We start from the raw sequence: 143,602 nt of genomic DNA on the forward strand, positions 1-143,602 counted from the left end.
TTATTCTGCTATTGATGCCTTCTGGTGTATTTTTCATTTCAGTTATTGTACTGTTCATCTCTGTTTGTTCTTTAATTCTTCTAGGTGTTTGTTCTTTAATTCTTCTAGGTCTTTGTTAAATATTTCTTGCATCTTCTCAATCTTTGCCTCCATTCTTTTTCTGAGGTGAGGTCCTGGATCATCTTCACTATCATTATTCTGAATTCTTTTTCTGGAAGGTTGCCTATCTCCACTTCATTTAGTTGTTTTTCTGGGGTTTTATCTTGTTCCTTCACCTGGTACATAGCCCTCTGCCTTTTCATTTTGTCTATCTTTCTGTGAATGTGGTTTTTGTTCCACAGGCTGCAGGATTGTAGTTCTTCTTGCTTCTGCTGTTCGCCCTCTGGTGGCTGAGGTTATCTAAGAGGCTTGTGCAGGCTTCCTGATGAGAGGGACTGGAGGTGGGTAGAGCTGGGTGTTGCTCTGGTGGGCAGAGCTCAGTAAAACTTTAATCCGCTTGTCTGCTGATGGGTGGGGCTGAGCTCCCTCCCTGTTGGTTGTTTGGCCTGAGGTGATCCAGCACTGGAGCCTACAGGCTCTTTGGTGGGGCTAATGGCAGACTCCGGGACAGGATGGCTTACGCCAAGGAGTACTTCCCAGAACTTCTGCTGCCAGTGTCCTTGTCCCCGCAGTGAGCCACAGCTGCTGCCTCTGCAGGAGACTCTCCAACACTAGCAGGTAGGTGTGGTTCAGTCTCCTATGGGGTCACTGCTCCTTCCCCTGGGTCCTGATGTGCACACTACTTTGTGTGTTCCCCCCCAGGGTGGAGTCTCTGTTTCCCCCAGTCCTGTCAAAGTCCTGCAATCAAATCCCACTAATCTTCAAAGTCTGATTCTCTGGGAATTCCTCCTCCTGTTGCTGGACCCCCAGGTTCAGAAGCCTGACATGGGGCTCAGAACCTTCACTCCACTGGGTGGACTTATGTGGTATAAGTGTTCTCCAGCTTGTGAGTCACCCACCCAGCAGTTATGGGATTTGATTTTATTGTGATTATGCCCCTCCTACTGTCTCACTGCAGCTTTTCCTTTGTTTTTGGATGTGGGGGATCTTTTTTGGTGAGTTCCAGTGTCTTCCTGTTGATGATTGTTCAGTAGTTAGTTGTGATTCCAGTGCTCTCGCAAGAGGGAGTGAGCATACGTCCTTCTACTCCACCATCTTGAACCAATCGATGGGGAAATATTTTTTATTTATTTATGTTTTTTTTTGCGGTACACAGGCCTCTCACTGTTGTGGCCTCTCCTGTTGTGGATCACAGCCTCCGGACCTGCAGGCTCAGCGGCCATGGCTCACAGACTTAGCTGCTCCACGGTATGTGGGATCTTCTTGGACCGGGGCACGAACCCGTGTCCCCTGCATCAGCAGGTGGACTCTCAACCACTGTGCCACCAGGGAAGCCCGACGTGGAAAGATTTTTAACTACAAATTAATTTTCTTTAAGAGATATAGGACTATTCAATTTATTTATTTCTTCTTTAGTGAGCATTGGTAGCTTGTCCATTCTATCTGAGTTGTTAAATTTAAAGTTATTTATTTTTTAAAAAGTTATTTATAATATTTATTTCTTATCCTTCTAAATGATGCACTGTTATCCCTTATAAGGATAGTTACCATCACCAATTTTAGAGCATATTCATCACTCCAAAAGGAAACTCAATAACAGTTAGCAGTCACTCTCCCTTTCATCCCAATCCCCCTAGCTCTAAGACAACCACTTATTTACTTCCTGTCTCTACAAATTTGCCTTTTCTGGATGTCTTATCCAAATGGAACCATTTGATATGTCGTCTGGCTTCTTTCACTTAGCATAATGTGTTCAGGGTTTGTCCATGTTGTAGCATGTATCAGTACTTCATTTTTTTTATTCTCAAATAATATTCTATTGTATGGATATAACAATTTTATTTACCCATTCACTAGTTGATGGACATTTGTATTGTTTCCACTTATGACAATTATAAATAATGGTGTTGTGAACATTTGTGTACAAGTTTTCTGTGTGGACATATGTTTTTATTTCTCTTGGGTATGAACCTATAGTGGAATTTCTAGATCATATGGTAATTCCATATTTAACCTGTTGAGGAACTGTGAGACTGTTTTCCAAAGTGTCCATTTATCATTCCCACCAACTATTTATTTTTGTGTATGGTGTGAGAAAGTAATTCATTTCGATTATTTTGCAAGTGTCTGTCCAGTTTTCCCAACACCATTTATTGAAGAGTCTCCCTTTTACCCTTTATATATTCTTGACTCCCTTGTCATAGATTAATTGACCTATAAGTGTGGGTTTATTTCCGGGCTTTTTATTCTGTTCCATTGATCTATGTGTCTATACCTACTGTTATGATTACTGTAGCTTTGTAGTGTAATTTGAAATCAGGATGTGTGATACCTCTACCTTTATTCTTCTTTCTCAAAATTGTTTTGGCTATTTGGGGGTATTTTGTGTTTCCATACAGATTTTAGAATTATTTGTCCTAGTCCTGTGAAAAATGCCTTTAGTATTTTGATAGGGATTGCATTAAATCTGTACAATGCCTTGGAGAGTATGGTCAGTTTAACAATATTAATACTTCCAATCCATGAGGACGGTATCTTTCCATTTGTTTTTGTCATCTTCAATTTTTTTCATCAATGTCTTATAGTCTTTTGAGTACAGGTCTATTACCTCCTTGGTTAGATTTATTCCTAGGTATTTTATTCTTTTTGATGCCATTATAAATAGAATTATTTTCTTAATCTCTCTTCTTATAGTTCATTTTTAGTGTATAGAAATACAGCAGATTTCCATGTATTAATTTTGTATCCTGTAACACTACAGAATTCATTTCTTAGTTCTAATATTTTTGGTGGTGTCCTTAGGATTTTCTATATATAGTATCTTGTCATCTGCAAACAGTGACAGTTTTATTTCTTCCTTGTCAATTTGGATTCTTTTTATACCTTTTTCTTGTCTGATTGCTGTAGATAGGCCTTCCAATAATATGTTGAATAAAAGTGGTTAGGGTGGGCTCCTTGCCTGGTTCCTGATCTTTGAGGAAATGTTTTCATTGCAGAGTATGATGTTGGCTGTGGGTTTGTCTTGTATGGCCTTTACTATGTTGAGGTATATTCCCTACCCACTTTGTTGAGTGTTTTTATAATAAATGGATGTTGGATTTTGTCAAAAGCTTTTTCTGCATTTATTTAGATAATCACATGATTTTTATTCTTCAGTTTTTTAATGTGTAGTATTGCATTGACTGACTTCCAGATATCAAACCATCCTTGCATCCCTGGGATAAATCCCACTTGATCAAGGTGTATATCTTTAATGTATGATTGAATTGGTTTGCTAATATTTGTTGAGGATTTTTTCATCTATATTCATCATTGATGTTGGCTTGTAATTTTATTTTTTTGTGATATCTTTGTCTGGTTTCCATATCAAGTTGATGCTGGCCTGTACAATGAGTTTAGAAGCATTCCTTCTTCAATTTTTTTAAATAGTTTGAGAAGGATAGGTGTTAACTCTTCTTTAAATGTTTGGTAGAATTCACCTGTGAAGCTCTCTGGTCCTGGACTTTTGTTTGTTAGGAGTTTTTAAAATATTATTATTATTACTGATTCAAATTAATTACTGGTAGTCAGTCTATTCATATTTTCTATTGCTTCCTGATTCAGTCTTGGAGATTGTAAGATTCTAGGAATTTATCCATTTCTTCTAGGTTGTTCATTGTATTGACACATAATTGTTCACAGTAATCTTTATATGATCCTTTGTATGTCTGTGGTGCTGGTTGCAACTTCTCTATTTTCCTTTCTGATTGTATTTATTTGAGCCCTCTTTTTTTTTTTTTTTTTTTTTTTGAGGAGTCTGGTTAAAGGTTTATCAATTTTGTTTATCTTTTCAAAGAACCAGCTCTTAGCTTCATTGATCTATTCTATTGTTTTTTTCAGTCTCCATTGTATTTATTTATGCTCTGATCTTTTTTTAAAATAAATTTCTTTATTTTATTTATTTATTTTTGGCTGTGTTGTGTCTTTACTGCCATGCACAGGCTTTCTCTAGTTGTGGTGAGTGGGGGCTACTCTTCGTTGCAGTGCATGGGTTTCTCATTGCAGTGGCTTCTCTTATTGTGGAGCATGGGTTCTAGGCACGCAGGCTCCAGTAGTTGTGGCATGCAGGCTCAGTAGTTGTGGTGTGCAGGCTTAGTTGCTCTACAGCATGTCGGATATTTCCAGACCAGGGCTCAAACCAATGTCCCCTGCATTGGCAGGTGGATTCTTAACCACTGTGCCACCAGGGAAGCCCTATGCTCTGATCTTTATTTTTTCTTTCCTTCCACTACTTTTGGGTTATATTTGCAACCTTTTTCTAGTTTCCTTAAGTATAAGGATAGATTATTTATTTGAGATTTGTCTTGTTTCCTAGGTTAGGCTTGTATTACTACAAAATTCCCTCTTAAATCTGCTTTTACTGTATCCCACGGATTTTGGATCATTGTGTTTCTATTTTCATTTCTCTCCAGATATTTTTTGATTTCCTCTTTGATTTCTTCAGTGACCCATTGGTTGTTTAGTAGTGTATTGTTTAGCCTCCACATGTTTGTGATTTTTAAATTTTTTTCTTGTATTTGATTTCTAGTCTCATATCATTGTGGCAGGAAAAGATGCTTGATATGATTTCAATCTTCTTCAAGTTATTGAGACTTGTTTTGTGGCCTAGTATGTGATCTATCTTGAAGAAAGCTCCATGTGTTGAAAAGAATGTGTATTCTGCTGGTGTTGGATTAAATTTTCTCTTCATATCTATTAATTCCATCTGGCCTAATGTATCATTTAAGGCCAGTGTTTCCTTATTGACTTTCTGTCTGCGTGATGTGTCCATTGTTGTAAGTGGGGTGTTAAAATTTCCTACTATTATTGTGTTACTGTCAATTTTTCCCTTTATGTCTGTTAATATTTGCTTTATGTATTTAGGTGCTCACATATTGGGCCCTTATGTACTTACAATTGTTATACATATTCTTACTGGATTCATCCCTTTATCATTATGAAATGTCCTTGTCTCTTTTTACAGGTTTTGTTTTACGTCTATTTCATCTGATATAAGTATTGCTACCCATCTTTCTTTTTGTTTCTGCTTGCATGGAATACCTTTTTCCATCCCTTCACTTTCAGTCTGTGTGTGCCCTTACATCTGAAGTGAGTCTCATGTAGGCAGCATATATATGGGTCTTTTTTTTAATTTTTTAAAAATATATTCAGCCACTCTATGTTTTTTGGCTGGAACATTTAGTCCATTACATTTAAACGAATTATTCATATGTATGTACTAATTGCCATTTTGTTAATTGTTTTCTGGTTGTTTTGATAGTTCTTTTTTGTGCCTTTCTTCTTATTTTACTCTCTTCCCTTATGATTTGATGACTATCTTTAACGTTATATTCAGACTACTTTCTCTTTTTTGTGTATGTATCTATTATAGATTTTTGGTTTGTGGTTACCATGAGGTTCATATATAACACTATGATTATTTCATATACATACATGATTAAGTTGATTATCTCTTAAGTTTGAAGGCATTTTAACAACCTCTAATTTTTACTCCTTCCTTCATGTTTAATGTTTTACATATAATATTTTACATCTTTTTTGTTTGTGTATCCCTTAACTACTTATTGTTGATATAGATGATTTTACTACTTTTGTTTTTTAATGTTCCTACTAGCTTTATAAGTGGTTGATCTACTACATTTACTGTATTTTTGCCTTTACCAATGAAATTTTTTCCTTTCATAATTATCATATTTCTATTTATGGTCTTTTCTGTTTTCTTAAAGAAATTCCTTTAACCTTTCTTTTTTTTTTGTGGTACACAGACCTCTCACTTTTGTGGCATCTCCCGTTGCAGAGCACAGGCTCCAGACGTGCAGGCTCAGTGGCCATGGCTCCCAGGCCTAGCCACTCCGCAGCATGTGGGATCTTCCCGGACCAGGGCACGAACCCATGTCCCCTGCATCGGTAGGCGGACTCTCAACCACTGTGCCACCAGGGAAGCCCCCTTTAACATTACTTTTAAAGCCAGTTTAGTCATGCTGACGTCTTTTAGCTTTTGCTTGTCTGTAAAACTCTTCATCTCTCCTTCAAATCTGACTGATGGGCTTACTAGGTAGAGTGTTCTTGGTAGTAGGTTTATTCCTTTCATCATTTTGAATATATCATGCCACTTCTTTCTGGCCTGCAATGTTTCTGCTGAAAGTTAATTGATAGCTTTATGTGAGTTCCCTTGTAAGTAACTAGTTGCTTTTCTCTTCCTGCTTTTAAGATTCTCTCTCTAACTTTAATTTCTGCCATTTTAATTATAATGCATCTTGGTATAAACATTTATGGGTTCATCTTATTTGGGACTCTCTGTGATTTCTGGACTTGGATGCTTGTTTCCTTTCTCAGGTTAGGGAAGTTTTCAGCTATTATTTCCTCAAATAAGTCCTCTGCCCCTTTCACTCCTCTTCTCCTTCTGGGAGCCATATAATGCAAACATTAGTATGGTTGATGCTGCCCCAGAGGTCTCTTAAACTATCCTCATTTTTTAAAAATTCTTTTTTCTTTTTTCTGTTCAGCTTGGGTGATTTTCACTACTCTGTCTTCCAGTTCACTGATCCATTCCTTTACTAATCTACTAATCTTTGGTTGATTCCTTTTAGTATATTTTTAATTTCAGTTATTATATTCATCATCTCCACTTGGTTCTTCTTTATATTTTCTAAATCTTTGTTAAGTTTCTCACTGGGTTCATCCTTTCTTCTCCTGAGTTTGTTGAGCATCTTTATGATCATTACCTTGAACTCTTTATCAGGTAGATTGCTCATCTCCACTTCACTTAGTTCTTCTTTTATCTCTCCTTCATTTGGAACATATTCCTTTGTCTCCTCATTTTGTCTAATTCTCTGTGTTTATTTCTAGGTATTAGATAGGTTGGTTACCTTTCCTGATCTTGGAGAAGTGGCCTTATATAGGAGAAGTTCAGTGGGGTCCAGCGGCCCACTCCCTTCTTGTCACCAGAACTATATGTTCTGGGCTACATGGGTCCTTCTACTGTGGCAGCGCTGACTACTGTGAGTGCACTGGTCAGCAGGGATGGGTCATGGTCTGGTTGGCTGCTAGGCCCTGCCTTGTGAATGGGCTGCCAGCCTGCTGGTGGGCAGGGCTGGGTTCCAGGGTGGCTGAGTGTGGGACCTGGGGACACATGAGGCTGGTGGTGGCCTACTGGTGGCAGGTAAGCCTCTGGCACTAATAGGCTAGAGGGAGGACTCCAAAATAGTGCTTTCCAGCACCAATGTCCTTGTGGTAGAATGAGCTCCCCCAAATGGCTGCTGCCAGCATTTATGCGCCCAGAGGGAGTCCCAGTTTCCTCCTGCCTCTCTGGGAGGCTCTCCAAGATCAGCAAGTGGGTCTGATCCAGGTTCCTTTTGAATTACTACCTGTGCACTGGGTCTCAGAGTATGTGAGATTTTACATGAGCCTTTTAAGATTGTAGTCTCCATTTCCTACAGCCCTCCATCTCTCCTATATGCAAGCCCTGCTGGCCTTCAAAGTCATACATTCTGGGGACTCATCTTCCTGGTGAAGGACCCCCAGGCTGGGGAGCCTGATGTGGGGCTCAAACCCCTCACTCCTTGGGGAGAACCTCTGCAGTTGTGATTATCTTCCCATTTGTGGGTCACCTACCCAGGGATATGGGTCTTGACTATATCATATCTCCACCCCTTCTACTCATTTCATTATGGTTCCTTCTTTATACTTTTAGTTTAGTTGTGGAAAATCTCTTCTACTAGTTTTCAGGTCATTCTCCTAGGTAGTTGCTCTGTAAATAGTTGAATTTTGATATGCCAGGAGGAGATGAGCTCAGGGTCTTCTTACTCTGCCATCTTGGTCACACCTCTGTTGGTTGTTCTAATTTTTTAGAAAATTTTGAAATCAGAAAGTATGAGTCCTCTATCTTTGTTCTTTTTTTTTGTTGTTTTTTAAGATTGTCTTGGCCATTCTGGATCCCTTTATTTCCACATAAATCTTAGGATCAATATGTCAATTTCTGCAAAATCCAACCAGCTTGGATTTTAATAGGGATTATATTGGATTTGTAGATCAACTTAGGATGTATGACATCTTAACAATATTAAGTCTTCCAATCTATGAACATGGGATGCTTTCCCATTTATTTATGTCTTCTTTAATTTCTGTCAGTAATGTTGTGTAGTTTTCAGAGGTTAAGGTTTTCGCTTCTTTTGTTATATTTATTCCTATTTAATTCTTTTTGATGCTATTTTAAATAGATCTTAAATGTATTTTCAGATTATTCATTGCAAGTATATAGAAATACAGTTGAGTTTTCTATATTGATCCTGTATCCTTCAGCCTTGCTGAACTTGTATATTAGTTCAAATAGTTTGTTTAGTAGATACTTAGGATCTTCCATATGCAAGATCATGCTGCTTGTGAAAAGAAATAGTTCTGCTTCTCCCTTCTCCCTGTATTTTTTTGTGAGATAGGTCTGCTAGCAACATATTTTATTGTCTTTATAACTGAGGATGTCTTTATTTCACCTTCATTTTTCAAAGATAGTTTTGCTGGATATAAGACTCTGTTTTTTTTTTCTTTCATCACTTTGAAATGTCATGCCAGTGCCTTCTGGCCTTCATTGTTTCTAATGAGAAGTTAGCTATAATCTTATTGGGGTTCCCTTATATGTGACAAGTCATTTTTCTCTTGCTGCTTTCAATATTTTCTCTTTATCTTTGTCTTCCAGGATTTATTCTATGAAGTGTTTGTGTTTATACTAAGACTCTGTTGAGCTTCTTGGATGTGTAGATTAGTGATTTTCATCAAATGTTAAAAGTCTGTCTTTCATACATATTTTCTAATGATTTTTTTCCCCTGCTTCTTTCTCTCTCTCCTCTCCTTCAGGTAGTGTACATACATGTATGTTGGTGCATTTAGTAATGTCCCAAATTTTCCAGTCTGACTCAGCCCTGAGCCCCCTGGTGCCCTATAGAAGTACAGGTCTTGGAAACTAAAGCCTGAACAGGCCCCCCAAATCACAAATCTCTAACACTTTTCTCTAAAGATCCTGGGTGTTTGCCAGCACAAGGCCTGTGTGAATCACAATGCCCACATCCAGTAGCCAGGGGAGCCAGACCTCTTGGGCCTCAGCAGAGTGGGAGGACAGCCTGGAGGGAGACTCCAGGCAGCGTCTAGGGGAAGAATGTTGAGGACCATCTCTCCTTCTGTTTTGTGGGGTCCAACAAAATTCCCACCTGTGAGCCTAGCCCTTCACTTTTAAGGGGCAGCCTGTCCGGCCCTCACCCAGCACCCAGCAAAACCAGACCCAAAGCACCTTGCCCTGGACCCCTCCTCTCACGCTCTTGTGCTCCTTTGCTTCTTGACCCCACACTGTTTAAAGTCCTACTCACTCTTTGGTCAGTTTCCTGGATACTGACCTCCCACTCCCCTGGGTACCTAGGACACACTCGTTCCCTCTGATCACACCCCAAGCCACCATCTGGCCAATGTCCACCACAGACCCTCAAGGGTGGTTCCTGGGGTTCTCCAGTTGGAATAAAGCCCAAAGGCCCAGGTTGTGGGTTCCAGGGAGCACCATTCACAGGAAATCCAAGGGAATGATGCTCTGGGGCTGGATCCAGAGCTTCTATCTTGCTTGGAAGGTGCAGGGGTTTCCCTCCTTTGTGATCCTTTGAGCCTGAGGTAATGCCTATGTCATAGGGAAGGAAACTGAAGCTCAAGCCCACACAGCTCCGAGCAGTAGTTCCCACCTCTGGACCCTGCAAGGTTGGTTCTTCTCACACCAGTTAGCAAATGAGAGGTCCAACAACCTCAGGCCGATGAGGGTCAGGGGCTTTTCCACGTATGGCTCCTCCAACCCACCTGCAACTTCCCAGTAGCCCACCACCATCCTCACAGGCCACCTGTAACCTAATCTGCTCCACATAGCAGCTGGTAGCTCCTTGAATGACCCCTTCATGGGACTGGAAGAAAGAAAAGGGCAGAAAAGTCAGATATGGCACATTCAATCTCATTTTTAAATTATTTATTTATTTATTTTCAGCTGCATTGGGTCTTCGTTGTTGCACGCGGGCTTTCTTTAGTTGCGGCGAGAGGGGGCTACTCTCTGTTGTGGTGCGTGGGCTTCTCATTGCGGTGGCTTCTCTTGTTGTGGAGCATGGGCTCTAGGCATGCGGGCTTCAGTAGTTGTGGCACGTGGGCTCAGTAGTTGTGGCTCACGAGGTCTAGAGCGCAGGCTCAGTGGTTGCGGCGCACGGGCTTAGTTGCTCCATGGCATGTGGGATCTTCCCAGACCAGGGCTCGAACCCTTGTCCCCTGCATTGGCAGATGGATTCTTAACCATTGCGCCACCAGGGAAGCCCCTCAATCTCATTTTCTAAAGAAACAACCAAACCGGTCCTTCATCTAAACTTTTTTCAAGAGAATCTGTTAAGATACATAGATAGGAGAGTTGCGCTGCCTGAAAATGAGAGAGGTTAGTGTTTCTGAGCAGAACTTTGTCTGAAAAGGGGAAAACAAAATACAACACGCTGTGGTTTAAAATATGTATTTGCTGGGAATTCCCTGGCGGTCCAGTGGTTAGGACTCCATGCTTTCACTGCGGGGGCTGGGGTTCAATCCCTGGTCGGGGAACTAAGATCCCCACAGGCCGTGTGGCACAACCAAAGAAATTAATAGATAAAATAAAATATGTATTTGCTATAGCTTGGTATTGTGCCTCACTAAATATTTATTTATCTTATTTTATTAATCTTTTCATATGGGGGTACCTAAACATGGTACAAAACTCAAAGTAACAAAAAGACACACTGCAGCGAGAAGAGGCCCCCTCCCACAAGATCCCACCCACAGCTCTCCCCACCCCCGGAAGCAAGTATTGTTGCCAAAGAGTCTACACAATAACGAACATACACTGTTATCAACCTAGCTTTTTTCCAATTAACTATATGCTCTGGAGCGGGTTGCCTCTCAGTACTGATAGAGCCGTTTCGTTCTTTGTAACAGCTGCGTTAGAAGGATGCATTTAGACAGTCCCCACGATGACACGGAGGGCGTTTGCAATCTTTTGCTGTCCTGGAATAAATATACTTGTGTCAGCGTCATCGGACATATGGGCTATGGTATCTATAAGTAAACACCTGGACAGTTTTGCTCAGTCAGAGGATATGTATGTGCTTTAAAAACTTGGGACTATTTACCACCAAATTTTCCCCTATGAAAGTAGCGTTGCTTTTTTTTTTTTTTTAACAAGAGAAAAACAGGCAGAAGTTTATTAATGTGTGCATTGTGCATACATATGGGAGCACCCAGTGATGAGTACCTTGGAGGAGGTGGTTAGAACCTGGGTTTATATGGCATCTTTTTTTTTTTACTATATCTTTACTGGAGTATAATTGCTTTACAATGTTGTGTTGGTCTCTGCTGTACAACAAAGTGCATCAGCTATATGTATACATATATCCCCATATCCCCTCCCTCTTGCATCTCCCTCCCACCCTCCCTATCCCACCCCTCTAAGTGGTCAAAAAGCACCGAGCTGATCTCCCTGTGCTATGCGGCTGCTTCCCACTAGTCATCTATTTTACATTTGGTAGTGTATATATGTCAATGAGTAGCATTGCTGTTTATGAGCTCATTTCTGAGTTGATATATTATTCATTACTGATCCTTACTTCATATTAGCATTTCATTAGCATTTACAAATATATTTTTCTTTATAAACAGATTTTGCCAAGGATTGAGAGCTCCGTAAAAAGCAAGTTCCTGTCCCCTGCCCAAGCCTGTGAACCCTGACAAGGGCACTGTCAATGCTCTGGGGTACATGCTTTGTGGTAGGCCTTTTAGGTTTTATTTTTCCATTCATGCAACATTTATCATGCCACCTCTGTGTGCCAGGTCCTGGGCTGGAGCTGAGGACGTTGGGATGACCAGGACTTGGACCCTCCTGCAGTTCAACAAATACAACAGTGTGTGATAAGCACCAGAAGGGCTGGGGGACTTGGAAAGGGGTGCCCACCACTGCTGGGAGGGTTCCAGATGATCTGGTTACAGAGGTAGTGACTAAAACAAAATTTCTGATTATGAAAGCAAATTATGCTTGCTGGGAGAGTTTTGATTAAATAGAAAACTGTAAGGAAGGAAATTAAAAGCACTCATGATCCCATCACACACAAAAAACACCGTTAATAATCTGATGGTTTCCTTTTAACTCCAAAAACCCGGGCTAAATTGCACATACAATTCTGAATTCTGCTTTTCTTACTTATGGTGATACTGTGAGCATTCTCCCTGCTCCCGCCTCCCTGGGGAAACCCACAGTCTATCCCAACGACTCCAGAAGCATCGTTTCTCCCCTGGGCCTGGCTCTTGAACTCCAGGCCCGCGCGCCCAGTTGTCCGAGGACGGCTCCACGTGGATGTGCCCCAGGAACCTCTAACTCAGGACTTCTAAACTAAGCCCATCATCTGCCCCCCCAGCCCGACCCCGATCCTGCTTCTCCTCCCCGCCTTCCCCCTGGCGGAGTGGTGCCACCCTGCCCCAATCTACCAGCTGGTCACTCTTGGGCCCCCAGGCCCAGCCATCCTGCAGCCACTCATGGAAGGGCACCCACACTGCGTCTCTCACATCTCTGTAGCCCACCGCCTTCGCCTCATTTCAGGACCCCAGTATTTCTCTTCTGGCTTATCCTAACCTCCTCCTAATGAATCCCTTCACCTCGTCCGTCCCCCCAGCGCACCCCCAAGGCACAGGCAGCCAGAGACATCCGCCATGTGCCAATGGCGATCTCGTCACGTCCTCATGTAAGAGCCTACAGGACGGCCCCTTATCAGGGTGGGGGGGGAAGTCCACGCACTGCACTGGGCTCACCAGCCCTGTGATAGGGCCCTGCCCACCCCCCAGTCCCATCCGCCACCTCAGCCCCGCACAGACCCTGTGCTCCTGCCACCTGAGTGACAGCTGACCCGTGTCCTCCCATGTGCCTCTGTGGCTTTGCAGGTTCTCTTCCCTCTACCTGCCCTCCCCTTCCAGATAATTCCTACTAAGCCTGTCAACCGACCTTGGGTGGCACCTCCTCTGCAAAGACTCTCTCCAGTGGCCTTCTTGTGCCTCTCCTGGATCAGGCACCCTCCTCTGTGCCCCGTGGAGCCCCATGTTTACCCCAACATGGCCCTCTTCACACTGCATCGCACGTGCCTGCTTACTGCCCACCTCCACGCCACGCCTGTACACCTGGGTCCACAGCTGGTATTTACTTGCAGTGCAAGCTTGGTCAGATTACTTAACCTCTCTAAGCCTCAGTTCCCTGATTTAGACAGCACAGGTAGTAGTACTAACAATACCTCCCTCAGCTGGGTGTTTTAAGGATTAAATGAGGTAATGTACGTACTGTGCTCACCACCATGCCTCCCCACCCGACCCTGAACCCTCTGTAATTGTAGTTGGTGATTCCTTCATCATTGCCACGGCCACTGCATCCCTGTTAGTTAAAGATGTAGCTAGGCTTGGAGAAGCCATGAGAGGAAGGGAACTTTCTCTTCCCCAGGGCATTCCTGGGGGACAGCAGAAGAAGGAGTCTCGCTGAGCAGCGGGGCTCCCAGACCTGGAAATTCAACGAACTCTCCACCCATCTTCCTTTTCTTCATGTACCTTGTAATGCACATGACTGTCCAGAAGGGGGCACCCTCCCCTGAAGTGGCCGCATTATTTCAGCAGCCTCTGTAGGCTGCAGTCTTGATTTCACTCCAGCATGTGTTCTCGAAAGCATGACTAAAATTGGGCATTTTTTCCCATTGAAATAAAACAGGGCTGCTGTCGACAGCAAACTGTCTCAGTAAGATGCTGTTTGTCCATGATTTGCAGAAACTATTTTTAAAATAACCCAAATACAGGTTGCAAACCACATTGCAAACCACAGAAACTAGCGTTGCACGCCCCAAACCCGCCCCCAAACTGCTTTACTAATTCACCAATTTGGAAGGTACAGGACTGGAAGGTGGAGTTGGAAACAGTCCCTGAAGTTAGGTAGCACAGGAGCTCTGTTATGGACTGTGTCTCTCCCTGCCCCATTCATATGTTGAAGCCCTAATCCCCAGAAGTGATTGTATTTGGAGATGGGGTCTGTGAGGGCCTGATAAAGGTTAAGTGAGGTCATAATGGTGGGGCCCTAATCAGATAGAGCTGGTGCCCTTAGAAGAAGAGGAAGAGACACAGGAGCTGACTCTCCCACTCCCGGCCACTGTGCTGTGTGAGGACACAGTGAGAAGGCAACATCTGCAAGCCAGGAAGAGAGAAACCCTCACCAGAAACCAAGCCCTGCCAGACCTTCATCGGGGACTTCCACCCTCCGGAAGTGGGAGAAAATTAATTTTTGTTGTTTAAGCCACCCAGTCTGTGACTTTGGGTTATGTTTTGAGACAGCTACCTAGTCAGGGGAGCACTTCCCTTTCTTATATTATTATTGTTGTCAGTATTATATCAAACTAGTTATTTTCTTCTTAAAAAAACGAAATAACCGCAAGCCCTCACCTCTTGCTAAAGTGTGAAAGCCCCCTTCTCACTCAGCACTTTCCACTCCCTTCCTGACTTCTCTGCTGAATTTGTCACCTCAGGCCTGCACACGGCACACCGAAAGCCAGGAGCAGGCCACAGCTGTCACAGTAAAGAGAGGAAAAACGACACACGTGCTGTTTCCTGGTGTTTTCGAAAGCTAGGACACGTCTTCTGTTTTTCTGTGGAAAGGCGTGTGAGTCAGCCCGTGAACTGGCAAAACTTGGCTCTGCACGGTCTGCTGTGGGTGGGGTAGGGGGAGCAGTGTGAGTCTGAGTGTTGGTGTCACGGTGCTGTGCAGGCTGCACTTCCCTGCAGCGTCCCACAGAGTCTAGACAAACAGTGCCTCATCAGAGAGCACCTGATCCAGGGTCTCCCTCCACCCCCGACTCCCCCAGGCTGGCTGGAGACCAGGTCCAGCCTGTTGGTCTTGGGGGTTCTGCAGCTCATCCCCCAGCCCCAGGAGAAGGCCATGCTTGGGATTAACATTCCCAGGGCCTGGTCAGGTTTACAGTCACCAAAACCAGGACTCCTGGCTTGACAACAGGCCATTCCAGCAATTCTGTGGCGCAGCCAGGTGTAGGGACAAGCCCTGCTGCTTGAGGAAACTCAGTCATGCAGGGGCATGGAAAGATCTCGAGCTTCGGTTCAAAACCTGGTCTGTTGCTTATCAGCTGTGCGATCTTAGATAAGTTACTCACCCTGTCTGCGCCTCTTCTTTCTTGTGTACAAAATGGGGTTAACAAAGCTCATTTCATGAAGTTTTTATAAGGATTAAACTATGTAGCCTTAAATTACCTGGTATGGTGCCTGACAGGTAGCAATTCTTCATCAGTGGTCACCGTTATTCTAAGGCAGGGGTTGGAGGACTTTTCGATAAAGGGTCAGATAGTAAATACTTAAGGTTTTGCAGCTGTTCAGTCTCTGGCAACTACCCAATTCTGCTGTTTAATATGAAAGCAGCCAGAAGCAGTACATAAAGGAATGGACATGGTTGTTTCCCATAAAGATTTGCTTAAAAGCAGGTGGGCCGTAGTTCAAAGGTGGTGCCTGTACAGAAGGCTGCGTGGTTAAGGGAGGGGAAAGGGGGGTTGCAGAGGCCGGGCAGGTCTCTGATGCACAGAGATGTCCATGCAGCGAGGGGAGGCGGGCACGTGTCCCTAATGTATTATTAGGAAGGGCTATTACAATCCAAAGGTTCTTAAACCAGGGCCCGTAGACCATCTGGGATATTTTCAAGGGGTTTTGGGGGGTGTCTAGGAGTCCCTAAATTTGTACATACGTTTGTTTATGTATATGCTTATGGACATTTGTCTGGGAAGAGGGCTCATAGCTCCCTGTAGATTATCTCAGCCATCTGTGATCCTCAAAAGGTGAAAAACCACTGTGTTAAGCCACGTGACTCCCCTGACTTCAGTATTGGGACCGCTCTTCTCAATGAAGTGTTATCTCATAAGCTTTTACCCCGGGTTCCGTGTTTCAGGGAACCCAGCCGAGGTGGCTGGTGCCAGAAGTGGTCCTGGGAAGCAGCAGGGTGACTGACCTTCAGGTTCCCCATGACGCAGGACTGTCTGTCACCCTAGAAAGCGGAACCTCCGGGTGGGGTTGAGAAGTCGGCCTGCCCACCGGTCTGGAGGCAGCGCGGTAGCTGTGTCAGCAGGTGGTCCAGTGGAGCAAGGGGCAGGTGGAAGGCGAGCAGGGCAGGCCCCAGTCAGTGGCCGGGCTCTGTGGGCTGCCCTCGTTCTGGGAGGGCCAGCGCTTTCCCTTTGCACCAGCCGTCAGTCTTCTGGGGTTTGTGCTGACAGGGCTGCCTGATGCCTGAAAGGCCACCCTGGGCCTCTGCTTAGAGGGGGGCTTGTAGAGTCCGTGGGATGAAGGAGTTTGGGCCCCTAGCCATCCCACCGCGAGTCCAGTGGGTCCACAGAGCCAGCCTGGCTCCCGGGGATATAACTGAAATGGGCTTAATCCGCAGCGGATGGAACCTCACTTCAGCGCCTTGACTGGGGTAGATTCTCCCCATGAAGCAGACGAATGTGCTCAGCTGCTTCCGGATGTTTTGTGCAGACGCCCAGCCAGCTGAGAACCATGGAGGGAAAGAGGTGGCACTTCTCCCTGCTGCTGGGACCAAGGTCAAACCCTTCTGAGGCGGCTGGGCTGCGCTGGAAGGACTCAGAACCCCACTCGCCCGCCGATCCCGTCTCCACCCAGGATGAATGGGGCCTGTAGGCAGCAGGCTTCCTGAGCTCCACTGGTTCCCAGGCTGACTCTCCCTTCCCAGGGCAGGCAGAGCTCGACAGGCCGCCTTGGCCAGTGAAGTTTGTCTGAAGCAGGCAGAAAGACCCAAGATCCCATTAATTGAGCCAGAGAACAACTCTTCCCCACCCAGGGGCCGGCGCCCTGGTGGTGCCCAGGCTCCTCTAAGGGTCTCCCCATGGCCTGGGGTCTGGTCCTTTCTCTGTGGCCAGAGCCTCTAGGGGATGTGTGGCGTCCACTCCAGGTTAGCAGGATGAGGGGTGCAGAAGCTGAGAAGGCCTGGGTGCTCCAGGTGCCCTAAGTGTAGCGCTTGAGAGGAGAGCGTCCTCCGGTGGGTGGCCCAAGTCCCAGGGACGGCGGGAGCTGGGGACAGTGGCACCAACCCTGAAGGGCTGAAGCAGCATCTCCATCAGCCTGTGCACTGGACACAGGAGGCTGAGCAGGGAAACCCAGGCGGACACAAGAGGCCGGGGTTTCATGGCCACAGGGGCTCCACATGGGTTGGGGGTGATCACAAAGCCCTGGGTGGGGGGTAACCACAGTAGAAAGGATGAGAAGAGGGAGTGTCACTCACCCATTCCAGAAAGTACATGTTGAGTGCCTTTACTGGTCAATTACTGGCAACAGCAAGATCTGGAGAAAGACACTGAGAACGGCTGGCTGAAAGGGGCGCAGATAAGACCGCAGGAGAGGACCAAGGCCAGAGAATCCACACGACCTGGGAGTTGTTCTCCTGCCTAAGAAGGGGTGTCTGTGTGTCCAACTGCCATGGTCACGCAGGGTGCTCAGGGACCCCATCAACATTCCCTAAGCACCTGTACCTGGCACTGTGAGACATTGAAAACAAAAGTTAAAAGCTCAAGTCCCCACGCTCAGGGGCAGTGTCACAATGGAAGAGACAGACCCCAAGTCCTGTAGATGGTTTTGAACCCTGAGCAACAGTGTGGGAGATGAGACAGGGCACCGAGAGCGCGGCTGGGGTATGCTTGCTTTAGCTGGGGGTTCAGAGACTGCTCCAAGGAGGCAACATGTGAGCCAAGATCTAAACGATGGTGTATCTCTGTTCAGGTTCCCCAGGGAGAAAAGCCTGAGGAGGAGGCTTATTTCCTGCTGCTCTGTCAGAGTGCAAGCCCCACGAAGTGCAGCTGGTTGCTTGATCTCATAGGACCACTTTCGGGGAAGCCAATCAGGCTGCATCCATCAGGGAGGGGTGTGGTGAAGGGGCAGGGACCTATTGACCTGTTCTCATCTCCCATTGGGGAAAAGTTTGTACCATAGGGGGATTAAATCCCCCAGACTTCAGGGTTACACGGGCACGGGGCTGGGTACCTCCCGGGGCTCTGGGCTGACAGGGGAGGAAGGGCAGGAAGCAGTTTGCGTGAACCTGTGTAGACAATTGTTGGAGCCCACTGAGCCAGCTGTGGGGCAGGAATGAGATACAGGTGTGAGAATCCGGAATGAGCATAGTTATCACATGATAACCTGGGGGGAGCAGTCCAGGCAGAAGGGACAGAAGGTGCAAAGGCACTGTGGCCTTTTTGTACTTTTGTCCTATAATTTTTCAGAATGATAAAGGAAGGAGGCACCAGCCCCCAGATACAGAATTCTGAGTTCTGCAAATGAAGCCACTAGCTATCCAGAGCTGGAGAGGCCTGAAGGGAAGTGCATGGTGAATGTTTGATGTGCTGCAGGGGCTCCTGTTCTCAGCTGTCTTCCTTGGCCATCCCAGCCACACGGCCATTCATCAGTCCATCAAACCCTCGCTGGGCAGCTACTATGTGCCAGGCCCGGTGCTTAGCGCCTGGGATGCAGGGTAAAGATAAGCCAAGCTCTCTGCCGGCTAGATGCTCCCTAGGGAGGGAGGAAGACAATTGGTTTTGAAACCAGACAAATTCTGGATCTGAATCCCTGCTTCCCACTTATTACCTAGGTCAAGGTGTTTGTTCTACGCCTCAGTTTCCGCATCTGCAGACTATACAGCCTTAGTCATGGAGTTAATACAGGGATCAAAGGGGACTACAGATGCAAGCACCCAGTGCCTCGTACAGAGCGAGGCTCCATAAGCAAAAGCTGGGGTGGGGGAGGTGGGGAGCAGTTTGTTGCTTCGTCCCTGAGCTGCTATGTAAAAGTTTTCATGGAGAGAGCAGAAAAGAGCAGTTTTGAAGAGTGTTTAAAATCCTTTGCAGATTAAAATACTTCCCAAATCTGACCCCCACCCCTGGGGGTTGTCATAGCCCCCACTGGATCCTCCAGCTACCAAAGACCCCCTCACCCCCAGACACTCCTGGAGGGCTTGGGGTGACAAGGACCACACGCAGACAGCACCCAGCACCGTGGTCTCCAGGGCCTTTATTTAGGAAGGTACAGAGCATCTGCAGTCTGTTTGCCAGGCACTGTGCGGGGGTTTGTAACAGCTCAGTTTTCTCCAAAGGTGTGGCGGGGAGAGGGGTGCAGGAGGAAGGAGGATGCTCAGGGGAGTTCTCTCCTCCAGAAAAAGGCACTGGCAGGGGGTGAGCACCCTGCTTCTTCCCAAGCAACGGCCTGGGTTATATACACACGGGGGTTGACCAGACGCAGAGAAACTCAAAGCTAAATACAGCGAAGCGTGGAAAGAGTCCATGGAGGAGGGTGGTGGGGTAGGGTGGGAGGATGGCCAGGGCTGCATCCGGCTCTTTCCATTGGGTGGGAAAGGAAGTTCAGAAAGAAGGCAAAGCTTTAAAGGAGGAACAGAATCCAGCCTCTCAGACTTAGTGTTTTGTGCAATTAAAAAAACCCGACAAAATAAATATAACTTAAAAACTTCTTACATGACACTAAAGGCACATCTGGGACAAGCAGTTGAGATACCTCCCTCCACTGCTGAGCAGTGCTGAACCCCAAGGGCCCCGGGGCCCCATGGGGACAGGGCAGAAAGGGCGCCCACTCACCTGTGCGCAGGTGTGCACACCACGTCCCACCCTCCTGGCACCTGCACGGCCGGGACCCAGGGAGTCCCTGCCTGGACCAGGCTGGCTGGGGAAGGTTTTCAGACCGCCTGGGCAGGGGTTCTGGGAAATCACATTCCAGGATCCATCTATCCCGCTCGGTCAAGGGAGTGGGGGGACAGAGGGGAGAATGGGTTGAGAGAGAGAGTAGGTGCGCAAGAGAACTAGCATGGGAACTACAAACCCCCCAAACCCCTAATAGCATTAACCCTAGAAAGATGCCACTTTCTACCATTCACATATATATTGTAACTCAAAGCAAAGGATCGCCAGTAAGAGGCCCTATGGGCCTCCTTTAATGAACAAGTCACTGGCATATTAGCACATTGTTTGCAAACAACTGGTACCTGCCTAAAGTGCTTGGAAAGTTTGTTCTCTTAAATTGGTTAAGTTGGTCCCCTGTAATTTTTGTTCATAGCATTAATTTGCTTTAGCAAACTCTTTTCATAGATAGAATGAGGGTAACTTGGCCAGCCCATAGTCGTAGAACTTTTACATCTGAATTAATGCTGTCCCTTCCCCGCAGACAGGAGCAGCCCAGACCCCCGGGGTCCCTTCTGACCCAGCTGACTACAGCTCCCAAGACCCCGGGCTGACTTTGGTGCTTCTGCCTTCTAGGGTCATGTGGTGTCACAAGGTCTCTCGTGCTCAGCCGGGAGGGAGTGTGACCTTTAGCAAGGCAGCCCACACGGGAGCTCACTGCTGTTTTGAACAAGAGCCAGGAAGTTCAAAAGTGATTTCCATTTTTAAACTCTGTACTTATGCATCCTCATGTGTCCCACCTTCTGCCCCCACCAACCGTCACTCACCCAGCATGAAAAGGGAAACGAACGTGTCACGTGGGCAAGTTGACAGTTCCCCCAGAGACCCTGCGGTGACAGGGGGCAGCCCAGGAAGGCTTCCCCCTGGATTGGTCCTCCAGGCACACACCCCGGGGACACATCATCTCCAAGTGTCCCTGGACCAGCTCCCTGCAGAGCAATGGGTCCAACCTCCGACAGCAAAGGTGAACACCTGGGGCCCAGCTCCAAATGGCCAAAGAGCTGGACTTTTGTTCTTTACAACTCACGCAAATTTACATTCTTCTCAATAATGTAGACCTACTTGCTTTACAATTAAAATAAGGCTTACAGTTGGTTCCTTGTGAATCTTCAAGCAACCTAGAGTCCCCAGGAAGAGATGCCTGGCACCCTCCACATACTCTGGAAGCTGCTCACACCGTATCTGGGAAGCGGGTCTAAGCCCTTCAGGCCGTTAAGACTTATTTCGGGGGTGGGGGAATGATGGCAGTAAGCCAGCTTCCTGCCTCCTCCCTGCTTAGCGCTGGCCTGGAGCTCTGCCCCATCACTGCTGGGGACCCTGGGCCTCACGAGCATCCTGGGTGTGCAGCAGGTGGACCACCAGGCACCAGGAAGTTGGGAGGTGAGGGGACAGGAGAGGAATGTCCTTGGCAGGTTCTGTCTTTTTTCCCCTGGGGCTGCCTGGGCCCTGGCCCACTGCCCTCCAGCCCTGAGGACCCTGTCACAGCAAGGTGGGGAGTGGGAGGTACAAGTGGCTCTGGGCGTTGGGTGGCATCCCTGGAAGCTCAGGGTTGCAGAATGTCCCTCTGAATTCACGGGCGAAAATCACAGGAGAACGCAGCTCCTGCCTACCCCCTCCTGGGAAGGCCAGTGTCAGAGAGCACAGTCAAGTTGGGTCTGGACTTCTGGCTCCTGGGTCTGTCCCAATGCTGGAGGGTTTCAATACCGGATGGATGGGGTCTCTGCTTTAGCGGCCCTACAAAGGCCACCACGGCATCTCTCGGAGTCCCCAGGCTGCTAGGCAGAGGGTACTTTATTCATGGCCAACATTCTGTTCCCAGTGGTTTTGTGCCCCAAATACCAGAAAGCCTGGCACCAGGCACCTATTTTTACAGCACCAGCCCATCCCCAGGCTGAGAGGATGGGGCAGGAACTGGCTGTGCCTAACAGTGGTGCCAATAGCACTGGCCACCAGGGGGCAGCAGGCCTCCACAGGTAACCTGCCCAGAGGCTTGGGGTGGGGGGCTCTTCTGTTAGCTGGAGCCAGGAACCCCACGGCTACCTGAACCTCCCTCCAGGTCTAAACCCTACTGACCTCCCTGCAGGCGGCCAAGACTGGGTTTGGGCATTTCTCTGCCAGTAAGAGATCCTATTGAGAAAGCAAAACGGAAGCCCCGGCTCCAAACCCTCCAATCAGGCAGTAACTAGAAAATCTCATCTCGTCTACAAAGTGTCTCGTAGTGCCATTCGGGAGGGTCAGTTCTAGGGCTTGCACCCAGGTGGAAGTGAAGGAAAAATTCAGAAGGAGAAGGGAAGCAAGGGGGAGAAGACGCCAGGGTGGCAACGAGGTGGGGCGGAGGGTAGCCTCAGGAGAGGGGGGCGCCCGGGCACATTTCCGTCAGGATATCGATGAGGTTGTTCAGACCCGACAGGTAGCCGTCCTCCCGGTTCCCTTCCTGCCACGGGATGTCGTGCTGCAGGGTCTGGCCCTCGGGCAGGGGCGTGGTTTTCCCAAAGTCGATCATCCACACCTTGGCCTGTTCCTTCTTGTCATGGATGAAGAGGAGGGAGCTGCCGATGACCTGGAGGGGAGCAGGGGGGTGAAGCAGGGAAAGGGCCAGGGCCCCGCCCTGCCCTCCAGACAACAAGCCAGCACCTTAGGGGGGCTTGGAAAAGCCTGAGACCTCAGGGAAGTGGAGCGAGCTTTGCTCAGCCGATGGGCTCTGTCCCCCATTCTCACCTGAGCGGCAGAGCCTGCCCGAGTGGCCACGCCATGGACGGGGGACATGGGACCCAGAACGATGACCGCCCACACTGCCAGGGAGGAATGTCCAGGAGGGCAGACCCCGTCCCCATCCCCCAGTCCCAACCTGCACACTTTCCTCTATTTCTAGACCACAGCTAACCCATCCCTCAGCACCTCTGAGTGCTACCCAACTGCCCGAGGGGGAGGTGCCAAGGAGATGCCACACGCCTGTCTGTGGGGAGACCGGAAAGGACCCTGTCCCAAGGCACTCACAGCCCCTCGGGGAGGGCGGGCCGCCAGGCTCAGGTCACCCCCAGCCCGGGAGCACACCTGCTGCAAGTCCTGGGCAGACAGGGCTTCTGAGGCTGGTCTTTGCTCACAGTCTCTGCCAGGGACAGCGGGCACCAAGACCCCTCCCTGCTGTGGTCAGAGCACCTGCGCGGGGTAAGGCGCTTTTCCAAATATGAACATACCCTCCAACCCCCTGGGTCACCTGTGTGAGGCCCGAAGGAGACGTGGGGGTGTGGGGAGGCGCTGAAGTGTCATTCTAGCTCCCAGGGCCCTGGCCAGGGCAGGGAAGACCCCCTGGATGTGCTGAGCTCAGAGAAGGGGGCTTTCTCTTCCCAGATGGAAAAAAGCAGAAGCCCCAGTTCATTTGGCCTCAGTCTAGACCTGAAGTTTCCAAGTGAAACTCCAGAAAGAGTACAGCAAAACAGTTTTTCAGGAAGTAACAGCAAAGTGCTGAAGAAGGTGGGGCAAAGCCGTGAGACGAAGCCTGGGGCTGCCAAGTGGGCAGCCGCGGGTCCTTCCGTCCACGCAGGAGGTCATGGGCGGTTCTTCGGCCTCAGGTCCTTTCAGCCTTGGCCCCAGGCTGTCCTCCAGAGAAAGCAGTCCAGCTGGAGGAAGCTCTGCAGGCTGCACAAAGCTAAGAAGACAGAGAGACCCCAGGAGAAGCCAAGGACCCAGGGACACTGGGCTTCAGTGAGGACAAAGGGAGAAGAGGGCATTTCCAGGATGGCCGGACCCAGTGCAGCTACACAGGGCAGAGCCAGGCCGAGCCGGCCCTCCGTATGCCCCACTCCTTCCTTATGGGCGCCCCGTCTAGGAGCAAGCAGGTCTGCTAGCACCGGGGTCAGGCACACAGCTCAGGCGGGCGTGCCCAGGGGTCGTGGCCAACCACACGGAACATGGCTGTCTGTCCCCGAGGACAAAGCCCCACACCTACCTCATGGCACTTGAAGAAGGGAGAGACTTCCAGGGTGGCCCGAATGTCCTTCAGCCGGTCCCGGTAGGCGATCTGGGAACAGAAAAGATGACCAGATTTTTAAACACGCGGGTGTGGGAGGTGGATTTTAGGTGCTAATTGGCCCATTAGAGTCTCTGAGCGTCAGCGTGAGAGGGCCTTACACCCTGCTTATTCCAACCTCCTCATCTAGAAATGAAGAAACTGAGGCCCAAAGAAGGCGGAGCGGCTGGGGCCCTGGTCCCACACTTCCTCCACTACATACTGCTTTGTGACAGGAGGCGCGGTTTGGGGACGGGGGAGCGGGGGACAGTTCCCGAACAGCCCGGAGGCCTCCAGGAGCCCCTCACATGAGGGTTAAGTCTATCCTGGAACGCCAGCAGTGTGGAGGCAGCACCCAGAGAGCCCGGTTGCCATGGTGCTTGTCTTCCTGATACAAACTTCAGTGCCCTGAACGCTTGAAAAGGACAGAATAAGAGAGCCAGAGCCACAAATATCTCTGCCAGTGGCCTCTCCACAGAGCTGTGCTGGCCCTGGAGGTGCCCGCCCTCCCCAGGGGCTGCGAGGGAAGCCTGTCGCACACAGGCACATAGGGTCCCTTGATGCCCATTTGAAGCAGTGCCAGCCTGGGGCTCAGGACCAGGAATAATCCCTCTCGTCCGGGTGCAGGCAGCACGCGTTCCGTGGCAAACTCTGCTGAGGAGCCGGAATCCTCCCCGGCCGCTGACCCGGCGTCCAGAGGCTCCAGCTATGGAAGAGTTGGGGTGCCTGCCCCGTGACTGAAGCTCAGCTCTTACCATGGGCCAAGCGAAGTCTCCCAGCTGGAAAAGGGGGGTAGGGAAACTCCCCAGTTCCAGCCGGTGCTGAGTCTCCTTGGAGAAAGGCTGTCTGGGTCCAGCCCTCCCCACTCAGCATCCCAGGAGCCTGTGCTGGGGAAGGTGCCTCTCACAGGGGCTCCAGGGCTCAGGTCTCTGGTGTACCCAGGTCTCTGATTGTCACAGGGCGCCCTGTCCTTGGGGTGTGGGGACTCAACACACCCTACCTCAGCTGATCTCAGTGCTCAGAGCCTCTGTCCAGCAGCCTGCCTGCGGCGAATGAAGTCACTTTGTTGTGAACTTCTGCCACCCACACCTCCAGGCTCAGAGAGCCCATCAGTTCTGGCTGGGGAGGGTGACACGGCACCTCGCCCCGCAATGCCCGCACACCTCCCTCACGCAGTCTCAGCCTGGTGGAGGCCCAGCCAGGCCTAGAAGCGCAGGGACCAGCAGGCTGCCGGCCCACCTGGGTGTGAGCTCCAGCTCCCCCTTTCCTAGCTGTGTGCCCTTGACCTCTCAGTCTCCTCATCTGTAAAATGGGGACAAGGATGCCAACCCGCGGCAGAGGGCTGCTACGAGGGTTTGATGAGCACTTGGCACAATACTTGGCCTTAGAGGAATACGGGCATCGGAAAGGGTTGCTCCGAAGGGGATGGAGACGTTTTTGGGAGCTGAGCTACTGGCTAAGGGAAAGAGCGAGCGCGTGTTCACCCGCTGGATGGGCTGACAACCACAGCACCTCCCTCTTCACCTTCCAAGCAGAAGCTTGGGGCCAGGGTTTTCTGTGTGGGAACCTCGGTTCCGTCTCGGGCTGGGCAAGAACCTCCAGAGGGGGTGCAGCTACCCCTGCCCGGAGACCACACGGCCCGACCCCTTCACAGGGGGCACCCGACTCACCAGGATGTTCCGGTTTCCTTTAGTGAATTCTCTGAAGGCCTCGATCACCTGCTCCCTCGTTTTGGTCTTCTTGAAGTCCCGGTTCACGGAGCCATCTTCTTTCTGAGAAGGAGAATGACACAGTGCCTCAGAGCCACGAGCCCCAGGCTGACCCCCGGGCAGCCAGGTGCCCACACGGGGCACAAGGAGGCAGGTGCCGCGTGGTCAATCCGACCGCACGGCACGGGGGAGCCTGTCATGCGCCCTGGCTGAGGAGAACAAAGCGGGTGGCACCAGCATCCCAGGCAGAGTAAACGGCATTAGGGAGGCCCGGAGGCCCGAGGGGCGCTTGGACCAAGACTGGAGGAGTGAGGCTGCGGGGCCCACCCGTCCATCCTGAGGGTCCTGAGTGTGAGCAACTGGGGGCTGAGGGAGATGCACGGGCCTCTGCTTCCACGAGGGGCTGGGTCCCCAGAACCGGGGTGCCTGAAGGTCCCTGCTGCCCAGGGACACCCTCCCTCACCACAGGAGAGAGGCGTTCCTCGCCCCAAGCTCAGCTCGATTCCCTTGTAATGGAAGGTCTCTTACTTAGGCTCCCTGAAAGCGAGGATAAAACACAGCCCATCCCGCTCCCTTCCCCACCCAGTGCACGGAATGGCTCCACTTCCTGAGCCCAGTACTATGTCTGTTCCAGGTTGTTCAGGCAGCACGTGGGGCTTAGCATCTCTATGAGGAAAGCTGTTCTTTAAGATCAAAGGGTGAGAAAGGCTGGCTCCACTAGGCCCCCAGACGTGCGTCTGTGCACCACCAGGGTGGAGTTGAGCGCTGTCGCTGCCTCTGCAAGAATAGGCAGGACCCTGAGCAGAGGGAGAGAGCCGAGGGCGGGGCCTTCCCCACAGGGGTCTCTGCAGGGCCTTTCCTGGACCAGGGATGGGGGAGGCGGGGGTGTGCTGGTGAAGGCAGCTGGCTTCTTTCGGAGCTGGTGGCCCGCAGCCCGAGAAGATGGGCTGTCGGCCGTTCCTGCAGCTGGACAGTGGACAGAGACCAGGAGATCCAGCGAGAGACGGAGAGAGAGGTCAAGGGAAAAGCAGACTGTTTCAAACAGATACAGAAAGGAAAGGAGCCTTAAGAGGAAGAGGATGAGCATATAATTTACTCTCCCACTGGATCCAAAAATACAGCAAAAGCCGATTTCAGAAGACAGGGGAGGGGCAGATGGCTTTCTCAGCCTAGAGATCATAAAGCAGCTGTCACAGGGGAAGGCGAAAACTTTGCCCCACTCGAAACCATCGGCAGTGAGGCACTGCCCCGCAGGAACTTCCAGACAATGCCTTCGGCAAGGAGGCTGTCCTAGCTTCTCTCGCTCATGAGTCAGGGCTCCCCGCTGCCCTACTCTGACTCGAGGGCTGGCCAACGCAGGCCAAGAATGGGCAGAAAACAGAAACCCGAGTACGCTCGGGCTGCCCTCTGCTTGAGAGGGACGGCTGCCCGAGACCGAGGGGCCAGCGCCTCACAGCCCTGCTCCTTGGGGTGAGGCGTGTGTCCGAGCAGAGGCTCTCAAATCTAGCAGCAAAGGAGGCGTGTGGGAGCCTGGGTCTAGGGAGAGCATTCTCAGGCGCTTCTTGGGAGAGTGAGAGGAAAGAAAAGACAATGAGGTGGCCCCGATGCTGGGAGTGGCCTCGGTGAAGCCTCCCCAGAGGGGCTTGGTGACCGGAGGAGCACCAGGCAGATGGCCCAGATGTCAAAGGCAGCCGGCACGCTCCCTCTCTTGGCTGCATCTCACTGCCAGTCCTAATTTTCGGGCCCTGGGCAGAATGAGCCAGCTCCCGGCACTGGCATGCAGCAAGCTGCCTCCTGGGTGGGTGGGGTTCTCAGTGCTGGGCATGGTCTGGGCTAGATGTAGGGTCCTCGGCGGAGGGCTCAACGCTGGGTGGGGCTAGAAGCCAGCCCTGCTCCGAGGCCCCAGCCCCCTACCTACATTGCCATCCCACCCAGACCCAGACCAAGGAGTAGGCCAGTTTCCCCAGATGTCTGTCCCTGGGGCTGGCTGCCCATGCCCTGGGTCCGTATGGGGAGGAATCTTACAGCCTCTGTAGGGTCTTGAGAGCAGCCAGGACCGCTGGGTGAATGCTGCTGGAGCCCCAGGACCCAGTCCCTTCCCCACCCAGGAGCGGGGCGGCTCAGGCAGCCTCAGGCCACCGCCGGCTGTCCTCACCTTGATGCCCTCGATCCTGAACCCGAGCGTGGCCGTGGAGCTGATGGTCTCCCTCCACTGCATGTACCGCGGCTTGGTCACAGCCCGCTGGGCTTTCTCCTCCTCGGTAGGGGCCTCTGGGTCCACCTCTATCATCTTCTGGTACATGTCCTTCCGGAGGCTGGGCTTCTTCCGGGCCTTGGTGAGTTCCTCCTCCAGGTAGGTCCTGGGAGGGAGGGGAAGCCACGTGAGGGCCAGTGTCCAGAGTGAGGCCCACTGGTGCCTTGCCCGAGGGCTGCAGTCAGCTTAGCCAAGTCAGCCTCGTCCCGGACAGGCGCACATCTGCTTGCGCTGGGCCTGGCTGTCGACCGAGCACGGGCCTGCCTTGCCTAATGAGAGAAGCTTCGTTCCAAGAGCGCTGGGAAGGCCCGACAAAGCCCAAGGAGCTCTTCCTTCTGGGCACCTCACAGGACCAGCAGAGGAGCGAGGAAGAGGGGCAGCTTGGCGGCTCGTCCTGCTGGCGTGAGGGTGGGGCAGGGGGCTGAGGGCGGGTCCCCCCAGGATCCAGCTGTCCCCCCAGCTGCCTTCCACGAGGCGAGGGCTTCGTAAGCCAGCACCTGTGTGAGTCGTGGAGTGCATTTCATCCACATCTCCCTGGTGCCCCGGCAGCCTAAGGGCTCTCTCCGAAGAGGGGGCACCTTCAGGCCAGAAGGCGGCCTCTGAAGTGGCCCTAGTGCTGGAGGGAGAAGCCCGTGATGGGAGGCAAAGCCTCGGGGCTCTTTTTCTACCACAGAGACGTGCTGGGCTCTTCCTGCCCCTCGGACCCCAGGCCTCAAGACAACGTGGCCAAGTAAACTGTTTACCGCCCTGGCCTCCGCACGGGCTGGTAGGGTCCCCTAGGAACTGGCAGAGGTAACAGGACTGGGGACAGTACAGGATCTGGGCAGCCCGAGACCGGCTTCCCGGCCCCAGGCCGCCTCCCTGGCCCCTTCGCCAACGGGGTGAGTCACCCCTGCTGCACATCACAGACGCCCACCCTCCTCCCTGCTTCTATTCGAAGCTCCCCTTCTCCCCCACAGTGGGCTCAGCTGCTGCCTGTGACCCTTCCTGAAACAGGAATCCGCAAAGTCAGTTGAGTAGAGGGAAGTCGTCTCCCTGGGCCTGTGTGCGTGGGCGTTGCCCACACAGCGGCCTGTGACAGCAGGCCCAGCCTCCACTCTCCATCTGTCCCCGGGGCCTTGCTCTACCACTTCCCACCATACCTCCAACCTGCCGGCTTGGGACCCAGAACAGACTGGTCAAATCCTTTAAAAGATAAGTTTCCAGAACCACTGTAGCAACTCTTTCAAGAAAAAAGCAAATCCTTGGTGGTGAACTTGGGTCTGGTCGTTTAGGACATTCCAGCGGGTGATGCAGACCATACGGAGGTTCTGTCCTTGGCTGTGCCCTTGCACACACACACGCACGCATGCACACACTACTGTATGCACGCCCATGCACGCACACGTGCATGTACAAACACTACCGCGTGCAGAGCCAGGTCAGTGCCGATGAGCGCTACAGTGCAGAGCTGCGAGGCAGGCTGCTTTTGCATGGACTTGTGTCATGCTGGACCATGTGTGTATTTGTGTGTGTGTGCTGCGTGGTGGGCAAAGGGTTTGCCATCCCCAATGCTCCTGAGCGCGCTGCAGGGGCCTGCGGGTGGGTGGGTGTTGCACTTCTGCAAAGACTTCTCAGTAGTTCCTTAAGCAGGAAGCAGCCCTCACTGTCAAATCCCTTTCCACATGGGGCTTGCTCCAGAAAGGGCCTGTGCAGCACAGTCTGGGCAGAGTTGCTCACCCTCTGGGAGAGGAAAAGGGCCGGGCAGAGATGCCCACAGGGGTCACGAGCCTGGTGGTGGGGTCAGGGATCCACCGGGAGGTGAGCTGCAAAGCCTCCCCAACCCTGGTGTCCCGACACTGGCCCGGCCCACCTTGCCCACCCCAGCAGGAAGGTCAGCCAGCCCATGGGGAGCCAACAAGTGATACACCAAAGCCATCCACTTCCCACCACGCTCTCTCCAACCTGCTTCCCACCAGGGCACAGGTGCTACAGACAGCTCTGGTCTCCACCTGCCAGCCCTGGTCCAGAGGTCGGGAAGAAACTCCTGATTCTCCATGGCAGGCTACATGACACACAAGAGATACGGGGTCAAACCTAAGAAAACGCCCTAGAGCAATGTGAGCTTATGTCCATGTGGAACTGGGGTCCCAAGACACCCCTCGTTAGGACACTACAGGTGGTTGCATCACCTTTTCCTCAGGCCTCACCATGGCTGGGTCTGCTGACCAGTCAGCCCTTCCACCACTGTGACAAGTCTGTGACAAGTCTCAATCTCTCATGCCCCGGACTCAGGGTTGGTGGTGGCCCTGGGCTGCGGCCTCCTCCCTCTGGCAAGCACAGAACCCCTGGGGAGTGCCAAGCTGTAGCCCAGGCTCGACTTGGTATTCAGAGGCCTGGTGCAGAGGCAGGCTGTGTGGCTGTGTGGCCCTGGGGAGTCCCTTAGCCTCTGGTGTCAAAGGGACTGCTCAGACTGGATGGTCCCATCTGCCAGGGCGGCTGTAAGGAACACCCAGCGCTCGGAGCACAGAAGGGCCTCCACCCCGTCCTCAGGACCCGTGAGACAGGGAAGGGGGTGCTGGGGTGGGACTGGTCCTGGGGAGACCTACCTCCTCCCCTCCATAGGGGATCCTCACACACCTCCTCCCTCAGCCTCCAGGCGGCCCTGCCCAGGACTGGGTTAAACACGTCCCAGCCTTGCTGGTCACTCTGGGTCTCTCCTGAGAGCCCTGGGTGCAGTGGGACAGAAGCTCCAGGCAGCAGGGGGATGGGGCAGCCTTGGTAAGAGAGGGGGCTCCTGTCCCCAGCAGCCTCCCAGGGAACAAACAGGCACCACGGCAGCCTTTTAGGACTGGCCACACGTTCTACCCACAGGGTATACTTTTTTTGGCCCTGGTCTGAGTGAATACCAATCAGAATATTTATGTGTCTCCCCTTGAGAGGGCACATCCTGGTGCACCACGGGAAGGCCTTCCAGGGACAGAAATAAGACTCTGGGGAGAGCAGTGGCCGAGGGGTGGCTGGAGGGACATTCTATCTTCTCTGTGTGGGCTGGAGATGGTGAGACCCCTGGATGGAGGGAGGGAGAGGCTGGGGACAGTGCAGAGAGTAGGGTCTCTACTTCCCCACCCCTTCCTCCCTGCCCTCGGGGCCAAGCCAAGGGAACACAGCGGGTCCGCCTGCAGGGTCAGGGTCTGATTTTATGACACAATTCCCAGGAGGAATGAGGAAGGAAGGAAAACTGACTGGTTTGGCTTGCTTCTTTCCTGCGGGCGCGCACACACACACACACACACACGCACACACACACACACACACACCACACACCCCTTTCTCAAACGCCTCTTATAAGAAATAAAACCGCTTAAACCATCCAAGGTAAACGCAGGCTCCAGCTGTGAGCTCTGCGTCTCGGAGCCTGGTCTCCCCGGAGAGCGGCGGGCCGGATGGAGGAGGCCCGTGTCTGGCCGTCCCGTCTGGGCACCTGCAGTCGGCGGCTCTCTGAGGCTTCAGAGGACTTCACCACCCGCTGACCCGCCGGGGAGGACCTACTCCACGACTCCTGAGACTGGAATAGTCAGAGTCTGAGAGGAGATGAGAAAACCCTGCTGCCAAAGCAGGGCCCAGAACATAGGCACCTGGGGCTCGGGTCCTCCTGGCTCTGCCCCCCATCCTGTCTTCTCCAGCCCACTCCTCCCGCCTCCTTCCCTCCCAGGTCTTCTCTGGGCGGAGCCTGGTGTGTGGGGGGACACACCCATTTCCACACACATGCCCACATACCCATCTGGCCCTGTGCCCTGGACCACGCAGCCACTGGGCTGGGGTCACCGCCAGCCCCAGTCCAGAATGCGGCAAGCTGGTGACTGTTGTCAGGGCCTCTCGCACTCCTCTCTCCTCCACTGCACCCTTATGACAGGCGCAAGTCTCTTTTGGCAAATCAACACAATCTGCTAACCGGCTGCCTCTTTGGCTCGGTGTTGGGGTGTGGGGGGTGGGGGAGGGTGGGATGAGAACAGCCTCTACTCCAGTCTCCCCCTCGCAGCCCACATTAACGGGAAGCCGCCCCCTGCTCTCCCCAGCCATCCCACCTGACCAGATGGGCAGCTCTCTCTGCCCTCTCCCTGGGGAGGCTCCGCATCCACCAGGTCCCCTTTCTGGTCCCACCGGCTACCGGCTACCGGCCCCTCCCCCGCCGGCCCCTGGCTCACCAGAGAAGGGAAGGGGCCGTCCTGGGCAAAGCCAGCACATATGTGAGATGACCAGAGCGGGGTCCAACCAGACCCCTGGCCTGGCCTCGTCCACATGAGGCCTCAGGGACAGCCCAGAAAGCCCGGCCTCCTGGAAGCCTGGAATGCCGTGCCTGGTATCTGCCGCCCGGCCAGCTGGGGGCTGAGGGGCGGGTGTGCCCCATCTGAGGAGCCTGGCTCACCTGACGCCCATCTTGCAGTCCATCACGCACGGCGAGTCGAAGTCAGCCAGCAGGTCGTCCATCTGGTTGTAGCGCTCCCCGTCCTTCACCACGTCCCCGTGGTAGGCAGGCACGTAGGGTCTCAGCACATCGGCCATCAGCCGGTCCAGGCAGCGCTGCTCCGACTCACAGTGCTTCTTCAGAATCCTGCCATTGGCAGCCGCCTTGAAGCTCCCTGCACAGCAAGGTGGGAGGAGGTCCTGGGTCCCCAGCCTGAGCCCTCCCCGCTCTGACCCCCGCCCCTGCCAGGCATGCCCTCCGTCACAGGGCCCGGGCCTCTCGGGGATGCTGTGGAGCTTGCCAAGCACGGGGCTGAAGGTGTGCCCAGGTCTCCACTGGTGGACCGAGCCCTTTAAGCGGAGTGGGTGCAAGTCCCAGTCCCCGCCCTGCCCCGGCCACACCCCGTGCCCTGACGGCAACTCTGGGCTGGCTCCCAGACTTCCCAGACCCCAGGCTCCTCCTCTGAAGATGGAAGTACACCAGTGCTCACCGCAGGAGGGTGAGCAAGACGAAGTGAGAGGTCTGTGCCAGGACCTATTCACCCCTCTCTGTGCGACTACCACCTCCCAACCCCACCATCGACCCTGCTTCCCAGCCACGAAAGTGTCTCCGGTCTCAGTGGAGGGGAAGCCTTGTTAGAACCGGATTTAGCGCCAGGAGAGGGAGACCGGCTGAGAAGCAGCGGTCCAAGGCTCTGCAGAGCTGGGTGATGTTCCTTCCGAGCCACACCCTCAGGTAAGTATTGAGGAAGGGTGTCCATCCACCTGCCTTGGGGTCTGGGCCAACGTGGTTAAGGGTGTAAAAAAAAATGTCAGACCCTGTGCTGGCCTGAAATCCACGGGCGGCCACTGAATTGTCCCCTGGGGACGATGCCCACCAAAGGACCACCATGAGTGGGCTAGACAGCTCTAGACATCCTCCCCTGTCACTGAGGGGCCACCTGGAGACCTCACGGCTAGCCCAGGGCGTGGCCACTGCAGCCGGTACTCCACTACGTCTTAACACTCTTGGGGCGACCTGCCTGCCTCTCCCACCAGCTACGAGCTCCTTCGGGGCTGACACTATATCTACATACGTATTGTCACCCAGAGGAGCACCTTGATGAGGGGATACAGCAGGCACTCAGGGAAGCACTTAGCTTTGTCTCTTTGTCCCAGGTGACAAATGGCAGTCAAGCTATAAAGACTGATGACTTCAACTGTTTTATTGAGTTAAAATGGAAGAGAGATTGAAAGAAAGAGATTAAAAGAGACAGAGAGACTGAGGGGGGAATGTGTGTGATTTGTGAAGAGGTGGCACAGACTGTGGAGAGGGCGGGTGTCCATGTGCATTTTTGAGGCAGTGTTAAGGCCCGTCTCTCAAGTATGCCTGCGACTGCAGACCACGAAGTCTCTCGGGGAGCACCTGTTCAGATGCTTCATCCCCGGGAGCATCCAGGTCCAGGCCCGTCCCCCACACGCGCTGGACGCCTCCCCAGAGAGCCGGACATCCTGTCAGAAAGTCCGGGAGAGCTGTGGCTACCTGCGTGTCCTGCCAGCTGGATCCAGGGGTACTTCTTCTTGAAGGACATGACAAAGGGAGACCAATGCACCATGTTTTTTATTTTCCTCCATGATTTGCTCTAGAAACAAGCAAACGAAAAGCTCTACATTAGAAACAGAACTACTACTTTCTGGTTAGGATGAATTCAAAACCAGGGAACCCCCTGCCTGTGGCACAGGACAAGAGGTGAGTCTGAGGACTTTACCTCCATCAACTACGTGGCATGCATCTATGGGCTTTGTCCCATTCTACAAACAGGCTGAGCAAGACACCCAGAATCAAAGGGACAAGGATCTGACAGGCTCTGGGAACAGAGGAAGGGAAGGACAGAGCGTTCTCCATCCAGGGCTGACCCCATCCCACGCCACTTCCCCATCAGGGGACAACTAAACCCGCACTGCCTTTCTTTGTGCCCCCTCTCAGTTTCCTCATCTGTCTAGTGAGGGATGGACAGCTGATCCCACATGCTCTTTGGATCAGTGGACACTCTAGGACTCTAGAAAATGACCTTTTGCATCCCAACAGCAAGGGCCCCTCAGAGGAAGACCAGAGAGGCCACGATCACCCAGCTGCAGCGTGTCACCTCCTACCGCACTTGCAGATACGGTGCCAGCAGAGGTACCTCTTGCCTGTGAGAGGTTTGAGGAGACTTTAAAGGGAACTCCCCGGGGACAGCAGAGCCTCCAAGGCTTTGGTGCACACAGAGGTGAGCCAGCCCGCAGGACTTTCTCTCCACTGCACTTCTCCTTCTCAAGACATTTCTTAAGTAAAAACTCTGTGTGTGTGTGTTTGTGTGTGTGTGTGTGTGTGTGTGTGTGTGTGTGTGTGTAGGAGGGGCTCCTTGGACAGAAAGGAGAACTAACATTTATTGAGCACCTTCTTATTTTATTTTCACAGCAAGGATGCAAGGTAATCATTATTTCCATTTGCAGAACCCAAGCCTCAGACAAGTAAGTGGTAAAGCCACATTTAAACCTTCACCTATATGACTACTTTAAAGAAAATCCTTTTTATCCCCAGCTATAAACATGTCTCTCTATAAAAATATCCCTAAGTTACTTTAATAAGAATGGGCTGTAGACATGAAGATCAAGTGTCCCCAGACATGAGCCCCTGAAGGGAGTGATGAGAAGTGAAGCATTTCAAGCTCCTGAGAAGCGGATCCCTGACCAGCAAAACCAGACAGTAAACCCCCAAGGCTCTGCGCTGGGAAGGAGAAGCTGGGAATTCTACAGAAGAGGGAGGTGAGGAGTGGTCCTGCCTGGACAGTGGACCCCTGGAGAGGCGGTTCCTCATCCTCTGTCCTGCAGCGTCCGCTAGCAGCCACGCTGAGGTTGCTGGACTGACTCCAGCTGCTGGAGCCCGAGGTTAAATCAGTCTCCTTTGTTTTTTTCTCTCTGGTGAGACTCAGCTGCTTCTGTCATCAAGGCTTCAAGTTAAAAATCTGTTTAAGGAGAAGAATTCTTCCCTACCGAACCTGGCAATGTTTACCCCACCCCAGAAACCCTCGTTCCACTGCCAAGACCTAGTCTAAAGCGAGGTCAGCGCTCTGCCAGGCCATGTGACAAAGGGCCGGCCTCACCGACAAGGGTGTTTTTCCTAGATCCTTCTGATGGAGATCTCCGAAGGAGGCTAAGGAAAGCCAGCGTTTCTTATCTAAGCACCCAGAAGGCTGCACAAACACTCAGGACAGACAATGCACGAGGGCAGCAATGGGAAAACCTAATTACATGAGATGACCAACCAAGTGATGGTTTGTCCAGAAGAGAAGTGCACACAGCTCTCACCACCTGCTGGTCATACCCCTGCAACAGAGCTCAGAGGGGACGAGGGTCCGACGGGTTCAGAGTGGGGTGGGAGGAGGGGGAGGGCAGAGCATTCTCCATCCAGAGTGGACCCCATCCCACGCCACTCCCCCATCAGGGGACCACTAAACCCACACTGCCCTTCTTCATGCCCCCTTCTCAGGGCCTCAGCTTCTTCATCTGTCTAGTGAGGGATGGACAACTGGTCCCCCCCACGCTCTCTGGATCAGTGGACACTCTAGGACTCTGAAAAATGACCTCTCGCATCCCAAGAGCAAGGGCCCCTCAGAGGAACACTAGAAAGGCCACGATCACCCAGCTGCAGCGTGTCACCTCCTACTGCATTTGCAGATGCGGTGCCAGCAGAGGACCCAGGGAGGATGTGTCCCGCTGCCGGGGTCGGGGGCCTGCAAAGATGGATGCCTGCCGGGGAGGAAGGTCATCACAGAGGCTGACCCCACAGACGCAGGCTGGGGGCACAATCGAGGGAGCAGAAGAAGACTATTGCAGGCAGCGGGGCCTGTGGGAACAGAGGTCCGGGACTGGGCTTTGGAGCAGTTGGGCCGGATGTGCTGGGAATGGGAGCCGGAAGCAGTGGCTGATAAGGGTTAGAGGGAGAGGCCAGCTCGGCACGCGGGGCCGAGAAGCTTGGACTCTGGGGAGTGTGGTGTTGGGGAGGCAGGCTGCCCTGGGCCTGAGTCCTGGCTGCGTCTGCGAGCCCCAGAGGTAAAGCCATTAGAAGTTCATGGGCACAGGGGTGTTTGTGGAAGAGTCTTAGCGGTCTGAGTTCAAGGAGGGGTGCCCCTGAAGTCATCCCAGGAACAGTCAGTCCGGAGCCAAGTGGCGGTGTTGCCATAGTTACTCAGGAATAAAGGTCACGGAGCCTGGGGCTGGACCAAACCCACCCTGTCAGGATGCAGCTCTCTGGGGATCCACGGTGACACACTGGGCAGTGGGCCTGGGACCCGGGAGGCAGGAGGGAAAAGAGCTGGGCGAGAACAGCCAGGTTCGAGTCCAGCAGGGGCATCTGAGCTGCGAAACCTCTAGTTCCCGGACCGCTCTTCAGGGGTCCAGAAAGGAGAGGGGTGCTCCAGGGTGGGGTCCTCTGATGGCTCGCGGGATCCAAGAGCCTCCCAACACGGCTGAGCTCTGAGTAAATGGTGCATTTTTCCGCGTAGCTTCCTCTTTCCCACACCTCCTCCACAAGGGAGCATTTCTTCAACATGAAAATTGGGCCCCATATGGCCAAGGCCAGAGAGTCCCCCTGCTTCCAAGGTGGAATATTCCACTGGGGCGGGTTTGCACACCACGGGATTTCTCAACTGTGCTGGCAGCAGCAAGCAGGGGGTTTTCCTGTGGTTTTTAAATAGCGGCACCCAGGCAGTGCCTAGAGTCGCTGCCAAACATTAAACAGAAACGCAGGTCCAGGAAAGGCCCAGGAAAGATGGCGGCAGGGTGACCACCGCCCCTACCCCCGGCCCACGGGAGTGGAGAGAAACAAAAGGGCAGGAGATGACAGAGAATCGATTCCCTTACGATGCCCGGGAGACCACAGCACCCATTTAAAAACCACCAACTCTAGGCAGAAGCCGCTTCCAGGTGGTGGGTCCCAGAGGGTCAGTTGGGCTAACAGTCTCCCTGCAAGCCCCTCGCTGGAGGAAGACACAGTCCTCAGAAATGGTCCTCTTCCGCACCAAAGACAGCCGACGAGGCAGGAAAGGAGGGCAGCCCAACAAGCTGGAAGAATTCCATCCAGAGGAATTGATCACCTTTTCTCTCCTGGGAGAGTCTCAATAGCCTCAGTCACTTCTCTGCAATCAGACTACAGTCCCAGGTCTCGAATTTCTCAAGCTGAGCTGTGTCAGACACACAGGCAGCTCTCAAATGCCTTGAACACGGTGTGGCAAAGGGCACCTGGTCCCTCCCCCTCGGCAGCGCTGGCTGCCAGTTGATTTCACTGGCCCCGTCCCTCCATCACCTCCCAATCACCAGGGTCATCTGGACACCCTCTGCTGACCCTTCCTGGAACGCCCCCCAGAGCTCCACATGCCTGACAGGCCCCCTGGCCTCTCTGGGTGGCGGGGTCCTCCTGTGTAAATCTGAGGAGTCAGCTAGCTGACTCCGCCAAGCTCTACTCTGGCACGCTACTTACACGCAGATCTGATAGATAAAATGGCCTACCTAATGGATAAGCTGGGGTGTTCTTCCTAAGTCTTCTGGGCATGACAGAGCAAAGGGAATGGCTCTTAGAAACTCCCTGCAAGCTGACATCAGTGGTCATCTCACCGGCAGGGCTCTTTTCCCTAGATGTGCAACAGGACGGACGGACGGCCAGCCTCCCCCAGCACTGGGCCTGGCGTGAGTGTTCATGACTCATCACTTATGGGCTCTCGCTATGTGACAGGATCTGGACCAGGCTCCTTATGGCCTCATTTCTCATCTTCAAACAACCTGGTGGTAGATAGGATTCTTTTCTCTGTAAGATGAAGAATCTTACAAGCTGAGTTGCTTCCCCAAAGTCATTCCATTCTCCTCCCTGCCAGTAGGTTGCCACATCACCCTGGGAACCTCAAACCGATTCACCAACTGCTGTGCCTATCAACAAGCAGGGGTCCTTCCAGCCCAGAGCACGCTGGGCAAGGTGATGGGGACAGAAGATTGGGCAGGAAGGACAAGGAGATTCCTTCAAGGAGGCTCCCCTGGGCAGCCAGGCCGCTGGGCTGGCAGGACAGTGCTCCGGGGTAGGGGGTCTTCCGGCTGCTTCTTCAGCAGAGGAGCCCAGAGCCTTTGGGAGAGGTTCCACAGCTGGCCATCAAAACCCCAGATAGGTCTCATTCCAGGGCTGGGCAGGTGCCACTTCCAGCTTAGCCACCAGGTGACACAAGGCTCTCCCATGAGTCAGATCAGACCAGCTAATCGCTCCTAGACTGTGGCTGGAATGTTACACTTGGGATGTTCTTGGGCGGCAGGCACTTCAAGGGAAAGGCAAGCCCCACAAAGCCGATTGCCTCTTAAGCAGGGAAGGAGCCACAGGGTGGGCTGACGACACACAGCTCTCACCTTGATTCTGTGCTGGGTGTAAGCCAGCTGCAGACCAGAAGTGAGGTTTTTCAGGTGACACCTCAGGCTCATGGGCTTGGATGACCCAGCTCCACAAATCCCTAGACGGCTGCACTCCTGGGTTAAGTAAGCACTGATTTTGTTTCGCTCTGTTTTCTACTTGAGTGCAAGGCAGGGCCTGTTTGTTACAGCCCTGACCTCGCTCTGTAAGAGGTGGGGTCATGTTCTCTACTTTGGCTGCACAGGAAAAGGTAGGGCCCTAATTCACACAGAGGAGCTCAAAAGGATCAGAAAACAGCCAGACCTGGGGAGTGGAGGCTGGTCCTTTACTACTCAGAGCGGCTGGAGACTGCCTGGGGCTCTGAAGCTGCTCTGGGCAGTTCCCTCCCTTCATGCCTGACTTGACAGGAGCTGAAATATTCAGAGAATGTGGAGAGGGATTTGTAGCAGGAGAAAAAGCCTAGTAACAACAAAACCCCACCCCTCTTTAAGCTTGAGGTGACAGAAGTCACCTGGAAAGGGAGTTTCAGAACCTGGCCAACCCCAGCTGAGCCCTCTCCAGCCACTGGTGCCCTTGGAAGGCTCGGGGGCTCTCACTTTTCCCTCCTCCTCTTTGCCCGAAGACTTCTGGCCTCACAGCAGACGTGCATCTACTCCCTAACGGCCGATACCCCTGTGTGGCGACCTCTCCGCTCAGCACGCAGAGCCTCAGGGCGCCCGGGGCAGCCCTGGCGAGGAAGGGCAGCTTCTCATCCCTCTGGCCTGGACTCACCCAGAGCCCTTGAGAGCCCAGCGCGGAAACGGTCCACTGGCCAGTGGGGCCCAAGGGAGGAAGCCTGGGCAGCGTCTCTGACTCTGTGTTTATCTAAACCGGACTCCAAGCCTCCCAGGGATGCTAACGGCTCCTGGGTAAACGCCACCCTCTGGCTGGTCCCCCCGCCAGTCATCCACCTCGTGCTGCAGGGAACACTGCCATAAATAAAAAGGCTGAGTGGATGACCTAAAGGCAGGCCTTTCTTTGACTTCCATCCAACAGGCCAAAAGGACTGGTGGAGGTGAGGAGAGGAAGGCGAGGAAGCAGGGACCCAGAGCCGAGGCTGGGGGCTGGGGGTGCCTCTAGGCACCCCACTCACAGGACACTTTAGCTGTCATCAGGATCAGCTGCATGATATGCACGGCCCAGAAAGGGTGGTGACATGGGGGCCAGCTGTTCCTTTGCTGGAGGACTGCCTCACATGCCCTAGGATGTCTGCAGGCCTAGCTCTCCTCCCCCATCCACACACGGAGGTATCTGCAGTTCAGGAAACACATGTTCTCTCAGGCCCATGAGATTCTGCAGGCGACCCCTGGCTCGCCGCACGTACCCCTGCTCACCCACCCTCAGACACCGCAAGGGTGACACCTTCCGCCACCAGGAATTTTTCGCAAGCAATGGAGTGGAGGCAAAGGACTCCGCTAACCCCCAGGCAGCGCAGAGACCCCGGAGGCCCTTCCTCTGCTTGAGCTGTCCCTCCTGGGTGCTCCCACAGTGCCCGGGGCACGCCTGCACCCCAGCTCTCCTCTGGGCGAGTGTACCCTCCCGACAGCCAGGACCCCCAGCACCTGGCTCCACCAGATACTTGGCAACCCCCTGCCGCGGGTCCTGGAGAGGCCACCAGGGCCAGTCAGCTAGGCCTGCAGGCGGGAACCTGGTCAGAGCCTCTGGAAGTAAGTTGAAGTTTCCAGGGTCCTGCGAGCTCCGCTGCCCTCTTGTCGGCCCCAACAGTGCCTGCACTGTATCCTGTCTGGAGAAGCAGGCCTCCTGAAGACAGCTCCTGACAATGCCTCTTTACACAAGGCAGCCGGCCCTTCCTGCAGCTTTCTTTCCCGCTGGCTTTGCCAGGCTTGCCGCTGTTTCCTCCCTGCAAACTCAGGCTGAAGCGACGCACTCTTCCCCTCCGTCTCGAGTGTGTTTAAAATCCTCTGCCTCTGAGGCAGGCCACAGCGTTGGATTTTGTTTCCAGAAGACAGCACACGACCCAGGCTTTGGAGCTAGAACGATCCCTGGCTCTGCCGCCTCCCGGCTGCAGCTGTGAGCAAGCCTTTGAACCTCTCCGACCTCAGCGCTCTCACCTGTAAACTGGGCACGATAACATCACACTTGCCCTGAGGCCCACTCTACCTAATCAGTTCTGAGAGAACTGAAGAGGCGGTACACATGTACACGGGTGCTCTGTATACCGTCATTGGACAGGTGAACCTTAGATGTTCACTTTGTTTGTACTTCTGTGTCTGTTTTGTTTTAATTGAAACAGTTTTCTCCTCCAAGGCATGGGAGACTGGCAAAAATCCGCTGGGCACTTCCATAGGGTCAGTCATTGCCGGTGGCAAGAAGATGAGCTAATTGTGTGGTTAACTGCTTACAAAACTTCCCTTTGGATGTTCATGGCAACTGCGAACACACAGGGCGGCTCCTGGGGCCTCGAGCTCTGTGACTCAGGGAGAGCAGAGCCGGCCGGCGTCCAGGTGCCTCGACACCAGTTTCTGGTTCAGAAGGTCAGTAAAGTTGCTAAAAAGATAAAGAAGAGTTCCCCAAAGAACGCCATTTCACACGTGTGGAACTCTGCTAGGCACCAGCGAAGTACATAATAAACAGTGAGACTGCTGAACGGATTTCATTTTATACAGAGGGTTTACACACTCTTCTTAACCCCTTTCCCATCTGAGCTGTTCCCCTAATATTCTACTCTTTCCTCCAGTACTTCCCTTTTTATTTAAATAGTTAGATCACTTGCCAAACTTTTATTTTTAGATAATTAAGAGTATCCTTTTTTTGTTGTTTTTGAGTGGAAGAGATGAAGGGAAATCTCTAAAATATCAGAAAAGGGAAATTATCTCTGGACCCTATGACTCTCCAAAGCAATATTGCCAGAATCCTTTGCCTTGCTGCACACGTGTGCATGTGTCTATGATGCCTGTGCATATGTGCTGGTTAGTGGTGATAACCTGGCTTGTCCGGGGAAAGAGGCAGAGAAATCACATATTAAATGCCTAACATGTAGCTAGGTACTATGCTAATATTTCATGTAATCCTCACTCACAGCACTGATGCTTATCTACATTCTGCAAATGATGAAACATGTTCAGAGAGGTTAAGTAACTTGCTCAAGGTCACACAGCTTCCTGGTTTGCTCCGAGGATTTTGTTTTGTTTCAGCCAACAGGGTAACTGGGCCCCCATCGTCTCTCCTCCAGTTAAAAAATAGCCTCAGATAAACAGCAAGTGCTTTGTCAAAAGAGTGACCTTTCAGATGGGGCAGGCTTGAATAATGACCCGCCTTGCCCTCCTTTCCAAGTGGTTCCCAGAACAGCCTCACTGACACCCACTTTGGGAAGACACATTAACAAAGCGCTGAAAGTGGGTGAAGACGCCCGTGCCCAGGAAGGTTCATTCTGTGTCAGTGCCTTTGTTCTGGCCTTGCAGAAGTCTGAGCAAAAGGCACTGAGTTGTCCATGTTTGGAAAAAATGCTTTTTTCTTCCTTCTTTTCTTCTTTTGGTCTTTCTAAAAAGCAGTTTGGGTTTCCCTAGTGATCGTTCTTTCCTTCGCTGGGGAAAAGGCTGTGCTTCTCCCAGGAGGCAGAGCCAGGGCAAGACAACTTTGTTCATTGTATTCGCCCTGGCAGGGCCCTCCTGTGACGGCAGCTGGGTGCAAGCCCAGGCAGGTAGGGGCCCCTGGCTCAATAGCTCCGTCCTGGAGGCCTGGTTAGAAACCTGGCTGGGGCCAAACCCACCCCTGCCAAAGTGAGCTGGGAGCCTGGAGCAGAGGAGGGAAGGCCTTTCAAAACCAAGACACCAAGGGTAGGAGAAACAAAGCCCAAGGACTTGGCAAGACAGGTAGCTCTGGCTAAAAATAAGCATCTGGATTTTAAGACTAACCGTCTTTCCCCTTTAACAGACAAGGAAACTCCCCTAAATGCAGAAACACTCTTTGAGAAAGACCTGAGTTATGTTGAATTTCATCCCTACCTCTCTCCCCGCCCCACACAGTGTTCCCACAAGATGAGTGGTTCAGGGTCTACGGCTGGCCCAGCGTTTCCTCACCTGTCCTGCAGGGAACCCACCCACAGATGGTCGGAATCACGCTGAGGCAGTGGGGTGGGCGACGTACCTCCCACAGCATCAGTGGCTGCTCTAGGGCAGGAGAATGAGGACGGCCGGGCCCTCACCAGACCCTGCGGGCTTGGACCCCTTGGCTACTGAGGGCATGAGAGGCAGGGACCAGCTCAGGGTGGGTGCTCTGTCCTCTCCACTCCTGGTTGGATCAGAGGGCTGCTCTGCTCCGGGTTTGGAGCGTAGGACCCGGTCAGGGCCCAGAGCTCCTGTTGAAAAACAGGAGCTCCTGATGCAAGTGTTCAGCTCGGGCTGGCCCTTCCTGAGGGCCAGGAAAACCCTGAGCAGCTGCCTTCTTCCTGTCGCAACCAGAGGCCCAGTTTCTGGGACAAGGGTAGCACCCAGATTGGCACACAGGGGTCCATCCCTCATTGCCATTCTCCCTCCCCTACCATCATCCAGAATCCCTGCCTGAGGAGTCCGCCCAGGCCCAGCTGGCCCGACTGGCCACCAAGAGTTCCCTGACCACCTACAGGCGGGATCAAGGCCCCCACCAGGGACAGAGGGCCGCCCCAGACACCTGCCCACCCTCCTCTCCTACACTCACGCTCTCGGACGCCCTCTCTGATCCTGCAGGGCTGGCCACCTTCTTGTCGCATGCCCACCTCACCTCTAGGTCCCCGCTCCCGCAGGTGCTCTACCTGCAGTGTTCTCCCCCCTCCTTTTCTTTATCCACATCCCACCTGTCCCCACAGCTGATGGTGCTGGAGTCCGTGAACTGGCCCTACCTTCTCCATAAAGCCTCTCAGACCAGCCACAGGCCATTCCAAGAATCCTCCCCGCTGGCAGGATAGGCTTTGAGAACTTCATGATTCTTATGTCTTGTGCTGTGTCTCCCATCAGAGGGTAAGCTTCTGGAGAACCGGAATTTGTCCTAACACTTCTGGACGCCCCCCCAGGCTGGACACACAGTGGGAGTACAATACTACCAGCTGCGTGACCGATGAGAAAATTTTACAGGTCCATCACACGGCCGGGGCTCAGGCCCTGCTGCGTGCCATCTCCTGGGAATTGAAATACACCTCCACCAGCTCATACCTCTTTATGCTGGCATGCTCAAGCTTGGAGCTTTCCAGAGACATCTCCAGGGGGAATACTTGGGGGGATTTCCTGTCCAATCTGTCTGGGGCTCACTACACACCACCAGGCTCCAGGACAGTGGGCCCCAGCCCCAGGGCCTTTTCACATGTACACGTGAGGGTCTGGAGGACACTCTTTCACTCTGGTTAGTCAACCCAGCAAAGAAAGCACTTCTCCCAATGACTGTTCCAGATCCACCCTCCTTCCCTCTTCTTAACTTTACAGGAGCTGGCAACAAAGGGGCTCACAGTCTTGCCAAACCAGCCTTTTTTTTTGGTTACCAAGGAGTGGAGGTATCCTTCACCCAAAATGGAAATGCTCCAAATACTCCCTACCAGGAAGGCCCGGCAAATGCTCCATCTCTGATCTAGAAGGTCACAGGCTTGGCTTCTCCTTCCTCCTCCCTCCTGGACTTCATCTTCTTAAGAACTAAAAATAATGGAGCACTAGAAGAAAGAGGCCAGAGAGGGGAAGCAGCTGAAAGCAAAGGAAATGCTTTGGTGCGCAGGGGCCTAGCCTACCTCTCACACCAGGAGCCTGCCGGGGCCGCTGGAGCCGAGGTTGGGGGGGGAGGCAACAATTGCAGGAAACAGGGAGTGGCCAGGGGGCTGAGGAAGAGCCCTGGGGGATGGGGAATGACAGCCTCTAGCAGCTGACTTCCTAACGGACAAAGCTCACAGGACAGAAAGGCTCAGCCTTTCCTCTGGGAAAGGGCATCCAGAGCCCTGCCCAGCTGGTGGAGGCGGCCCCTGCGACACACACCAGGTCCCTTCCCTCCCTCTGCTTCGTCCACCCCTCCCCAGAGATTTTATTTTTACTTTGGTTAAAATGCAAAAAACAAGGCCGAGTTACAGAGGGTGGAAATTTACTGAAGGTCTTCACTGGTCAACAGACAATTGGCACCGAAGGCCTGAGACGGCTGAGCACCCCCAGTGCCCCTCCTGGGCGACTTCCTCACAGGGGCCAGTCATGACACCCCCAGCCCCAACACAGCTCCTGCAGCTCAATCCCTCCTTCTCAGCTCGCAAGGCCAGGCGGGCAGTGCGGTGGAGCCAATAGCATTGTGGGCTATTCTAGTAATAAATAGGTGATATGTCTCGACTGTTTTCTAGAGCCAGACACAATGCCAAGTGCTTGATAAGTATTATGTATGCATGATACAAATATCTCAACCTGTCACACAGGTCATCTCATTAGCCCATTTTACAGATGGGGACACTGAGGCACAGAGACATTAAGCAACTTGCCCAAGGCTCTACACATGATAAGTGGCAAAGCCAAGATTTGAACCCAGGCAGTCTGGCTCCAGGGTCCAAGCTCTCCATCACTCTGCTAGGCTGCCTCATTGGTCATTTGTAACATGTAAACTTATAGCCGGATAAACCTAGGTTTAGATCCTGTTATTCTTGGCTGGTGGTATTGGGCAAGTTACCAAGCCTCTCTGAGTTTCAGTTTCCTCCTTATCTGTAAAATGGGAATACCACCTACCCTACAAACCTCTCCTGTGTCCAGTCTGGTCTGTAAGCCCCTTGAGGGCATGAGACTGTCTGTGGGATGAAACACACAGGAGGAGACTCTGCGTTGGCTCAGCAGAATTAGCAGCAGGGTCTGATCACCTCCTCCTCTATCCCAGCCCTGGCCTTCAGGGGCCACTTTTCCAAGAGGAAAGGGCAGAGGGTGAAGGCCACAGACGGCAGGCAGTGGGTCCCCAGTAACTAGCCGATTCCTTGCCATGAAATGAACCCTGGAGGAGCTGGGGGCTGGCCTTAAACAGAGACTTTCTGGAAGTCCAGAACGCCCAGGAGCCCTTCTAGGATGGGTGTGAGAGGCGGCACATAAGGAGGCGGCCTCGCACGGAAGCCACCAGCGGTCCTTCTGTTTCCTGCAGACCCTTCCCTCCCACCGCCCCAGTCCACCCCACAGACCCAAAGTCTGAAGGAAGTAACTCTGCCTGTTCCCAGGGAGGCTCAGCCCAGCAACAGGACCCATGGGCTCTGACAGGTGGCCCATGTGGAAACAGACTGCTTCATCCCATGCTGGAATATGACATTTAAATTAAGCCAGCAATCTGAAACGAAGTTTTCTGCAAAATGAGGAAGAATCAGAAAAGTCCTCTTCTCTGCCCCCAGCTCTTACAAGCACAGCCCTGCTTATGGAAACAAGCTTCTCCTGTGTTAGCAGCTCCTGTATTTTCTCCGAGATTCCCTGAGATTGAAAATCTTCTGGTTGTAAATTTGAGAGCCTAAGGATCCTACTGTGTACATAGTAGAAGGGACAAGATCTCCTCAATCTCCAGTTTGCTGAAAGTTTAATTCTCCAGGCCAAGAACATTCACAGACAAAATACTACCTTTTAAGTAGTTTCGGAGAACCCAGAAAGCACTTGTAAGGGATTTGGTAAGGGGCTTGCTCTGGACTAACTCCAAAGTCAGATTTGAGGGGAACTCCCACCAAAGGAATTTCTAACAAGGAAACTTTTCAGGAAGAGCATGAATACCACATGAGAACAAATCATGTGCAGTATCAAATATTTAGCTATATTTAGAAAATATTTCCCAGCAAGACATACTGGTGCAATTCATATTTCTGACAGATTACACTGATTTGCCTGTGGCTAAACGGCGCTCAGCAAATGGGAAGGCAGACTCGCAGAGGCTCAGAAACCCAGCTGCTGCAGCCCTGCCCACCAGAGGCTGAGGTACAACTCTAATGCCGGCTCTGAGTCACCCGGCCTCCCTCTCCCGACCAGGGCTGTTCAGGGCACAGGCCTGTTTCAGCGAGGCGGTCATGCATCTGTTCACGTGTAGACTGCTGGAGGCCAAAAAGACACACCAGTGAACCCCCAAGTATAAGCAAGACTTGTCAGCTCTCAGAGCACAGCTGTGAGATGACCCCGGGGGCGGGGGTGGTCATCCTGACATCTGTGTCGGTATGTGTGATTTTCATAAATAGATTGACTCATCGCCGGTCCCCGTGCATCTCTGTCAACTGGGGCCCTGAGTGCTTACTTAGCACTTTCCTGTGTAGCAGGAGCCTCCCGGGGCCCTGAGAAACAGGCAGCGGACTCACCTCTCATTCCCTGAGCAGCAGGGGCCAAGGGGCTCAGCCAGGCTTGGGTCCCAATCAGGGGACAGACCTGGGGCTCCTGCCCCAACCCCTATCCCTGGCAGCCTGCATGCCCAACTGCAAGGGGGTCTCCCACACCCTGGCACCCTGGAAGCAAGGACACCCCATCCCTGTTTCCATCACCTTTTGGCTTTAGGCTACAATGCATTAACATTTAATTTATATTGAGGTATTCTACAGCAGCTCCTGGGGTAATTACATGGGGGACGGACCTTCACAACACTGTGGTGGGGATCTCCTGTGTTAGAGATGGGCAAAGCCGGCTTCCGCTGCAGTCCCTCCTGTCCTCTCCCTCAGATTTAAAGAGAAGCTAACCCACAACCCAGCATCAGCACCTGCGTATGGGTGGTACCTTTTCTATCTAAGGTACACACCACCCTCTACCTCAAAGCTTGACCCACAGAAGTCCCCCTCTTGCCTGTGCAGCTTATGGAATGCTTCTGCTTCTCTTAGATGTGTTTCATCCCCTTCCTACTGAGTTAGAGGAAGTGAAACATTATTGAGAGATGTGAGTGGGTTGTCTGGAAAATGTATTCTGGAATGGGAGGGGCTGAGGTAGGGGCTTAATGACTGAGGGTCCTTCCGGCCAGTGGCCCTGAACCAAAGGAACTGGAGAGACCCTTTGGAGGACTGGACTGCTCGAGACAGACTGGGTTTAGGTGTCACCAAGCTCCGGGCCTCTGGGCACAGGGAAAAGGCAGGAGCTGAGTGAGAGCTTTGTCTGCCAATCTGTGACAAGTGCAAACCTTCTTTGCGATGTCCACCTGCCGTGTGCTGGCAGACCGGCAGCTAAGCTGGGAGCCCGGACGAGACGTGAGCGCTGCCCTCCTAGATGAACAGAGCCGCAGGGACTCTGTCCCAGAGGGAGGGACACTCCGGAGTCTCACAATGACCGTGGCCCTGTCGCAGGCTCCGCCCGCACCCCTGGGTCCCTGGGGACAGCCCACATTTAGGAACTGTAAGATCACTTCTAGGGAACAGAACCAGCTGGCTGATTTATTCCCCTCAACTTTCAATGCTATTATTAGGGCACATCTGTCTCTGAATGAGGTCACCAAGGAAAAACCCAAATGAAGAAAATATTTTCAAGCCATCGTCATTTCAATCTTTGGAAAAGGAAGTGAGGCGATAAACCTCCAAAGAACCCCAGAATTCAGGGTGACCCAAGAGGAAAATGGAAAGTATTTGCCCTGCGAATGCAGGCGGCTGAGCTGTTTACACGGTGCTTGGCCAGCATGACGCGAATGCACCGGCAGCTCCTGGGACCGTTTCCTCTTCCCTTACTTCCCAAGCTCAGTTCTCCCCTGCCCTTCGCCAGGGAAGTCAGTCAGTGGAGTTCCCCCTCAACCCTGAATCAGACCCAGAGGAAAGCCACTTAGTGACCAACGATGCAGGGCTGAGTTTCCGGCCAGTGGCCAGCAGACTTATTTTCTTTGGCAACAATTTTTTTTGTTGTTCTAAATTAGTTGCCAACACTTAAAAATCGGGACATTTCACAGAAACATCCACATCTCCAGAGTTCTTTGAAATACTGGGCCCACATTCCCGGTAGCGACCGTCTGTGGGCTGGAGCTAAACTGCACACCTTGAGACGCGCCTTCCGCCCCCTGTCACCAGGCCCTGTTCATGTGCGTCACCTGCCCGGCCCCCGACGGCATTCGAGGACAGACGAAGGGGACGGAGTGCCAAGGACGGCCTTAGGACCCCAACTGGTCGCATGCAGGCTACTCACTGCCATGTAGCATGGACAAGTCGCCTCCTTCCCTGAGCTTCTGTTTCTCCATCTGCGGACAGTGCTCAGAACCTCCCCCACCTCTCAGACCGCAGGGAGGATGACGTGGGGAAACACAAGGAGTGCTTTGAATACCTGCCCACCCCACAGGCAAGGTGAGATGGCCATTTAGGTCTAAAGGATAAAATAAAACACTCAAAGAAAGTTGGCCTCTATGAATGGATTAGTCGCCGGGGAGGGGGAGACAACGGGTGACTCAGTGGTTGCTTACAGGAGCTGAAATAGAGCCGGGGGCTTCTGAACCCCTGCCTGCTCACCAGAGAGGTGGGACATCGCTCGGTCACGGCTGAACAGAACAGGCTCTGATGGGCCTCGAGTCAGTTAGAGCAGAATTTAGAACTGGGGGTGCCTGGCCCTTGGGATTGGCAGCTGTGGCCCAGGCTTGGAGAGGTGACACTCGCCATGGCATCTGCCGCGGGTCAGGAGGAAGCCTCACGTCCTGGCTATGAAACTTAACACTCAAATGCTAGGGGAAAACCAGAGGGTCCCACGGCCTCTGAGTATTTCACAGGACAGTCGCCATGCCAGAGCCAGAGCCCCTGCCCCATCCTCTCTCTTCCCCCAAACCTGCCAAAAATAAGAACGAAAGGACAGACTCGAAGGGCTAGCCGCCAAGGGGCTTCTCCCAGACGAGGAGAGCTTTCAGTGGTAAATGCCCTGGTCCCACCTCCATCCTTTAGTCCTCCCAAAGGCAACGCACGAGGGAAGGCTGGGGAGAGAGCGACTGTGAAACGAGAAGAGCAGGGAGCACGGGATGGGATCCCATGGCTTGCGTGCCTGTGGCTAGGGGCTGGGGACTCGGCGATGGGCCACCCGATCAGGGCGCCTCCCCAAAAGCCAGAGGCGCTCAGAGGGCGGAGCCCAAGTGCTCCCTGCTCCTGGCATTACCAGCTCCTTCCCAGAGCATCCAGAGGGGAGGAGCCCCACTGCTTGTCCTCACCCCCAACCGGTTTCCTGGTGGCTGGGGGCTCTAGGGCTCTGGGCACAGTCCTGCTCCAATGCCCGGCCTTGTAGCTCCCGCCCAGCAGTCCTGATGCAACTATGAGAATCACAACTTACGTGGGGGACCCTGGAATCTCCCCTCAGGGGAGCTAAGGAGACCCTGGTACTGTGTTTCCAGGACATCCAGGAGATGGCCAAAGGCCCCCGATTCTACCACCCTGACACCTTTCCCATCCCTACCTGCGCCACCCCTTTGCTCCTCCCATCTCTCCTGGATCTGACAGCCTTCCCGTTCATTCTCCAGGTGTGCCCTCCTGCAGGCCCCTCTCCACACCTCTGCCCTGGAGATCTTTCTAAAATGTAAAGCTCATCACACCAATGCCAGCAGACCCCTCCCTGCTTTTTTTTTTTGCAGTACGCGGGCCTCTCACCGTTGTGGCCCCTCCACAGGCTCATGGACGCGCAGGCTCAGCGGCCATGGCCCACGGGCCCAGCCGCTCCGTGGCATGTGGGATCTTCCCGGACCAGGGCATGAACCTGTGTCCCCTGCATCGGCAGGCAGACTCTCAACCACTGCGCCACCAGGGAAGCCCACCCCTCCCTGCTTTAAACCTTCATTCAATAGCTTCCCCAAAGCCTTCAGGACAAAGACCAAACTCCTTCAGATGGACTCTCAAGCGCTCCTGCCCAGCCATGCCCCTTTACCCCCTATGCTGAAGAAAAACTGACCGATCCTCCAAGACACATCCTGCTGCTTCACGCTTCTGAGCCTTTTGTGCTGTTCCCTCTGGCTGGAGAGCCCTCCCCTAACCTGCCCAGAGAGTTCTCCTTCATTCTCTCAAAGCATGCTCACTTATCACCTGCTCCTTGCCCTTCCCCAGACCCCACTTCCCCTTGCCCAGCGCATGAAAAAGCTCACTGCTTCCTCCTCTGCAGACCTGCTACTCCGTACCTTGTACATGCATTCGCTGCTCCTTTTAGAGTGTATTCAACTCACCCCGGCTCTCACCCCCACTACAGAGAGCCATCCTAGAGGGCAGCGAACAGCTGAACCCCTAGGCCCTAGCACACTATTTTCCCAGGGTCAGGAAGCAGTTCGTGCCTGTAACACTAAACTGCTGGGAGCCCCCTAGACGCAGAGCCTGGGTGGGAAGGCAGGAGGGAGACGTGCACGCAATCCCCAGCCCTCACTAAGGAGTCTGGCTGAAGGCTGGAGGTTCCTAAACCAGGAACGGGAGCCTGACACTCACGCAGAGGTCAAGAACCAGAGGCAGCAGCCTCTGAGGCCTGCATGAGGTCCCGCCACCAGGGCCAGCCCCTCAGGGAGAGCCCCAGACCCCGGAACCAGGCAGGTATCCCTGGGTGGGCCCCCAGGCCTCCCCGCTGTCAGAGGCTGGTCCTGGCCTGCACACAACACACTGTGGGTCGGCTTCCTCCCGCAGACCTAGGGCAGGGCCGCCTGGGGACTAGGACACACAAGGAAGGCAGATCCCCCAAAGGCACCTTGTGTGATGCTCTGACCACTGAAGCAAGAAGCAGCCACCGTTCAGGCCACCCTGTGCAGGTCCATCACCACAGAGGATGCCCAGAGGGAAGGGACCTGCCCAGATCACAAGCTCAGCAGAGAAGAATCCAGGTCTCTCCGTACAGGCCAAAGCTGGTTCCACAAGTATGTCTGTCACCTCTCTTTGTCAGCCCCCTCCCCAGAAGGGTCTATCCTTACTGAGAGCAAACAGTCCAGCTGTGCTCTCTCCACTCCTAATCCCCAGCCCCCCACCAAACACACAGCTTTTATTTACTGCCATGATCATATACACAAAATTCAGTAAGAGAAAAGTTTCACTGTCTGCAATTCTTTTCTGGCCATTTTCATTATTTGTTTTATCTCTTAATTATCACTGAAAATAACTCTGTCATACAGAAGAGAGGAGTGTTAAAAAAAAAAATCATCCATGCCAGGTGCCAAATATGCTAGATATGCCACTGATTGAGCTTCCTGACAAGAAGGTTTCAAGAAGAGAGCAGAAGGTGAGGCTTTGGCAAAGGAGAACGAAGCCAAGATCACCAAGGCCTGGACTGCCAGGCTAATGAACTTGGACGACAGTCTCTAGGGAAATAGGTAGAAACGATGGAGGAAATTAACAAGAGCTTTGACTATCCAAACTGTAAGATTTCTAAGTATCAAAGGCAAAGAAACCCTCAAATCAAAATAGAAGTCAAATCAACTGGAAAAAATATTTTACAAAATACATTATGGTGGAAGGGTTAACACATTTTGTACACAAAGACCTCAAAGAAATGGGTGAAAAAAGCCTCTTAGATGCCAACAGATAACTTGGCAACATACACAAAATTCAACAAACACATAATGAAAAGAACAATATACGATTTCCCTATGAAATTAGCAAAAAAAAACAGAAAAATAATCAATACAAGTGATTGTGAAGACCAGGACACCATAGAAGTCTGCTGGAGACATCCCAAGTGCACAGGACCCTCGGGGAAAGCAACCCTCGAATATGTTTCAAAGGCAATAGAAATGTCTGAACTTTTCATTAATTATTTTACCTCTGGAAATTTCCTTAAGGAAATACTCTAAAATATGGAAAAAATTACAAGCACAAAGATGTTAATTAGGCCATTGTTTATTTAACAATAGCATTGAAAATAACCCAAGATCCAACAATAGAGGAATGATTAAATAAATTAGGGGTCTGTCCTTGGGATTTATCATTCGGTCCTGAACAATAAGACTTAGAAGGAAACATGGAAAATTTGGTAAAATGTTAAGCGGGGGGCGAAAGCAGAAGAGACTGTGAAGAACGTGCATATTTAAAAGGCCAGGAGGGGGAAATTGCCTGGTGGTCCAGTGGTTAGGACTCTGCGCTCTCACTGCTGAGGGCACAGGTTTGATCTCGGTTGGGGAACTAAGATCCCGCAAGCCGTGTGGTGCGCCAAAAATAAAAAAAAAAAAAAAAACCAAAAAAGGCCAGGAAGAACTATACCAATTTATATGAATAGTTGCATTAGTACGCATTTCTGCATATTAAATTTATACTGACTTCTACAAACGTATTTAACCCTTTGATTTCTTAGCTATTTATTATATTCTATTGCACTACATATGTTTGTAAGCATCCTCAAACTTTTTGAATTAAGATGGAATATAAAGTAACCAATTAATAATCAACTGAATCAATAGATTTAGTTAAGATTTTAGGGTTATGATGATAGTATGGTTTTAGGCCCTTTTGCTTTATTTTTTAAATGTCTGCGTGTGGTTAGTCTGCTTTTATGATTTAAAAAAGTGTACAGATCACACACACACACACACACACACACACACACACACAAAACAGGCGACATGAATACGCTGCTACTGTATCTCCTCCAGCAGCTTCAGTGCTTCTCCCTGCATTTGATCTGCGAACACAGCCCCCTCCAAAACGCCTCTTCATCTGAGCGAGAAGCAGCCTTCCTTCCCCTCTGGGTAGGCTCCTCAAGGTCGAGACTGAACACGGTTCCCTGAACGGGACCCCGTGGAACTCTGGAAGCCCAGGAACATTAGCAGAGGATAACAAACAGCTAGAAGCACATGGTGAGTGGCCTTCCCAATATTCAAAAAGCACAGGCAAGAACAGGAGTGGGTAACAGAATTATGTGTGAAACCCTCCCACAGAGAAGAGATCCAAGGTTGTGCAACGAGCAGGGCTATGAGATTCATCCTTGTGCCCCTTGCTACAAACACGACGCCCAAGCAAGAGCTCCATAAATGCTACAGCTTGTGGGTGCATTTCTTTGCTGGCCTTTGGACAAATATTTATAGAGTACCTACCACATGCAGGGTCCTAGGCATGGGGGACGCAGCAGTGGACACAGCAAAGCCCCTCCCTTCCAAGTAGAAAAAGGCATAAATATATAAATAGTACATCATGTAAATACATACACAGTACCTTGGATGGCAGCAAGTGTTTTGAAGAAAGAGAACGGGAGGTGGAGGAAAGGGTATGGCCGAGGGCAGGGGGAGGGTGCGCCATCTGCGCTGGGCGCCGAGGGAAGCCCTTCCTGCAGGAAGTGAGGGGCTGAGCCCTGCACACCTCCTGGTCCTGGCCAAGGGAACAGCCAAGTACAGAGACCTGGGACAGGGCGTGCTGGGCAGGTTCAAAGGCCAGCAAGAGCAACAGAGTGGCCGAATGGAGCGTGAGCAAAGGGGGGCGTGGAATGAAACCAGGTTCACTCAGGCAGAGCTCTTCAGGCTGCATTGAGGATGTTGGACTTTATGTGAGTGAGACAGAAAGGCACTGGAGGGTTTTGGGAGAGGAGCGTCAAAATCAGGCTCACGGGCTTCCCTGGTGGCGCAGCGGTTGGGAGTCCGCCTGCCGATGCGGGGGACGCGGGTTCGTGCCCCGGTCCGGGAGAATCCCACATGCCGCGGAGTGGCTGGGCCCGTGAGCCATGGCCGCTGAGCCTGCGCGTCCGGAGCCTGTGCTCCGCAATGGGAGAGGCCACAACAGTGAGAGGCCCGAGTACCGCAAAAAAAAAAAAAAAAAAATCAGGCTCACTCAGCCTGTGAAGAGCAGACCTGGGGAATAGAAAGCAGGGCAGAGAAGAGAGATCAGTTTTGAAGCTGCTGTAATCGTCCAGGTAAGAGAGGAAGACAGACCTTTAAGAAAACCAACAGCTCTCTGCTTTGGACCATGACTGTTGGTCTCTGGGTGTGAGAGCACAGCTCCTTCACATGCCCACTCTAGCCTGGAGGCGAGATCCCTGTTCAAAGTAGGTGCTTCCAAAGACCTTGGGATCCTGACAACAGGGAAGTGGGAAGGAATCTTGTGCCAGAGATATGAGCCTGTCTGTGGGCAGGTGAGGGGCGCTGCCCTGGGTGGGCATCGGTGGGAGGTGAAGCCTGGAAGGAATTCCATGTTTGATTAGGGGTGCAATAATCTCACTCCAGACTTCAGCTCCTAAGAGAGGTGTGAACTTGGGCAGACAAACAGGAAGTAGGTCCCAGGTACAGAGCCTGCACTTGGTTTCTGTCCCCCAATTCCAGTGATGAGAAATCCCCACCACGTTCAGAACACTGGCCCTTCCTAACCAGAATCCTGCTTCTGACAAGTGGAGAACATGCTTTAAACTGTACCAAGTGTAACGACAAGAATTCTTCTTCTAGATATTCCCATTTTTAAAAAAAGGGATGCATTGGAGAAATTGTGGAAACAGGTTCAGTTTTGCTCAGGAGTGGAGATGATATGAGGAATGCCAACACAGACGCCTCGGTCCGTCTAAACACAAGCACAGCAACCGGGGGCGGTACTAGTAACCAGTTCAGCCAACACCCAACCTGTAGCCAGTCTCAACTCCTACCTATCAGGGGATCCTCCTAAATTCTCTAGACATATGGAAATATTTGATAGGTCTTCTGGAGCCTGCAGAGTACAGAGTATAGCATAGCTACAGATTGATACGTAATACACATCATATACATTAGATATACGTCATATATTTTTGTTTCTTGGCCTTTCAGCTTTATTATCTATCTGCGCAAAGTGAGAAACGTTACAAGCCTGTGTGCAATTTAAGTTTCTATATCTGGACTGCCCTGCAACCCTGCCAGAGTTGCAGGAAGCTCCTTCTTGTTCTGTCGAGAGATCTCTCGGAGATCTGCTCTTGTATTGTTCTATTTAATAACGCGTAAAGATTAAGCACAAACTACACAAACAGTGGCTTTACTTTTTTTCCCCCTCCTTTGGCTCAGTTACTGCATAACTGGAGGACAGAGTCAGGAGGTTTTACAGCCCATACATGCCTCAAACTCCTCCACTTCCTGGTCAATCTCAGTTGCCACCCTCCAAAGTCAGGGGTGATCAGGGTGACCTACATCATAAGCATTTTCTGGTGACGGGATTTAACGGTCTTCAAGGCTCTAAGAAAGACTGGGCTGGGTTCAGAAGTTCTTGTAACCCCAAACCAGCAATTACAATTTTTTTTCAGTATTAAAGTACTTGAAAAATATCTAAAATCAGCAGTATCTTCAGACATTTTACTCATCTTTACTGACCCTTTCCTTATATTCCCCACACCCTTTTAATTTCTCTAGAATCCCTATTTGCTTCCTTTTCATCTTTACCTAACCACCAAGTCCTGCTCTGCTCCCCTTGCCAATTTCAAAAGAACCACTGCAGGGTCTGTTCCTTATCCTCTCTAACAACCTGACCATCGAGTCTGCGATGTGATGCAGTGTGTCCCCCTCCACCCCCGATAATTAACGGCTCCGTATTCCTACTAAGTTGCCTCCAACCCAGTTCCCTCCAAAATGAAGCAGGATGACAAAGCACCTCGGCAGACCTGCACCTGACTTGTGTGTGGGTTTTCTGTGTTCCGAAAACTCTACACCAGAGGGGAAAGGGACCTATCCTTCACAGCCCTGTGTGTGTATTTAAAGACAAAAGGAAAAAAAGGAACCCGATGAGGCTCTCAGAAGGGAATACTCTTCTGTAACTGGTGTTTACCATGTTCCACTGGGTGCTGAGGAGGAAGTGGTTACTATAACCCCAAGGGGGAAATGCTCGCTTGAAACAGGAAAATGGAACTCTTACTACTTTCCACTAGCGGCGTGCAAGAAACCGGCCACACCTGGAAACGCTTGCACAGCACTCTCCAGCGCTGAGTGTCTAAGACTCAGTCCTATTACCCTAAACCTTAAAAAGCACAGATCAGGACACAGATACAGCTCCACTTTTTTCCAGAAACATCTCAGCACTGGAAAAATTCTCACTATCACTTCTCTTACCTCTAAGCAGAGGGATGGCCAGGACCCCCTGGGCAGCTGAGGGGAGGAGAAGGGGAAGAAGCCCGGAAAGCGGATTGGAAAGAACACTCAACTAAGCAAGGATCGGAAGACCCGGGTTTAGTCCCAGCTCTGCCATTTACTAGCTGTGGAACCTTCGGCAAGTTACTCAACCTCCCTGCTTCTCGGTTTCTACTTCCTCTATAAAACGGGGATATTAGTAACTGCTCGGCTCACATCCTTGGCTGTTGTGAGATTGATATGGAATAAGGCATAAAGGTGAAGGCATAAAGGACGCTCCAACGTGCTATGCCCATGCAGGCTGTTACCATCAACAAGCTTCAAGTCTTTACAAAGCTTTCCTGAGTGCTGACCTCCGGCTCCTCCAGTCCATCCCCTCAGCTACATTTCCACTTGAGTACCTGCCCAACTCATCCTTTTGAGCCTTGTTTAATATCCTGCCCACAGTTCCGCAGAATTTTGGTAGAATACCCTAGAGAGTCTGGTCAGAGGATCTAAGCGAGACCAAACAGAAAAAGTGGGGAGAAAGAGACAGAACTACGTAACCCTGGGCCCCTGCTCCCACATCTTCTACAATCAATCCAAAGACAAAGACTTCATCCTCAATGGCTAATGTGCCTGCTTGGTGGGTCAGAGTGGCCCCAGTTCGGAGTCATATTTTCCACTTATTAAAATGAACATCTGGCTGCTGCCTGATCCCTTTGTGTATGGTCTTTTAACTCACGATTACCTGCAGGGCAATTCTGATGTGTAAAGCAACGCAGAGAAAAGAATCACGGACACCCCCACGCTAATCCACGCCACTGTGCATGGTGTGAAAGCAGGCTGGGTCTGGCACAGTACAAGTCAGCCATCTTTGTTTACGTGCAAATTCTAATGAAGAAAAGCCACAACCAGCAGGTCCACACACTCATAAAGAACTGTGGGGACTTCTCTGGTGGCGCAGTGGTTAAGAATCCGCCTGCCAATACAGGGGACAAGGGTTCAAGCCCTGGTCCGGGAAGATCCCGCATGCGGCGGAGCAACTATGCCCGTGCGCCACAACTACTGAGCCTGCGCTCTAGAGCCCGCGAGCCACAACTACCGAAGCCCGTGTGCCTAGAGCCCATGCTCCGCAACAAGAGAAGCCACCGCAGTGAGAAGCCTGCGCACCACAACGAAGAGTAGCCCCCGCTCGCCGCAACCAAAGAAAGCCCGCGCACATTAACAAAGACCCAACGCAGCCAAAAATAAATTTATTTTTAAAAGAACTGTGAATTAATTTAATCCAAGGACACCCCCACCCCACCCCCAGATCTTGGGTCCCAGGAACCATCCTGCTGTTTCATCTCAGTGGGAGGCAGGCCAGTTAAGGAAAGCCTGAGCTCCAGGGCCCTCTCCGCTCCCCGTGTGACCTCGAGCAGGCCACTGAACCCTCCAAAACCTTGGCTTCCTTATCTGTGAAACAGGGATAATAACAAGACATGCCCTGCCTGGCTCCCAAGGTTATTGTGACAACTAAGTGAGAAAACAGATGTGAAAGTGCTTTGCAAACCACAAAACATCATCCAAGTGCGAGGTATTACCTAGCAGAAGTGCCTGGAGAATAACCCCCAAATCTGGAAGTGTTTTATTGAATCCATTAATGGACATATATCCTGCATTCATTTAACAAGAATTTAAGGTAGCTGCCCGGAGGGATGCTTGAACAATTTCTAAAGAAGTTCATACAAGCAAGTTACAAAAACCACCACATGAACTGGATAGTAGGCTTCGGGGATTTTTTTAAATAGGAAAACTGGAGATCTTTTACTTTTCTTCTTTCACTCTGATTTCTGCTTTAGGGCCTTGAAAAGGACTACCATAAGCATATTGTGTTGCCTTTTAGGTAGAACTATGCAGCGTAGCCTCCTCACATTCACACACATACACGCACACGCACACACACACACGCACACATGCGCGCACACACACACACACACACACACACACGCACACCCCGCCTTCCCACTTCTTCCCCCAGCACCTGGGACAGCAATTTGGCCAAACCTGCAAGCCCTCCCTTCCCAGACCCCAGCTGGGTTGGAAGTCTAGGGCTATTTGAAACTAGGTTTCCCTAAGATCTCCAGGCCAAAGGCATCCCCATCACACTTCCAGGAGGGTGTTGCCCTCAGGGAGGGACAGCACGAGTTTCCAGGACACACAAAGGCTTATTCTGCTCACAAAGGCTATTTACCAAGTCAGCCCAGCAAGTTTGCCAGAGCAGAGCTGGGACAGCCTCCTGAATACACTGCCTGGCAAGATACCCCTCTCTATTATTAGCACCAGGCAAGATGCCACCGGGCTGGGGAGAGACCTGTGTGTCAAGGTGGAGAAGGCAGGAAGAGGTGTGTGTGCAGGAGAGTAGCATGAAGAGCTGCTTGAGGTTTGAGGGGGAGGGAGGGGGCATTAAGGCTGTCTCTCCTTCCTCCTCAGTTCTCTAACCTCATCTGAACCTCAGACAAGCCCAGGCCCAGGATCAGAAGGCCTGGAACTCAGACCCAGACCCAGACCCACTCTGGCTGGAGCGGAGAGGTGAGCTCCCACCCGCCTTCTGGGCCTCGCTGGGAGTCACCAGCCGCCACTGCCCACTCCCCCCGAGCTCCGGGCTGTGCCAGAGGCTGCAAGACGGAGGAGCCTGGAAAAACAGAGCGAGTGGGAAAGCTAGCGAGCCCCTTTCCACGGCAAAAACGCAACTTACTGCAGCCCTAACGGACATATGTTCCCACTGCGTAACAACTACCATTTTATTTATTTATTTTTATTGAAGTATAGTTGATTTACAATGTTTCAGGTGTATAGAAAAGTGATTCAGTTATACATATATATATCTATTCTTTTTCAGGCTCTTTTCCATTATAGGTTATTACAAGATAGTGAATATAGTTCCCTGTGCTCTACAGTAGGCCCTTGTTGTTTACCTATTTTATATACAGTAGTGTCTATCTGTTAATCCCAAACTCCTAATTTATCCCCCTTCCCACCCCCGCTTTCCCCTGTGGTAACCCTAAGTTTGTTTTCTGTGTCTGTGAATCTGTTTCTGTTTTGTAAATAAATTCCTTCATATCTTTTTTTGGGGGGTTCCACAAACAACTACCATTTGAAGAGAACCTTCTAGGGACTTCCCTGGCAGTCCAGTGGTTAAGACTTCACCTTCCAATGCAGGGGGTGCGGGTTCGATCCCTGGTCGGGGAGCTAAGATCCCACACGCCTCACAGCCAAAAAATCAAAACATAAAACAGAAGCAATATCGTAACAAATTCAATACAGACTTGAAAAATGGTCCACATCAAAAAAATCTTAAATAAATAAAGAGGACCTTCTACATAAATCACGCTCAGTCCTTCACAAAGCGGGGCATCATGCTCACATTATAGACAAGAAAACAAGCCTGGAGAGGCTAAGTAAATTGCCCAGGAGAAGAAAGTGTCTAACACTGATGAAGACGGACAGCGTTGAAGGGGGAGATGACTAACTTCACCTCTATACATCTTGTAATGTATTATCCCGCCTGTACGGGTATTTCACTTATATTATTTCACTTGCTGTATCAAGCTTGTATAGGCATTACTTGAACATCAAATGAAGGAATTTTTTTAAAAGATATGCTGCCAGTCAGCGGTGATCTATATTTAAACAGATTTGTCCAATTCCAGAATATGCTCTCTGGTCACACATCTACACTTGTCCAAACCCAAACCGGGACATGGAAGCTGACCAAGATTATTTTTCTAACATTATTGCTATGAAAAATTTTACAAAAGAACCAGTTACTAAATGACAATTAGTTATTAAATATGACAAAAATGGCCTGGTGGAAAGAAAAGAAAATGACACAAAATGAAAACTGGCTGCCATGCAATCTTAGGACAGAGCATAGGAACCAAGGCTTCTACCTAGTGTTCAAGACCTCAGACTCTGGCTCAGGAGAGAAGAAAATAAAATCCCTGCGTAGCTGGCTGCAGACCTCTTATAGTATGCTGTCACACAGGGAAAGGGCTGAGCCCCTGTAGGAAACCAATTAGTCTAGTCTAGTGGTTAGAAACATGATCTCTGGAGCCAGGCCAAGTGTGAATTCTGGCTCTGCCATTTACTAGCCCTATGACTCCCGGTAAGCTTGTCTGTGCCCCATCCGTTTCCTCATCTGTGAAATGAGCATGGGACACAGTGAGATAGCATTAAATGCTCTCTAGGTGTTGTAGGAAAAAATGGGGTGTGAGAGGATGGTCACGTCCCAGGTATCGCGTGAGTCCCCGGGATGGGCCGCCAAGTGAGGGTCCTTGGCTTCGTGCAGGAAAGAATTCGAGAGCAAGCCATAGTTAAGTGAAAACAGGTTTATTTAGAGAGATACCTACTCCACAGACAGAGTGTAGGCCGTCCCAGGGCATGGGGTTGGAAAGCGCACTGGGAGAAACACATTCCACAGACAGAATGCATTCTGGTCTATCTCAAAAGGCCCCGAGGTGTGGGGTGGTTAGTTTTTATGGGCGGGGTAATTTCATAGGCTAATGAGGGGGAGGAATATTCTAACTATACTGGAGAAGGGGTGGGAATTTCTAGGAATTGGGCACCACCCACTTTTTGGCCTTTTATGGTCGGCCTTGGAACTGTCAAGGCACCAGTGGGTGTGTCATTTAGCATATGCTGATGTATTACAATGAGTGTATAATGAGGCTCAAGGTCTACTGGAAGTCAAGTCTTCTGCCATTTTGGGCCTAGTAGGTTCTAACCAGTTTTTGTGGTATCCTGTTCTTCTTAATGGTTGTGTCATTCTTTTAATGATTGTGCCCTGCCCCCTTCCTTCCTGTCTCATAGGTGTCCATTTTTATTATCATTACCGTCCCAGTCAGAGAGAAAAAGAGTGAATTATCTATTCCAAAAAGAGCCAAGCTGCGCTAAGGCTTTGGTTGGGATTTTACATGGTCTTGACAACCCTGTTCACAAGAGGCTTACTCTAGGCTGCTCTCAGGAAAGAGGTTTCCTGTGTGAAGAGAGAGGCCTCCCAGGAAGTGACAAGGAGTGTCAATGAATTCTCCCAGGAAGAGAAACAGGGCAGGCACAGAGCGGATGCCAGGAAGTGGAGCATCCCCAAGGGGCAGGCCCCAGAGAAGGTACTAGTAATGGGCGAATGGAGAATGGTGGCAGCCCGGAGGACAGACCAGCAGGAGAAAGCACACAGCCTCCAGGATTTTGGCTAGAGGATTTGGAGGCTGACTTCTTCATAGATACGGCCATGTATCCCAAAGAAATGCGTGCCTCTCTAAACAGAGACCTCTGCCTCTCTATGTATCCATCTCCTTGCTGGTGTTTTCTTCCAATGGGGACAGCATCTATTTAGAATTTTAGAAAACGTCATTTTATTTCCATTTGTAAAAAGAAATTAGAATGTATCAAAATTCCAAAGAAAATTGTCCCTCTCTAACTTGACTGCCTACTTCCCCTGTACCCTTCTCTGCCTTTCTTAGTTTAGATTTCCAACCTGAAAATGAGTTGTCATATTCCGTGTTCTTGGAGTTTGGGGAGATCTGCAGCTAATTCGGCAACCCCAAGCTTGTCATGTCACTTCTGAGTCTCTTCCCACAAAACGGAAGGGTTAACCACATAAACTCAAAAACAATAGCTGGCTCTGAAATTCCGTGGTCTTGGGATAATCTCAAAAAAGGCCAAATTGTGGTTACTGACCTGCATCAATATTCTGCTTCCCTTTTGAAGTGATTTTTAAGAGAGAAAGCAGATAAGAGAATGGAAAATTTGTACCTTATCAGAGTAACCCAAAAGAGTATACTTAAAATTGCATTTTGACAGTATGAAAGCAATTTTTTAAAAAAATGCTTAAAAATGTCTAACACGATAAGTATAGGTGATTTTCATTTCTTTATAGTTTTCTGCATTTATCCAATTGTCTACAACGGACGTATAACGTTTTCAAGAAACTTAAACGTTCCTGTTCCATATAATATTTCCTGAGAAAGGGTTAAGAAAGAATCTGACTTCAGAAATATCCCTCTTCACCACTGTGAACTGCCCTCACTCCCAACCAGGCAGAAACCTGACAAGAGTTAACGCGATGCCACGCGTGGGAGAAAGTGAAATGCGAAAAGCCTCTGACAACCTGTTGTTTTTCTACTGATGTGGGCACCTTGGCCCCGCGTCTACGCCTCTAACCTGCTTACGGAGACCACCTCCAAGCCTAAGACACATCTCTCGGCGGGTAGTGAACTCCCGAGCCGCCCTGGCCCCAGCAGGGGGTTGAAACTTAACCCAAAAGTCAGAAGGCCGAGCCTCCCAGCCTCACGCCGACCACGTGACCGCGGCCCCGCCCCTGCCTTGAAGAGTCGCGGCGCTGGAGGGCGGGGCCGGAGCGCAGGGACCGGCGCACTGGGCTCACGAGCCGCCCAAGTCAGCGCGACCGGGAAAGAGCGCCACGCTTTTGGAAATTTAATTCGCATTCCTTTGAGATTTGAGGTTCTAAATCCCTTTTGGCCGCGAGGTGGAAGGCAGGAAAGCCCGAGGGCAGCTGAGTACCGACAGGAGGAACAGAAACTCTTCCCCTAAAGAGATAAGACTGAACGTTTCAGGGTCCTTGTCTAAGAACAGCGGGTGAACGAGTTACTGGACAGTTGACTTTACCGTGATTAATTGTATTAAGTTAGCCACGATTTGTATTAAAAAGGAAAGCAAAGTCTCACAATCTGGGGAGGAAGCAAAAAGGGGACCCTGGCTTTTCAGCTTAGCTGGGATGCAACTCAAGCCAAAGAAAAGTCAGATCAAGGGAACTTAAGCCAAGAACTGTTGTCCAGGAGACATTTTAAATGCCTTCTGTCATCACAGGGATTTATGCTACCCTCTTGCCTTGAAGCCCACTGGACATAAGAGCTCTAGCCTGTCCCTGCGATAAACAGGGAAGAATGTTCCACCTCATGCTGGGTGAATGTGAGGCCACACCACACTCCAACACACACACACGCCTTGTGATGGCTAGGTGGGTGTGTTTCTTCATATGCTGAGAAAATGTCCCCAAACAGGAAATGGTCAGCCTGTGAGGTGAAGTCCTTGTGCCTGACAGTGCCTTTGAGAGGTACTGTCCTCTGAAACCAAAATTCACCAGGGATGGCAGAATTATTAGTGCCACCTCTGGTGGCCTTTCAGCTGAGCACCTTGGTCAGAAAATTAACCATCCGCTTTCTTTTACCACGTCAGACCGGGTGGTCTTGAGAGAAGATCTAACACTGTGTGGTGGGCTGTTGCCAGTTCCCACGGAGAAGCCAAATAGCTCCTTTCTTCCCAGCCTGTGGATCCTGCCTAGACCAGGCCTTCTGCTCTTGAGGGGTTTTACTTCACTTAACATTGGGTTGACTGGCAGGTTCACTACTGCAGAGCAGCAGACATCCCCATGTTTAAAATGGGGCAGAGAAGGAAGGGGAAAGGATTCATATGCATCGGGTGTGCATTCCATGCCTGGCACTGTGTGAGAGAGACTGTGTCCGTTCTCTCAGGCTTATCCACCACCCTGGCAAGGGCACAGAGTGGGTAAGTGTAGAAATTTTGATAAATCCAAAGCCCAGATCTAACCCAGTTCTGCTAGATGTCAGACTGCCTTCCTGCAATTGCCTGGGGCACCTACATCAAGGTAGAAGATTTGATTTAAAAATTAAATATAGTATTTTATTTTAAAACCCAATTTGCATATTTTTGCATTGTACAGATTTGGATCTGTGCTTAGCGTTTCCCACCTGCAACATTTACATGCCTCAACCCGAGTGCTGAAAAAGGGAGTGAATGCAGGTCTACTAGCTGGCCATCTTTTTGGCATCCCTGCAGGACACAGTTCTCCTGACAATACCTCACCTCCCTCTTCAAAACAAATACCTTCATTCCCACATCTGTCTTGAGAAACCCAGACTGGGAGTTTTCATGCTGCTTATAAAGCTTATAGGCTGGGACTTCCCTGGCAGCTCAGTGGTTAAGAATCAGCCTGCCAGTGCAGGGGACATGGGTTTGAGCCCTGGTCCGGGAAGATCCCACATGCCGCGGAGCAACTAAGCCTGTGCACCACAACTACTGAGCCTGCGCTCTAGAGCCCGCGAGCCACAACTACTGAAGCCCGCATGCCACAACCACTGAAGCCTGTGCACCTAGAGCCTGTGGTCCGCAACAAGAGAAGCCACCGCAATGAGACGCCCGCGTGCAGCGCAACGAAGACCCAACGCAGCCAAAAATAAATAAATAAATTAAAAAAAAAAAAAAAAGCTTATAGGCTGTCTGACATCATTAAATGAAAAGTCAGTGGCAGAGCTATCTGGAAAGAGTGTAGCAGCCATGGAGGTGGGCCACCTAAAGGGCGGGCTGAAGAATTTCTTGGCCTCCTGAAGGATCCCAGGCAGCTGCCACCATCTAACTTCCACTACTCAAAGGAGCACCACCGGCTAGAGGCCTGGTGGGCGAGTGCAGTGGTCCTTACTCCTGGCTGCACAGCACCACCTAGGAGCATTACAACCATTGTTGCCTGGGTCCCACTCCCAGAGAGTCTGACTTATTTGGTTTGGACTGCAGTCTGGCATCGGGATTGCTTAACGCTCCCACGTTTCCAGTGTGCAGCCTAGGGAAGAACCATTGGGCTAGTGTTTGGTCATAGTGGCCCCAAAGAGCTGGGAAAACAGAAGTAACATTCAGCAAGCCATTCGGGGTTCCTGAGGACTTCTTTTGACCAGCAGTGAAGGTGAGTTGGCAAGGTAGACCATAGGTTTCAGAGCCAAGCAAGCCGAAATCAGAACCCTAGCTCCAGCATGTTGCTCACTGTGTGACCTAGGCCAAGCCACTTAATGGTTCTGAGCCTTAGTTTCCTGGTCTGTAAAGTGGAGGTGTTAATAATAATACTTCCCTCACAGGGCTGTTTTAAGGACTAGCTGTACTAGGACATTGCCTGGCACATATTAGGTCCTCGGTAGGTGATGCCCTGTTAACAAACCACCTAGGATTAACTCGCACTTGGTATGAAGAGAAGGGATGCTGTGGGCTGACGGCAGTCTTCAGCGGGGCCCCCTTGAGTGAGTGAGATTCGTACCTCTTTGGGAAGGAGATCCATGAAGCTCGGAAGTGGCATGGGAGACAGACAGGGCAGCCCTCCAAGCCTCCAGGACACCTCCCACTTTGGTTCCCCACCTCCAGTCCCCTTTTCACTTCCAAATTCAGCCTCAGGAGGAGGTGTGTCCTCGGGGAAAAATCCAAATGCATTTGGCTACAGCTCTACCTCCCAAAGTGTGTGGCCATCAGACTGGATTGTGTCACCCTGGGTTATGTCACCCGAGGCAGCTCTGCCCAGGACAAGTCTGTCCGCCCAGGGACCCACGCCTCCTCCCTCCCTCCTACTTGATGCCATGACGTCATGACGCTCCGAGGGGAGCCAGGCCCCAGGGGGGCGGCCACACCACAGCAAACTGTCACCTGTCCTGTACAGACGTGTGCAGACCTGGGTGGAAGAGACAGAGCTTGGGAATCTGTGACAGGTGTCCGAAGGCAGAGAGGAAGGGGGGAATCCCACTCCGGAACAACAGTTCCCCATTCATGCTCTGAGCAGCCCAGCATAAAAGATCCTGCTGCCAACACGGTGATGTCTCCTTTTCCTCTCCTCTCCTTCCTCCACATCTGCAGAGTTGATGGAGCTCTTCTGCATATACTATGTCACTTGATGCTCAAAACAGACCTGTGAGGCAGGCAATGCAGGGACTAAATTACCCTTGTTCATCAATAAGAAAACAGAAGCTCAGCAGATGCCACGATTTGCTCAAGGTCACAGAACTCATCAGGGGGCATAACCAGGACTTGAGTCCATGTCTGTGTACTGAGAACCCATTTCTCTCCACCACACTATGTCCCCTTGCCCCTACCCATTTCAAAATCCCTCCCACTAGCTGTGTAGTGTAAGTCAATTGTGAAATGTGGCGGGGGGGGGGGGGATAAGGAGAGGTGGCAGGCTTGATTTTCAATTCCAAAACTGTAAATGTGGGCAACACATCATTCCTTCTTTTCTATGCCTGTCTCCTATCTTCAGCTGACAAATGGCCAAGCCACCTACCCAAGGCCAGGTTATAGGAGGACTAAAAAACCAACCACCAAGCCCCTTACAAGATCTATGCCCCAGAGCAGAGCTTTAATCTTACCAAACTTCATTTTAAAAAATTAAGGAAATGAGGATAGTGCAAGGTATTTTGCAAAGAGAGTTTATTAGTTGCTGATCCCAAGTGGGAAATGTTAAGTTCCAGCCAAAGAAGGCACAGATATCCTGCTAATTCCCCAAGGCGTGCTCCATACAGACAAACCATCTGGCTTGATGGGTCTTAGGGAAATGTCCAATACAAACAGTAAATGAACTTGAAACAGTAGAAAAATAGCCCCTGTACAGCACCCAATTCTCACCAACAGAATTCTCTCCTGCCCTTAGCATGAAGTAGTGATGTGGCGCTATTAGGAACAAAACCGAGGGGAATGAGATGGAACCCACACAAGCGTTACCAGAAGGGAATGTGGGAGAAGTACAGACTCATCCCCGAAGGACTCAGGGCAGGAGAAACTCCTGCTTGTCTGTTACCAGGCCCTCTCCAACCAGCCCGCCTGGCACAAGGCTTCCAGTAGGAAATGAGCACCACCCAGGCAGCAGAGCAGCCAGCCCTTAGACCCCACCAACCTCCTTCAAAAGCCTGTGCGGAATGCCTACACCTTGGATTCATGGAGCAGCCCTTCTGGCGGTGAGCGGGGAGGGGTGGACGAAAGGTAGCTCTTTTTTTATTTTTTATTTTAAACCAAAAAGGGACATGCACAGGTACAGTCCCTACAAACCCGAAATCACACATGACCCAGAACTGGGGTCTCTAAGAGCCCTTCTCCTCAGGCAGAAAGTCGTTTCCACAATGGAGGAAGCCAGTGAAAGCCCTTGCGGGGGCCAGGTACAGGACTACAAATGCACACATGCAGGGTTATCATTTGCCATTCAGGGAGAATCCAGAAAGTGTGCAGTCATTCACATCTACAGATAAGAAAACCCAGGCACAGGGGCCTAAATGACTCGCCCAGAGGGACACAGGGGGGTTCAGAGGCCACTGTGCTGTCCTCTCCATCCTGGCACCCTGCCTCCTGCCCTCCGCCACTCATGCCCAGCGGTCAGCATTCCTGGGGCAGCAGAATATAGAACTCAGGATCAGACTGATCGACAGGTCCATCGAAAGAAACCAAGGTGGGGAATGAAGGAGGTAGCCTTCCATGCACCAGGAGGGAAGCAGTCCATCAACGGGAACAACATGGTCGGAGAGGCATCCCAAAGTCCCTGTCATCGGAGTTGCCTCTCTACACCTAGATGTGTTGTTGCCGTTTTCAAACCTCGACATGTCCTCTTGTCACTCACAGGATATCTGAATCTACTGAGAGTGATGCCCGTCAAAATTCAGCCTCCGCTGAGCTCAATGTTCAGTACCCTCGGTACAGACACTCCGGCACTTCCCCACCCCCTGCCCCACAGTCCTGGGACGCCGCTCACTCACCGTTTCCCGGTCCCACCACACTCTCTCAAGTCTCTTGGTTGTTGGCCCTTCTGACATGGAATCTTCCCTCCCTGTCCAGCCACCGATGTCCAGCTCACCAGTGAAGACGTGGCTCCACCGACCCCGCGTCCGGGAAGCCTTCACGGATGGCTCTGGGCTGGAGGCTTCCCAGTGTGCCCCACAGCCCTGCCCTGCCACTCCCAGGCTCCGGACCTGATTGCACCCCTGTGACCAGCTACACCTCCAGCTCCTCCAGGGCAGGCAGTGGGTCTCGCTCAGCTGGAATGCTTAGCACGTAACAAGTGTTTAGTTCAGTGTTTATAAAATGAACTAATGAAAAGTCCAAACACACTGTAGAAGGAAAAAGAAAAATCCCCTTTCTTGATTACAAAGCTCTTGCTCTGGGGAGGTGAAGTGGCTTCTGAGTGCCAGGAGGGCAGGGGACCGACGGGCAGTCTTCGGGAAGAGGCCTTCCCTGAGCAGATAAATGTGGAGCAACACACGAGTTGATGATGGGTGTAGGCAGCTGAGTGAAGAGTCGGGGGAGGATGACGATACCCACCCCCGATTAACGGGACAAGTTGCCACAGGAAAACGAATAGCTCGTCCAGCATGGTAGATAAGGCCCGTGCCCACAGGACTCCCAGGGAACTTCAGGAGAACCCAAGGGAAAGCCATGTGGGCTAGCAGGCTTCCCAACTGGTTTTGTCTGCTGCAAGGAAGCAGTGGAGGTGAGTAAGCTGGGGGCAGGTCACAGAAACATCTGCCCTTAGATCAGCAGCGAGGCTCTGGTTGGCTGGAGAACGTCTCCAATTCCTTAGCCGCCCAGTGAGCCTAATTCCACTTCTGGGCATGCCTGGTATTGACTGAAAAGGAGGGCATGGTTAGTTACCGAAGGACATGGAAAAATGCCCTCGGGTTCACACAGATACCATTACTGGACTCGGGTCCCCTCCAGCATTTTGCAGTCCAGAGCTGGGGATCCACCTTGGGCTTTGGGAAAATGGGATAAATTCAGAAGGATCGGACCATTCAAGCAAGGCTCCTTGGGAAAACACGCCCAGTGGGAAAACACGAAGCTCCTGCACCGCCCCTCCCCAGCCTCTGAGAGGCCCCGCCTCCTCCAGCCTGAGCTGTGAGCGCCCTCCACCCAGCACAGACCAACCCAGCGCTAAAAGTGCCTCCTGCCCACCTAGGATTCCTTTCTGTAGTATTAGCTACGCACAATGTTGGAAAAGGGCACCCAAAGGGTTTGGGTGTATATGTGCCTGGGGGCTACTTGTGGCTGGTTTATGGCGATGGGAGGGGCAGAACATGAGGTGCAGGAGGACACGTGGGGAGAGGAAAGGTGCTGCTGGGGAGGATCTGACTGTGTGACGACAAAAGCCCCCAGAGGGCTCGCCTGGCTGGGTGCACGGCCTGAACCTCCAGGGAGTGATGCGGCCCTGGACCAACCCCTGCCTCACTGATGTGGTACAAGTCATCTGCTGCCTTGAGTTTCGAGTTCTGTAGTTGGTGAGCAAAAAGGAATACCTAAAAAAGGAATCTTTCTATAGCGTCATTTACACGTGGGCTGAAGTTAAGTTCAGGGTGGAGCAAAGTAAACTCTGGTTAAGAGGAGAACGCAGAAACAGAGCATAGGGATAGGAAATAGGAATGCTGCCGAATATTTAGCCCATGAGGTATGGAACCATAAATTACTTGTGAAGAGAGCTCTTTCAGGGTCATGAGTCCACAGCTCTCATCCTTGGATGGAAACAAAAACCTCACCCACTGCCCACACAGAGCTGCCAAAAGTGGGCCTTTTTAGGGGCCACCGGAGGGTCTCAGCTGCCATCTGCTGTGTTCCATGTCCCCCAAAGCTCCCTGGTTTCTGTTCTCCAGCCCAGGGGTCAGCCTGGAAAAGAGCCTCTGCCTTTTGTCCCCGGAAACTGCTTCCTCCAGCGTAAAGGAACGTAAGCGAGCTCTGACACAAAGTCTGCTTCTGAGCTTGCAGACTTGAAGCCAGTGAAACCGAGGAGTTCCCTGAAATCCTGGTCCTAGCAGCTCCACTCACCTGGAGACACAGTGCCTCCTGCCCTCCCTCGGCCCTGCCTGCAGCAGAGACAGCCAAGCAGATGCCAGTGAGGGCCAGGGCAGCTCCGTGATCGATCCGCACCTTCAAGGGCCCCTTACACGTGGCCCTCTGCGAGGCAACAGAGGCTGAGGTCAAAAGACAGCATCCCACACCTCCTCAGGGAGCTCACCAGCTCCTGCAGGCATCTGGGGAGAGGGTAGAGCTGCCCCTGGGAACCAGGACCAGCCAAGGGTGTCTGCAACAACCTTTTCCCCCCTGTTTATTTTTTTAAACAAGAAACAGGAGAAAGCACCCAACCTTCCTAAATTTTCCTTAGGATAAGGAAAAGTGGAAGCTTATATACCAAGTCTGGCCCAAATCCAAGGCAAGGGAAAAAAACCCCTGGGCCTAACCCGTCTTATAGAGCTAAGCACCGATTCCAAGTCCCTCTGAAATGACAAACTAGACTAGTGATATTCCTGTAAAGAAGATCCCTGCAGCCCCGAAGGGCCCAGAAAAGAAGAGTGCTCCCTTTATCACCGCAGCCCTCTATGTGACAGCTGCCATGTTGGACAGAGCTGTTCCTGGAGACCCAGAATGTAAACCCCCGGCTCTGCCAGGACGGCCCCATCTGTTTAGCGTCTCCTGTAAGACAAAGAGAAGAGCCACACCCATCCCACTATATTTGGCATTAGGTAATAATGAAGGCCACGAGGAGAAAGGAGGAAGGGAGGTCTCGTCACCAAAGCAACCCTGACGGCAGACACACTGCTGGGCCCATGGCCCGATGCTAACGAGGCCCATCGCAATTAGGGGGATGCTCAGAGCCACGGGATCTCAGAGCCAGTGCAACATTCCCATGTGTGGGAGGAGCCTATCCAGCCCAGGACAGAGCTTTTATGCCAGAACTTTCTCCCCTGCCTTCCACCTGGCGTCTGGAACAATCCCTGCGTCCTCCTCTCTGCCCAAGTCACCAACTACCCACGGAGGCTGGTATGATTCACTGGTCAAACCAAAGACAGACACCCTTGGTGGGGGGGAAGGGAGGGTGGTGGTCGGATTTGAACCCTTTATGCTCCAGTCACCAATCCTTCGGCCCCCAACGCCCACACACAAGCCCTCCCCACTTTACTGACATCCAGATTCCACGCCACTAGCTTGGGACAGACGGAGTTTGTTCTCCGACTTCCTCAGGGTATTTAGTGACTCTTCATCCAAAGAGCTCTCTCCAAGGAGAGATGTTTAGCTTTACGAAAATACCTAAAGCTACTGGGGTATGTTTTCTTGCCAAGATATCTGACAACTGGCCTATTTTTAAAGTCCCAACCAATAATCTTTGAGAGGCACTCTACACACAGGCAAGGAGGCGATGAGCAAAAAAGTAATGAGACCAGTATTAGGTTTTTGTTTTTCAATCAAGCCAGAATCTACCCAACCAAATAAACAATATTTTCTTCAAAGGGGTCTCCTTAGGGGGCCCTGCCCTCGTTGCACTGGTGCTTTGTTTGTTCAGAACACTTTTGGGAAGTCCTGTCGTAGCAGAGCCTCTGTTTTGCATATAGTCCAGTATAATGTCATAAGCACTGAACTAGCCGCTGTTACTGTGAGCCAGGCACTGTTTAGGCCCCGAGGCCATACAGGTAAATAAAACAAGCCCTGTCCCAGCAAGGTGCTCACTATCTGGTGGAGAAGGGAGGAGAAAGGGAACAAAGATTTGGGGGGGAATGCATACCATAAGCCAGGTACTGGGCTAACAGCTTTTGCTACATTGCCTTTAATACACGCACACCAAAAAAAAAGGTCCTCTTAAATGCAAAGACTGAGACTGAGTGAGGTTCAGTGATTTAGCCAAAGTCACACAACCCGGGAATTACAGGACCGGTGCTGGCCCCAGGCTGCCAGGCTCCCAGCTGGATCTCCCACCCCTGCAGCACCCGGCAGTAAACAGGCCATCCTAGTACAGGAGGTGAGGTGGGGCTGGTCAGAAGAGGCTGCTCAGAGCAGGGAAACTCCATCTGGGCCCAGGGGAGGAGCTTGCCACGCGTGTCTCCTCTTGTGTCGAGAGCTTGCCTTGCACGTGCCTACTGTTTATCCTTTCGTCAGGACTCTGTGACAAGCCAGGTGGGCAGGGAGAGTTTCTCCAGATATTAAACAGGACTCTTATACCCTAACAATTTATGTAAACGTAGACAGACAGACGGACACTCAGACACAACCAGATGTGCCTCACTCACTCACACAGAGTACCATCCACGCAGAGTACCATCCACGCAACTTGTCAACCTCACAAGGAGGCAGGGAAAGCAGGCCTTCATCCCAACATGTCAAAACTAGTTTCTTACAATAGCCAAAAGGTGGAAACCACCCAAGTATCCATCAATGGATGAATGCATGAACGAGATGTGCTCTACACTTACAATGGAATGTTATTCAGCCCTGAACAGGAAGGAAATTCTGACTCGTGGATGAACCTTGAAGATATTATGCTAAGTGAAATAAGTCAGTCACAAAAAGACAAATACTATATGTCTCCACTGATATGAGGGACCTAGAGTGGTCCAATTCATAGAGACAGAAAGTGGAATGGTGGCTGCCGGGGGCTGGGAGGGAGGGATGGGGAGTTAGTGTTTAATGGGTATGGAGTTTCAGTTCGGGAGGGTGAAAAGCTTCTGGAGATGGATGGCTCTGGTGTTGGTTACACAACAATGTGAATGTACTTAGTGCCACAGAAATGCACACTTAAAAACGGTTAAAATGGTAAATTTTATGCTGGAGAGGATGTGGAGAAAAGGGAACCCTCCTACACTTTTGGTGGTAATGTAAACTGATGCAGTCACTACGGCAAACAGTATGGAAGTTCCTCAAAAAACTAAAAATAGAGTTACCATATGATCCAGCAATCCCACTCCTGGGCATATATCCAGAGAAAACTCTAATTTGAAAAGATACATGCACACCAATGTTCATAGCAGCACTATTTACAATAGTCAAGACATGGAAGCAACCTAAGTGTCCACCTATGTATGAATGGATACAGAAGATGTGGTGTGTATATATAATGGAATACTACTCAGCCATAAAAAAGAATGAAACAATGCCATTTGCAGCAACATGGATGGACCTAGAGATTATCACACTAAGTGAGGTAAGTCAGACAGAGAAAGACAAATATATCACTTATATGTGGAATCTAAAATATGACACAAATGGACTTATTTACAAAACAGAAACAGACTCACAGACATAGAAAACAAACTTATGGTTACCAAAGGGGGTGGTGGAGGGATAAATTAGGATTTGGGATTAGCAGGTACAAACTACTCTATATCAAATAGATAAACAACAAGGTCCTACAGTATAGCACAGGAAACTATATTCAATATCTTGTAATAACCTATAATGAAAAAGGATATATATATCTGAATCACTGTGCTGTATACCAGAATCTAACACAACATTGTAAATCAGCTATACTTCAATTTTTTTAAAAAAAAAAAGTAAATTTTCCACACTTAAAAAAAAATTTGTTTATTCTCCTTGGGAGTAAGATGCATCTTCTTTTCCTCAAATTAACCGCAGACACATTCACAAGATCAGTTTCTTCTATTCTCTTCCCAACCTCAGGCCATAAGGCTTCCAGTGTCAGCAGCAGGCAGTGGCCGAATGCAGCTGTACACCCAGTAAGCAGACATTCTAGAATGAGCCCCAGAAAAAGCCCCCAAATGTATATAAATGTCTTAGCTCGAGCCTGAATCAACAGGACGAAACGGAGGACCTCGAATTAGCAGACACGTGCCCCCTCCCAATTTGCAAAACAGTATTTTGGCTCGTGTAGTTGGCCCAATACAGAGCACAGCAAATAATTTTGATGCAGGAACAATAAAAAGAGACTTCTGGTACTAAGACTGATGTGTTAAGGAAAACTTTGTTCTCTGACCAATTTCAACTTCCCCTGATAAATAATAACGCTGTAATGCCCAGGAGTCTGTCCTGTCACCTCAACTCTGCTTCCAAATATTTCTTCTGTGTTGCTTCCATCTCGCCCCATGGAGTCTTTGTACGTGATGAGTTCAGTTTTAAATGACCCCAAACTAAAAATAAACACAGAAGAGCTCTGGGAGCAGCTCTAGATTGTATCAGCCCTAATCCCCAAGGCAAGTTGCAGTGGGTCCCGGGAGGCCCAACCACGACCCACCCAGAGTCCATAGCGGCTACTCTTTGTCCTGGGCTCCCAGGTACCGGCTGGAGACCACATGGTGACTTATGAAGGGCCAGTAATGAAACATAACAGCTCTGGGAAAACAAGGATAAAAGGCCTGGGGTGGGGAGGTGGGGGGGTGGGGGTCAGTATTTATCAAGGGCCTACTATGTGCACGATGCTAGACCTTAATTTTTCATGAGCCTTCACAACCGTATAGGTGTCCAGTTTAATGAAGGAGAAGAAATTCAGCAATCTGCCCAAAAAGAAGGGCTAGAATTCAACTCCAAGTCATCTGACTCCGCAGTTTACACTCTTTCCATTACGCTCAGCTGCCTCTCACAATGCCTTTTATATATTTTTTTAAATCTCACTTGTCTGTATTCTAAGCTTTCCCAAGTTTTCTGTAGGCCCCAGCCCAGTCCAACTTTCCATTTGAGTAAAAAGAACATCTTCCCAGCTGCTGTGTCCCAAGTCACGTGAAATGGCGGGAAGCGGTTTCAAAAACCCAAGTCCAAAAGCCTCTTCAAATAAATAGGAAACTGGAACTTATTTTTAAAGGGGTAAGCTTCTAAAGAAAGCACCCTCATTCTGCAGCCCTGAAATCCTCAACAGAAACCAGGGCCGATCTCCACCCTACCCGGCCCCAAAGGAGCTGAGGCTGAACTTGGCCTCTAGAGAGCCTGCGGGTCTGGGCCACGCTGGCTAGTTCTGAGCCACCCCTTTAAGGAAAAGTCACATCACACCACCACCCGGCTGAACCCCAAAGAAGGAGCTGGAGGGCACATGGTGTTCCAGAGACTTAGCTTCACCTGCATAACTATTAATGTCCAGAATATAAATACTCAAGTTTGAGGAACATGCCAACTTCTTAAGAAATGGAAAGAACGAAAGAGACAGGCCAACTCACCATGCGACAGCACCTTGTGGAAGTATTTTTGCCAATGCGAACGCTGTCTCTCATTTCTCCTCCTCCTCTTTTCCTAACACGTACCAACAACCAGCAGACAATAAAATCTCAACATCTGGCCCTAAGTCCACGGCTCTGGTCTCCTGGCCCTGGAGCTACTTCAGACCCGACTGGAACAGAGCTCGCTGGTCAGGAAACAAAGCAGGCACTTCGGTCCAGTTTGCTGCTTTTGTCCGAGGACCAAAGAGCCCTTCAAGGCCACACTGTTACAACAGACCTTCTGGTCAACTGCTGGGAGCAGACAGCACAGAGCTTTTCCAGAAGCTGGACTAAAGTTACTGCGTGGAATGGGAGGCCCAGGAGCCCAAAAGCAGAGCACGAAAGACACTGAGTTTGCCTCGGGCTTCTGGAAGGAGTCAGGGCCCTCCATCACCCCCTTCCACCTCTCCTGCCTTTTCCTGGCTGGTCTAAACCGAATACCATCAAGCAATGCTGAGGACCTCTTTATACACAGAGATTAGGGAAACGCTTGTCTAAGAGTCGTGGTTTTAAGAACTTAATTTCTAGACTTTAGAACCACTTTCTATGTCCGTAGCAGGCAGTCCTCCCATGAGTTCACATCATGTGCTGACACCATGGGTCAGACGGAAGGGCTACGTCGGGGGCTGATGTGTATCTTACTCCCCTTTCCTGGATGACCCCAATTTCCCCACAAAGCCTCATGTGGTTCTTTTAAGAGAACTCAAGTTATCCAAGGGCCCCAGCCACAGGGGATCTCCCAGCGCACTTTGCTTACTATACTTGTCTTCAGGGACAGCCCAAAAGAACTCCACTGTGTGTTCACAGAACCACCACTAGTAACCCTTAAGATAGCACAGAGAGTATGAGAAGGCTCAGAGGACTACGGACAGGTCAATATGTATTTGCCTAATGTTCTGCCAACCTGGATTCTGGAAGCTGCCAACTGGCAAACAAAGGGCTGGATTATAGAACAAGCGATTTGTGAACAAACAGAGAAAAGTAGAAATTGCTAACAGTCTAATGCATTCAGTAAGAAAAAAATCTCAACAAACCACTCTCATTTCTTCTTTGGATGCAGGCTACAAAACCAGGAAGAATGCCACAGAGAATGTGTTTATATCTCACCAAGTTGCATGAAGAAGCAGAGAAATAAAATCTGCACGAGAGTGTGGTTGAGTAGTTTTGAAGCTGTTTGAACTACATCCTGGGGACTATTGACAACAGACCTTTAGGAACCTTGAGGGATGCTTCTGTTAGGACCCCGCAGGGTTCCTTCCTGAGTCTAATCCTAGACAACCTTTTCACTGATATCAATGACTTCTTATAAGCAGGACTAACTGGTCTGGAATGCCTTCCGTCATAACTGACCAGATGAACTGGATGCCCATATTGCACATCACAGTTTTATCAAGTACTTTCACATATCTTATCTCATTTGAGCCTCCCAAGTGAGGGAGCCTGGGATCAGGACACTCATTTTGCAGCTGAAGAAACTCAGACTCAGCCATCAGGGTTTCTCAACCTCTACCATACTGACAGTTCGGATGGAGTAATTCTTTGTTCTGCTGTGCATGTAGGTTGTTGAGCAGCGTCCATGACCTCTACCCATAAAATACCAGTAGCACCCCCTCCCTTGTAGTTGTGACAGACAAAAAATGTCTCTAGGTCCAGAGTTAAAAAGTTGCCAGGGCTGTATTTGCATTCAAGTCTCCTTATTCTTCCTACCCTTGCAAAAAGCTGGGCGGGACAGTGAATAGGATAAATCACAGAAATTCACAGGAGTCAGAATTACCTTGAGTGAAATGTTAGGCCAAAATCAATAATAAAAGAGAATGGAGTCCGTATTTTGGTGTTAAAGATACCCATTGCGCAGTAAGGCTGATGCTGGTTTAACAGCAGTTATATACGGCAGACCAGTGGCGGGGGCTGAGCTCGTGAAGTGCAGGTGTCTCCCGCCCTTCAATCCAGCTCCGCTGCCCCAGCACCTCCCCGTGGTCCTGTCTCCCCTCCCCACCCATGGCAGAGGACCCTGAGACACTGCAGAGCCCCCGCTGCCCCCGGAGAACTTGCCTCCACCCCATCCTCACCCTGCCCTTCCGAGGAGTCCGGCGTGCCGTAAAACTGGCAGACAGACAGCAAGAAGGAAGAAAGGGGAAAGGAAGGGAGGTGGGGGAAATGGCTAGAAGTGGAGGAGGGCAATGGAGAAAATATGGCAAGGCCCACACCACCAATGGAACCCCCAGTGCGGGGGCATTGCAGGAGGATGCGGGCAGGGAGAGGGCGGAAGGGCCCTAGGCCCAGGACCAAGAAGAAAAGAGAAAAAGGCAGAGCAGGGGAAAAGACTCATGGCCCCCAGCCCTCCAACTGTCATTCCCACTTTCATTTTCCCTCGTCCCTCCAGCTCCTGCCTGCCCCTCACCTAGGACACCCAGCTTCGCCCACTACCCACTCACTAATGCCCTACCTGAGAGTCTTTGGAATTCAATATAATTGGTTAAAATCCTGGCTTTACCAATTACTAGCTGTATGATTTGGTCCAATTATTTAATCTCTCTAAGCCTCAGTTGCCTTATCTGTGAAATGGGGATAATAGTTTTGCTCATAGTTTTGCTATGGGATTAAATGAGAATTAGGTTGGCCCACAAAAAGTGCTCCTGGTACCTGGAATTAGATGTAATGGACAACCCTGGCAGGTAGACAGTAACCTTATTCTATTACCCCGTATGCCAGCTCCCACCTTTGACGAGGCCACAGCTGAGAGAGGAAACGGTGGCGGGCCAGGCCCTGCACCTTCTCCTCCGTTTCCTGAGGACATCGTCTTCCAGTTGGAGCATTAGCTGCTCCTGTTTCTCAGGGTCCCTTCAGAGACAAAGTGACGACTAAGAAGACCGATTTTCTCCGGAGAAGTCACTGCTGGCATTAGCAATGAGGGAGACAACACACAACGCCTTGACATCCAGTGAGGGCTCTGCATATTTTCTAAGTGCTTCATCCCACTTAGTAAGGTCACAGAATCTCAGAGCTGAGACACCGCAGAGGTGACATGGTCCCAGCCTCCCCCTTAGGCTTGAGCCCCCCTTAGGGATTGCAGGGAGCTCGGCACAACCCGTCCCCACTCCCAGGAAACATCCCCAGCACGGATCACACTCAGGGATGCCAGCCTCCTACATAAGGACAGGTAGAGTGTCCCTAATTAAAAAGAGGACGCACCCTGACGTTCATTCATCCAGCCTTCTTGGGAACAAATCATACCAGGAACCACTAAACAAACTGGTTCACTTGAATTTGGAGTTGTGATCATCTGAGAATGATAACCGTATAGTTCACTGAACCAGAAAACATGGGCAAGCGTGACTACAAGTTGGTAGGTCCAGGAGGAAATCCACTGATTCAGGCTACGTGCCTGTCGCAAGGTGGTTAAACCTTTCTGCATCTGTTTCTTTGGCTGAGAGATGGCGGAAATAATCACTGTGGGGTGTGATGAAGGATTAACGCATTCAAGGGCACGGTGCGGTGTTTGGCGAATATTTAACAGAGGTGAAGTTTCTTTCCCTTTTCTCCACCAATAAGCAAATCCGAAAAGATCACGAACACACAGTACAGCGAACGCGAGAAACAGAATCCCCGCCTTGGAGATGAGCGAGCACAGGAGACAGAGCTCTGGCACGAGCCAGTGAAGGCACCGGTTCCTCTTCTTGGCACCCTCCCTGCTCGGACATCGGGTCCGGGATCCCTTTGCTCCGGTTCTCCAACTCTGCAGTTGACATCTAGCCACTTCCACGCTGAGGGGGAAGCTGACATGGAGCACATCTCACATGAAGACGGGCTGCACGTGGTTCCCAGCACTCTAATCAGGGCTCAGTCACTTCTCAGCACAACTGCCGGGGCTGGAGGGTGGGTGATTACAGGGGAAGACGCCGGCACCCCGCTCCGGGTGGCATGAGTGAGAGAGACAGAACTCTCAGGATCTTTGCCCAGAACCCTGAGCTCTCCCAGCAAGGGCTGCCCCAGCGAGGCCACGGGTCTCCGGCCTCGCCTGGCACGTTGGGCCCCAGCCATGCCCCAGGCCAGGGCCCTTAGCTAGGATTGTTGGTGTCTCCTGGGAGACCACACAGAGGTGGGTGAGGGCCGGAGGGGTTAGGACTGAGGGGCGACGGGCTCTCGAGCCTTCCTTGCCCAAGCCAAGCCCTCAAAGGGAAAAGTAACTTCCAAAGCCGAACCCTAAAAGGAGGGCAGAATTTGGTGATGTGGCCGGTCCTCTGCTACACGTTATCCCCCAAAAGTGCCTTTCCACGTGCATGAAGGCTGAAGCAGCTCCTCAGAGATCATTCCAGGGAAGGGCCCTGTCAGAGTGGGCAAGGACAGCCGGCAACACAAAGGGCCCCAGAGAGGAGCGAACAGTCTCTTGGGACAGGGCTGGTCAAAGCTACCAGGCCCAGAGGCACATGTGTCACACTGCCCCCTCCAGACAGATGGTGTGGCACTGTCCCGCGGCAGGACAGCACCACAGGCTGAAGGGCAGCTTTGGGTTTCTCTGCCCAACCAGTTCAAACCTTGTTTTCTGTTCCCTAAATGTCATGGATGTGACTGTCAAGGGGCCAAGAGGAATCGCTCATACTGGACAGTTTCCTAAGGGCAGAAGATATGTTGAATTTCTGTTTCTGCAGCACCTAGCACGGTGTCTGGCATGGGGTGGATGTTCAGGAAATCTCTGTTGACGTGAAAGATGAGAAAGGTCACTGACTCGTTAAGGCCTCTAAAGCAGCAGTTACAGCTCATTTCTGGACTGCACACGGCTGGCCTCAGGACAGAGGGGCAGGGCTCGGGATGCTGAATGCATGGGTGATGAGAAACCTCTCAACTGAGAATGTGGATGCTCTGAGCTAATTAGAGGAGAAGCGCCTTTCAGAATCATAAGGCTGGAAAGTGTGTGTCTTTTCACTTCATTTTGCCTCTCCCCAAGCTCAGAGCAGGGCCCAAGCAAACCACACCTGGAAAGACAGAGGCTCGGTGACAGGTACTGTTCACTCACATTTGAATGGGTCATAACTCCAGCAGCTGGAGACAAACAGAAAAGATGCACGTGGCTGATCCCAAAGCTCGGGAGCTGCTGACTGAGGCCAGAGCATCAGGAAGAGGAGAGGCATCACGTGCAGGAGGTCCTGGAAGGCTGCATCCTGGATGGGGCAACCCTCTCCCCGCCAGGCCACTGAGCTCGAGCTCAGCCCTGCACCTGGCTTCTCCTCCCCTGCTGCTGACTCGGCCCTCACAGATCTGCTGATGAGCTCCAGGAAGAGCCCTGGGCACCACTCGCTCTGCTGTGCTGGTCACAGCTCAGGCCTCTCCAACCTGCTGCACTTACTTGCTTAAAATGAAGAAGATTGAGCCTGGCAGCTCAAGAAAGAGCTGGAAAACTCATATCAAACCAGGGTCATCTGGAAACTGCAACAAACTGCTGGGGAGGACCCAGGGAGCAGCTGATGGCCAAGGAACAATGCCTTAAGTTTCCCTTGGGGTTCTTGAACTCTCCAAGGCCCCGTGGCCTCCTCTCCCCCCAACCATCTTCCATAAAGAACAGCCTTGACTTTCTAACACATGGATAATAAGGGTCTATCAGGCCAAGAGAGAGGGAAAGGTCTCAGCCAAAAGGGAAGCATTCAGTGGGCCGTTTGTTTAGTAGGAAAGCTGAGTAGGCGGCCTCCCAGTCACAGTGGCACTGGGACAGAGTAAGGAAAGGTTCAAGGGCAGGATGCCTGGAGGATGACCTCTGAGGGTCTCAGCACCACCAGGCACCCACTGGCTGCTGACCACACTGATTCCCTAGTCTAACAGCCTATACTGAGAGGCAGGGGAGGGCAGAGTAGTTCAGAGCCCAGACCCCAGAGCCAGGCTGCCTATTTTCACATACTAGAACTTTCTCTGAGACTTGAGAAGTTACTTAACCTGTGTCTCAGTTTCATCATCTACAAAACAGATACCTTAACAGCCTTACCTCACAGGGCCACCGCGAGGATTAAGTAAGCCAAGAGACTGAGAACACCGAGAACAATGCCCGGCCCATAGTAAACCCACAGTAGTTAACTATTATCATCTTTACTGGCAGCTTTCTGAGAGCAGTCCTCACTCAGATACTCTCCGCAGTGCCCAGTGTAGCACGGCCTCATCGATGTAAAACAAAAACAAAAACAATTAGTACCGTTTACCACGTATGCACCGTGGAGACTTACATCACTCACTCCCCACATAAGCCCAACGCAGGAAGTATTTTCACAGAAGATAAATATCTTGCCAAAGATGATACCAGTAACTGTCCGGGCTGGGATTGAAACTCAGCCTCTGACTACAGAGCCTGCTTCTTCTTCCCATGGGCTACACTGCCTGACCGCTAACCACCACCTGCTCAGCACAGAGCAAGACGGGAACAGAAGCCCAAACAGAAGTCAAGAAAGAGAAGAAGAGAATACAAAAAGAGACGCTGTGGACCTCAGAAGCAATTCACTGTCTCGTAAAGGTCTGTGTCTTTCTCTGGACCTAGGTTTGTCATCATTTGAGCTTTCCCTTGGACTCTGGATTTCAGATCGCACAGGGCATCGCACGGCAGTACACAGTGCCTTCCATTCTTCGTGTGAACACGCTTCCAAGAGCTTCAGATACTCCTGGCACTCAGAAGCCAGCCATGCAGGGTCAGTGTGAGCTCCAGGTGAGGCTCCCTGCTATACTAGCCGGGAACTTCCTGCTTTTGGAAGTACCATTTCTACAGAACAGAAAGTACAATCCCAACAGGAGAACTCCTGTAAGGCTCTGAGGACACTAACATCTTCTAACAAGAGCCCTACTTCGAAAACTTGACTTTCCCCATGTCCTCTAAGGACCTCATCTTTTAAGCGCCACGAAAACATGGGAGACCTGCTCAGTGAACTGTCAGCACGGCAGGGAGTAGAAGAGGTGGGGATTCCGCCCACTGCTGACTGGGCCTGAAATGAGCACACTTCAGGGACCCTCACTAACGTACCCGCTTGTGATGAGAAGGCTCCTGGTCATGAACTGAATGCTTCTCACTGACCTCACAGCATCAGCACCACAGACACTCCCTACTTCTGCAGAACAACCAGTACCAAATAGCCATTTCCTGCTCACCGGCTGCTCCCTTATCAGAAATCTTCCTCCTCCTTCCTCCTCTAACACCCCTGCACACACACTGAGAGGATCAGAAAAAGCAGGAAATGCTTGCCTAAGGCCAGAGAAAATACCAGAGAACAGAAAGAGACAAGAAAACTGCACCAGGTATTTATTGAGCAGGGCAACTATCTCCCTAACAGAAAGATCAACTTGAGACTCCCCCTCTATCTCATCACAGTGAGGTACCAAGAGTTACCTTCTGCCGTGCTGCCTGTCATCTTCCTGGGGCCTCACTGCATCTCTGTTAAAAAGGCAGGAAACAACAGGCACTATGCCTAGAGAGAGAGGAGCTGAGGCAGTGATCACACTTACACACAGATAAGAGCATAGATTTAACTCCCATCATTTGGCTCTAAGAAACCCATGGAACAACTGCTCAGTCTCTTTACTGGGCAGGTGGTAATGCAGACCCATTAACAGGGCACCTTCCCACTTCATCGGTCTAGAACTCTCCAAGACTCGAGCGGAGTAAGAACAGGGAAACCCAGAGCCAGGGAACCTGGGGCCACGTGCTGTGAGCCAGAAAGCAAAGTTAAGGCAAGTCCATCACCAGGAGCCAACAGACATTGCATTTCAACAGGGGTTTCTTTAGTCCCTGGTATGTTTTGTACTCATCTGTGTAACTGCTCCTTGCCTTAGCTCCCCCCAGTCTCAAGGAGTTAGAATAATTTCATTCCTTTCTAATTAAACATTTTTTCCTCCAGTAGATAATCTACATTGACCCTAACGAGGAAAAATCTGAGCTGGTGAGACTGCAGGAGGTGGTTTATTTTCACACCAGTAAAATATCTAAACCAAATATGCCCTGCGTTTCAGCAGCTTAAACATTGAGGTCTGACAAGGACCCAAGATTCCACTTCGCTTGCCAAGGGCTAAGTGTGTATGTTTAAGTAGGAGAAAGTGATTATGAAGAAACACGGGAATGTCTGAGTAGGTGAAGGGGAAAAGAGGTGCAGACATGGCTAGAAAAATGAGATTGCACACAAAGTCCTATCGCCTAAGCATGAGAAAAAGCGAGGGGCAGCGCCCCTGGGTGTGAAGGTCTGAGCTTCCCTTGAAACCAGCGAAGCCTGCACCGGGGACCCAGGGGGCCAAGCCTGACTTCATTTCCCACTCGAGCTGTTTACAATTAAGCGACGGAGCGGCGGGCCTTCCGCCCTCCGCTCTGGTTCGCCCTGCCAGGGAGGTCGGAAGAGAGCCGGCACTCGGAGGGACTTGGCCGCCCAGCGGCTCCTCCTCGCGCCCGGCCACAACCACCCAGCGCGTGCTCCTCCGGGTCGCGCCGCCCGCCGCCCACTCGCGGAAGCCCGCGGCCTGGAAGGGGCCACCGTCTCCCGGCATGCTCGGCGGCGGGGCGCACGCCCGCGGCGGTCACGTGACGGCAGGGGCGGGTCCGCGCTTCTGCCCGCAGCCGGGTTAGGGGGACCTAATAGCCTCTCCTGGGCGTTTGCTGGGTGCCCTGGCGGTGGGAAAGGCTGGGGTCCGCCACTGCAACGTTTGGGAAGGAATCTCAGTGCCGCTATCCGCCAGCTCCGTGGTCTTGGGAGGATTTATCGAAGTCTCGGTTTCCGCATTTGTAAAATGGGTAGAATAGCTCTTTTGTAGGGATTTTGTGAGAACCGAAAGGGACAAGCTAGGTCTGCTGACCTAATTTACTGAGTTAGCAATAACTTGTAATTGGTATTTTACGGCACGCTAAACAGGTTTTTCTAAAGTATTTGTACTGTTACTATTTATATGACTCATTAGTTGAGCAGCCCCCGTTTTTCATACCGCCAAGTATGTTGAATTCAGCCCACACTGAATTACCGAACTCACTGGCTCTTGTGTCTTCCCCATCCCTCTCACACCCCAGGAGCAACAACTTCTGGTCTCACTGTTAGTTAAGGGCTGATACCCCAAAACCCACAAAGAAACAAAACCCTTCATTTATTCAGAAAACACTGTGCCCAACGCCACGGACAGCTTGTGGAGGGTACTGACCGGTTGCGAAGGGTACTAACCAGTTCCGCAAATGAAACCGACAGACTTAAGCTTGTATTTCCCTAGACCTCAAACACTGAGAGGGTCAGGCTCTAATACTATTTATTCACAGCCCAGAGAACCTGGGATAATTCAGTCTTAGGCTGAATTCAATATGTATGAAAAAAGGGGGCTGCTAAACTAAGAGTTTAGAGCAGAATAAACATTAACAGTACAAGCACTTAAGAAAAATCTATTTAGCATGCCATAAAATATCATTTACAAATTATTAACTGTTATAAAATTAGGTCCCCGATGTAATTGTACATGACTAAGAAAGTAATAAAAATGACTTATCTTTTTAAAAATTGTTATATGATCCAGGCTAGCCACATACCCACCCCGCAACAGCCAACATAACTGGTCAAAGTTGTGAGAATTTCCTGTATAAAACTTGTGTGTGCTGATGAAAATGTATGAGACCGGAGAAAAACCCAGCTAGTTTCTTTCCTGGGTCATTACCAAAAGCTGAACTGAGCAGGCAACAATGAAAACTGTCTTTCTGGGAGATTTTCTTGGGGAATGCAACATTTTCTCACTCTGCAGAAACAAACAGAAAAAGACCTTGACCAAAGCACTGGAGATAAAAATGACATGGGGAAAGAGAGTTTACAGTGGCTTGAAACAAAGCAGTGCATCATTTTGGCAACTTTACAGGAAGGCTTTTTTCAGGGATCACTGGCTACTTAAACAGTAAGTGATGGACGTTCAACAATGCAGTGCCCAGTCTAGGAGTAAGAGGCTTTCGCCTCCTCAGCTGATGCGGGAAAAACTGTGACTTCACACAGTTTCAGCTTCATTTGAAATCTTGTGCTGGAATGAACTTTCTTAAAGTTGTAGGCTCTCTTGCACTGTGAAAAAACTCCTCAAAACTTAGAACTGGAAGGGAGAACTACTGGCAAAATCGTGTGTGTGCTTTTTAGAAGAATCACAGCATTGCTCCTGCTTGGTTAAAAGTGCTAAATGTTCAGAGGTGAGTTCCAGAATACGCAGGAAACAAAAAAAGTACCAGTAACTATGGTAGAACCAGGTCCATAGGTTCCCCATACTCAGGCCACTCTCCCACACAGCAAAATCATCCTAAAATTTTGTAAAATATTTAGGGGCTAATTCCTTTATCACTTGCCCCACATTTTACATAAACATTCTGACGGCCAGCGGGAGGGAAGAGATCCCAGAAACATAAAATCGGGGTTGAAGATTCTGATTCTCTCCCTCCTGCCCCAAGCCCTGTCAATTTCCTGGGTCGAATCCAAATATTGAGAAGCAGCTGTGTGCACACATGCGCACACATACCTTCAACCTCCAGCCAGAAAGACTTGTATCTGTGACTGTCTCCGTCCCATTGCAGGAGGCTGGGCTGGCCTGGACAGTTGGAGGCCCAGCTGGTGACTGTGGGCATCTCCCCTCCAGCTAATACCAAATTACACTGGGACTTTTCTCCTGACCCCTGAGAACAGATCTCTGAGACCAGAGTCATTCCTTTCAGCTCCCTCTCAGGCAGGTCATTTGAGGAATTAGAAAAGTCCCTGGGAACTGAAGCAAAGCCTCTTAACCAAGCAGGCCCAGAGGTGCTGGGAAAGCACTCTGATGAACCAGAAGAAATTTTCCTCCCCCTCTTCCAACTCCCAAGGACCCATCTGCTCACAAAAACATCAATGCAACCAGCCTGTTCTCTCATGTCCCAAGCTGCTAAAGGCGAAGGGTCAGCAGGCAAAGGCTAATAGCTGCTGGGAGTTGCCAGGAACATCTGGGCAGATGTTCCCTCCCCCTTCCTGTGATAGGAATGTCAAAAAGCATTCGGAACCCATCTCCACCCCCAAAACCCTAAAAGATTTCAATAGTTTCAGAGGCACTACAAAATTCTGAAAGAATAAGATAAAAGAACATGGTATCACAAAGTTGAACTCAACCCTGGAAAATAACAAACAACACAAAACAAACAAACCAGATAGTAAAACCCTTCGGGCTGGACAGTTGCTTCCTCCAAGTACATACAAGAGGTTCTCCTTTGCCCACTTCTAATCCCAGGTTCCTTGACCGGAAACTTTCTGGAACTTGGACTTTCTGAGCTAAAAAGGGACCTCAGAGGTCAACGAGTCTTTGGGTTCTAAACCTGCAGACTGTGGAATGAAGTTGAGATGGGCTTCTAGCTGCACACGTCCTGAAAGAGAATGCAAAATGGTTTTTGAAATGTGCATTTTTCCAGGGAAAGGGTGCACTGCTTTCAACCACTTTCCAAAAGCACAAGACCCAAAAAGGGGTTAAAAACCATCGATTTAGTCCAACTCCTGGACTTCAAAGACCCAGAAACTCAATTGAGTGCTCCAGGTGACAGAGCAAATTACAAGCCACCTTCTAAAGCTGGTTGGGCCTGTGGGAGGGGAGGACACCGCATGCGCTAACAGGCTCTTTCCCTTTCTAATTACAAGGATTCCGTGAAGTCTCCAGCCGCCACTCTGTCTGGCTTTCTGGGCCTGGGTGTGTCGGTCGCCACTCGGTTGCCAAGGTGTACAGATGGCCCGGGGGCTGGGGATGGCTGGATATGGCCAGCCGCCAGCTAGCCAGCACCCAGGCACCAGCTCTCCACCAAAATGCCTCCTGGGAGTTCAAAAGGGGGTTTTCAAAAAACCCAGTCTTCACAGGGTGAGGCACAGTTCAGTCCTCCAAGGACCCATCACAAAGGTTGGCTGCATAAGAAAAATCAGTAAAAACCATTGCCCTCAAGTACCACATGGTCCCTATTTCCAGGCCAGGCAATTAAGAACAGTTTCACAGGGGGGAAAAAAAGAGATAGATTAGAATAAATCGGAATGAAACACTGTTGCAAAATAAAGTATGCTTTTCAGAGAAAACCACAGAATAGAAAGACATTTGTAAATAATATAACTGATCACTTACTATAGAAAAATGCTATCAACACGGACCATTAATACCGCAATTCAATTACATGGCTGCTCAATGGGGATAAGCAGCCAGTTTGCATAATTAAAGGCATCATCACAAGGAAACATGTAGGGTCTCACTTTAACTAAAGAATTACAAGTTAAAATTATAGGGGGAAAAAAATTTTAAGGGACAATTAGACAATACCAAACTAGAAAGAAAACCCAATGGTGATAGGGAAGCCAGAGCATTTAGACCTTGCGGATGACCCCGAATTGGTTCAGTTTTTCCAGAGGGTAAGGTGGAAAGATGACACAGCCATATGTTCTTGGGCTCTGACCGACAATACCACTAAGAGGAACATTTTCCAAATTAGTTACTAAAGGGAGTAGAGAGAGGGTAATTTTTACGAAAATGCTCATTGCTGCTACAGTAAAGGCATGACCGTGTAAATTACATAGCGGTTCAAAGCTGAGACTCAGAAATCAGGCTGCAGTACCTTTCTAGATATTGTGTCCCTCAGTTTCCTCATCTGAAAATAGGCTGCTATGAGGATTAAGTAAAATAATCCATAGAAAACACTTAGAACAGTGCCTGCTCTACAGTAAGTACTTGATAAAAGTTAGGTGCTATCACTATTATACTCACTTAAAATGACAAGCAGATGACCCCATGTCAATTCATGAAAATGAAAATGTGAGACGACACTAAAATGATGAAATCAAAAGGTAAAACTATCAATACTACGATCAGATTACACGTATGTAAAACAAAACGATGCAGCTTATCAAAGTACACTCAGAATGAGTGAAATCACTCGTTTGATCATGGTTATCGTTAAGAGTCTTCCTCCCTAATGTTTATGTTAAAAATCAAAAAGAACAAAGGAAATAATCAACACTGCCTCAAACCCTCTGCAGGATGAGGCAGGGAACAGAGCAAGGGACCTGATAGTGTTTGGGTGTCTACATCCGCCCTGAAGGAACCCAGCAAAACGTGTGCTGGGTGAAGCTTTCCAGGAGTAAACATGCACTAATAGTTTTAAGTCACTTCCACGCCACAGGGGGACTTGGGCACAAGCTTGTGCCACATTCTGTTCAGCGAGACGGGGCCATCTGCCAGCCATCTTCTGAGAAAGATGCCTCAGACACAAGGAAGAGTCATTCCCTTTTTCCCTCCACACAGGACACTTGGACCTGCACCAGCTGTCCTGCCACCCAGAGAAGAGGGGCATCACCGTGCTGTGGGGACGGAGCAGATCGATGCAAAGGACATGAGTGACTCTGCTGCTCTAGTGAATTACCCAGCACTGCAGCTGCCTATGCTGGAGCTAATTAATTAAGGTGAAACGTTATATTTTCCTTACTGTTCAAGCCCGCAGAATTGCAGTTTTCTGATACTTGCAGCGAGAGCATCTTAACTAATGAGGCAGGGAGCCTGCGCAGCCCCCTCGAAGCCCCGGGCCCTGTGGATTCTGCCAGGAGGCCTCGTTGTAGCCCATCCCGGGAGAGAGGTCATGGGAGGTGGAAGAAGAGAAGACACTGGCTTTTCTATCCCCATCTTACAAAAGAGGCCTAAGGACAACTCCAGGTAGCACAGTGAGCAGGTGACAGCACTGGGCAGCAGAGCCCCAGACGTCTGGCCCCTTAAGAGGGGACCTCCAGAGGCCTCCTGGCCTCCAACGCTCATTTCTGGATTCACACATTTCACAAAGCCTAGGACAAAACTGCCCTCTGGAGTAGGGCTGCCAGGAAAAGTACAGGACACCCAGCTAAGTTTGAGTCAGATAAAGAACGGTAACTTTTTAGTATAAGTATATCCCATATGTGAGGCTTCCGTGCCTCTGCTCCAGCTCTCCCCCCTCTTCCAGGCACCAGATTAGGGACAAAGGCCTTTGCCTGCACACTGGACATGGAGATGGCCCCCCTGACCCCCGGTCATCATCTGGGCTGCCCTGGATGTGTCTGGCCCATGGGTAGGAGGGTGACCTGCGTCTGGCCTCACGAGGTCTCCGATGACTCTAGGAAGGTCTGATAAGCATGATATAGTAACGGACAAGAAGCGGCTAATGCTTCAAATGCAGGGGCGGGGCAGGCGTTGCTATGGTCCTGGGAGGTTTGGCAGCTATGCAGCAGGCGGTAGAGAACCTGGAGAAACACAGAGGCTCCTGACCTCCAACTTCCCCCAAAAGAGCTTCACCGATGAAGCAGAAACTTCCCTGCACCTGCCCTGTCTGAATATGACTCCCCTGCCTCTGGGCAGCGCCGGTCCACTGTCTATAGACTCACCTCATGTGTGGTCACGTCGGCCGCATGGTCTCTCTCCAGCAGGCCATGTCTTATGGCACAGTCCCCCGGGCCGAGCACGAGGTGTGTGTGATTTGCTTGGTGCGACACTATCTACACCTGCTCACAGACAACCCCTTAATACAGCTTGCCGATGAGAGGGGAGCCTCATTTCCTGGAACCTGGCTTTATGGTTCCTGTCTGGGATCCCTCCAGTGTCCTGCCCAGGCCAGTACTGGCCCAGAGCTGGCACACAGTAAGTGCCTGTGAAGAAACAGCTCACCGACTAAGGAAGATCTGACTGACTGACCAAGAACTCCAGCCACGTTCCAGCGACAGACAGATCTCCCTTCCCCTCCCCTCTCTCTTCTCTTCCCCGTTTGCTGCTTCCTGTAGAAGCTGCTGTGCCAACAGGTATTGCTGGAAAAGTTTGAGGCTGGTGACCATGACCTTCAGAAGGACAGAGGGAGAAAACACATGGAATCTCCTACATTCACAGTGATCCCTTTTAACTACTTGTCTTTTTTCCTTCCAGAAACGGGAAGGAGAGCTAAACAGAAACGGCAGGTAAGAATGCTATATAATTTGCAGGGCCCAGGGCAAAGTGAAAACAGTAGCACCTGTTGTTCAAAATGCAGGGAAAAGGGCCAGGAAAGGTAGCAAAATATAAAACTTTTTTCTTTGTTCCACAGTCTCTCTTTCTCTACCGGAGGCGGTGTTGATTCTCTGCTGTTTAACATCTCTGGGCTAATGCAGACCCTCACGGGACCCAGGCGTCTCACCCCATGACTCTGGCCACTCAAGGGGGCTGCTGGGTCCCCTCCCACCAGCCGCCAGGTCAGGGGCAGAGAGGTCTCCTCTCCCCACAAGCTCACCTACCCCAGGATGGGAGCACCCAAAGGATCACAACCTCCGTGTGGGACACTCTTGGTACCTGGATGGGGAGGGAGAGTGAGGCTCGACCCAATAAGTTGTTGCTTTGTGGCGTCGCCAGCCTGGGGTGGGGATGGCCACCACGCCCCACCTTGCGACACCAGTGGCACAGATCCTGGCCCTCCCTGACCCCTCCCCCAGACCCCTGCTGGGACATCAGCAATTGCTGGGGGGTGGGGAAAGGAGGCAGGTGGCGCCCCAACCCAGGGGACCCGGGCTCCATTGTCTCACAGGACTTCATTTACAAAACACAACTCAAAGATAGAATTATTAAGAATTTCAAGATGGCGACTACAGAGCATTAAGCCCAAGGGTGGGGACTTTGCAGGGAGCACGGGGCCCTGTGTGACTGCACTGCCACGCACCCACGAAGCCGGCCCTGAGGTAACAGTGCTGATTCAGAGAAGATGGAATGAAAATGTAAAACAGATAGCTAATGGGAAGCAGCCGCATAGCACAGGGAGGTCAGTTCGGTGCTTTGTGACCACCTAGAGGGGTGGGATAGGGAGAGTGGGAGGGAGATGCAAGAGGGAGGGGATATGGTGACATATGTATATGCATAACTGATTCACTTTGTTATACAGCAGAAACTAACACAACATTGTAAAGCAATTATACCCCAATAAAGATGTTAAAAAATAAATAAATGACCAAAACCAAAAAATATATATATGAGGCCCATACCCGGCTCAAGCTAGCAAGGTGTTTGCCTAATATCCCACCCCTGTCTTCTCCCCACCTCTCCAAAATCCTTTGGCTGTGACTGGTGTCCTCCTGAGATGCTGCCCAAGTAACTAATTCCTTGCAGTGGTTCCTAACCAGACACAGTATGTGGCCTGGCCCCAGGGGGTGTCTGGATGGGGGGGGTGCACAGTGGACAGGGGGGTTACTACTGGCAAATGCTGCCCAGTGGTGGAAAATACTAGATGGCCAGCAGTGTGCTGGGCAGTCCCAAACTATGAGACGGGTCCTACCCAGCATATGCCAGCAACGCCCCAGCTAGAAAAACCACGCAGGGGAATTTCGAGTCACCAAAGCTTCAGTGGAAACCTGCCCTTCCGGACCTCCTCTCCCTTGTCATGGAGGCGACAACAGAAATAGCTCAGGAGTCCGTTGTCTCTTCCAGGTTTGAGCTGAACTGCTGGGGTGTCTGCCAGTACTTAGCATCCCTCACCCACCACGCCGGTCCCTGGCCCCGAGGCCGCACGTGAAGGGCAAGAAAGAGGGGTTTCACAGCAGGCTGGGGCCATTTGGGGCCCCAAGTCAGTTAGCAGGAGCTTGAGCGTGAGGTTGATCATTCTTCTAGATGCCCTTCGTTCCCTTCCACCCTCCTCCCAAGCAAACCCTGCAATGTCCTCGCGGGGAGAGTCCCCCAGCCCCTGGGACTGGGAGGAGGGCTTCAGGAAATCTCCCTGCGGTGGCTACAGTGAGCCAAGCCAGGGTGGAAACTTAGCAAGAGTGAGATAATCGCTGAGTTTTATATATAGCACCTGTGTCTTCCGGAGACCTCAGAGTGGGGAAGGACAGGTTTAACCACCTTCCACCTCCCCAGGGGTGGGTAGGGCTCACCAGGAAGCAGCCCTTCTCGGAGCCCTGCTGGGAAGGGTCGGGCCCTTGTGGGGGCCACAGCAGTCTGGGTCCCCTGCACTCTTGATCTCTGTGGGCACAGTGCCAATCCGAGGATAAGTGAAGGGTTAGCAAGAGTTCACAGCCTCCCCACACCAAGTGGGCAACTGAGAAAGACGGCAAAGGCAGCTGGGCTACAGGCCTCCTCTGCCCAAACAGGTCCCCAGAGCCCGTGCACTTGCAAACAGCTCCTGCTCGGCTACCTGCAGCATGCCCACTTTACAGCCGAGAAAAAGGTGTTGAAGAGACGCTGGTCCTGACTGGGGAGCCCTGGCCTGGGCGGAGGGGGAGCTGGCCTGGCCTTGGCCCTGCACCCCACAGGCCCACCTGTCTGTTCCCGTCTGGTCCTGCATAACCTGCTGAGGGGCACCATCAGCTTTGATGCTCTCAGAGGGAGAAAGCACAGGACAGGATGGGGGTGTGAAAAATGGAAAGGAGCCACCGTGCATCACGGAGCACCCTGGGGTATCCGACAGCAGAGGGAGGAAGCCCGTGCAACCCAGGTTAGGCAGCTGTCAGCAAACCGCAGGACGGTCAGGAACGCTACCCCACTGCACACCTGGCATCGCAGCCCTCCCTTGGGTACAGGCACCCCACGCGCCCCTACAGCTGCACACGCGCGCGTGCGCACTCACACTCACACTCACACACACTCCAGCAAGACCCCAGAGGTAAGGAGACTCTGGACCTAGCTGGCTGTTCTCAGCTCTTCTGGTGCCTGGAGTCCCTACCTCCAAGTTCCCAGGTTGTGACTCATCCTGTCTCCCTGAGGGTCGATGCCTGTGTGTCGCCCCCGCCCTCCCCATTTCTGTCCACCTCACTTGCCCTGTCTCCCTACACACCACGGGGAGAAACAGTTTGGAAACAGAGTGGAAACCAGGTTTGGAGAGAGCACTTCATTGGGGAGGGAAGTGGCCAACGATTGCTATCTTTATTTCTATTTTTCTAAGACCTCTGTGCCCCCTCTGCCTAGGGGTGACAAGGACTGCATCCTCCCCACAGGTTTCCGGTTTTTTCCCATTTTAGATCCACTGCAGCCAGCCTCTGTCTCTATCTCCTCACCCCAGGGCCTGGGACAGAGGCGCGGTCTGAGCGAGTTTCCAGCAAGGAAAATGCTCCTGGGTTATTTATAAGGCATCGGTTGAGACTTTCTAAAATCATCCCAAATGCTCTCGGTGGCTCCTGCTCTCATCCAGGGCTTCCTTCTGTCTCAGAACAGCCCCATAAATGTACAGTCCACGAAGGACACCATCTTGCTACTTGGCTCGGGCTTGAAAGCTGTTCTACTTACTACAGGACCAGCCAGGGAAAGCCTCCTGGGTGGGTGTTGAGATAACTACCAGTGTCCTGAACAACTACACCCACTTCCATAAAACAACCTACGGCATCCAGGTCTTATTTTCTCGACTCCTTTCTCCCACTCCCACCCCCAACGTCCAAACTCTAAAATGAGGGCCTGTGACTTGGTCCTAACCCGCAAGGACCTCTCTGGCTTATTCAGAGTATTAAAATTTTTTGGAATCTTAATAGTTTAATTTTCTCTTTTTGCTCAGCGATTTCACACTGGCTTTGGCAATAGGCCATCGCTGAAAGCCAAGCTAGGAGGCCCTCAAAGAGAGGATGAGGTGTCTGTGGTCGCGCATCCCAGGTGAGGACCTTTGACACCTGTGGTAGACGTGAGTGCTGTCTCCAGCACACTTCCGGTTCTTTCCCCGGGCACGTGGTAGGACTCGAATCCCCTGCCGCCTTAAAGTTGAGGACATGAGACTCGCTTGGCCAATTAAATATGAGCAGAAGTGATAGATGCTACTTCTGGGCTGAAGCTTTACGAGCCAGGATGGGATACGCCACATTCTCGTTCCCTCTGCCCTGGTGCCCAGCAGTGTTCCAGACAGTGGCTGCACCACCAGCCTGGGTCACAGAGTGAAGACGACAAGCAGTAGAGCCCACAGCTGACCCAGATCAGGCAGGAGGCATGAGCAAGAAACAAACGTTTGATGTTTTAAACCGCTGATTGCGAGGTTGTTATGCAACAAAACCTAGCTCATCCTGACTGATACAACACCTTTGATTCAAAGTAAGAATTATACGGCTGCTGTGAACACAGCCTGATGCTAAGGAAACAAGACAACATCAAGAGAGGGAAGTGAAGGGTCTAGAGTGAACGGTCATCCCTTAAGCCCGCCTTGTCTTCTCACGCTTTCATGCTTTTGTGCCTGTGGGTCCTTCTACTACGAATATCCTTCCCCTTTCTCCACCTAAGTGAATTCCTCCAAAATTGAACTCAAACAGCACAATCTTGGAGACTTCTCTTCCCAATGACCCCAGATAGAGTGGCATCTGTCCTCTGCTTCCGACAGGACTCTGCATGGACTTATCATTCGAAACACATGGATACTGTGCTAAGCGCTTATTACCTGGGTAGGCAGTATAGAGCCATGGTTACTAGGACAAGCTCTAGAGCAGTGGCTCAACCAGAGGTGATTTGCCCCTCAGGGGACATTTGGCAACGGCAGAAAATATTTTGGTCGACACAACCTGAGGGAGTGCTATTGGCCAGGGATACTGTTAAACACCCTACAGTGAACAGAACAGCCCCCCAAACTATATATATATATACGCATGTATATACCTGGCCCAAAATGTCAATAGTGCCAAAGTTGAGAAAACTTATTCTAGAATAAGACTGTCTGGATTCATACTCTGACTCTTCTACTACTGTGATTTTAGGCAGGTCACTTAACTCCTCATTCAATGCCCACCACATAATAAATGCGTAATAGGGACTTCCCTGGCGGTCCAGTGGTTAAGACTCCGAGCTTCCACTGCAGGGAGCACGGGTTCGATCCCTGGTCAGGGGACTAAGTTCCCACATGCTGCGTGGCACGGCCATAAAAACCAAAAGACAGAACAAAACAAAAAAGTGAAATAAATAAACGCATGATAGATGTTAGGTATTGTCATTTGCCTCCTCGATTGAACTGAAAATTCCTAGAGGGTAGGAACTAAGCTTCACTAATATACAGATCCCTACCTGTCAGCACAACTTGGATGCAGTCAGCACACAATAAATGTTTGTGGGCCGTAGGAATAAAGAGTTAGTTCACCCTTCCCTGAAAGTTAGCTAGTTGCACATAGTAGATAAAACCCTCCGCCCGGTCCCAAGAAAACCAAGTCTGTGCATTTAACAAAACCTCTGCTGGTTTTAATGTTAAGTATTTTATTACTTCTAGTTCATTGCAAAGTACTAATGCAAGTACAGTAACTCTCATTATCCAGAATATTTAAGAAATGAGGTCAACACACACACCATCCTGGAAGAATGCAAGTTCATGGGAAATGAGTTTTATAACAGTGATGCTATCTGGAGAAGTGACTTGAATCAAAATGAACTTCTCACCAATAGCCATAATACGTTTGATTTATTCAACCTCAAACCAAGTGCAAATATAAAATTTTAATTTGAACGAGGGACGTAACAAGAGAGTTTCTTTTTTCTTTCTTAACGCTATTGAACAAGTTCAAACCAGAAATAAACCTAGATTTTCAAAAAGTACCAAACCAGAAAAGTATTCTGAACCAAACCATCATGTGATTCAGCTCTATCTTTGGTCTTGGACCCAATCAAATGACCACTACAATGTGCTGGAATATTCTAACGGGCCACGGGGAAAAGCCCGTGACCATCTACGTTCAGGAGACTATCTCCACCGCCCGGGCCAGGCTCAAGGGACACTCCTCTGCTCTTTTTCCGAAACTCCTCTAAGCCCACACAGAAAACAATTCGTTCTTTATGATAGATTGTTTGTACAATTTCACCAAAGGAGATTTTGCAAATATTATATACTTCATTATACCGAGGGAGAAACAACCATGTCTTTTCATTTCTTATGACTCACTGACGCTAAGATCAAGGATGCTTATTTCACGCGCTGTAAAGTCCCATATACATCATTAGGCAGAAAAACAAAAATAATTACATTCTTAAGCAGATGTCATCTACCCTGCTTCCCAGTGGAGACCAAACCCTCCAGCAGGCCCTCAAACGGGTAGCAATTCCATTAACACTCAAGACCACTTCCGGCCACCCCTACTCCTGACACAGGAGGCAAGAGGAGAAAAATCAACAACACTGCCAAGCAGGCGAGGCTGAGAGGGTGCGATTCAGTGCACCCTGAAAACTGACTTCAGTCACCACTGTCCTCAGCCGTTTTAAATTACACAGACACATTTTTTGTTTAATTAACATAAAAAGGGAAGCACTGCTGGGACCTTCAGCATGACCCTGTTGCAAAACTAAACCGCACAGCACAGGCCCCGCTGAGGAGACGCAGAGGAAAGGAGCATCTGGGGGCCGGGGGCCTGCTGGGCCACAGCCTTCCAGGAGGAGACACTCGACAGTTCTTCCTTTGTTTTTCCTTTTATTTCCAGGCCCAACGACACCTTTCCTTAAATATAGCACCCATGAGTCAGCCTGGGCGGGATCCTGAGGACACAAGAGCTGACGGTGTGTGGGTGAGGACGCCCGGGACCTCCCTCCTGCACACCGCGGTCCCGCCAAGGAGGCGCTGCTCTAGGTCACCACGCTATTATGGAGTCAGAGAAGCTTGGGGGCATGAAGGGACCTCAGAGACGACCAAGCACCCCCAACCTGAAGCCCTCAGAGGGGAAGCTCATGCGGGGGCGGGGTACCAATGCCCAAGGCTTTTGACCCCTGCCCATGGTTTCACAGCAACTCTGTGGAATTTTTTTATTTTTCTAAGTCGGGTGATTTCACCGAAGAGGGTATACAGATGGCAAATAAGCACATGGGAAGATGTTGAACACCATCAGGCCACAAAGAGACAGCCCTGCATAGCTATCGGAGTGGCTAGAATAAAAACTATTACCACCACCACGTGCTGGCGAGGATGCGGGGAAACGGCGTCACTGCTGGTGGGAACATACAAGGATGTGGGCACCCTGGAAACAGCTTGGCAGTTTATTTAAAAAACGTAATAAATATGCAACAGCCTATGGCCCAGCGCCTGCATTTCTGGACATTCAGCTCAGAGAAATGAGAGCTTACGGTCTCACAAAAACCTGTACATGAAGGTTCGCAGCAGCTCTATCTAAAGAACCAAAAACTGGAAACGATCTAGATGTCCCCTCCTAAAAGTGAGACTTTCTTCAGAGTCTCAGAAGGCCAAGCCGAGGCTGAGAATCCCAACTGACAAGCTGAGGTACCCCGTGAGAGGCTGGCGGTCCCTCCGCCCCGGCCTGCCTTTGCCCTGTGGCACTGCTCGCTGCCCCACGTGGCCCCTACATGGTGCTCAGCGGGGGTCACCTTCACGTGGTGACAGTGCTGTGCTCCTCTCTAAGGAGACGCACGGCATCCTCGGAGCTCACACCCTCAGGTCTCAGCTCTGCCCACTGAAGCTATGCACAGAAAAGTCTCTTCTTGTAGGTCAGGAGCCCCGAGGCAATCGTCCTATGGGAAGCCTGGGCCTCCCGGCCACCTGCCCCTTTGGAATAAACTTCCTCCCTTAGCTCATCCAGTGTCTCCTAATTTATCTGAAGTCTGTAGGCAGGTGATGCAACCTGATGCACCCACTTCCAAGTGAGGTGCTAATACTGTGTTTGAAATATAAACCCAGGACAGGCTTTCACCTGTGCCATTTGAAAGGAGCCAGAATGCCTGGGGCTGCACCGTATAACTGAATCCAGGAACCCATGAAACGAAGAGACCAGTGACGCCCCTCTGGGTGGCCTGAGGAAACGGGACACATACAAATCATTGCTCTGCGGGGACCCCTGTCCTCGGGCAGCACTGCCCTCTCTCTCCTATGGGAGGGGGCAGGCGAGTCGCCAGGGCCCCTGGGGGCTGCAGGACGAATGCCTGATGCCCTCCCCTCCCGCCACGGTGAGGGGCTCACAGCCCAGCTCTGTCCGAGCAGTGAGGAGCTTTCACTTTTCATTGCCCTTTTGGGTTAGGGGCTCTCCACTTTTCCACTCCACCAGGCCGGGGGCCGAGAGGCAACTCCAGAAGCTCGCTTCTGCTGCGGTTCCATCTACCGATCTGTGTTTCTGTACAAAGGCCCATTCATTTAGAAGGAAAAGAATCCTCTCTCAGTTCCACCCCTGTGAACAGAAAACTGATCTTGAACCAGACTAAAATGCTACTCCAAGGCAACCATGTGAAGGCAACTCTCCTGCCCCCTCCAGATGTAATATGTCCGCGGCAACAAGCAACTCTAGTTCCCTCAACCATCTCCAAGGCCTGTGGTTCAGACCCCTCGTCGGCCCAGCATCTTCCTCTGTACTCAGTACAGTTAGTCCCCATATTCCTAAAGCACGGAGCCCAGAACTGACTCAACATCCCTCTGCACAGAGCTGCAGCCCCTTCCTCTCTCCTCCAGGTGACAGACAACGGAAGGAGCAGGGAGCTGGGAGATACCCATGAGTTCAGATCGCAGCCCTGCCAATGCCCAGCTGTGCCCCTGGGACTGGCAACCTCATCTGCCTGATCCCTAGTCTGCTCGCTGTAAAAGGAGGAAGGTAATATACACCTTACAGAAATTGAATGACGTAACTTATGGAACGTGCCTGGCACAGAACAGATACTTCTGAAATCCTAGCCACTATTGTTTGATTATTGCTGTGCGGCCTAAGACTGCTGAGCGTCTGTAACAGCTGCACCGCCAGCTAATGCACGCTGAATTTTTGTTAACATTATAACTCCCAGCGAATTTCATAAGAAATATTACTGAGCTGGATCCCCTCCATCCCATCCTTCATGCAGCTGACTTCGCAAAACCTCTACTCGGGACTTAGGAACATCCTCTTTTACAATACCTGGTCATGGAGTCATACTGAACTATTTTCTGAAATTCTTGAAATCTTATTTCCAAAATCAGTGTAACATGTCTGCAAACCACGGTTGGAGGTCAAGCTAATGATCCCCAGCAGTGTGCCACCTGGCACATTCAGGGCACTTCCCGCCAGCCTCATCCCCATCGACCCTTAGGGCCAGCTCCCTTCCTCTGCATCTCCTGGTGAGACACTCCTGCCTTCCCCTGGGGATGTGGTACTTGAGGCCAATGGTGACAGATCAGAAAATCTAGGCCAGTGCGGAATGCCAAAGAAAGGATGCCAGGAAGAACCTCTGACCTGCAAGACTGTTCAGCTTCTCAGCGTGAACCAGCAGCCGGCCCACAGTGAGGGGGCAGGCGGCTCTCCGGAGGGAGCGGGCTGATTTTTGATGTGCAGTGTGATACCGCAATGTAAACAGCATCCCAGACGCTGCTCCATGTGGCTTTAGCCTGGGATGGAAACTAATTACCGTCCCGTGTATATTTCCAGGTCCGGGCAATAGGGAGTTACTGTCCTGTGCACCCGCTCTCCAGACCGCCTCTGAGGTCAAGGCTGCCACATACTAACAAGTTCCTTTCGTGGTTTCATTCCTTCCAGACATCAGCCTCTCCATCCCTGCAAAGGACAGGAGGAGACTGGGGCTCGGGAGAGGGGGGATGTTAGCACAGGCCAGCCCTGAGACCCATCTCTCCAGAAAGGTGCGTGGCCCAGTAACGTCACGTGAAGGACCCAACAGTTTAGGGCCTGGAAACTCTGCCCGGATGCCTAGTGGCCGTCTTGGGGTGGGAAGGTGAGCGTGGACCAGCGGCAGACAGGAAGGATGCGAACCCCAAGGGTGCACACCACAGGCTGCCACCCCATATTACAGCCAAGAAGGAAAGAGGGATTTCCACATCACACATCGAGTGTGCAGCAAAGTAGAAGCCCGTGTTTAGCAGGCAGGGTGCCCAAGACTATGGTGATGTCTGGCCCCGGAACAGTCTGTGCTGCTCGGCGGGGACTTGTGGCCACAGAGCCCCAGCTCCACAGGCCCTCCTGGAACTCCGAAGCATGCTGGCGTGCCCAGGTCAGTCCAGATGAGCCCGGCCGCCTGACTGCGTTCTCCCTCCGTACCACCGTCCACCCTCCCAGCCCTGAGAACAGGCCAGCAGGCCGGGTCTGCTCAGCCAGGACAAAGGCAAAAAGCAGCCGTGTGGCTGGGAAGCGTTGGGCGGGCTCTCCTTTGCTCACTCTCCTTTGGGGTGTGCAAAGCGTACTGCAGAGGCCACCAGCCTGGGCCTCAAGACCTCAGCCGGGTCTGCAGTGGAAGAAAGCATCTCCTTATTCTAAGAAAGAGAATAAGAAACATCTTAATAAGCATGTGCCCAGCCCGCCACCAGACACGGCACAGGAAAGCAATGAAGGCCAGTTAAATCACATACAAGTTCAAAGACCTCCCTGGCGGGAAGAGCCACAGCTATACAAAGCGGTGATGTTTCTTATACACATGTATATATATTTCATTCTCTCTCTTATGAGCAACGGTGACTCTAAAAGACACACCAAGAAAGCAGAGGAGTGAGGGGAGGGGAGAGAAGAGATGGAGGCTTCCTCACCTGCAAAGGCTGGGCCTCCCGGGCCTGGGTGACCTCAGCCAGTTTCCACCTCCAAAACAGAATAAAAAGAGGCTGGTCCCTGGTGAGTAACCTGACACCTCTTGCCAAGCTACTGAATAAAATGGATTGTTTTTTAAACTTTAAGCTCTGAGCCCTGGTGACAAAGTGAGGCCTCTCCTGCAACTGAGAAACCTTCTTGGAAAAATAAGTCCTGCTGCCGATTTGGTCATCATCCTTTACAAGTAACTGCACTTTGGGATGAGGTGGCTGAGGCCACTCAGTGAAGGCAACTTAGCGTCACAACTGGGGGGTGCAGGTGCAGAAGAGGGGCTGCCTCTCTCCCTGCCTGTTCTGTGCCAGGTCCTCGGGCCGCACGGTCTCAGTTCATCTTCACAACAGTGCGTGACAGAGGGTTGTCATCCTCACATGGGAAATGAAGAAACCAAGAAACCAAGGCTCAAAGAAGTGAAGTCCCTGCCAAGGTCTGGGACGGAGTGAGGGCGTGGCTTCAGGTGTGGCTGGCCGGAGCCCCCTCTCCAGCAGACCCTCTCACTTCCTCCCCACTCTAGCACAGACCTCCTACTAACCTCAGCATCAAAGAGCCCCCAGGCCCCATTTTTTCTGCTAGGGGAAGAAGGGCACCAGCAAGCAATACTCCCTTGGTTACCCTCATCACTTTCACCTAAACAAAGAGAATGGTGGACGTTGCAGGTTCAGCATAATACGCTCAGGAACGAGAGCACGGTTGCCTCTAAGTCCTCGCAGTTGCTGTTTATTGAGCATTTATAGTATGTCCAGTCGCTGTGCCAGGCACTTCACACATGACCTCGTTTAAGGCTCACAACCTTAAGGCTGGTATTAGCAGCCCCACTGCACGGATGGTGAAGCTGAGGGACAGAAAGGTAAAACCTTTCTCTAGGGTCACACAGTCAGGAAGTGGCAGAGCTTAGACTCAAACCCAGGACTGTCCTGACGCCACACCAGGGCTCTCTCCCTGGAAGGGTCTACACAACCCCCAGCCCAGCCACCCCCAGGGCTCTTCCAAAGCTTCAGACTGAGCAGACACTCACTGAGAAGTCCCTCCCAAGTTTTCCTGACCATGTCCCTCTGGTGGATTGGGGTGGGGATGGGGGTTCTCCCGAGGCCCCATTTTAGCCGTCCAAGCACTACATCCTTTATCTGCTGAGCATCAATTTGTGTGGTGTTCAGCGCAGGGCGTTAAGGACCTCCCTTGCGGAGGGAGGGGCGTGCCCTCTTCCCTTCCAACCTCGCAGAGTCTTTGGATCCAGAATAGTCCCTTTGCTTGACCACTTCTAACAGAGACAGCAAACCCCTCAAGGCCTTGACTGTCCTCAGTGGCTGTCGCCCAAATTCAATTCCTCTACTCCCTGTTCCACGACACGCACTGAAGCTTCCTGCATTTCCCATGCCAACACTGGTTCATTATTTATCAACTCATATTTAATGAATGTGCTCGTTTAATGGCTAGACAACTTGTTCTTGAGTTTCACAAATCTCAAGTCTGTCTGTTGGCATCCACTCTGCCTTAGAGGGCACATCCCCAAGGACAGGGATAGCATCAATTAAGCCATTCTCCGAAGCACAGGTATCTGAAGACAGAGGCGGTGGATGAATGCCTGCTGCTTGGCAGCCACGGGGTGGCCACGTCCGCCTCTCAATGTGGGCAGCCACCAGAAGGGAGGTCCAGCCCTGTGAAAGGGTTTCGGGATCTAGCCCAGGGCCCGGCCATACTTAGGAAGTGCCCAGGAAATAGCTGCTGAATGTAACGTCTGCTTTAAAAACACCCAAGACTGCCGAATTCCTCCCTTTCACTTTCCAGGACACGGAAGGGAAAACCACAACTCGGTATTGGAAAAGTCAATGCTCCCGTTAAGCATCCTCGGACTCTGGATGGAGCGGAGTCTGCTCTCAATTATTCAGTAGCTGACAGACCTGCTCCAGGAACATCAGACCCCTGCTCTGTGGCCCCTCCTCGCTCCCTCCAGCCTTTCCTCAGGTCCATCACATTCGCATCTCCATGGACCAGTTAGCAAACCACAGGGGCATGAAGCTTCGTCCACAGTCAGCACTGGCTTCGATGGTCCCTTGGGCAGGAGGCGGCGCTACTGAGCAGCCGCAGTGTGGAAATAGGATGTAATTCCGAATGTCTACTCATCCCTGCTCCCCGGGCCCACTGCCATGCCCACGTCAGAACTGGCTGTGCTGTGGACATAGAGGTTGTTTCTGACAGAGTCCTTAGCAATTTCTCTTTCAGCAACACAGATGTGGGAATATCTTGCACTGGTGCAGTGATTGCCCTGGTCCATCCTCTTCTGGGAAAGCTTTAAAAACAACGTCACAGTTGTACACCTGAAGCTAATATAATATTATAAGGCAATATTACACGTCAATTAAAAAAATAAAATAGATCACTGTTTATTAAAAAACAACAAGTATACTTAGAGTGTGCATGACAGACATAAACAAATGAGTACTGTAGAAATCAAGAGAAAATCTGGGGGAAAAAGGCAACATCATAGCACTCGTGAAGAAAAAATTTAAGCGGGAAAGAATACACTCTCAAAATGACTCTACAAACACAATCTCATTTAAGACTCACAAAGACCACATGACGTAGGAAGATTATCGATGCACCCATTTTACAGATGAGGACACTAAAGCCCAAAGAGGCCAAGCGCCGAATCTGAGAGTCCTAGTCTTTCCAGCACACTGCACTTCTAGAGTATGCCCAGGAAAGTTCTCAGAGAAGGTCTTACATGTCCTAAATTACCTGGAATTAGCAAGATGCTGAATACTAATGAGCACTTAAATGCTGTGACAATGATGATGACAATGGTGAAGAGGAGGAAAAGGTTTCAATGGCCTCATACAGACTAAAATATCAATTATAACGCATTCAAAATGTCCCCTACGTTAGCATATCTTTGTATCCGTAAGGATTTTTCAGTAGTTTCTCAAACCAGTGTCTTCCCAACCTCCCAGTTTGAACATACAGCAACCAATTTTCCTACCCTTGGCTCAGCAACCTGGGTCTCAGGATCTGCTGTCCCAACAAAACCTCCTAGCCATTTCTTAAGTTACTGGCTGCGGCTGGATTTTCCACTTGACATTGTTAATAGATTAAACTGTTTATCTCATTGTCATACACAGGCCTTTTCAGTTTCCTGCTAATAGATTCAGGTTAGATAAGGATTACAGAAGTGATACTCCCTGAGTTCCTCTCCATACCCCGGCCGGTCTCCTTTCCCCGTGGTTATGAGATGTATTGTATTAGACCTACTCTCCAGATAGCTAACTTGCAAAAGGAAAATCTTACACACCCATGTATAGCAGAGGATTAGCCAAACACCAGCTCCTGCACGACTGTGGAAGAAGCACTTAACACAAGACCCTGCTGAATTATACATTTTACGACTCAGTCATCAATTACCATAGAGAAGAAGAAAACAAATTGAGCTGAGCCTGGAAAGAATGTCAGTGCAATTGGAAAAGCACTCGCTGGGAACCGCCTGGGGGTGCAGGGACCTCCCCGGTAACTGCCGGGGTCCCACCAACTGTCAGCATACCAAGAGAAGTTGCCAGGTGAGCCGGTGGATGGCAAATCCCTCCGTCCCGGGGCACACCGAAGACTCCCCATAGTGAATGAAAATATTAAGCACTGCTAATATAAAATGTGTTACAGCTTCTTCTTGGAAGAACAATAAACAATCAGTTTATTTCTCCTGATTAAATGGAATGGGGGGGCAGGATGCAGAGGACCCATTAAGAAGGGTAAAGAAAGAAAACAACTGTCACAGCCCCAAAGCCCAAGGCCAAAGTACCTCATTCCTGCCCTCCGGATGCATTAAGACCAATTTTATAAACATGAGCGAATGGACCAGACCACCCTTTCGGCAAGCTCTCCAAGGACAGAGCCTTACCGGGCCTCACAATACATATATAATCTCTGGGTTAGGCGAACCCTAATCTTAGTCACCAGGTCAATGGAAATGATCTCAATGCCTTTGTCTGAGATGCTGTATCATTTTACTTTCCCTTTCCACCCAAGAATCTTACCACAAAGGTAAAATGCTAGATTAACAGGATAACAGTGACCTTCAAGAGGGTGGAGTCTCTTCAGTTGAATACTGGTTACCACCAGGTCGAATGAGAAGTTTTTTCCTACTCATTCTGAGATGGGAAAATAAAAACATAAAAAACAACAAGTATACTTAGAGTATACAACAAGTATACTCCCCCTCCACGCTCCCCCCTACCCCATTAAATCATACATAAATATGAACTGCAGAGGTTCATTCCGCTTTTGCTTACTGTCCGGAAAATTCGTTGGGTCCCTTGGAAGAAATTCTTGGTAGCAACTCTAGGATTTTGTTGAGGTGCCACTTTCACCACTTTTCCTGTCTGCAGCTCCTACTTTTGGTTACTCACAAAACTTATCAGCTGGTTTGGAGCAAAACAGAAATAAACATTTCAGGAAATAAAACATGTAGTACTGACTAGCGGCCTGAAGAGATACCTTTTGTTGAATGGGTTTCCATAAAGTGATATCAAGTAAATAAAATGCCCAAGTAAAGCTCAATGGAGGGGAAAGATCAGATCTCTAGGAGTGAATTTTTTTTTTTTTTTTTTTTTTGCGGTACGCGGCCCTCTCACTGTTGTGGCCTATCCCGATGTGGAGCACAGGCTCCGGACACACAGGCTCAGCGGCCATGGCTCACGGGCCCAGCCACTCCACGGCATGTGGGATCTTCCCGGACCTGGTCACGAACCCGCGTCCCCTGCATCGGCAGGCGGACTCTCAACCACTGCGCCACCAGGGAAGCCCTAGGAGTGAATTCTTAATGGAACTGCTGAGAAACACACCAGACAAGTTAGTCAAAAGCCTGCGTCTTGGCTTACCAGTGAAACGATGATCATAAATCATTCCTCATCAGAGAAAGCCTGGAGGGTCCTGCCTTCCCATGAGAAACATCAGAGTGGTCTTCCCTGCACACACTCTGTGAGAAGGTATCGTCACTGACCTTGTTCCCTGAGGCTTGTATTGGTCTTTGATCCCCAGTCCCATAACTGAACCAAAGGAAACTACACTAGGAGACAGAGACAGAGGGTAAGACCAGCCTTCTTCTCAATGTTCCATGAAATACACTTCAGGAAGCTGTTGTGGTCCCACAATAGCGTGTGAATTCACGGGTAGCCTGTGAATACCGGTCTTTGAGAAATCCATTTCATTGCAGCCATATTGGGTGAGGCAGAATCATCTTCCAGGATGGTACTGGGTGAAAGTGGCACCTCAACAAAATCCTAGAGTTGCTACCAAGCATTTCTTCCAAGGGACCCAACGAATTTTCCAGACAGACACTGCCTCACCAGTACTTAAGATGTCTCCTAATTCCACCTCCATTAACATTAATTGAGCCTGTACCATGTGCCAGGAGCCATCCGAGGCACTTTTAGAACACTGCATCCCTGAACTCTCATCCCCCACCCCGTGAGGTCATGCCTACTCTCTCCATTTTTCAGAGGGCTTGCAGGACATGTGCAGACTGGGATTTCACCCAGGTCTCCTAAACCCCAGTCTGGCACCCCTACTCCTATGGCAGGAAGGTCACAGGAATAAGCAATGAGCCTGCCTTAATTGTTCTTTTTTCCCTTTTTTTGTTCCTCCTCTCCAGGATGACTCGACAGTTCTTTTATGGGTAGATAATGCAGCAGAGCTACTGTCTATCATTCATTCATTCATCCATTCCTTTAACAAACATTTTAAAAACACGTCCTATGTTTAAAGCCAAGGTGGATCTCCCCAGGTGAGTAAGGAGTTTGTCCACTAATGAAGTTTTTTAAGGGAAAAGAAAAATGTAAACATGACTGTATTGAATACGCTCTGGCCTCGCTTTCCTCACCTGTAAAATGTGGGTATTGGAGAAAATGAGCTCTAAAGCCTCTCCCAGACTCAGATTTATATTATGATACTTATGTAGGTTATAGAAAAAAAAATGTTATTTTTTAAATTCTAAGAACAGAGGCCTAATTCCCTAATGAGATCATATTTATATCTATAGTGTCTTTTAGCCCAGGAGACCTGAATTGTCTTTAAAATAATAATACACCCCTGGAAAAATGAACGACCAGGTGTCTGGGGGAACCACAACGAGATAGTTGATGGCAGAACTACAGTAAGTCATGTCTGACTACAGGATCATGGGACCAGGTTGGACCAGATTCTTCCAGACCCCCAGGGTGGCCTCCACATTCTAGCAGACTGGACCCATTGGTCTGAGGGAATGCTACAATGCTGAGTGTTTCCATGTCGTTGAGGCCACCTGTAGTACCACAGTCCTTAGTTAACTAAGATAACAGTATGCAACCACAGGAGGGCACACAGTCTCAAGAGAACTGGACAAACAAAATCCCAAATATCCCAATGAGACAATGGAGGTTGGCACTCTAACTGGCTTTTCACGTTACAAGAGAGTTCACGGTTGGGTTTGGTGTGATTATGTAAACAATGAGCTCCCCAATTCATGAAAAATACATCATTCACAATGTCAATTCCACCCAGTCAGGAAAAAATCATTGCAAGGCACATTTGTCATGGACTGGAGGGAACAATGTGTATAACCTACAATGCCAAGATCTCATCTCTTATCAAAACCCATAGACAAGGACTTCCCTGGTGGTCCAGTGAATAAGACTCCATGCTCCCAATGCAGGGGCCCTAGGTTCGATTCCTGGTCGTGGAACTAGATCCAGCATGCATGCTGCAACTAAGAGTTGGCATGCCACAACTGAAGATCCCGAGTGCCGCAACTAAGACCTGGTGCAGCCTAAATAAATTAAAAATATATATATATATATATATATAGATCCTTCCATGCTGACACTGTGTCCACAACACAATTTAGAAGAGTTCGTGAGTTAATCCTGAATCACTGATTACCTGAAGTCTACAAAGTTTTTTCAACCAAGATATAAAACTCTTACCATTAAATATTTTAAAATTCTGCCTTTAGACAACTACATTGAAACCTGACAAAATAAAATAAGCCTAAACAATGTTATCAATGCTCCCAGGAATATAAATAAACTACAGAGAACTAATCTAATCTGTAACTACATTTAATTGGCATGTGCCAACAAAATCAGAAAAAGTGGCTTGGTAGCAATTTGGTGCTAAAAAGCAAAGTTCTGAAAATGCTTTCTGTAACACCTGAAATACATTTCTCTAAAAGCAGAAGCCGTCCAGTTTAATATGCTTTTTCTTGTTAAACCTAAAAGGCTGGTAAATCTTGAGCTGTGTTTTTGTGATGCCTAAACACAAATCTCTCTTTTTCTCTGTGTCCCACCTTTATTTGAAAGGATTCAAGCTGGATGAATTACTTTTATCTTTGATAAAACGAGGTCTTTGAAGTGACGTTTTGGCTCTGCAGAGGCAAAGCCTCAGTTTCCAAACTTAACTATCTGAGGAGGCCGAAGCCCTCAGAGAACAATGCATTTTTCACTTGTCAGGTTAATGTGCTGGCATCCTACCAGCACAGCCTCTAATATCAATCAGTCTAACCATTAACGAGAATCTTGGGTATTGTACTCATTTATTTTGATGATACTTTTTCAATGTGAAATTACAAAGAACCATTCTTCCAGTTAAGAGAGATGAGAGGCAGATAATTAATGGATCTTAAGGAAAAGCACACAATTAAATGTGCCCAGTTTCGGCCTCGACTGCCCAAGGTCCACACCAAAGAAATCTTGTCACATTTCCAGACACCCTGATACGTACTTCACATACAGCAGGTTTTGAATCAAATGTCTGGAATTACATAGTCACAGAGAGTTAGAACTCTACAGGCCCCCATGAGCTCGCCCTCATGCCGAATGCCTATTTTAAAAGGAGGAATCTGAGCCAGAGCTGCAGCCCTTGGGTCCCTTTGCCCCTCTGAGTCTTGGTTTCCTCCTTCTTAAACAGATCAGGGTAATACCCAGAACCTCACATAAATGACTAGGGGTCCTCCCAGATCTGAAAAGTCCTGAAGCCTTTCCAGAAAGATCCTGGCTGCACACCTGAGGGGGAAGGGTGCCCCATCTTAAGAAAACAGCATATGCAACCCAAACTCGTGACCCGATAAATCTGGACCTTCCATATTCTCTTCCAGATAAGAATTTCCCACTTAAAAGTACTTACCACCATATTCTTTTTTTTTTTTTAAGTAAGTATCCCTCTAAGGCTTTTAAATTTTAATTGGGTTTACCCTCAAATAAAAATTTCACACTTTTAAAAACCACATAAAACCATTTTAAACTGCTCGAATTTTTTTACCATATATATTAGTCAGTTTTTTACTTTAAAAAAGGCAACAAAACTAGTCAACACACAAAAAACTAAAGGAAACAAAATTCCAATGGCCCTGAAAAAATAGTGAGCACCAAGAAGGCAAGGATTTTGTATTATAATTCCTTAAATGTCCCCCAGGTAACTAGACCAGAGTTTTGTTTTGGTTTTTGTACACATGATTGATAGTACAATTTTGGAATAAATCAAGAAAACCTGTTTTTGGAAGATGCATGCTTATTTTAATTTAGCACTTTAAACCTGGTGTTTCAATGGCCCAGTTACTTTTAAATGGCATAACACAGGGAGGTCAAGAGCTGTTGATTAATTTCTAGTTGTCTTAAAGAACAAGAGAGAACACCCTTCTTCCTCAGTGCAATTCGCTTCTGTTCAGATCTCAGAAAACCGTAAATGTGAACACGCCTGAATTTAAGCCATTGAACGCAAAGCGCGTGATACAACTACTTGTGAGCAAATTTCAAGCGCCTGCTCCTTTACAAACAGACACAGAGGAGCAAAAACTCTGGAACACTCTATTTCAGAGACAGGCATATCTGAAGCCTGAGCTGTAGGAAAGGCCTGAAGCACTTTGCATACAGCTCCTACCCATGGAAGCAAATGAGCAGAGGCGCTTCTCAACACATTCCCTTTCAGTAAAAAGGCCTCTGCGAATGTGCATAATCTAAATGACTAAATAAGTTTCAGAGTGCATTTCCAAACAACCTGCTTTGCACTTTGTTTTTAACTACAGGGACATCTTCGAATTCCCCTACACTGGCGCTGGGACTTCTCACAGTGATGAGCTGGCAGGGAGGCCACACAGCAGGAGAGCTAACCCAGCAGCCAGGCTCCAGGCTTTGCGGGGCTGTCACCTCTGCCTGCGCACCTCGTCACACACAGTCATCCCTCCGCAGAAGCAAAGAACCGCCCACGCACACGAGGCATGAAAGGTCTAACCCTGCTCAAAGACACAGCAGCACAAAAAGAAAGTGTTCTCAGTATGGGTCTGAAGGTCAGGGGTTGGTTGTGTGACCAGAGGCTGAACATGCAATTTCCAACCTGTGTGTGTGAACGGGCTGCTGGGAGTGTATGTGTGAGGGTGCGCACGGGTGAGGACGGGGGCCCCTGAGTGCGGTGCAGCAGCGTAGACAGAAGCAGCACAGTCCGAGGAGAGGACCGAGTATTGATACTGTAGAGCCTCAAACAGCGCCGGCTGGGGTTTTATCTATAAAACACTGAACAGCCAAGCCAAAAGGCCCCGTCAGTCAAGTTGTCTGGCCTTCTGTAGACAAAATATCAATCTCAGGTAATCAAGTGATTTTTGACTCAAGGAGCAGATGTTTTGGTGTCACAGATAAGGCTCCGCCGCAACAATCTGTACGTGAAAAAGAAAACTGAGCGTATCATGCAAGCACTCAACCAAAAGCTCAAAAGTCCCTAGGATCCCATAATTTCCAGTTGGTTGCCCACCAGTCCCCCCACAGACACTCCCTATCAGCCGCACATGACCAGAGAGCGAGGCTGGCAGGGGCTTTTTCCCTGGCCCTTCTCTGTGGGTGTCTGAAACCTTGTTTAAAGAAGGGAGGTAGGCTGGACCACAGGCAGGCCTCGTTGCTACCTCTGGACCCGTTCGCTACCTTGACACCACTCAACCCTCTGGTTTCTCAGCTGGCATCCCTCTGGCAAATGAAAAAAAGAAAATTGTCATCTATCATTATTTATCTCCCCTTTAACTCACTTCCAGACAAGAGCCCTTTTCAAACATTGGGACACACAAAATACTCTGAGAGCCAGCCAGTAGGAGCTGCTAATCCACCACTAGAAAGGGCAAATGGAAAGTTGGAGAACAAGTTAAAACAACTTGGCTATGCTGGCTACGCTCCAGGGTATAAAAAGCCAAAGGGAGGACTGGAACAGAGGACCATCTCATAGACCTTTAATTGTGGGCAAGAAGACCGAGAAACCTGAGCCATACCTTCAGTGAGAAGCATTTTCCACCTGCCCTTCACCACCATCCGTCCCCTTCCAGGTGGACCATCCCTCCTCTAAAGGTGGTGTGCCCGTGCCAGATGCCCTGTGCTGGCCACAAAATGCCAGGCTGATTGGGGCCAGATTCTGCATACATATTTGCCTCCCCGTCATCAGCAGAAGGCAGAGTCTCATGAAAAGAAATGCCTGGTCTACCAAGATTCAGACTGTGATTTCTGAAGTGGGAGTATGACAGACACATGCTTTGGAGTCCAGAATAACTTAGAGCAGCATGTAGAGTAGAAATATAAAGTTCTCAGTTGCTGTGGTTTAAGTTATTGAGGTACAGCGAATAGTACTTGATATTCAAGATTAAATCGGAAGACTACCTACTACAATAAAATACAGACTTTCGCCCAAGGTAGCACAAGAACCCCTTACACGCCGAACTAGGAAATTCCCCAGACTCTGGAAAAGCTGAGAGAAAGTCCAGACCTTTTCAGAAGTGCTAGCTTCAGCTCTTACATCTTTCATACGATGCTCTGATCCTCCTAAGAGTGAAAACAGCCTAGGACTGAGATGAACTGTGTACAGAAATAAACCCGTCTACCGCCATAGCCAGAACAAGACGTCAGTGTGCTGAATCACGAGAGATGCACTCGAAAACGTACTTGAAATGTACCTGTGCCAGCCAATGAGCATATCCATGAGGAGGTATCTACCCTAGGGATATCACCCAGATGCAATTCAACCTAATGTAATGTAATATCCTGTTATTAAAGAAACTATCTCCTTAGCTCAAAGCCTAGTTTTCATTTTAATTCATGCATCAAACTGTACCTTCTGCTGGCCCCACAAATATTGCAATGTCCTGACAATTTACTGAGGCTAGGTGGTCGTTCACCCAAAAGACCGGCCAATGCCACATCTGCAGGTTTCAGGGCCCTGTTCCAGAATCACGTCACTCATTTTCCTAGCCTATTAGTAGAGTCTGAGTTAATTCGATGACATCCTTGTCAGTTCTCCTCTGCCTAAATGAATCACAGAATTAAGTGTTTCACCTGATCAGACAAAAGCTACACTCAGCAGCTCTGTTCACTATCTTTGGAGACTCACCAGGAAGCTTTTGGTAACACTCATGAATATTATCTTCCCCCAGAATGAGTGGTGACCTACCAGAGATACCTTAAAAAATGTCTTTTAAGATGTACATGGAAATAACAACAGAAATGACTCCGGTTCACCGTCCAAGCTACAAAGTGCATGGCCAGTGCCTAGGTACCTCCCCAGCAAACACACCTGGAGAGAATTATAAGTTGTGACTGCCCCAGGGCCCTGGTCAGAGTCTTTCTGACTCAGTAGAAGGTAAGAAAAAGGGACACGTGGGCATGAAAGCAGCACAAGTTCTAGAAAAATCTCAGGGCAAGACCTACCACTCTGGGCTTCTGCTGGTCCAGGGTATGCAGGAAGGCAGAGTTGGGGTCCAGGCAGCGCTCGGGGTCACTGGAGATGTCCTCCTCCGAGTCCTCATAGGAGGAGGAGAAGCCAGTGGAAGACGCAGAGGAAGAGGACAGTTTCCTCAGCGGTAGGCCGCCCCGAGGGCTTCCCTGCGCCTCCTCCAAGGCACCATCCTCCTGGGCACCCATGTCTGTAATGATGACGGCAGGGATATTGCTTCGGCTGCAGGCCTCTCCCCGGGAAGGCTTGTCCTTCTGATCTGGGGAGAGCTGCTCTGGGCTGGGGTGGGCATCTCTGCCCTGAGGCTGGCTTCCCCAAGTCCCCTCGGATTGTACCCCTGTGACACACGTCCAGGCCAGACCCGCTTCTTCCATGGAGCCCAGCCAAACCCTGGAGCTCCCAAGCTGCACACCCACCCTGTCCCCAGGAAGGCACTGAGGTTCTTTCAGATCTTTTGCTTCCCAACAGGGCAAAGGCTCCAGCATTCCGCCAGAGGGAATCCCCGCCTCCAACTCCCCCGGGCCTGGCTGTGCTGAGCTGCTGCCCCCAAGCAAGCCCAGCGACGCAGACCCTTCATCCACTCTGTTGGAGCGCGGCCGTGCCTCCCTGGCCACTAGGGCCCCACTCTGGGTCCCCTCGGAGCCTACTGAGCCCCAGTCTCTGGGCTGCCTGAACCAGCTCGGGGCCTCAGAGGAGTCCGCCGGACTCTGCGCGTTCACAGTCCTCTCCTCTGGCCTTTTGTCCCCTTCAGGCGCCCCGGAGCCCGGCATGCCACCGGGCAGATTTCCTCTCCCCACCTTCCCAGGGGGCTCTCCACTGCAGGGCCCGCCCCTCTCTGGGGCCGGACTTGTCTCACTGCCCAAAGACTGCCCCTGACTCTTGGCCAGGGCCTCTCGAAGGTACACACCCCCAAGCTCGCGGGCCCTCTCAGACAGCTCAGTGAGGGCAGGGTCCTGTGGATGGTGTGGCCCAGTGGATGTGGCTCTCGCTGACACTTCTGTGGCCATCGTTAGGTTCACTCCGACCAGCCCCAACGGGGGAGCTTGGTAATTCTGAGTTCCCAAAGGAGGAGAAACCCTCTTGTCAACTTCCATAGCAATGGGTGAGCCACAATGGGGTCCGGCCGGGACCGGCTTCCTCATTTTCACCGAAGCGCCTGGACCCTGAGCCGCTGATCCTGCCGGGGCAGCAGGGCCGGGGAAAGGTGCTACGCCCTCTTTGTCCTTCGAGAGGCGTTGGCTGGGCGTCCCTCCTCTTCTCCCGGAGTCGGCCTCTGAAGTCTCCGGACATTGTTCCCCCCAGGACTTTGTCCTCCGCCCCTCACTCTGAGCCAGGACCCTTCCTGGGGGCTGACTGATGCTGCGGAAGGGGCACGGGGAGGGCGATCGAGCCCTGCCCAAACGCGGGCTGCGGGGCGCTTGAGCGGCGGAGCTCTGCGCCTGGATGTGTGCCTCGAACATGCCCACTTTCTGGTTCACCTGCACGTTCTGCAGCTCGCGCTGTAGGATTCGAAGCTTCCTTTTGGCCTCCTCCGGCCCCGGAGGGGAGAGGGTACCGGTGGTCACCACCTGCTGCCCATCGCCTCTTAGGCGACCCGCCCAACTCGGGCTGCCCACGCTGCTGCCGCTGCCGCTGCCGCTGCTACTATTCAGCCTGCGCCGGCCACTCCGCCAGCCCGGGGGGCTCCCGGGCTCCTCCGGCGACGACTCGGCTGCGGGGAAGAGGAAAGAGGAGCCACTCCCGGGGCTGAAAACGCTGCCGGGGCTCAACACGGCCCTCCTCGGCGGCGGGGGCGTCTCGCTGCTGCTGGGCCGAGGGCCGCCGCCGCTCTTCACCTGGTTGGCGCTATTCATGATCACCAGGCTGTTGAGTGCATAGCAGTACATAGCCATAGTACTGGGTCCGCCGCGCTGCCCGCCGCCGCCGCTCCTGTTCCGGCTCCGCCGCCGGCGCCTCCTCCTCCCGAGGCTCTCGGCTCCCGGCTCAGCCCCAGAGGCCCGGCGGCCGCGGCTCCGCGCGCGGATGGGGTGGCATGGCCTGGGCGTTGGGCGGGGGGGCAAGACCGCGGGCTCAGCCCCCGCCGAGTTCCGTAAACAACAGCGCCGCTGTGGAGACACAAGGAGAAAAGTCAGGACCCTAGAGAGCGGGTGCGGGGGACGGCTAGGGGACTAGGACTGGGATTGGGATCCCCCAATCTGTCGGGGATCGGTGCCACTGGACATCTTATCTACAGGGGCTGTGCGGCACGGCGAGGACACAAACCCCGGGGGCCCTCGGTCGCCAGCTAGGTTGTGGGTGTGTTTTCCGAGTGCGCTCCCGCCCTTCGCCCCAGACTGTGATGCGCTTGAAGGTCCCTTCAAATTCCAAATTCTAAGAGTTGCCTCCAGAGCCGCGCGGACGGGCGGGGGACTGTACAGCCACTTGATCGCTAAGCGGGCTGTGTGCGGGGCGCGGCAGATTCCGAGCTCTCCGAGAGTGAGGATACCCCCTCCACCGTCTCTGGGTCCCCTCGGCTTTGCAAACACTGGTTGCATCGGGTATAACGGGGCAGCTCCCCCCACCCGCCTTGGGCTCCAGGATCTCCTCGCTCCACCCTCTCTGGCCATCAGGGACCGACTCGGAGGGAACCTGAGCTGGACCTGCCTTCCCCGGTCGCTGCCTGAGCCCGGATCTAGGAAGACCCCTGCGTGCCTGCCTTTTACCTTCCTGACCCTGGCCTTGGTGCTGTGTCCCTCGGCCTACGACGGCCTGGGCGCGCGGCGGGGCCGCAGCCTAGGCATTTTTCAGCACTGGCTTTGTCGCCAGTCCCCAAACAAGTGTGTATTGTGAGTGTGGGTGCGTCTGCGCGAGCCCGGGGCCGAGGCGCTGCTCGTCCCCTGTACCGGAACCAATACACGCCGCCCCCCCCGCACGCTGTCGCCCCCCGCGTAGGGGTGTGTGTGTGTGTGTGTGTGTACGCGCGCGGACAGCGAGTCCGCACTCCGCACACCCTGTGCCGGAGGACGCGGCTGCCTCTGCGGGGTCCGGGACCCTTGCCCACTCGGAAGAACTCCAGGGTGTGCATGGCTGCAGCCGGGCGGAAGCCCGGGCTCTGCAAACCTCCCGGGGCCCCGCTCTAAGCCCGGAGGCGGTGCGGCCGAGTGCAGGGCTTCTCCGCATCCTGGGCAGCCTCGCCCGGCGCCAAGCCGGCTGCCTGGCGGCCGGAGCCCGTGGACGCCTGCAGCGCGCCGAGGTAGGCGGCGGGGAGTCAGCGGCCCGGAAGGCGAGCACGGGAAACGCCGAAAACTCGCTTCTCCCTCCTCTCCACGCCACCCTCCCCAATCAAACCCCCTTGCCCGTCTCCCCGGCCCACCTCTCTGCGCCTTTTCAGAACCCGGAACCCTCAGATTCGCTCCAGAGCAGAGAGAGAGGGGAAAGAGGGTTCGGAGGCGAGAGCCATTAAAAAGCCGCCAAACTTACCTACAATTGCTCAAGATTCCCGCGTCCTGTGCAGACTACATGGCCCGGGGAAGCAGACCTCGAAGGAGAAAGATGGCTTTAAAAGTAAAAAAGCTCGGAAATGGTTTCCTCACTTCTTTTGGAAGACAAAAAAAAGGGGGGAATGGGAAAAAAGAGGGAAAGCTCCTCGGCCGGGGCGGGAGATCCGGGCGGTGGCGACGCCGGCCGGCCCTGCACGCCCTTGTGGGCTGTGGAGATACTACCCCTGTCAGTGTCTGCTCCCGGCTACTTCAGTGTTTGTTCAATGTGCGCTTAAAAAAAAAAAAAAGTTGGGGCGGGGGGGTTTGGGGTGGAGGAGGGAGGAGGGAGAAAGGCGGGGGCTTGGGGGAGGAAAGCAGGAAGGAAGTTGTGAGCCTGTCTGGGGTTGAACTCAGCGGAACAAGTTTTTCTTTTCTTCTTTTTTTTCTATTGCTTGGCAAGACCGAGGGAGGGAAACACTGAAAAAAAAAAAAGTTTCCATTGTTAGCTAACAACCAAAAAAAAAAAACCTTTTAACTTCTGCGGGTTAAAGATATACGATCCATTTTCCACACCCTCCAGTGAGCCTCGCTGACGGCTAGCTTTATGAAACATTTTTTGAAAAATGTTTTTAATAAAGTTTGAGCGTGCATTTTAAGCAAAGCAAATCATGGGGACTCTTTTTAACGTTTAAAACGGGCTAAAGCCTTATATAAACGGTTTGTGTTCTTGTACACAAATATGCAAATTTGAAGAAGGTACTTTGTGGGCACCTCGTTGCAGAGTTGCAGATTTTAAATGCTTCACACTTGTATTTTGGAAGACTGGTTGGGCTGTGAGCTGTTGATGGTTTTGCAGTACAATTGCTAGTTGTATAAACACGCCTTTGCACTGCACATTTTTCTGTTACTAAATGCACACAGCAAATGTGACATTGGCATATTTTTGCACTCAATTCTCAAGGGTATTTTAAGAAAAAGGATAGTCCTGGAACTAAGAAGGCCTGAGACCCCTTGCTCAGTCTCCTGCAGCTGGATGATTTTCAAGAGACTTTTTCCCCCAACATCAGCAATTACTACTGGTCAGGGATCTTACCCCATTTAAGCTCTGGTGCTGCAAGTGTGTTTTCCATAATTCCCTAAATTCTACACTACAGAATTTAGTGGAAAGAGGGAAAACACAGCTGCCAGGCTCAGGAAATGTAAAACTCTAAAGCCTGAATCAGTCCTAATAGTCTTATTAGCTAAAATTTAGATGGAAATTTTGACTTTGCTTGTGGCAAACCCATCTCTTGCTTGTTTATGTAACAATACTCCGTGAGAAAAGCAGCCTGCTGCTGCATCAGAAAAAAGACTCATGTTAAATCTGAAACTGAGATCTTCTAGCTAAGAATTCCCAGGAATGAGACACTTTTGAGTCCTACTTGTTTTTTTAACGTGCCATGTTGAAAAGACTGAGCCTGGTTCCTCTCCCATCCCCAACGGGGCTAAATAAAAAGAGCCCAGTCAGGTGTTGACTCAGGATCTGGGCAGTTGCTAAGGCAGAGAAGCCAGCCCTACCCCTGCCCCTAATTCGCTTCCCCAGTGACAAGAAACAGGAGCTGCCAGTTCCCAGGAGACCCACTCCATGGAGCTTATTTCTATCATAGGAGGTGCAAACACCCATGCCAGGTGTCGTGGTGGAAACAACTGGAGGACCTAGCAGTGCATACAGTGAACACAGAACCTTAGCTTTCCAGCCTCTGGGAACTCTCACTGTCACCTCACAGCCAGACATCATTGGCATTCCGAAGAACTGAGAAATTCAGGCTCCCTGAATGAAGAGTTCTTGCTCAGAACGCAGCCAGCAACTGGTCAGGTGTGGCATGCTGAAGGGATTCCTGCCTTGGGCTGGCGGTAGAACTAAATGATAGTTCTACCAGTCTGAAGTTCTAACTGTGCTACCAAGGACGGCAGGGATTAGGGAAAAGATGGAGCAAAAGCCATATCTGGAAGCCAGCATGGTTGGCTTGCATCTTGAAGCAGAATCTGGTAGCCTTCCATGATTTTAAATGAACAAAGAAAAAAAGTTATATAGCACTTATTATCCAGGCACTGTTCTAAGCACATTATAAATATTTACACATTTCAATCCTTATAACAACCGTATGAGACACATACTATTATTACCCCCATTTTATAGGTGAAGAAATTAAAGCACAAAATGGTAAGCCATTTGCCACATCTATTCAATATTGTACTCGAAGTCCTAGTCAGAGCAACTAGACGAGAAAAAGAAATAAAAGGCATCCAGATTGGACAGGAAGAAGTAAAACTGTATTTATTGATAATATGATTGCCTATATAGACTATCCTATGGAGTCGACAAAGAAGCTACTAGAACTAATAAGTGAGTTTAACAGGTGTATTAGTTGCAAGGGCTGCTGTAACAAAGTACCATAGACTGAGTGGCTTAGACAATAGAAATTTATTTTCTCACAATTCTGGTGGCAAGAAGTCTGAGATCAAGGTGTTGGTCTGTTTGGTTTCTTATAAGGCCTCTCTCCTTGGCTTTTAGAGGGCCATTTTCCCCCTATGTCTTCACATGGTCTTCTCTCTGTGTGTCTGTGTTCTAGTTTCCTCCTCTTGTAAGAACATCAGTCATATTGCATTAGGACCTGCCTAATTTTAACTAAATTACCTCTTTAAGGACCCTATCTCAAAATACAGTCACATTCTAAGGTACTGGGAATTAGAACTTCAACATGTAAATTTTGGGGTAACTATTCAGCCCATAGCAACAAGGTTGCTGGATTCAAGACCAATATACCATAATCAGTTGGTTTCCACATATTAGCAATGAACAATCAGAAATCAAAACTTAAAAAATAATATTTATAATATCATCAAAAACTATAAAATATATAGGGATAAACATGAAAAAAGATGTATAAAACCACAGAGTAAAAACTACAAGACACTACTGAAAAAATTAAAGAAGACCTAAATAAACGGAGAGATATACCATGTTCATGAATTGGAGGACTCAATATTGTTAAGATGTCAATTCTTCCCAAATTGATCTATAGAGCCAGTGCAATCAAAATCAGTATCCCAGCAAGTTTTTATTTTTGTAGAAGTTGACAAGCTTATTCGAAATTTCATTGGAAACTGCAAAGGATCTAGAAGAGCCAAAACAGCTTTGAAAAAGAACAAAATGGAAGGACTATTTGATTTCAAGACTTATCATAAAGTTACAATAATCAGGAACATGTAGTATTAACATAAAGTTAGACAAATAGATCAATGTGACAGAATATGAGTCTAGAAATAGGCCAACATATATACATATGGACAATTGATTTTTTTTTTAAAGATCTTTATTGGAGTATAATTGCTTTACAATGGTGTGTTAGTTTCTGCTTTATAACAAAGTAAATCAGCTATACATATACATATGTCCCCATATCTCCTCCCTCTTGCATCTCCCTCCCACCCTCCCTATCCCACCCCTCTAGGTGGTCATTGGACAATTGATTTTTGATACAGGTGCAGAAAAGTTGAGAAAGGAATCTTTGACAAGTAGTGCTGTAACAATTGGATACCTATGTAGTGCTGTAACAATTGGATACCTATGTGCAAAAAAAAAAAAAAAAGAACTTCAATCCATATCTTGCACCACATACAAAAAATTAAATCAAAATGGCTCATAGATCTAACTGTAAAAGCTAAAACCATAAAACTTTTATAAGAAAACATAAGAGAATATCTTTGGGCTCTTCAGTTAAGCAACTATTTCTTAGATACAATACTGAAAGCATGATCCACAAAAAGAATTTTGGCAGGTTGGACTATATTAAAACTTAAAACTTCTGCTCTTCTGAAAAGAATGAAAAGACAAGTTACAGACTAGAAGAAAATGTATGCAAAATGCATATTTGATAAAGGACGTGTATCTAGAAAGAGAACTCTTAAAACTCAATAATAAGAGAACACTCAATTTAAAAAAACGGGCAGAAGATTTGAGCAGACACTTCATCAAAGAAGGTATAGGAGTGGCAAACATGCATATGGAAAGATGCTCAACATCATTAGTCAGTAGGGAAGTGCAAGTTAAACCACAATTAAACACCATTACACACCTATTAGAATGGTTAAAAACGTAAAACCTTACTTGGTAAAAATATGGGGGAACAGAGCTCTCGTACACTGCTAGTAGGAATATAAAATGACATAACCACTTTGGAAAACAGCTTGACAGTTTCTTAAAACGTTAAACATATACCTATCATACGACCCAAGCATTCCACTCTTAGGTATTTACTGTAGAGAAATGAAAGCATATGTCTATACAAAGATATGTACACCAATGTTCATAGCTGCTTTATTTGAATTAGTCATAAACAGGAAACAACCCAAATGTTCATCAACATGTGAATGAATAGACAAATTGTGATATGTCTATACAATGGAATACTATACATCAACAAAAAGAAATGAACTATTGATATACATACAACATGGATGAGTCTCAGTGTAATTATGCTGAGTGAAAGAAACTAGACTGAAAAGAATATCTACTGCATAATTCCTTTTATAGAAAATTCTAGAAAACACAAATTAATCTATAATAACAGAAAGCAGATTGGTGGCTGTCTAAACATGGGGGGCTGTGGGGAGGAATGGGAGACAGGGAAGACAAAGGGGCATGAGGAAACTTTTGGAGGTGATGGATACGTTCACTATCTTAATTGTAAGGAAATGTATACACCAGGGAAAACTTATCAAATTATGAAATGTTAGATATGTGCGTTATTGGACTGTATATCAATTATAACTTAATAAATACTTTTTAAAAATAGCTATGGACAGCTACACCCTTTGATAAGGATGTTATGGGCCCCCATCCTAGTGCCAAGCACAGTGCCTGACGTATGATATGCTCTCTGGGTAAAATATGAAATCATTCATCACTCAAGAACTTCACGGAATAATTCTGTGTCCCCTCTCCCCATCATATATAACTCTGTTATTTGCTGCACTGTAAAAATCTTCAATCTTACTATCTTTCCTGTTCTTTCCTAGATAGTGAGCTCTTGAAGGGAAGGACCCTGATGTATTTATTTTTCTAGCCTTAGGTTTTAGCCCCACACAGAATGGATCTATACATGTTTTAATTTATTTTTAATATGTTTTCATTGAAGTATAGTTGATTTACAATATTGTGGCAATCTTACATGTTTTTAAATTAAAAAAAAAATAGATGAATCAAGCAATCGAATCATTATGCAAAAGGACCAAGGAGTCAGCACCATCAGGAAAGCTGCCCCCTCCTATTTCCCATATTTCCCAGACAGAAGGAAGTACTTCCCACTGCCATGCTTGGCTGCCGCGAGCAGGCAGTGGAGGGGGTGATGATGGAGGTCTCCGTCAGTCTTCCCCTTCTCCTACACTTCTTGCTTGAAATCTTAGTTCTAAAGGTCCCAAAACAGCATTTGCCTGAGCCATGGCTGAGGTCAAGGCGTGTCTCTAAGGGAGATCACCACACCCTCTCCTGTCCAGCACAGACCAAGGCCACAAACAAAGAAGCAGCCTTCTACTGCCTTTCACCTCTGCCCTGGACCCTCTGACCCCTTCTTCACTTGTTTCCCTCACCTTACCCCTGATCTGGGTAAGGCAGTAGATGATTCACTCATTCCTTAGGTATTGGACTATTGAGTGGGAGCTGTGCATCTGGCCTGCAGCAGCCACTAAACACAACATGATGAAGACCATCCCTGCCCCCCGCTCTAGGGGGAGACCAGCAAGTGCATCAAGAATAGGCTGTACCCTTCTTTCAGCTGCTGCCAAGGAGGGAGGGAGGGAGACACAGCTCAGTTAGAGCTGAGGGTCTTATAGGCTCCTTCATTTCCCATAGCTGTGTGCCCTTAGGCAAGTAACTGAAACTCTCTGAGCCACAGTTTTGAGCTCTGTAAAATAGCAAGCATTCTAATACCCTTCTCCACAGTGTTCTTATGAAGATCTATTAGATAAAGCACAGTTAAGCACTCCAAAAGATACGCTTTCTTTAAAAAGTAGCTCTCAATCCCTTAGCCTCTCACACCAAAAAGATCCAAGACTTAGTGGATCTAAGAATCTGCCTTACACAAAGCAGGTACTCAATAAATAGTTGCTTCTAGAATAAGATTCTTTAGTACCCAGGTACCCTTCCTTCCTATGCTGATGCTACTCCGATCTCCTGGTGGGAGCACCAAGGGTGGAGGGGTTTGAGCAGTTTCTCTTTGCTCTATCTTGAGAAACTCTGAGGTCTAATGACACCTAGATTGGCTATGCCCACGCTCAGGCATGTAATACTACATGAGAGATGCCTGTTCCCAGGCCACATCCCCTTCTAAGTGAATCTGCCTGCCTGTTCCTGATTAGAAATGCTGGGTTATCAAAGGGCCATGCTGGGCCCACAGCTAATTAGACCAAGATGGACAAGGCTCCCAAAGACAGCTAATCCACCGGCTAGCTAATGACCTGGCATGAAAATATGAGGCAGTCAGTTGGATTCTCCTCACGGGACTTTGGAAGCCTTATTACAGGAATGAGCAAAAGGATCATGTAGTAAACGTGGGGCTAGTGAAGCATGTATAAGAGGAACCAGGAATGAGCAAAAGATTTCTCGGGAAGTGGGGAGTGTGGAACAGGTGTGGAGACCAGAGAAACTACAGCTCCGGATGAAAGCCAGGGAGAGAGAAAGGAGTTGCCTCACCAACTGGTGGCATCCCAGATCCCATGCCCATGAGGCTGGCAGGTTCTATGTCTGCCCTTAGGTATGTGAACAGCTGTGGCATTTCTATGAATAACCCCACCCTCTCCCAGCCACCTAATACCTTACCTTACACAGAAATATTTATTCACGATTAATTCCTTAATCTTAAAAAAATAAAAAGATTTTTAAAAAGACACACACAGAGAGTCTTGCTGCCCTCTGCTACTACTAACAGGCCACAGAATTTGGAGGAGCAAAATGCAAATAGCACAGGTTGTGATTCTAGGTTGATAGGAAGCAGAAAAGGCCCATCTTGACCCCGCCCACCCCCAGTCTTATTATTTTCCTGTGTACAGCCGTTAGCATCGGGGCTTCCCTGTGTTATGATAGCTTATTCTTTATTTCTTCCATTCATTCATCAAACATTTACTAAACACCACTCACTACACATCTTTTGTAATCTGCTCCCTTTGTCTCCTTCTCTTTGAAGCAGGGAATAATAATGCCTCATTCCCTTCTGCAGCTGTAGGGCCTGATGTAGAGAAGGTACTTGATAAATGTTTGTTGAATGATCACTGTCTCCACCTCAGGTAGGGGCACGAAGCAGAAGGATTTTTTCTACCTTCTATTTTGAGGTGGTGCTGGAAAATCAAACTGGCTGGAAATATTCCTGCCGCAAAGCATAAATAGGTAGACCCTACTTACATGTGGAACAATTATCTAGTTTCAAATAGATTTTTCAACCAGTTGAATAACAGATTTCTGCACAGTTAGATTGGATGCGTTACAGATCTGATTCAAGCATGGACAGGCAAATGCCGTGGATCAGCCATTATCTAAGCTAGTGGTTCATATATATAAATATATTTTTTTTCATTGTCTGCAAGCAACCATGAACTGATAAGAGATGGATTGAAAAGATGTGCTCCTGCTTTTCATATCTAATTGTGAACTTAGCCAACTTCAACACTCAAGATGAAATGTGGTGTCAAGACTTCGCTGAAATTTAAACCAAGTTGTTTGTTATCAGTTTAAGATACTGGTAGGGACTTCCCTGGTGGTGCAGTGGTTAAGATTCCACACTCCCAATGCAGGGGGCCCCAGTTTGATTCCTGTTTGGGGAACTAGATCCCGCATGCATGCCGCAACTAAGAGTTTGCATGCCACAACTAAGGCGCCTGCATGTCGCAACTAAGGAGCCCACATGCCGCGACTAAGACCCAGGGCAACCAAATAAATAAGTTAAAAAAAAAAAAAAAAAAGATACTGGGTCTATGGTTTTGTACCACATACACCCCTTCTCCAGGGATCCCCTCCCACTTACTGAGCCTGTTTGTGACTGAAAAAGCTGCTCTTATTGTAAGGTTTAAAAAGTGAAGCAATGAGGAGCAGCCTCAGTGTCTACAGCCCTTCCATAATGCCTTCTCTAGATAACTGGATTTGTGTGGTATCTGTGGACCCCTGTGACAAAAAGAAGTGACGAGAAAGAGCATGGAGGACATGTAAGTAACATGAAATTTAAGATATTTCCTTTGAAGTTATGATATGGTCTGCTTTGGGCTTTAGTGGTCTCAATCAGCAAGCCCAAGAGAGCCAGAGAGAGCCTTTGAGTCAAACCTGTCCCATCATCTAATATTTTAGGAAGAGGAAGGAAGTGTAAAGTTTACATACGGAGTCTTTAAGGACAAAGTCTCAAAAAAGGTCACTGTGTAATGTTCTAATACAAAATAGACAGCTATCTCCAGCAGAAAGAGGAAGTTTCTTAGGCCTCCCATTTCTCCTGTTCCTCACAATGAAGGAACGGTATCAGCAACATGAGATCATATCTCTCGTGCTTGCAAACCACCGTCCATCAACACTGTAGGTGTCTAGAGCTTTCCCTGTGTACCCATGCATGCAGCCTATTCAGCTCTTATTTGACCCATGAGCACCTTGTTTCAGCCTTGGGTATTATCATTAATGCCATTCGCTCACGCATCAATCCATTCCGGAGTTTTCCAGGCAGGGAGAGCGGGAGAGAAGGACAGGAGGAGGTATATGAAGAAGACTAGAAGTCTAGGAAGTTCTTCAGAGAACTCACAGACTAGCAGGGAAGTCCAGTTTGAAAACAAGGGTAACTCAGGGTAATCCGTGTTATAACAGCATTCAAAGTACCAGGAGAGCACAGTGGCGGGCTGCCCTTGGGCTGGAGAAAGAGGTGGGAAGGCTCCAGGAAAGGGCACTATTTGAGCTGGACCATAAAGGCTAAGTAGGAACTCACCGGGCAAAGAAGAAAGAGTCTTCTAGGCAGGGAGGGACCCAGCATGTGCTAGGGCCCTGAGCTATGGAGGAGCAGGTGGAAGAATGGTAGGTGAGAGGGTGGGAGCAGAGGGTGGGAGAGGCTCAGTACTGGGGGAGAAGAGCCTGGAAAAGCAGTTTAGGGACATGTAGTGAAGTTCCTTGATTGCTATGCTAATAGGACTTTTATTAAAAATAATAAGGGGCTCTGAGGAGTCTGAAGCAGAAGGTGACACAATTACGTTAGCATTTTAGAACAATCTCCTTGAGGCAATGTAGAGGATACGTTAGAGGGGAGACAGAGGCAAGTTCAGTGGGGCCACATTCTTAGAGCACCTGTGCTGGGTACTAGGACTTCAAAGATGAATAGAATGCCATCCCTGCCTTTCAGGAACTTGCAACTGAGGGAGTATACCAATTGCCTATTGCCATAAATATTACCAGAAACGTAGTGCCTTAAAACAACACATATTTATTATCCCACAGTTTGTGTGAGATGCAGTGTGGCTTAGCTGAGTCCTCTGCTTCTGGCCACAGTTAAGGTGTTGGTCAGGGCTGAGGTTTCATCTGAGGCTCAGCTGGGGAAGGATCCTCTTCCAAGCTTATGTTGTTGATGGTGGGATTCAGCTGCTTGCTGGCTTTGGCCAGAGGCAGCCCTCCGTTCTTTGCCATGTGGACCTCCTCAGCATGGCCACTGACTTCATCAAAACATGTGAGCTGAGAAGGCAATAGAGAGAGACTGCTAACAAGACAGAAGTGGTGCTCTTATATAACAATCACGGAAGTGATAGCTCATCATCTTCTGCATATTCTATTGTTCAGATGCAAGTTCCAGATGCCACCCATGCTCAAGAGAAGGGGATTACACAGGGGTATGAACATCTGTAAGCAGGAATACTTCAGGGTCATTTTAGAGTCTGTCTCTAGGGAGGGAGACAGATCTTAAACTATTTCAGAATAATCAGGGGAAGACAAGATAGGAATACTCTTGGGGGCTGTGAATCCAAAGACAGGTTATCTGGACCAATCTGGCAACTGTGGGGATGCTTCCTTGAGAAGGTCGATTAGGAAGCCATTGCTGTGGGCCTATGAGATGTCAAATATCTGAACTTTTCCTGTTATTTTTTTCTTATTACCCATAGGGTCCTTTGTTTTAAAAGTCTGTGATGGGCAAAGTTTGGGACTCCTGATCTGCCATTTAGAGCTGTGTGAATCTGGAAGTTAGGTAGCCTCTCTGAGCATCGGCTACCTAATTTGCAAAACGGGGATACAGCTGCTTAAATGAGATGGCATATATAGAAGAACCTGGCACAGGGCTTGCCACATTCAGGTTTAGCCAGTAACTAAGGCCAATAGTACAGACCCAGATGGACATTAGGCCTTGTTCAAGGTCACACACAAAGCAAGCCCCAGCTATGAGAGAGCCTGGGTTCCAGGCTTCTCCGGAGAGGACTGTGATCAAGACTGTCACAGACACGCCCAACATCAAGGTCACCTCAGTGGTAAAAGTAGGAGGCCCTTGCATCTTGTGGCGTGGACACTCCATCCATTTGGTAACTACCTGATAAATACTTGTTGACTGCCCTCTAGGATGTGGGCTCCAGGGCCACATCCTCCTCTCCAGATGTTCTGCCAGGGCCCTGAAATGGGCAGGTCCCCTCCACCCTTAAGGTCCAGCATTCATTTGATGGCATGGCACTGCCAGGCACAGAGGGGATGTGAAGCCAAGTGCAACACAGTGGACTTAGAGACAACAGAAATCCCTCAAGGTCATTACATCTTTCTCTCCCTGAACAGTAGTAACCAAAATGACAGATGAGCTCCTACTGCCCCATCCCAGTTTCTAGAGTCCACAACCTCCGACACTGGACTTGACTTCCATGCATCCCTCAGTTTTACTTATCAATTACTTAAAACTGTCTTAAAACTGTCTCCATTTACTCTTAAAACTGTCTCCATTTACTCTTCTTTTTTTAATATTTATTTTTTTAAATTTATTTTCCTTATTTTATTTTATTTTTTTCAGCTGTGTCAGGTCTTAGTTGTGGCACACAGGATCTTTGCTGAGGCATGTGGGAACTTTTCGTTATGGTGCATGGTCTGTTGGGGTTTCTCTCTAGTTGTGGCGTGCAGGCTTCTTTCTGGTTGTGGTGTGCGGGTTTTTTCTCTGTCTAGTTATGGCACGAGAGCTCCAGGGTGCATGGGCTTTGGAGTTTGTGGCATGCGGGCTCTCTCGTTGAGGCACACGAGCTCAATAGTTGTGGCGTGTGGGCTTAGTTGCCCGACGGCATGTAGAATCTTATTGCCCCACCAGGGATCAAACCCACACTCCCTGCATTGGAAGGTGGATTCTTTACCACTGGACCACCAGGGAAGTCCCTGTCTCCGTTTACTCTTATCTGCAGTGCACAGACCAGCCGAAGAGAAAGCCTTGGATTGCTATTTTTTTGTTTTTAATTTATTTATTTTTGTCTGCATTGGGTCTTTGCTGCGTGCGGGCCTTCTCTAGTTGTGGCGAGCGGGGGCTACTCTTGGTTACAGTGCACAGGCTTCTCATTGTGGTGGCTTCTCTCGTTGCGGAGCACGGGCTCTAGGCGTGCGGGCTTCAGTAGTTGTGGCATGCGGGCTCAGCAGTTGTGGCTCGCGGGGTCTAGAGCGCAGACTTAGTAGTTGCGGCACACGGGCTTAGTTGCTCCGCGGCATGAGGGATCTTCCCGGACCAGGGCTCGAACCCATGTCCCCTGCATTGGCAGGCGGATTCTTAACCACTGCGCCACCAGGGAAGCCCTGGATTGCTTTTTAAAGCTATTTATTATGTGCCTACCTCTGTACTAAACTAAGATGCATGATTAAGGATAGAAGGCTGGGGTAAACGGGGCTGACATGGGGTGGGGTAGCTCCCAACTAAGGCAGAGCTCAGAAAAAGGAGCTAGGGATAGGCGGGAAACCTCTTCCTCAGTCAGGTCTCCTGAGCACAGCTGCAGTGGTTGTGATGCTAAAATGAGATATACGGGCTTCCCTGGTGGCGCAGTGGTTGAGAGTCTGCCTGCCGATGCAGGGGACAGGGGTTCGTGCCCCGGTCTGGGAGGAGCCCACGTGCGCCCGTGAGCCATGGCCACTGAGCCTGCGCGTCCGGCGCCTGTGCTCCGCAACGGGAGAGGCCGCAACAGTGAGAGGCCTGCGTACTGCAAAAAAATAAAAAATAAAATAAGATATGCAAATATCCTGGAAATGGAGCTCTAGAAGAATATCCCCCAGAGGAGTCCTGGGTCATGAACGCTCGGGCTGAAAGCTTCCCATCCAAATTCTGCCTCCATGTGGTGAAATTACCACCAGCTTGGATAGCTCACGTCACGTGCAGGAAATCCGTCTGAAGAAGACTCCAGAATGCCCAGATGCATAATAACTTCAAATATAGACATCTCTTCCAAAGACCACAGACACTCTGAAAAAGCACAGAGACGAATGACTTCAAATTGTGAGATGCTAAGAATACCTAATTGCCCACATTTGGGAAGCTAGATTGTGAGAGGTTAGGAAGGCTTATATGAGGCTACTGCTTTTCCAGTCGTCCCTCTGATCTCAGTGGTCACTGAACGTCCCCACCCTCTGTTGGTGCTGGTGCTTATTGCTATGGAGTATCACAGAGCAGAGCCCTGTAGTAGTCAGGGTTCTTAATGGCAAGCAACAGAAACCTGAGTTTAGCCTCTATAAGCAGAAGATAAATTTATAGTAAAGGATATTGGGGAGCTCATAAAATCATCAAGAATGCTGGAAAATCAGACTTAGGAAGTGGGACAAGAAAGAGGGAGGCTCTGAGCCTCAGAACTAGTCCAGCGCCAGGCATGGCAGTGTCAACACAGCTGGTACTGCAGTGGGTTACTCCAGGATGTGGCCGCCACTGCTGCCCCCATCACCACCAAGGTGGTCTTGCCAGGCCCCTGCTTCTCTGTGTCCAAGTCTGGTGGGTGTGCCTGACAGGCTGAGCCGGGTCATGAGTCTGTGCCCCCTGCAGGGAGGCTGGGACGAACACGCGGGGCTCAGAGGTCGGGCAGCTAAAAATGATCAGTGTCCAGTGGAGCCCCAGGGTTTATTTCCAGGCCTCACAAAACCTTCTCTCTTTCAATAATTAAAAAGAAGTTCCATGGGCTTCCGTGGTGGCGCAGTGGTTGAGAGTCCGCCTGCCGATGCAGGGGACACGGGTTCGTGCCCCGGTCCGGGAAGATCCCACATGCGGCGGAGTGGCTGGGCCCGTGAGCCATGGCCACTGAGCCTGCGCGTCCGGAGCCTGTGCTCCGCAACGGGAGAGGCCACAACAGTGAGAGGCCCGTGTACCGCAAAAAAAAAAAAAGCAGTTCCATGTAAAAAAGGAAGAAAACAAATTTATTCCTTATCATGTGACTGAGCAGGCAGATTCTACACGGTGAGGATAGGGCAGTGAGTCAAACAGATGCAATCCCTGACCTTGGAAAGATTACACTTTTGTGGAAGACAGGAGTAACAAACAAGTGTGTGTGGGGGGGGGTATTGCTAAGTGCTATGGAGAATAATCAGGGTAAGAGGGGTATGGAGAGCACAGAGGTGTTACTTTCTTGAGCTGATCAGGGAAGACTGACCTGCTAAGATGACGTCTGAGCAGAGAGCTGGAGGGAGGGAAGAGGAGAGTCAGGGTCTCCCTGGGAGAGAGCATCACCAACAGAGGAGACAGCTCGAGCAAAGGACCCGAGGCAGGAGCACGCCTGGGTGTTCAAGGAACAACTGTGGCTGGGGCAGAGAGAGAGGGAGGGGAAAGTCAGAGGAAATAAGAGCAAGGAGATGGGAGAGGTTTTATCCAGCACAAGGAGGGGTGCTCTTGGAAGGTTTTGAACAGAGAAGTGAAATTATCTGACTCACCTTTTAGAAGGAGCCCTCTTACTCTGGTGGAGAACAGACGGTTGAGGAGAAAGAGTGCAGGCAGGGAGAGATTAAGTGGCTACTGCACTAATGCAGGTGGGAGGGCGGAAGTGGGACCTGGTGGGAGGGTGGTGGTGATGGGAAAGAGACAGATTCTGGATGTATTCTGAAGGTAGAGTCATCTACCGATAGATTTGATGTTTCATACTTTCTTTTTCACATATACACATGTACATGTATATGCATATACACTTGTGTGTGTGTTTAGGCAAAACAAGAAAACTCTTGTTCTAATCAGAGTTCTGTTCAAAAGTTAACATAGTAAAATAAAGATAAGAAAGGAAAGAGAGATCAGTTCAGTTTTGAAGCTGAGAATCGATTAGCACAAGCTCCCAATTCCTCGCCACTGGGTAATAATAATCATAATGATATTTGTATTGTTTGAGTGCTTACGGGGTTCCAGTCGCTGTGCTAAGCACCTTACACATGTCATTTCCATGTATTACTCATTTCATTATCACAGCTATGCCATAAGGTAGGTAATATTATTATTCCCACTTTAAAGGCAAGGACATTGAGTAACAGAAAGGTTAAATAAGTTAGATAAGGACCACTTACAGAGAAATGCAGTTTGGGTGTTTTTTTCTAATTAATTAATTAATTTTAAAATTTTTGGCTGCGTCGGGTCTTCATTGCTGTGTGCAGGCTTTCTCTGGTTGCATCGAGCAGGGGCTACTCTTCGTTGTGGTGCACGGGCTTCTCCTTGCAGTGGCTTCTCTTGCTGCGGAGCGCAGGCTCTAGGCGCGCAGGTTTCAGTAGTTGTGGCGCACGGGCTTAGTTGCTCCACGGCATGTAGGATCTTCCCCGGCCAGGGCTTGAACCCATGTCCCCTGCATTGGCAGGTGGATTCTTAACCACTACACCACCAGGGAAGCCCGAGAAACGAAGTTTTGTCTGTAGTGAAAGATGGAATAATTATTAAATAACCATGTAAACATATACATTCCTCACTGGGGCCCGATTACCCATCTACAAAATGAAGGTATTGGAAGGGATAATTGCTAAAGTCCTTTAGCTGTGACTGTCCGTGAATCCTTCGTTGCTAACAAAGAAAATATTGTCCTGTTTGCCTCCCTCGCATTATAAACAGTAAAAAATCAATTCACGTTTTCTCAATGCCTACAATGATCATTTAAAGAGTAACCTGATTTCATGAAGTATTTGTTTTTGCTTAAAAATTGTCATTGATGGGCTTCCCTGGTGGCGCAGTGGTTGAGAGTCCACCTGCTGATGCAGGGGACACGGGTTCGTGCCCCGGTCCGGGAAGATTCCCACATGCCACGGAGCGGCTGGGCCCGTGAGCCATGGCCGCTGAGCCTGCGCGTCTGGAGCCCGTGCTCCGCAACGGGAGAGGCCGCAACAGTGAGAGGCCCGGGGGCCGCAAAAAAAAAAAAAAAAAAAAATTGTCATTGATGATAATTAGTTTGATGAACAGTGTGTCTTCATCCAGAAAAATTGTACCTTTCACATATACAAAGCCAAATATTCTCCAACACAGGTGAAAAGTCAACAAAGGGCTGGAGTTCAAGGGACAGCTCCTTGTGGCACGCCAAACCATCCCATCCATCTGCCCATCTGTTCATTCATACAAAAAGTATTTATTGAGTTCCTATTATATGCTGAACTGTTCATTGCAAGTTAAGATGTTACAAGACAGCAACATACTCAAGGATGGACAGTGTAAGAGTATGCATTTTGGAGTCAGGTATGCTTGGCTTCAAATACTGGCTCAGCAATTACTGTGTAACTTTGGGCAAAGCAGCAAACTTCTCTGAGCCTCAAATTCCTCATCTGGACAATGAAGATAATGATATCTAACTTTCCATGTTATTGTAAGGATTTGATGCTACATATGTAAAGCCCATGTAGCCTGTGCTTGGCTTGGAGTAAACTCTCTGTAAATGGTGTCCCTTGGTGGTCAACCTCTGCTGGTCAGCACTTTGATCCTTTGAATTCTTTGAACCCCAAGGCCCAGCATCCTTGGGTGTGCTGTGATCCACACACACTCCTTCAGGGGCCCCAACCTGCTGCCACTGTACATCATCAGGGAGCAGTCCAAGGCCCCTTCAGGCAAGCTCGCCGCAGTGGAGGAAGCCGGGTGGAAGAATCCCAGAGCAGGGTGGCGTTGAGAGCAAGAGGAAGGGATAGAAGAGTCGCAGAACCTGCTCTCTCACAACATGCATTTTCGTCTCTATTTTCCCAGCGTAGAGTCTAATGTTAAAGTTTATTGCCAGGAGGAAGGAATGAAGATTAAATTAGTAGTATTATTTCAACTCTTAAAAACTGATAAAGACATTAGGACTCAGAGAGGTTAATTGACTTGCCTAAGATTACACAGCCACACAGATATATTTGAACTCAGGTCTGTCTGAAACAAAAGCCTATGCTCATTCTACTGCCCAGCTGTGGTAGGTGGGCCCACCAGAAATAGAGCCTGAGACACCAGTGCACATCACTTATATATGAAGTGTTCACAAGAGAAAGGGGGTGAGGACGGGAAAGGATGTGAAAGGAAGGATATAGTCTTAGCTGGAAACTAGGTAATTTCTTCAGCCTAGTCCCATGGGGAGCTCTAGAGCATGAATTACACCACAGGGTTTGTCCATCTTGAGGTGAGAAGGGAGCCAGCTTTTTGCTCCTCTGTGTGCAGGTGAATCATGGGCTGCAGGGGAGCAGGCGGGGGGGTCTCCCAGTTGAAGCAGCTCCCTTTTGGTCAAGGGCAATTCTGTGAGGCATTAGCAGCCAATGGTCAGAGCCACTGGAGACGGGCCCACCTGCCCAGTGAAGGGATTTGGGCGAGCCATCAACAGTGAAACAGCATCCGTTTCATTCACGTTGCATCCCTAACCATCGACTGAATGAATAAACGAGTGAATGTGTTTTCTCGGTAATAAAACAGAAATGGTAACGTGTCCTTCAGGGGTCGTTAGGAAGCCTAAATGAGCTCATGTGCATAAGTTAATTGGTCTAGCATTGTGAGTGCATAATAAATGAGAATAATTATTAGCCACAGTAAAATTAGTATTAATTTAGCAATAATCAGCCAATTAGGTTATTAATGATCATAATTTTATTTTTGTGACCATTGGCAGTAGCCCTTACTTTGAAGCCTCAGCTAGTTGACTGAAGAAGGATGAAATTTTGCAAAACAGGAACTCCTTCCCTCCTGACAACACCTGGCTCAGATCTGCACATGGCAATTCAGTAACTAAAGCCCTTTGGAGTCCAAGATGACTCCACTTCAACCCGCGTTCCCCAATGTCCAATTCCTGTGAGGATGCCTAGGGATGGCGCTGGTCAGCATGGCCTTGGGTACAGCTCACAGAAATTGGACTCATCACCCCAGCCCTAAATATGCTGTAGGATAGAGGGGGTGCGGGCAGGGAAGACGAGGTAGGCTGGGAGATGATGGGAAGTGTCCCCAGCCCTGGGTCTCAGACCCAAGTAAGAGGAGAACTGGCTCAATCACAGCGTTGCTGCTTGTACTGATGTCATTGTTTCCAGACCCAGAGTCGTCACTGAAGGGAAACCTTCTTGGGATCTTCCCTTGTGTGACACTCAGCGTTTCCTGCCTGGTGCTTGTCTACCCTCACTGCCCTTCCCCCCACTGATTAGAGAATTAAAAAGCCCAGGTCCTGCTGAATTTTCAGAACCTCAAATGACTCATACTGTGCACTTTAGTGAATGCGAAAAGAAACGAACCATTCCTGTTCCAAATGCTGTGGTTTCACTCTTCTTGAGGTTATGCAAATCTGCATTTTCTTTTTTGTACCTTGGAAACACTTGACGGAGGCTGAAGGATGGTAGGGAAGACTGGGGGAGAAGGTGGACCCTGGAGGAAGTCAAATTGGGCACAAATGTTATATACATCTGCATAACCGTTTCTTTTTTTTTCTACTTCTAGAAACATTTCCTAGGATCTGGAGCTTCATGAATTGGATTTCTTTGCCCCTCATTCCTCCCCCACCTTAAATGTCAATAAGTTGTTCACTCCTGTGCCCCATTCTCTTCTCTAACTCCGCCGCCTCAAACTCCACCTTTGCCGATGACACCGCAGACTGCCCAGACCTGTTCTCTCCCAAACATCAGCCTCGTATCTAAGCAGCCAGATGAAATCAAACGTGAGTCCACATCGAACCAGCATCTTCTGTTCCTTTGGTGGTCCCTCTCTCACTTGAGGACCTAATGACACCACCCGGTCATCCAAGCTAGAAACCCTAGAGCCTTCAGTTTACCTTAAGGGATTGACTTGGCTTCTTCCTCAGTGCCCCTCACCCCAACTGAAACTCAGTTCTACTCCAACTTGTGACTCAAATCCACCCCTACCTCTCCATTTCTGCTTCTACTTCTCAGGTGCACGTCATCCCTGCATGAAACTAAGGTGATAGGCTTCTAGTTGATTTCTTTGTTTCTCCATCCCTCTCTCTGTCCATCAGTCTGTCCATGCTACACATTTTATTGAGCACCTACTATAAGCCAATCACTTTTCCGGACCTGGGAACACAGGGCTAAACCAAACAAGATCCCTGTCCCCGTGGAATTTACATTCCAGTGGGGTTACCAGGTAACATACAACAAATAAAAGACTTTTGGACTAAGATATCAGATTGAAACTTTCTCATAGAGTTTTATTCTGCCAGTACCTCAACAAATAGCCAAAACAATAAAGAAGTAAAAATAAGCAGAAGAAATTCACCAACAGCAATTAAATAAGGAAAGAGCCATACCCTGTACAATAAATTTCAAAAACTGTTAACCAAGAAAGGAAACAAAATTGGGGGGTAAAGTAGAGAAGGCCAACAAGGCTTGGCTCCTAACCTGGTCCCTGCTGCCCTAGCAGCTGCAATGGAGAGTCTGCAAAGTCCTGGGAATTTTCACTAATACCCCCAAAGCCAAGAGAAGCCAAGCATGTAGGTGTCCACATCCATTTCCTCCACTGACTGAAAAGTAGTAGAAATAGCTATTGGGGAGAAATGGGTAAAATTGGGCGAGTGAACAATGGGGCTGATTCTGACCAAAGTAAAGTCTTCAGGGCAACAAACCAAATTTGGGCAACAATGAAAGCTTGAAGTTCTGCCCGCCAGGGAACGATGTATACTATCCAAACCTGAGGATTAAATCCTGACACATCTCCAAAATCGCAGCAGAAAGAGCAGAGCCCAGACATTCCAACCACCAACACTCTGCGCGCTGAGCTTCCCTTCTGGTGCCACCACTCCGCAGCTCCCTTGATCCTCACAGTGAAACAGAGAGAAAAACAGACTGATCTCACATACAACGGGGAAGGAGTCAAGAAGTCACCCACACTCTATCAGAACAAATAAACTGAATGGATGTAATTCCCTATACGTGAGCAAAATGAAAGAATAAGCACGACAACAATAAAACCATACTATAGGGCTGAGGGCTAGGGAGAAGCAACACGCAAAAGACCAGGAACCCAGATGAGAAGAAATAGTAAATCAAGCAACAGAAGGAAACTCCTCTCAGTATCTTCATGCTATACGGCTTAATTAGAGCATGAATCCAGTGAAAGAAGAATTCAAAGATGAGACGGTAAAACGACAGAAATGAGATGAAAAGGGAGATTTCAGATTTAAGGACATACACAGAGGGCAATATTATAGAATGAAAATATAAATTAAAAATAAGAAGAGCAGAATAGATACTGTTGAAATGTGAATTATGATGCAGAGGTAAAGCTTAAGATAATCACTGTGAATGTCGCTGAGAAAGAAGTAGGTGTGGAAGAGAGAGATTGGGAGAGAAATAGGTCCGGAAGAGAGAAAAAACGATTAAATATAAAGATAACTGATGGCCCCTAAGTAGAGGGCCCAACACATGGGACAAAGATGTATTCAAATGTAAATATGATCAAGTGAGTTTCCATGAAAGGAAGGGCTAAATATATAAAAAAGCAGAATACGCTGTTCCAAGGAAACGTGATGCAGAATGTTAAATACCAACATATAGTCTAATGAAATTATGAACTTCGATGATAAAGAAAAAATTCTTCAGGCATTTGAGAGAAAAAGCAAATCATTCCAGGGGAGCAAAAACCAGCAGGACTCAGCCCTCTTCACAAGTGACATTCAAGGCCAGAAAACAGTGGACACAAAGCACCTAGCGGAGACAAGTTCAGCCCCCCACAGTGGGAGTGGACGTTTGTTTAACGGCTCTATTTGACATTAGATTATAAAGCTGGAAATGCACATCCCCTATAATCATACCCATTCCACCTTTGGATATATATCCTAAATTTTTGTTTGCAATAAAAATTATTGCAAATGTACTAGGAAACAAGCATAAGAATGTTCATAACAGCATTGCTCAAGATAGAAAACAACTAGGAACAACCTGTCAATTGACAACAGAATGGATACATTGTAGTATATTCATAAAACTGAATACTTTACTTCAGTGATGATAAATGCACTACAGCTACACACAGCAATGTGATCAAATCTTAAGAAACATGCCGCACGTTTCATGTTAAAGAACAATTATGTACTACTTAAGGAAAATTTCGGGGTAAATCTATAAAGAAAGTTTAGGTTAATGATTTTCTCTGAGGGTTGTCCGGGGAACTCAGCCTGGGGAGGTGCCCAAAGCTTCACCAGTAGCAATAATGTATCCATTATGAGGTTAGCTGATGAATTCATGCATGTTCATCTTATTATGACGATTTATAATATATAGTTTATGCACATTCTTTAATAGGTATCAATATCTCATAAGAATAAAGGAAACAAAATCCATCCATGTTGCTCCAAATGGCAGAATTTCATGCTTTTTTACAGTTGAGTAGTGTTCCATTATATATATATTCACCATATCTTCATCCATTCGTCCGTTCATGGGCACCTGGGTTGCTTGCACATCTTGGCTATTGTACATAGTGCCTCTGTGAACACTGGTGCACGTATCTTTCTGAATTACTGTTTTCATTTTTTCCAGCTATATACCAGAGGAGTAGGATTGCTATGGTAGTTCTATTTCTAGATTTTTGAGGAACCTCCATACCGATTTCCATAGTGGCTGCACCAATTTACATTCCCACCGACAGTGTGGAAGGTTTCCCTTTTCTCCACACCCTCTCCAACATTTGTTATTTGTAGATTTTTTTTATGGTAACCATTCTCACAGGTGTGAGATGACATTGTTGTTTGACATTTTAAAGATTCTTTTAGCCACTAGGAAAATAATTAAGGAAGAAAATAGAGCACTATAAAGAAAAATATATATAGTACTATAAAGAAAGCATGACTGAGAAAATGATACTCAGACAAGATGCCATTTCAGTATAAAGACAAAAGGCAGACATTCTCAAAATTGAAAGAGCTCAGGAATGTAGCACCTATCAGTCCTTTTTGAAAAACAAAAACCTATTTGTTGTAAAATCAAAGCTTTAGGGGAATGAATCAAATGAAGAACTCAAGAACAGAGAGAACTTTGTAAAAATTACATTTAGGGAATTAGGGAGAATATCGAATCTATTTAAATATAGTATTATTGCTAAAAAGAAAAGAAAAGAAAGGGGTGGAATTATGGCTACAAAACCAGAACAGACGTGTTATAAACTTGGACAGTGTAATAATAAACATGATCATAATAGCAATTTTCTACTGAAAATCAGGGATGGGTTTTTGTATCTGGCCATCTTGGAGTAACTGGTACTGAATATACTGTCCTGCTTAAATGACTATAAAAATGGGCAAAACAGATGAAACAACTGTTTCCAGGAATTGGAGCATGAGCAGCACAGGGCTGCGATCCTTGAGAGCTGGGATACACACAGGTGACCGCACATCCACCCCAGCTTCCTGTTCCTGGGAGCCCTCTCTGAACCACAGCAAGGAGATGCAGAGAGAGGCGGTCTTACAGAGCCGAGGAGGAAGAGCTGAAGCCCCCGGAATGTGTGGGGTGGGAAAGTGGAGAGAAGGGAGCCCAGGAGTTTGAGTGTGGTGGTCCTTGGCAGAGGGCTGGACAGAGAGCTGTGAGGCTATGAGGCTGCAAGCTGCCTGGAGACCCCAGAAGCCAAGCAGTACCGTGAGTAGCTGGCCTGCCCCAGAGCCAGAGTGGGCAAGCCCTGCTGAGCACCTGGGGTGCCCAGCTGGACCCTAGAAAAGAAGAAACCCCGTGAGAAGATGACATGAAGTCAGGCACAGTCTGAAGTCTACACTAGCAAAAGAGATACTGATTGCAAAGGCAAAATCAAAATCAGGGCAAGGAGACGAAATATTTTCATCATTACATAGGAAATGAGCTTACATGAAACAACGTGGACCCTCTGGCCCAACTTAAAGATGGTCTGGGATGCACTTCCAACAATTCAACCTATGTCAACACAAATTGAAAGGTCTTTTTCTACCTCTGGAACACTTGTCATGAAACAAAGATCAAGACCATTGTTTAGGCCAATTGATGCTTTCTGTGTTTAAACATTTCATTTTAAGAACAATAGCTTTCAGGGGCTTCCCTAGTGGTGCAGTGGTTAAGAATCTGCCTGCCAATGCAGGGGACACGGGTTCGAGCCCTGGTCTGGGAAAATCCCACATGCCGCAGAGCGACTAAGCCCGTGCACCACAACTACTGAGCCTGCGCTCTAGAGCCCGCGAGCCACAACTCCTGAAGCCCGCGCACCTAGAGCCCATGCTCCCCAACAAAGAGAAACCACCGCAATGAGAAGCCCTCGCACCGCAATGAAGAGTAGCCCCCGCTCACTGCAACTAGAGAAAGCCCGTGCGCAGCAACGAAGACCCAACGCAGCCAAAAATAAATAAATAAATTTTTTAAAACTTAAAAAAAAAGAACAATGACTTTCAGTATCTATGATAATATCTTTCAATTTTAATGACTTTTATTTGGTATTTATTTTGTTCTTCTGGTATAACTTTTATTGTTTTCTACTGTCAAATGTCTATATCAGGTAGAGATTATTCGTGTTATTGAAATATATAATCTACAAGCACTATATATTTCTTCATAACAATAATAAATTATACATTTATTATTGTCTTTTTAAAAATGGAAAACCTCTGAAACATTTATTATAACCCTATCACAGAAACATGATCATGATTTATTATTATGGTCACCCATTATTTTTTGAAAACAACTACATAAAGTGTTGTAAAATATAGAATAATTTATGATCTGGGGGGAAATTTCAAGAATTCCAGGGAATTATGATTTGTTACTGATTCTCAAAGACTAATGTTACTTTTTTTGCCTCATGATCATGCTCATATATCCCTTCTTCTGTAAAACTTTCTATAATTGGAAAAAAGACACCTTTCTGTATTAGCCAAGGCTGACAGTTGCAAATGTCAGAAATCCAATATAATCTAGCTTAGGCAAAGGGGTACTTTACTGGCTCATGTGATGGAGTGGTTGTAGCTTCAGGCTCAACTGGATCCAGAGGTTCAGAATGCCATGATTGCTCTCTGTCTCTGCCTCTCTGTCTCTCCTTCCCTCCAAGCTTTTCCTCGACTTAGGTTCAGTTTCTCTCCACCTAAAGTTACAGGTGGTCACTGGGAGCTCCACGCATGCATTATCTTTAAAGCTCAGGACCCCAGACACAAAGACAATGAATGCTTTTCTAATAGGTTTGATAAAAGTCTTCAGTAGCTGATTGTCCTTGTGTGTGCTCCATGGTCATCCTTGAGCAATGACTGTCATCAGGGAGGTAGATATTCTGATTGGCCAGACTTGGGTCACCTGCCCTCATCATCCTACCTGACTACATGGAACGAATTCCCCACAAGTAAGACGGCTTCTCCTATCTGAAGACGGGAGGGATGCGACGCCGGGTATACAGAAGCCGCAGATCTCCACCTTACCGTCCATTCTTCTTTCCTGCGCCAGAAAGAATCAGTACCTCCCTGTCTGTGCTCCCATAAGTTTTATTTCTTCCTGCTGCATTGCTTCTCACGGTGTGCTCTTGTTCTGCCCATGTCCATCCCTGCGGTGCACTGCTCAGGGAGCTGGTCTAGCTCCTTTTGGCATTCCGGTGCCTAGCCCGTGCCTGGTACATAGTAGATACTCAATAGCTAACGTTTATTGGAATGTATTATGTGTTAGGCATAGTCCGTTCTATATGAATTTGTTTACTCTTCACAGAAAACTACAAGGTAGATATTATTATCCCCCAAATAAATATTTATTGAATGAAATAATAAGGATAAATCATGGTTTAAGGAAGCTACAGACTGAACCCCATTAGAGAGCCCGAGGGTTGTCTGTCGCAATTGGAAGGATGTGGTGCTGTCAAAGGGAGCTATTGTCTTGTGGGTACTTCCCTGAAGGTAGCCAGGCTGACCACATAACAAGGGTGGGATGACCCCCACCAAAGAGCCTGGGCCGGTGCCAAGGACGGGGCCCCCGAGGTGGAGGGAAACCTGCCAGTCACTCACTGCCACCCCCGCTCCCTTATAACATCATAAAATATCTGGGTTCCCCCTGAGGACAGCAAATAAAAGAACAACTGCCTTTTGGAATAAGTAATCCTTATACTGGACGTCGTCCAAGACACACAGAAGGAATCCCTCTGGCAGATAAATCGTGGAGTTGCAAAGCACGAGGGACCTTAAAAATCAACTAGGACTATGCTTTTGTTTTCAAGATGAGGAAACAGAGGCCTGCAGAGGTTAAAAAAAATTGTCCCAGGTCGCACAGGTAGTTAGTATCGAAACTAGAAACTGGAAGTATAACCCAGGTCACTTTCTGTGTCCCCTGAAGTTTCACGTATGCTGAATCTTTCCTCACATGACTTACAGCCCTAACTTTAATATCTGGGCAGATGGCATTTGTCTTCAGTTTCTTAGAGAGGGAAGGATTTTTTTTTTTTTTTTTTGGCTGTGTTGGATCTTCGTTTCGTGAGAGGGCTTTCTCTAGTTGTGGCAAGAGGGGGCCACTCTTCATCGCGGTGCGCAGGCCTTTCACTATCGCGGCCTCTCTTGTTGCGGGGCACAGGCTCCAGACGCGCAAGCTCAGTAGTTGTGGCTCACAGGCCTAGTTGCTCCGCGGCATGTGGGATCCTCCCAGACCAGGGCTTGAACCCGTGTCCCCTGCATTGGCAGGCAGATTCTCAACCACTGCGCCACCAGGGAAGCCCCTCAGTTTCTTATAAACATGCTCTGGAGGAGCCTTGGTTTGGGGCTAATCTGAGGTGGGAGCCCCAGGACACAGTTCTGTTGCCTGGAACCTTCCATGCTCACGGTGGACGGGGTCTTGGTCCCATTGGAGAACTCCTTCAGGGCTGGATGGTGAAGTGTATTGATTTCTTGTTCTGATCAGCAGAACAAACAACTCTCTGAGGATCCTTTCCCTGCTGTTTGGCATCGCAGTCCTGCATTTTCTGAACCCCTCCACTTCTGGCTTCCAGGCTGCCAGGGTGGACTTTTTCAGCCCTGCGACGATGTTTAGCACTATTATTGGGGAGTTTCTAGCTTGGTTCGATGCTGTTGCTGTCTCTTGTTCTGAGATTTGGGGCGAGGCCTGATCAGAGTATCAGAATATCTGCTAAGCTGAGCTGCTGCTCTTCTTGAATGCAGACTCCAAAACGCCCCTAAAACCGCCAATCTCCATAGTAACAGGCCCACCCCAGAGCAAGAGCTCCACATACACTACATCTAAAAAGTAAGAAGAGATAAAGCAAACCAATAAACTGTAAAATAACACATGCTCCCTCCTCCTACCTTGATAAATTTATCTCTCTAACAATTTATCTGTTTAGAATAGATATTTATGTATCTATTTATTATTATATATAAATGTAAATTTATTTATAGGATACGTCTGGTCTTCAGTTGATAGACTTGCAATATCTAGATGAGTAACAAAATGAAGACATACAGAATTCACATATTATCATATTATTTATTCCATAAAATTAAATTTTTTATCTTTATTTTAGCAACATTATTAATTATGGTATTGTAATAAAGATATTTGGATAACTTGTTTTCCATTAACAATAATGATCTAAAGAATTAAATAATAAAAAATCATATTCAAAGTACACATTTCAAAATATTGTCACAAAAATATAAAGAAAATGCAATAGGTTAAAATTACAAATTTTTTTTTTTTTTTGGCCATGCCCTGCAGCATTCGGGATCTTAGTTCCCCAACCAGGAATCAAACCCGTGCTCTCTGCATTGGGGACGTGGAGTCTTTTTTTTTTTTTTTTTTTTTTTTGCGGTACACAGGCCCCTCAGTGTTGTGGCCTCTCCCGCTGCGGGGCACAGGCTCCGGACGCGCAGGCTCAGCGGCCATGGCTCACGGACCCAGCCGCTCCGCGGCATGTGGGATCTTCCCGGACCGGGGCGCGAACCCGTGTCCCCTGCATCGGCAGGCGGACTCTCAATCACTGCGCCACCAGGGAAGCCCAGGGAACATGGAGTCTTAACCACTGGACCGCCAGGGAATTCTTTATGCCTTCTTAAAAGTTATTTTTCTTTAAAAATACTTAAACTTATCTAATAAAATGAAAAGCCAAATTATAAATTAATAAATATAAACATTTTGATCAAAATTATTTAAAGATGAAATTTTAAATTTACTTTGTTGAAGGTTTAATTAAATCTTATTACATTTTTTTAATAAGAATAAAAGTGTTTGCATTCTGGCATTCCATGCCCAACTAGCTAATATAGTGTAAAAAATTAGTATCTTACTTCACACAGGTTACATCTAGATCATATACAGTTGTCCCTCTTTATGCATGGATTCTGTATTTAAGAATTCACCTACTTGCTAAAATTGATTTGTAACCCCCAAATCAATGTTTGCAGGGCTTTTTAGGTCATTTGGGGACTATGGTGAGAAATCTGAGCCACGTGACACACACGCTCCCAGCTGAGGTGGAACAAGGGACACCCTCCCTTCTTGTTTCATACTGTAAATAAGCATCCTTTTTGTGGTCTATTTAGAGCTACTCTTTTCGAATTTTTGTGCTTTTTGGGGTGACTTTGCTGTTCAGAATGTCCCCCTGCATAGTGCTGCGGTGCTGTCTAGAGTCCTAAGTCCAAGAAGCTGTGCTGGGCCTATGAAGGAGATAGGTGTGTTACATAAGCTTTGTTCGGGCATCACTTACAGCACTGTCGCCATGAGTTCAATGTCAATGAATCAGCGATACTTATTAAATAGGGTGTTTTTAAACAGGAGCACACATAAAACAAGGTCATGTATAGATCAATTGACAAAAATGTTGTGACCAGAGGCTCTTGGGAACCTAATTCTGTATTTCTTGTAGGAACAGTGGTTCAGTATTCATTAATTCAGGGTTTGTGGTGATTTTATAGAACATAACTACTTCGAATAATAAGAACTGACTGTCTATCCAAATCTAAGAGTGATGTTTAACATTGCAAAGTATTCCAAGGTTGGCATGTGCAACTGTGGCAGACACCGCACTAGTGAGGGCCTCCGGAACCACAAATGGGAATCCAAGGATAAGGAAGAAAATGCATGTTTGAACCCCCTGGGAAATGATGCTTCATTGTACAAGAATCTATTGCATTCGTGCTGAGAAGAGGACTTAACAAGTTAATTAATTTGTCTTTTATCTAAATTCTTCCACTGCTCAAATCTTTCCACACTCCAGAAACAGTGTCCTTCTCCAAAGCTGGCAGTGA

At 49.6% G+C, this 143,602-nt stretch overlaps 1 protein-coding gene across 2 annotated transcripts; it reads right to left on the reverse strand.

The window, feature by feature from the left end:
- Window positions 1–18,561: 18,561 nt before the first annotated feature.
- ITPKB (inositol-trisphosphate 3-kinase B) lies at window positions 18,562–116,284 on the reverse strand. 2 transcript variants are annotated; one of them, XM_029229100.1, is made up of 8 exons: window positions 116,001–116,284; window positions 112,517–114,646; window positions 33,872–33,971; window positions 32,312–32,525; window positions 27,805–28,009; window positions 25,611–25,712; window positions 23,881–23,952; window positions 18,562–22,491 (listed from the first exon to the last, which is right to left on the reverse strand). In XM_029229100.1, exons 2-8 carry the CDS (start codon window positions 114,431–114,433, stop codon window positions 22,276–22,278), a joined length of 2,826 nt encoding a protein of 941 aa, XP_029084933.1. In that variant the 5' UTR covers window positions 114,434–114,646; window positions 116,001–116,284; the 3' UTR covers window positions 18,562–22,275. The 2 variants fall into 2 exon arrangements, with proteins under 2 accessions (XP_029084933.1, XP_029084934.1); XM_029229101.1 differs by having other exon boundaries at window positions 22,113–22,491; window positions 116,005–116,284.
- Between the last annotated feature and the right edge of the window lie 27,318 nt (window positions 116,285–143,602).

This window comes from Monodon monoceros, unplaced genomic scaffold, assembly GCF_005190385.1.
Source record: "Monodon monoceros isolate NGI ecotype Baffin Bay Population unplaced genomic scaffold, NGI_Narwhal_1 Super_Scaffold_18, whole genome shotgun sequence".
NCBI lineage: Eukaryota > Metazoa > Chordata > Mammalia > Artiodactyla > Monodontidae > Monodon > Monodon monoceros.

What these genes read in the sequence shown, in the direction of transcription:
- ITPKB (XM_029229100.1), bottom strand. Translation starts at nt 114,433, where the DNA reads ATGGCTATGTACTGCTATGCACTCAACAGCCTGGTGATCATGAATAGC. An exon ending in ACCAGCAGAAGCCCAGAGTG is followed by an intron (nt 33,972 to 112,516) that starts GTAGGTCTTGCC and finishes GCTTGTTTCTAG; the next exon opens with AGCAAATCATGGAGGAAAAT. An exon ending in AAGGAAACCGGAACATCCTG is followed by an intron (nt 23,953 to 25,610) that starts GTGAGTCGGGTG and finishes TTCTGTTCCCAG; the next exon opens with ATCGCCTACCGGGACCGGCT.